General features: G+C 43.3%; 1 protein-coding gene across 1 annotated transcript; it reads left to right on the plus strand.

Moving 5' to 3' along the window:
- The first annotated feature begins 13,170 nt into the window (after positions 1-13,170).
- Positions 13,171-78,211, plus strand: KBTBD11 (kelch repeat and BTB domain containing 11). Its single transcript, XM_040349805.1, has 2 exons — positions 13,171-13,602; positions 73,985-78,211. The coding sequence occupies exon 2, from the start codon at positions 74,731-74,733 to the stop codon at positions 76,666-76,668; it is 1,938 nt and encodes a 645-aa protein (XP_040205739.1). The 5' UTR covers positions 13,171-13,602; positions 73,985-74,730; the 3' UTR covers positions 76,669-78,211.
- The last annotated feature ends 65,968 nt before the right edge of the window (positions 78,212-144,179 follow it).

Consider the following 144,179-nt stretch of genomic DNA (forward strand, 5'->3'; position numbering starts at 1 on the left):
TCCCAAAAATTCTGAAGCACTTCTGGGTAACTAGATGGAAATGTTATGGGTCCTGTATCATAACATAAAGCAGATTGTTGAAGCTGATTGTTGCTCCCATATTGCCTCTTCTGTGTCTCTTCTTTCCTTTCATTGATCTCTTTCTCCTTTCTTGCTGTTTTCCCTGGGAACTGAGAAGAATACGCAAATGTACCAAGCAACTCCACTGCTTCTACCACACCTTATACTGGATCTAAGATTAATCTTTTTTTTTTTTCTTAAAAAAAAAAAAAGGAATTGACTTCAAAAAAGTAATACCTTTAATTTCATAAACACCACAATGTGACTAAAATAGAAGATCAAACGTATTGCCATAGCTTCCAAAAAGAAATAAAGAGTTAATTCATTTAAAGATAAATTATACAATGTTCCAAAATGATATTGTGCATAGAATGTAAAATTGCATGGTTAATGAAAAGGCTTTATTCTGTTAAATGAAAAACGAAATGAAACATTATCATGAAGTACTGGTATACATAATGTCAGATCTACCTAAAATTATTCTGGAAGGGGAATACAGTTACTAACAGCAAGACTGAATGTACATAATAAAAAAAAATATCTCACAACCAAAGTTTAGCAAAAATATACACGTTTTTCATACTTTAGATGACAGCAACAGTTGCTGCAAAGAAGACATGGGTTCCAGGTTCTAGTTGGAGGCAGAACCACTGCCTTTTGATTTAGTGGTATACAATTTTTCCACCTATCGTATACTATGGCCCGGATTCACAAAGCACTTACGCTGACGTATCTCGAGATACGCCGCGTAAGTGTAAGTGTGCGCCGTCGTATCTGTGCGCCGTGCCCACAATCTGAGATACGCCTAAAAATAGGCTTCCTACGACCGACGTAACTTGCCTACGCCGTCATATCATGTCTTCTTTGCAGCAACAGAAGTGGGAGCAAGTGCTTTGTGAATCCAGTGCTTGCCTCTTTGCGCTGCGCCGGCGTAGCGTAAAAGAGATACGCTACGCCCGCATAAATATGCACCGAAGTATGTGAATCCGGGCCTATATGTGTTGATGTTCAAGGTCAGTAGAGGGATTTGGACTTCACAAGATCGGGCACTTTTCTGCACCAACAAAGCTGCAAATTCTCATATTAAAAATAATTGATTTTTTTAAAACAAAAAAAACTATGGTCATCACATTTAAAAAACAAAATTATTTAGACCAGTAAAATACAAGTTTATTTTTTGTGAACTGTTAATTTTAGCTCCATGAGGCTATGAGTTCATTTTGTATTCAGTGTAAAATATTTTACCTGTGAGAACACTGTACAGTACTGGGAAAGTTAATATTTATATGGACGACTCCCATAACAACAAAGTTTTGGCACAAAAATGTTACTATGATAAAAAGGATAAGTATGCGGTACACTTTGTGCGGTTTGTTATGGCACATGCCTGAACAGAGATAAAAAATGTATCGCCAGGTCATATACCAATATGTATTTTTTCTTTATTTACTTTCAGCTACAAAGATTTTTACTGTGAAATTAATTTCATAACACATGCTTAATTTAAAGTTCCACTTTTGTAGAGAAGAGTATTTTCATATTGTAAAAAGCTAAGCAAACTGTTGGCGGTCCATCCATTAGGGGGGCGGCCCCCCTATCCATGCATCCGGCCCCCTGAGCTACATGCAGGGTGCTGGACCATAGATTTTAATGGGGGGGGGGGGGGTTGAAGCATGTGATTAGAGCCTGAGGCTTCAAAAATGGGTGGGCTTGGGGGCAAGGACGTTATTTTTTAAACTTAGACGTGACTTACATCCATCCCGATTCACGGACGACTTACGCGAAAAAATACAAATTTCGACGCGGGAACGACGGCCATACTTAACATGGCAAATCTAACTATACGCCGCAAAAAAGCAGCTTTAACTATACGCCGGAAAAAGCCGACTAGAGACGACGTAAGAGAATGTGACGGCCGCGCGGACGCCGAAGTATTGCATCTACGATCCGAAGGCGTACGAAGCCATACGCCTGTCGGATCAAACCCAGATGCCGTCGTATCTTGGTTTGAGGATTCACGCGGGAAATTTGGTCTGTGGATCTGCCCCAGTATGTGCAGTGTGTGTTGGTGTTAAAGTCCACCCTCTTTGCAACCATGCACATGCAGTTCATAGGCAGCAAGAATTTAAAGTATAGTTTTTTAACTGACCCCAATCTTTCCTTATACAGTTTGTTAGCTCTCCTTATCCTTTCCCTGCAGCTGCTTCTAATACACGGACACAATGGGGTTCATTTTACTAAAAGCAAAAAAGTCTGTTCACTTTGCAGGGGAACCTTCACTTTACAAAGAATGTTCCCTTAGCTTAACCACTAGCCGACCAGCTCATGCAGATATACTGGGGCAGGTCGGCTTTCCTGCGCTAACCAACGTACCTGTACGCCAGTCCATGCAAGGAGGATAGCGGGCGCACACACACCGCGGATTTTGCGGACTCGATGTCCACCGTCGATCGGCGATTGTGGTGAGGAGAGGCAGAATGGGGAACTGCCTATGTAAACAAGGTGATTCCCCATTCTGGCAGATGACATGACAGAGATCTACTGTTCCCAGTAAGCCACAGTTAGAACACACCCAGGGAACACACTTAACCCCTTGTTCGGCCCCTAGTGTTAACCCCTTCCTTGCCAGTGTAATTTTGTACATTGATCAATGCATTTTTATAGCACTGATCAACGTAATAATGTCACTGGTCCACAAAAAGTGTCATTTGGGGTCAGATTTGTCCGCCACGATGTCGCAGTCCCACCAAAAATCGTAGATCACTGCCATTACTAGTAAAAACAATATATTTTTTTATAAAAGTTCCTAAATTTATCCCGTAGTTTTTAGACACTATGGCCCTGATTCACATACATTGGCGCATAGTTATGCCGGCGTAGCGTATCGAATATACGCTACGCCGATGCAGTGCACAAAGGCAAGCACAGTATTCACAAAGCACTCGCCCCCAGTCGCTCTTAAAGATATGCTGGGTTTCCTCAGCGTAGGTGGAAGTGGGCTTGAGCCATGCTAATGAGGCATGACCCCATGTAAATGAAGGACTGAGCGTCATAAAGTTACGAATAACGTACGGCGCATGCGCCATCCCGTGGACGCATCCCAGTGCGCATGCTCAGAATCACGTCGAAACAACTGCCTAAGATACGTCGAATCACTGCCTACGACGTGAACGTAACCTACGCCTAGCCCTATTCACGTACTACGTAAACGACGGCTGTGTTCCCTGGTCCATACCTTTGCCTGACTTGCGCCTCCTATATGGGGAATAACTTTGCGCCGGACGTACGACTTACGCAAACCGCGTATATTATGCGCCAGGCGCAAGTACTTTCATGAATTGGCGTATCTCCCTCATTTGCATAGGTGAATAGGAAATCAATGGGAGTACCACTTGCGGCCAGCGTAAATATGCGGCAACGATACACCGGCGTAGGAAAGTTACGTCGGTCGGATAAAGCCTATTTTCAGGCGTATCTCAGATTGTGGGCACGGCGCATAGATACGACGGCGCAAAGATAGACTTACGCGGCGTATCTCCAGATACGTCGGCTTAAGTGTTTCGTGAATCCGGGCCTATAACTTTTGCGAAAATCAATTAATATACGCCTATTGTGATTTTTTCGGACAAAAATATGTAGAAAAACTGATAAATACATTTTATTTATTTTTTTGGGGATAGGTATTATAGCAGAAAGTAAAAAAGAACAACATTTTTTTTTTGTTTATATCACAAAAAATAAAAACTGCAAAGGTGATCAAATACCACCAAAAGAAAGCTCTATTTGTGGGTAAAAAAGGACATAATTTTTTTTTGGTACAATGTTGCACGACCGCGCATTTGTCAGCTAAAGCGATGCAGTGCCGTATCGCAAAAAAATTCCAGGTCAATAAGGGCGCAAATCCTTCCAAGGCTGAAGTGGTTAATGAATGTGGTGAAAATGTACTTTACAAAGAGTACCCAATCATGTGTAAGAAAAAAAAAAAGTGTTTTTACTTACGCATGATTGGATGATGGAACTGGACAGAGCTTCACTACATTCCCCAATCAAATGGAAAATTCCCTTGCAAAGTGAACAGCCTATATTCCTTTCGTAAATCAACGCCTGCACATAATAAAGACCCCATTATTGGCCTTTTATACTAGCTGATGAATGCTCCCGCATTGGCTCATTGGGATCGCGAACTGTAAGCAGACAGAGTTCCCTTTGATTCCATGGTAGACCCAACCTGAACCTCAGCCGAACATGCAGCCAGTATTGTGACCCAGAAGGTTATTGAGAAAGCAGTAGTACAACAGCTACAACACCATTTAGACACCCAAAAAACTTCTGGACCCACTACAATCAGGTTTTCGTCCAGGTCACGGGACATAAACAGCACTTCTCAAAATATGGGATGACGCTCTCGAAGCAGCAGATGAAGGAGAATCATGTCTTCTGATACTGCTGTACCTTAGTGCTGCCTTTGACACAGTAGACCACAAATTGTTGCTGACTCGCCTCGCAGAAGTAGCTAGAGTTGCAGACTCGGATCTACCCCGGTTTTCATCATTCCTGTAAAATCGATCCCAGACAGTGAAACTAGGACCTTTCACATCTGAAGCACGTACCCTGTCATGCGGAGTCCCCCAAGGATCACACCTATCGCCCGTACTATTTAACATTTACCTCCACCCGTTTCTCAAAATTATCAGTAACCAGGACCTACTCCACCATTCCTACGCGGATGACACTCAACTTTATTTTTGTATCAGCAACAAAAAGGACCAATACCCCGTACTAGAACAATGCCTCACTTTAATAGACAACTGCATGACGGAGAGTCACCTTAAACTCAATGGATCAAAAACAGAACTCCTTCTGCTCCACGCAAACAAAAATAGACTTGCCAGGACAACATGGACGCCACCGCCCATCTTGGGACAAACCATCACCATAAGCACCAAAGTCAAAAGCCTCAGAGTAATTTTTGACTCTGACATGACAATGGATGCACAAATAGGATCAGTAGTTAGCGGATCTCACCATCTTCTACGTCTACTACGAAGACTCGTTCCCTTCATCCCGAAAGAAGACACAGCAGTAGCGGTAGGAACAATTATCAACTCTAGGCTCAATTATGCTAACTCCCTCTACCTCGGACTCCCAAAATACCAGATTGCCCGTCTTCAAGTCGTCCAGAATATGGCGGCACGACTAGGAACAGGGAAAAAACCCTGGGAATCAATCACTCCCTCTCTGAGATCCCTCCATTGGCTGAAGGACCGAGTCACATTTAAGGCCCTCTGCCTGACGCACAAATGTGTACACGGAATCGCCCCCCAATATTTAGGTGAGAAAATAAAATACCAAAACCCCAATCGCGTTCTTCGATCAACTAACCAAAAACTACTACAAATCCCCAAGGCCCGCTACAAGACCAAAGGAGAAGGAAGATTTGCAGTCCAAGGACCTTGACTATGGAACGCATTACCTACTAATATCCGAACGGAAGTGAATCACCAGGCCTTCAGAAAGAAACTCAAGACCCACTTATTCTGAAGGATAAATAGAAGGAAAATGGATGGCAAGCGCCTTGAGGCGATTCAGTTCGCATTTGTAGCGTTATACAAGTTATTCACTCACTCACTCAGACACTCCTGCAAGATAGCATAGCCAGGTCAGTGGTCTTCTTTTTCTCCACTGCAGGTAAGTATTGTATGCCAGCCACCAGCCCACTCCTAGCCTATTACTGGATAAGGAAGTACAAAACAGCAGTGCTCTGATTGAACTTTCAGGGAACCCCTGCTAATAATTACTGTACCTGTAACGGCTACCCACTGGTGTGAGGGTCTCAGCCGTTGGAGACGTCCTTTTCCCTGGCAAGCTGCGATATGCAAGTACCGCCGGTATATCCCATCGAACGCCCTTCCAAGAAACGATACGGACTACGTTTGCAGAGTCAAGCAGACTGACTTTATTTGCCACATTTTTCCTCCTTATATCTGGTTACAACTGTACAGAAACAAATGACACCCCCCCCCAGGGGGGACTTCAATACACACACTTTGAAACAATGACACTCCCTTGAGCCAATCAGCCGCTAGCCGTTTTGGCTCCTTAACTTGATCAGACAATAGAATTCAATTAACCTTTAAAACAATTATCACTCACACATAATCCCCCTCAGCAGACACCTCACAGGGGGGCTGTTACCTCCACAAAAGAGAGGTAATGAAAGAGCAATGAAAGAGACTTGTCCAATTAACCCTTTGAGCTCAGAATACAATGTGGTACATCCAATTGTGACAAGCCATGCAGTTCCTTGTAGTCCTCATGAAGATTATAACTGTCCCGGCAGCACAGTCCATGATCCGTTACACTGCCCCCCTTTTGTGGAACACGCCGGCAGACCCGGATTGATCCTTTTCGGATCAACTTAGGGATGTCCGGTCTGCTGTTAGGGTAAAAGTTCCGTTTGCCTGGACAGTCCGTCGGCCTTCCCATTGGCTTACCAGGTCGGTAGCTGATGGTGACGGTGAATAATAGAATTCAATTCTGGAACAGTCACTTGCTTTACTCTCTCAATGGCTCCCAAAACCTGTTGCTGATGCTCTTGGGACAGATACGGCACCACCTGGATGCAAATCCCATTTAATCTTTTGACAATTTCCGCCTGTTTGTGCATTTCAATGTTCAAGCCACGGGACATCTCATAATACGTGACATAGTGTCGTTGCATCTTTGATTTCTCACTGGCCAACTTGTCACATTCCCATTTTAGACTGTGATATTGTGCCGGATCTACAGTACATGTCGGGGAAGGTAGTCTTACCCGGTTCTCAGCAGCAAGTGGGTTGATTCCAGCAACGCGGGTGGTCACGGCACAAGCAGCAGCAGGTGTAGGTAAATAAGCCGAAGTCAGAGGGCCAATGTCGTTGCCCAGCACCACCTCGGCAGGTAGGTTGTCCATGATACCAACTGTGGTCTTTCCTGACCCGGCTCCCCAGTCTAAGTGCACCCGGGTGGTGGGTACGCGAAATACAGCACCCCCTGCGACCCGGACGGCAACTGTGCGAGTGGACACGTTCTCTGGCTTTACCAGATGTTTTTGAATCAGAGAAATAGTAGTCCCGGAATCTCTTAGGCCTTGTGCTACTTGTCCATTCACTCGTACCTCCTGACGGTGATGCTGACGGTTATCCGGAGAGGCCGCTTGTATTGGGTCTGCCTCATACCAAATTCCCAGACATTCCTCAGGGCCCCCCTCGGTCTCCAGGCAGTGGGCCGCAGAGGGACGTGATGGAGTGACCTCTGTGTTGGGTGTTGTGCGTCTCCAATTGTTATTTGTAGCTCTCAAAGGGCAATAACGAGCAATATGTCCAGTGTCGCTGCAGTGATGGCACGTCACCCTAGGCGAATCCCGGGGGTAGTTGCTAGGCCCCTGAGGACGTGGTGGGACTGGAGCCCGAAACTCTGGGCGTGGGGTGACGGTTGGAGTACGCGGTTCTACCTTCTGAGCCAGCCGCATAGTACTCTGGCTTACTTTCCTTGTCTCCGCGTACTCATCTGCTAGCCGAGCCGCCTCGTTTAAGTTAGCGGGACGGCGATCTCGTACCCAGTCTTGTATGTCTGCGGCCAGGTCTTGAAAGAAATGTTCCATTAGGAACAGCTGCAATACTTCCTCCCCGGTGTTGGCCTTGCACCCTTGGACCCAAAGGGATGCCACCCTTTGTAACTGGTTGGCCCATTCCATGTGGGAGTCCACAGCCATCTTCTTGGACTCCCGGAAGCGCCGGCGGTAGGCTTCTGGAGTTACGGCGTATCGGGTTAGCAGCGCCTTTTTAACTTGCTGGTATTGTAAAATATCCTCTGGAGCAAGAGCCCGAAAGGCTTCATTGGCTTTGCCCGACAATTTCCCCGACAAAATAGTGACCCATTGGGTGGGGGGGTAGGAACTGCAGGTGTAATGGGCTGTCTCGCTCTTACCAGTTCCAGTTCTTGTCCCCTCTTCGTTTGTATCTCTTCCCTTGCTTCCCGGAACAGCTGGTTGATTAGTTCCACGGACGTTTCTGGATACAAGGATAATCTCCGCTGTACAATCCCAGTAATTACATCTTCCTCGCTGACAGGTGCAAGGGGCTCCGTTCCTTCCATGGATCCATCCATTTCGTCCAGCTCCAGCAGGTCAGCTATCAGCTCCCTCCGTGGTCTGTTGCTGGCGCTCCTACCACGACTCTCCAATAGATCTTTTAGTGTGGATCTTTTCAGCCTGGCATACTGCGACTCCATTCAGCACTTGCTCTTTGGATAAAAGGACCATCCCACCGCTGCCAACCAATGTAACGGCTACCCACTGGTGTGAGGGTCTCAGCCGTTGGAGACGTCCTTTTCCCTGGCAAGCTGCGATATGCAAGTATCGCCGGTATATCCCATCGAACGCCCTTCCAAGAAACGATACGGACTACGTTTGCAGAGTCAAGCAGACTGACTTTATTTGCCACATTTTTCCTCCTTATATCTGGTTACAACTGTACAGAAACAAATGACACTCCCCCCCCCCCCAGGGGGGACTTCAATACACACACTTTGAAACAATGACACTCCCTTGAGCCAATCAGCCGCTAGCCGTTTTGGCTCCTTAACTTGATCAGACAATAGAATTCAATTAACCTTTAAAACAATTATCACTCACACATAATCCCCCTCAGCAGACACCTCACAGGGGGGCTGTTACCTCCACAAAAGAGAGGTAATGAAAGAGCAATGAAAGAGACTTGTCCAATTAACCCTTTGAGCTCAGAATACAATGTGGTACATCCAATTGTGACAAGCCATGCAGTTCCTTGTAGTCCTCATGAAGATTATAACTGTCCCGGCAGCACAGTCCATGATCCGTTACAGTACCTATAGCTGACAGTTTATTCATTTGAACAATAAGTTGCTTGCTACATAAGAATAAGGAATGTGGCATACTTAGTGTGTTTGACACTTAGCCTGTACTATACAATACAATGAATTTCTGTATTTATAAATATAATATACTGCCATACACATTACACTGCCGAACACATCACACTGCACACACTGTCATACACATCACACTTCACACACTGCCATACACATCACACTTCACACACTGCCATACACATCACACTTCACACACTGTCCTACACATCACACTGCCAAACACATCACACTGCACACACTGCCATACACATCACACTTCACACACTGTCATACACATCACACTTTACACACTGCCATACACATCACACTGCACACACTGTCCTACACATCACACTGCCAAACACATCACACTGCACACACTGTTATTCACATCACACTGCACACACTGTTATATACATCACACTGCACACACTGTTATATACATCACACTGTTATTCACATCACACTGTACACACTGCCATATATATCACACTGCACACACTGTCATACACAGCACACTGTCATGCATATCACACTGCACACACTGTCATACACAGCACACTGTCATGCATATCACACTGCACATAATGTCATACACACCACACTGCAAACACTGCCAGACACATTACACTGCATATACATCACACTGCACACACTGCCATACACACACACACTGCCATACACACCACCCTCTGCGATTCACACCACACTGCCATTCACATCACAATGTTATACACATCACACTGCACACACTGCCAAACACCTCACACTGCACACACTGCTATACACATCACACTGTTATAAACATCACACCGCACACACTGCCATGCACATCACACTCCACACACTGCCATACACATCATACTGCACACACTGCCATACACAACACACTACCATATATATGAAGCTGCAATGTGGTGTGTCTGGCAGTGTGTACAGTGTGATGTATATGACAGTGTGATGTGTATGGCAGTGTGTGTAGTGTGATGTGTATGGCAGTGTGATGTGTATGACAGTGTGTGCAGTGTGATGTGTATGGCAGTGTGTGCAGTGTGATGTGTATGGCAGTGTGTGCAGTGTGATGTGTGCAGTGCGCTGTTTATAGAAGTGTTGCAGTGTGCTGTGTGTGGCAGTGTGCTGTGTGTGGCAGTGTGTGTAGTGTGCTGTGTGTGGCAATGTGTGCAGTGTGATGTGTGTGGCAGTGTGATTTATACGGCAGTGTGTGCAGTGTGACGTGTATGGCAGTGTGATGTGTATGACAGTGTGTGCGGTGTGATGTGTATGGCAGTGTGATGTGTAGGACAGTGTGTGCAGTGTGATGTGTATGGCAGTATGTGCAGTGTGCAGTGTGATGTGTATGGTAGTGTGTGCAGTGTGATGTGTGCAGTGCGCTGTTTATAGCAGTGTTGCAGTGTAATGTGTGTGGCAGTGTGATGTGTATAGCAGTGTGATGTGTGTGGCAGTGTGTGCAGTGTGCGGCAATATGTGCAGTGTGGCAGTGTGTGCTGTGTGTGTGGCAATGTGTGCAGTGTGATGTGTGTGGCAGTGTGATGTATATGGTCAGTGTGATTTGTATGGCAGTGTGTGCAGTGTTGTGTATGGTAGTGTGTGCAGTGTAATGTGTATGGCAGTGTGATGTGTATGACAGTGTGTGCATTGTGATGTGTATGACAGTGTGTGCAGTGTGATGTGTATGGCAGTGTGTGCAGTGTGATGTGTATAGAAGTGTGTGCAGTGTGCTGTTTATAGCAGTTGCAGTGTGATGTGTGTGCAGTGTTGCAGTGTGATGTGTGTGCTGTGTGTGTGGCAATGTGTGCAATGTGATGTGTGTGGCAGTGTGATGTGTGTGGCAGTGTGTGCAGTGTGATGTGTATGGCAGGGTTATGTGTATGACAGTGTGTGCAGTGTGAGGTGTATGGCAGTGTGATGTGTATGGCAGTGTGTGCAGTGCGCTGTTTATAGCAGTGTTGCAGTGTGCTGTGTGTGGCAATGTGTGCAGTGTTTCAGTGTGATGGGTGTGGCAGTGTGCTGTGTGTGTGACAATGTGTGCAGTGTGATGTGTGTGGCAGTGTGTGCAGTGTTGCAGTGTGATGTGTGTGGCAGTGTGTGCAGTGTGGCAGTGTGATGTGTGTGCAGTGTGATGTGTGTGGCAGTGTGTGCAGTGTGATGTGTGTGCAGTGTTGCAGTGTGATGTGTGTGGCAGTGTGTTTTTTATAGTAGTGTTGCAGTGTGATGTGTGTGGCAGTGTGTGCAGTGTGATGTGTGGCAGTATGATGTGTGTGCAGTGTGATGTGTGTGTGGCAGTGTGATGTGTGTGGCAGTGTGTGCAGTGTAATGTGTGTGGCAATGTGATGTGTGTGCAGTGTGATGTGTGTGGCAGTGTGATGTGTGTGCAGTGTGCTTTTTATAGCAGTATTGCAGTGTGATGTGTGTGTGCAGTGTGATGTGTGTGGCAGTGTGTGATGTGTGTGGCAATGTGATGTGTGTGGAAGTGATGTGTGTGGCAGTGTGATGTGTGTGTAGTGTGATGTGTGTGCTGTGTTGCAGTGTGATGTGTGTGGCAGTGTGCTTTTTATAGTAGTGTTGCAGTGTGATGTGTGTGGCAGTGTGATGTGTGTGGCAGTGTGAGTGTGTGATGTGTGTGGCAGTGTGATGTGTGTGGCAGTGTGATGTGTGTGGCAAGTGTGTGCAGTGTGCTTTTTATAGCAGTATTGCAGTGTGATGTGTGTGGCAGTGTGATGTGTGTGGCAGTGTGATGTGTGTGCAGTGTGATGTGTGTGGCAGTGTGATGTGTGTGGCAGTGTGTGCAGTGTAATGTGTGTGGCAATGTGTTGTGTGTGAGTGTGTGCAGTGTGATGTGTGTGGCAGTGTGCTTTTTATAGCAGCGTTGCAGTGTGATGTGTGCGCAGTGTGATGTGTGGCAGTGTGATGTGTGTGCAGTGTGATGTGTGTGGCAGTGTGTGCAGTGTGATGTGTGGCAGTGTGTGCAGTGTGATGTGTGTGTGGCAGTGTGATGTGTGTGGCAGTGTGTGCAGTGTAATGTGTGTGGCAATGTGATGTGTGTGTGTGTGCAGTGTGATGTGTGTGAGTGTGTGCAGTGTGATGTGTGTGACAGTGTGTGCAGTGTGCTTTTTATAGCAGCGTTGCAGTGTGATGTGTGTGCAGTGTGGCAGTGTGATGTGTGGCAGTGTGTGCAGTGTGATGTGCGTGCAGTGTGATGTGTGTGGCAGTGTGTGCAGTGTGATGTGTGTGGCAAGTGTGTGCAGTGTGCTTTTTATAGCAGCATTGCAGTGTGATGTGTGTGTGCAGTGTGATGTGTGCAGTGTGATGTGTGTGCAGTGTTGCAGTGTGATGTGTGTGCGGCAGTGTGATGTGTGTGACAGTGTGTGCAGTGTGCTTTTTATAGCAGCGTTGCAGTGTGATGTGTGTGCAGTGTGGCAGTGTGATGTGTGGCAGTGTGTGCAGTGTGATGTGCGTGCAGTGTGATGTGTGTGGCAAGTGTGTGCAGTGTGCTTTTTATAGCAGCATTGCAGTGTGATGTGTGTGTGCAGTGTGATGTGTGTGGCAGTGTGATGTGTGTGCAGTGTTGCAGTGTGATGTGTGTGTGGCAGTGTGATGTGTGTGCGGCAGTGTGATGTGTGTAGCAGTGTGTGCAGTGTGATGTGTGTGGCAATGTGATGTGTGTGAGTGTGTGGTGTGTGAGTGTGTGCAGTGTGATGTGTGTGGAGTGTGCTTTTTATAGCAGCGTTGCAGTGTGATGTGTGTGCAGTGTGGCAGTGTGATGTGTGTGCAGTGTGATGTGCGTGCAGTGTGATGTGTGTGGCAGTGTGATGTGTGTGCAGTGTGGCAGTGTGATGTGTGTGCAGTGTGATGTGCGTGCAGTGTGATGTGTGTGGCAGTGTGATGTGTGTGGCAGTGTGATGTGTGTGCAGTGTGATGTGCGTGCAGTGTGATGTGTGTGGCAGTGTGATGTGTGTGGCAGTGTGATGTGTGTGGCAGTGTGATGTGTGTGCAGTGTGCAGTGTGTTGTGTGTGGCAGTGTGTGCAGTGTGATGTGTGTGCAGTGTGGCAGTGTGTGTCAGTGTATGACAGTGTGGATCCTGAGCTGTGTTGGGATATCTAGATGAGTAGAAGCAGAGCTGTGACAAGCAATCCATTCTCTCCTCCCCACCTCCTATGACCTCACCAGCTCTCCCTGCAGCCCCAGTGAGAAGGAAGGAAGGGAGGGAGAAAGATCTAGTTGGAAGTCCCCTGCAATCCCTGGAAGGCACCTGCCTGCTGATCTCCTGTATCAGGCAGGAAGACAATAGGCGGTGCACACTGTGTAATGTGTGTGTAATGCTGATGATCGGAATCTGCACTGCTACAAGACAAAAGGCTGCCTGCTGATGTGATGTGCTGTCATCGGAGAGGTGGGAGGCTGAGCTCGGTGCAGCATTGCTGGAATGGGGACCCACAAGGCGGATGTGGTGTGATCAAGGCAGGAATCCAGAACATCTCTCGGATTGCCATCTGATCCCTCCCCAACTATACAGTCCCAGCAGAAGGATGAGCTTTCCTGGGCTCCAGTGCTGTCCCTACACATGGCAATGACAGTGACGCCTGCACACTAAGGTGAGAAATCCTAAATGACAGCAGTGCTCCTCATCATCCTCATCCTCATGCCATATGGGTGATCAGGGCTCAGCATGCTATTGATAGTACATCCAATTACTGCACCCATTTGTTGCTGCCTCCTGCTGACCTGCAGTGCTTGTGTGCCTGTGATGGGGCTGGCTACATTGTAAACACATGTACTCTCCTCACTCTCATCATTATATAGGATCATTACATAGGGTCATTACATAGGATCATTGCATAGGATTATTGCATAGGGTCATTACATAGGATCATTGCATAGGGTCATTGCATAGGGTCATTACATAGGATTATTGCATAGGGTCATTGCATAGGATCATCATTACATAGAATCATTACTAGGGTCATTGCATAATATCATTACATAGGATTATTGCATAGGATTATTACATAGGATTATTACATAGGATCATTGCATAGGATTATTACATAGGGTCATTGCATATGGTCATTACATAGGGTCATTACATAGGATCATTGCATAGGGTCATTGCATAGGATCATTACATAGGATCATTACATAGGGTCATTGCATAGGATCATTACATAGGATCATTACATAGGGTCATTGCATAGGATCATTGCATAGGGTCATTGCATAGGGTCATTGCATATGGTCATTACATAGGGTCATTACATAGGATCATTACATAGGATCATTGCATAGGGTCATTACATAGGGTCATTGCATAGGGCCATTGCATAGGATCATTGCATAGGGTCATTACATAGGATCATTGCATAGGGTCATTACATAGGATCATTGCATAGGATTATTGCATAGGGTCATTGCATAGGGTCATTGCATAGGGTCATTGCATAGGGTCATTGCATAGGGTCATTGCATAGGATCATTGCATAGGGTCATTACATAGGATCATTGCATAGGATCATTGCATAGGGTCATTACATAGGATCATTGCATAGGATTATTGCATAGGGTCATTGCATAGGATCATTGCATAGGATCATTGCATAGGATCATTACATAGGGTCAGTGCATAGGATTATTGCATAGGGTCATTGCATAGGATTATTGCATAGGGTCAGTGCATAGGATCATTACATAGGGTCATTGCATAGGACATCCTGCTTTGTAGAAGTTCACAGAATGCACACTAGATTCAGATTGCCTCCCAATGACAGGGAAAAGCACAAAGTAGAAGGATCAGGCATGATCTCTGTCTTCAGGTTCCCCTGCTGGGCAGGCAGGATCAGGGAGCAGGATCAGTTGTGTCCCAGCCTATTCCAATCATTCACAAGTGGATGTATAAAGCTCAGACATGCCAAGATGTCTTATCATTACACAAGCCCATTCTGGGACTTCTACACAAAGGAGCTTACAGGGTCTGTCCTGCCATAAGAGCCGACAATTCTGCCTGGTAATCCACTGCTCAGGCATGCTCACTGGGTGTTATCTCTTTGCTGCACGGATCACGCTTTTAATTATATTGCCTTGGTTTAGCTATACTGTTTATATTTGTATACTTAATCCCCCAACCAAAACAAAAAAAAAAATGTATAATATTACAGCTTACCATTCCTTCAACGTAGTGGCTTGTATTTATATACATTTTAATTTTTTTTACACTTTCCTGCCATTACCTTACTTCCTGTACTAGGGTGACAACCGTACTGAGCAGCTTTGTCACCTTAGAAGAGTACTACGCATCACTGGGTTAGGACTACATAACACCTTTCTCTCTTCTATGTGTTTTGTAGTCCACAGAGATCGCAGGGAACAATGCTAACTGGTAACAGTCCATAGACAGAAAGCACAGGAAATGATCAACCTGCAGGATTTCTGTCAGCTGGACAGCTATAGTATTGCACTTGTTGAACAAATATAATAAAACACTTTCTATGGTCTATTTAACAGAAAAAGTGTATAAAAAAAATAGAAAAATTGCTGTGCAAAAACCGAGAGGCATAAAAACTTTCAACGACCTCTATTTTATTCTCTAAGGCCTATATATATATATATATATATATATATATATATATATATATATATATATATATATATATATATATATATATATATATATATATATATATATATATATATATATATATATATATATATTTGTACAATATATAGATCTATCTATATCTATATATATATATATATATATATATATATATATATATATCTCTAGATAGATAGATATATAGATAGATAAAAAAAAAAGGTAGTGTGATGTCATTACTAATACAGTGTGATCTCATAACTGGAAGGTGGTGATGTCACTCATGTCATGTGACTTGCTTTGAAACAGTGTGAAAATAAATGATTACAGATATGTATACCGGCTACAAATATTACCCAACCTGTTACATGCAGATCCTTGACTCACAGCCCAAACATTTTACAAAGTATCAATCTAGGATAGCCAGTCAGCTTATGGTGAGGGGGGCTAAAAGGGACTGGAAAGCCTTCTACAAAATTGCTGTAAGGAACGGTATTATATTCCTCGAATAGATGGCATTTAGGCCTATTTCACAGAGACAGGCTCTAATGCCCCACTGAAAAGTGTTCTGCTGTGGATCACTTTTCAGAGGGAGCTGAAAGGCAATTTGAAAATGTTCAAAGGCAATACTGCTGCCTTCTGAGTGTTTACTTTTGTTTTTGGTTTCAATGGGGTTTTAAATTTAAATACTGTGCCGCAACCGCTTGCTAGGTGTTTGGCACGCAATTGCAGAGTGGTTTCATTGACTTCAATGGGCAAGCATGGCAAGTGGCACCACTTGCGAAATTCAACATGCCAAGTTAATATTACAAAGTGTTGTGGCTTTTGTCAATGTGATTAGACCCAGGTGGGCGGTCAGGGGGGCAGTAAAAATGTGGATTAGCTGCATGTTTTACTGCCCCATAGCCAGGGCTCAAGTCCTGCGGGAACGCGTGGGAACGGAGTTCCTGCACTTTTTTCACAGCAGGAACGCAGTTCCCTTTGCAGGACTAGAGCAGCCGAGCCACCCGAGCCAATCCTTCACTAAGCGGCGATGCCCAGCTCGAGTCACTGTCAGGGGCAGGCTAACCTTAGTAATCCTTTATGTTACTGGCCACTTCCTGTATATGGATTCATCGGGTATTGTGCGGGTATTCCGTCACTTCCTCGATGCCGCAATGTCTCCTGGGACCTTTTGTCATTGTTCCCAGCAGACATTGCGGAGGTCTGCCGCGAGTTATCGTGGGATTTAGAAAGAACTTGCTTAAAGGTACAGTGGATGGGGAAAAAAAAAACATGCATATGAGCGTATCAATTGTTTTTGGTGGGGGATCTTGGTTGGGAGTTCCCACACTTTTTTCCCCAGGACTTGACCCCTGCCCATAGCCAGTAAAAACTGATGTGAACTTTGCCTTATTTCCAGTATGTCAGCACAGGTTCAAAAAACAAGTCTATTCATCGTCTTATCATAATAGGCGGGACCATTCTATGACATCTTTATGGGCAGTTATATATTTAGTGACATATTTCACATTTCAAGTGCTAAACAAATACGTCATAACCTTATTGAGTGGCTGAGTTCACAGACTTTGGGCTTGTATCGGTGGCATGAGTTTGACATCAGTTTGGGACACGTCTGAGGCCCCGTACACACGACAGAGTTTCTCGGCAGAATTCACCGAGAAACTCGGTCAAACCCCGGATTCTGCCGAGAAACTCTGTCGTCTGTACAGTTTTGGCTCGATGGAGCCGCCGAGGAGCTCGACGAGAAAATAGAGAACATGTTCTCTATTTTCTCGTTGTTCTATGGGAGAAGGCGGCCCGCCGAGCTCCTCGGCGGCTTCATCCCAGAACTCGACGAGGAACTCGACGTGCTTGGCACGTCGAGTTCCTCGGCCGTGTGTACGGGGCCTGAGATCATTTATGCATGTGGATTTATGCCCCGTACACACAATCGGAATTTACAACAGCAAAAGTCCGATGTGAGCTTTTGAATGGAAATTCCGACCGTGTGTATGCTCCATCGGACTTTTGCTGTCGCAATTTCTGCCAACAAAAGATTGAGTGCTGGTTCTCAAATTTTCCAACGGAAAACATTCCTATCGGAAAATCTGATCGTCTGTAGCAATTCCGACGCGCAAAATTCCGACGCATGCTTGGAAACAATTTTAACGCATGCTCGGAAGCATTGAACTTAATTTTCTCGGCTCGTCGTAGTGTTGTACGTCACCTCGTTCTTGACGGTTGAAATTCAGAGAAGCTTTGTGTGACCGTGTGTATGCAAGCCAAGCTTGAGCAGAATTCCGTCAGAAAAAACATCTAAGGTTTTTCCGACAGGAAATCCGATTGTGTGTACAGGGCATTATGCTGGGTTCATAATATGTGCGCATGCAGTTCACAGCAGGGGGCCCGGTGTGTCCCTGTTCTCCATTTCAGAGGCGAACCAGACCTGAATTGATGCCTGAATTCTGACCTGAAACTGAGCCAAAGACACACAGGACCCTTGTACAATCTGTTTCACAGGCACCCCGGAGGTGTGTGAACCAGCTACATTGTCACACCCTCCTGTCATGTAAATTGGATGTGGCGAAACTGGCATCCAATTTGCATCAGTGTGAACCGTCAATCTCTCAGCAGTATTCTGCACCTGGGGAGTCATACGTTCCATGTATGCGACTGTACTCCTATTAACGCTGATACTTCTTTCCATCAGGGCATTATGCACATGCATGCCAAACGCATTTCCCAAACACATACGTCCATGTTTGGTAAAAACATCTGATGTGCATGTGCATGCAAACGCAAATGCAAAGTCGCATCGTGTTTACAAAAGTACGGCAGCGCACTGCCAGTCACATGTATGGCAGGCTGTACACAACAAATGCGACTCTCCAGGCATTGTAAAGCATCGGGAACACTGGCATCAAAAATACCTTGTGCATAAACTCTCAAAATTCACCCTGAAGGTGACCTTCTTCTAACTTGCTTTTGGTCTGCTGGTCTGCTTCAAGAAGGTTTTGCTGTCCTGTAGACTTGTATGGGAGTGTAAAACCTGCCTGAAGTGAAGAAAAAACAGGCAACACAGGCCTAAAAGCAGAAGGTAATTAAATGCATCAAATTAAAAGAAAATAATAATGATAATAATAATAAAAAAATTATTAGAAATCACACTTGCAGCATCGGTGTGATGCTACATCTCTCCTCTGCCAACCCTGATGCCGCATACACACGACCGTTTTTCATGACGAGAAAAATGCCATTTTTTTAAATTGGCAATTAAAAACAATCGTGCGTGGGCTCCAGAGCATTTTTTGCGACGTGAAAAATGGGCGTTAAAAAGTTAGAACTTGCTAAAAAAAACGTGCATGCTCAGAAGCAATTTCTGAGAAGGGAAATTTGCATAATTAAGCCCATAGGGTGGCACCATTTGAATGGAACTTCCCCTTTATAGTGCCGTCGTACGTGTTGTACGTCCCTGCGCTTTGCTGGAACATTTTTTTTCACGATCGCGTGTATGCAAGGCAGGCTTGTCAAAAATCACGTAAAAAAAATGTTGTTTTTTCCATGACATTAAAAACGGTCGTGTGTACGCGGCATTAGACTGAGAACTGAGTGATCAAACACTGCCGATTGCTCAGTTCTCAGAGCTCTGTGAGCAGAGAGCTGGTGACTGTCAGTCAGCGGCTCTCTGCTCTGCCCCCCCAGGCTCACTGGAGCGCTGGGCTTTGGAGGGGGTGGGAGCGACCAGCTCAGGCTCTCAGCAGCTCTCGGCTCTGCCCAACCCCCCCCAGGCTCACTGGAGAGCTGGGCTTTGGAGGGGACAGGAGCAGCAGATCAGGCTCTCAGCGGCTCTTTGCTCTGCCCCCCCCCCCCAGGCTCACTGGAGTGCTTGGCTTTGGGGGGGTTGAAGCGGCCAGCTCAGGCTCTCAGCAGCTCTCGGCTCTGCCCCCCCCCCCCAGGCTCACTGGAGCGCTGGGCTTTGGAGGGGGCAGGGGCAACAGATCAGGCTCTCGGAGGCTCTCTGCTCTGCCTCCCCCAGACTCACTGGAGCGCTGGGCTTTGGAGGGGGCGGGAGCGGGCAGCTCAGACTCTCATCGGCTCTCTGCTCTGCCCCTCCCAGGCTCACCGGAGCACTGGGCTATAGAGGGGGTGGGAGCAGCCGACTTAGGCTCTCAGCGTCTCTCTGCTCTGCCACCCCAGACTCACTGGAGCGCTGGGCTTTGGAGGGGGCAGGAGCAACAGATCAGGCTCTCGGAGGCTCTCTGCTCTGCCTCCCCCAGGCTCACTGGAGCGCTGGGCTTTGGAGGGGGTGGGAGCGACCAGCTCAGGCTCTCAGCAGCTCTCGGCTCTGCCCCCCCCCCCCAGGCTCACTGGAGAGCTGGGCTTTGGAGGGGACAGGAGCAGCAGATCAGGCTCTCAGCGGCTCTTTGCTCTGCCCCCCCCCAGGCTCACTGGAGTGCTTGGCTTTGGGGGGGTTGAAGCGGCCAGCTCAGGCTCTCAGCAGCTCTCGGCTCTGCCCCCCCCCCAGGCTCACTGGAGCGCTGGGCTTTGGAGGGGGCAGGGGCAACAGATCAGGCTCTCGGAGGCTCTCTGCTCTGCCTCCCCCAGACTCACTGGAGCGCTGGGCTTTGGAGGGGGCGGGAGCGGGCAGCTCAGACTCTCATCGGCTCTCTGCTCTGCCCCTCCCAGGCTCACCGGAGCACTGGGCTATAGAGGGGGTGGGAGCAGCCGACTTAGGCTCTCAGCGTCTCTCTGCTCTGCCACCCCAGACTCACTGGAGCGCTGGGCTTTGGAGGGGGCAGGAGCAACAGATCAGGCTCCCGGAGGCTCTCTGCTCTGCCTCCCCCAGTCTCACTGGAGCGCTGGGCTTTGGAGGGGGCAGGAGCAACAGATCAGGCTCTCGGAGGCTCTCTGCTCTGCCTCCCCCAGACTCACTGGAGCACTGGGCTTTGGAGACAGTGGGAGAGGGCAGCTCAGGCTCTCAGCAGCTCTCTGCTCTGCCCCCCCCCCCCAGGCTCACCACTGAGAGGCTGAGCCGGGTGCCGGTCCAGGCTCCTTGGTGGATCCCAACCATATGGTTGTGATCTTTCCCCAGCCTGGACCAGCTCTGTATCATCAGCTGACAGCCGGTGACAGGAGTGCAGAACGGACTATACATCTGTGATCCATAGGAGAAGTACAGCCAAACAAGCTTTGGCTCTACTTCTCCTTCAAGCAGACAGATACATTTTATATAATGCATCCTTTTCCTCAGGATATTGCCAATATCAATAAATGTTCTCATAGTAGCTAGGATTTATTACAGCAAATAATCTTTTAATGCTTCATTTGCATTGTGTCCCACACAGTGTTTTTAAGGAAATTGGGTTGATTTACTAAAGTAGAGGCTGTTCATTTTGCAAAATATATAATAACTTTGCAAACGTTAGTAAACAAATGTTAGTAAATATGTGAACTATTTCCACGTTGATAACCCAGTCATGTACACAGCATCTATTTATTTGCTAACAATTACTTGACAAAGAAAATGCACTCGTTGCTAAGTGCACATAAATTTTACTAAGGAAATTGTCTCTTTTTTAGTGACTTACCCTCCCCCTTGTCAGTGAGAAAAAAGTGCTAAATGCAGCAGATCACTAATTTATTATTGCCACCACGTCTGCCAATGTTGAGTCTGCTGTTACAATGTAATAGTACTTTTCTGAGTAGTAATCTGCACCGACCAGGGTAATACTTAGGCAGACCATACACTGAATGCCTCCTCCCCAAGCAACTGTGTTCTCCCAACGGGTGGGTGGGAAAGGCATCCCGCTGGGAGAACACAGTGATTATTGATAGTGGCTATACAAACCGCTAGTGATAATCGTATTTAAAGCCTGGCAGACTGGTTCTACCCAAGTTGATCGATCGGTCGTTCAGCCTGCCCATACACGGTTCAAATATCAGCCGGTTCCTACTGAATCAGCTGAGATTCAAACCGTCTATGGCCAGCTTTAAAGAGGATCTTCAGTCTTTTCATTGAAAAGAAAAAGTTAGCAGCTACAAAAACACGGTATGCTGGAACTTCAGAGCTTGTGCCGTAAATGAGGCCTCCGCATGCACGGGAGTTTCGTCAACGCAGCCCTGGCCACTCATCTAGCCAGAGGCCGCAAACCCTGAAGGAAGACTGGGTCAAGATAGAAGCCCTGTCAGCAGTGACAGCTTTGCAGGGTGTTTTTTTTTTTTTCTTTTAAGATGCAGTTTATTAGCGCTTTAATTGTCCAATGATCCAGTGCCATCCTCACCCCATCTAGTTTCTTTTCTGGTCTTCGGGTGCCAGTATCTTACCTGTGGGCAGCTGACTGTAACTCCATGCAGCTTAAGAGCCACGAAATGAGATTTGCCATCGGATGAGATGGTCCGCCTCCATCACATCCTATTGGCTCACTCCTGTCACGTGACATATTTAAACGTCAAGTATCGACGTGAACATCAGTCTCAGCTAGGCTATCATAGGGAGAGGATCTCCTCTCCCTGTGATAGCTGAAGCTGCACGGCTAATAAATGTTCTCCTTTATTACAATGTCAGGCTAATAAATGTTCTCCTTCATTACAATGTCACTTCGGGATCTACAGCGATATCGGGATCCCTCTGCCCGATAGCGCTGTCATGCCTCCCCGCGAGCGCGATAGATCCACATCGCTATCGGGATCCCAATGCCCGATAGCGCTGTCAGCGTGCCTCCCGCCAGTGCTAACTACACCCCGCGCCCGCAGCTCTACTCCCCGTCCCCCGTTAAGGCTCAGGGAACGGGGAACAGAAAGTAGAGCATCGGGTGCAGGTAAAGTCGTAGTGCGCAGGCGCAGCACTACGCAAATAGCTCCGTGCACCAGCTCCGTGCAGCTTCAGCTATCACAGGGAGAGGAGATCCTCTCCCTATGATAGCCTAGCTGAGACTGATGTTCGCGTCGATACTTGACGTTTAAATATGTCACGTGACAGGAGTGAGCCAATCGGATGTGATGGAGGCGGACCATCTCATCTGATGGCAAATCTCATTTCGTGGCAATGCACCGGCTGCTCACTGCACATCCACTTTGTGAATGTTCCCGCAGCCTTCTGAGACCTGTGGCATGTCTTAAAAGGCTCTGGGGAGAGGGGAGGTGAACTTCTGCTTGGATCGCCTAGTGGTAGTGGCATAGGTGTGCGCAGCCTATTGCATTAGGGTGTGCACCCCAAAGCTCCAACACATATGCGTTTGACAAATTTACCAGCCTCTTCCCAGCTCTCCATCTTGAAACAATGGGAGGAAGGGGGAGCAAGGGAGCACGTGGGGGACCCGGGCAACAGAAGGAAGAGGAACAGGGAAATGAGGGGTGGTGGGGGTGGCATTTATTAGTACCAATCCCCTATATTTTCCTCCTGTGACAGCTGAATGTTGACAAAAGGGAAATGAGGAGAAGCCTACTTTCAGCTGCTGCAGAAGGAAAATACAGATAGGTTCCACTAAATTCCACCTCTCATGTCCAGGTTCTGAGGGTTGGCAAGGAAGGATTGTGGTTTACCTGTCACCTGCCCACCACTGACAGGTTGCCAACCCCAGGATTAGGGTGTGCCCAGGCACACCTGGCACACCCCTTGCGCACGCCTATGGGTAGTGGGTATAAAAGCGCGAACCACATGTATCATCACAGGGTGATCCTGTGGATACACAAGTAACAGTGTGCCAACGCCCCGTATTGTTTAGAATATAGATATGGGCTTTGTAGACACACATTTACTTTGTAAAAAAATTAAGTTTTTAATTGGATAAAGTTAAAGACATTGTATACAAACACATTAAAAACCATAAAGTTTAGTGACCTCAAGGATTCTCATAACACCTCTAATACATATACCACTTGTAACGAGCAAAAAGATTTAAAGAACATAGAATGATATAAATCCAATGGTTTGGATACATGGAGAGATTGAGTTGTATTGTTGTCATTGTGGTCAGGCAACAGACTAGCATATTTGCTTCTATGTGCTGGGTGTTTAGTGTGTCCCTGCTCCTTTAACCACTTAAGACCCGGACCTTTAGGCAGCTAAAGGACCCGGCCAGTTTTTGCGATTCGGCACTGCGTCGCTTTAACTGACAATTGCGCGGTCGTGCGACATGGCTCCCAAACAAAATTGGCGTCCTTTTTTTCCCACAAATAGAGCTTTCTTTTGGTGGTATTTGATCACCTCTGCGGTTTTTATTTTTTGCGCTATAAACAAAAATAGAGGGACAATTTTGAAAACAATTCAATATTTTTTACTTTTTTCTATAATAAATATCCCCCAAAAATATATAAAAAACTATTTTTTTTCCACAGTTTAGGCCGATACGTATTCTTCTACATATTTTTGGTAAAAGAAAATCGCAATAAGAGTTTATCGATTGGTTTGCGCAAAATTTATAGCGTTTACAAAAAAGGGGATAGTTTTGTTGCATTTTTATAAAAAAAAATGTTTTTACTACTAATGGCGGCGATCATCGATTTTTTTTCGTGACTGCGACATTATGGAGGACACTTCGGACAATTTTGACACATTGTCATTTTCACAGCAAAAAATGCATTCAAAATGCATAGTTTACTGTGAAAATGACAATTGCAGTTTGGGAGTAAACCACAAGGGGGCGCTGAAGGGGTTATGTATGACCTCATCTGTGTTTCTACTGTAGGGGGGCATGGCTGTAGGTGTGACATCATCAATTGTGGTTCCCTATAAAAGGGAACACATGATCGATGACAGTGCCACAGTGCTGTGAGTGTTTAGAAAACACAATGGTGATGGAGCCTGGGGATGATGTCAGAGGAAGCGAGACAAAAACCAGCATGGAACACAACCAGGAAGAGGGCAGGAAGTGTGTCATAGAGGCAGCCTCTATGACACACTTCCTGCCCTATTCCTGGTTGTGTTCCATGCTGGTTTTTGTCTCGCTTCCTCTGACATCATCCCCAGGCTCCATCACCATTGTGTTTTCTAAACACTCACAGCACAAATTGGCTGTTATTCTGTGGACTTCCCTGGAAGCTTTATCATCAGACTGGGACTGCCCTGCCACTGGAACATCTTCTGGACACACTTACCTGCTACATGCCTGCTTCATCCACCATCTCGTAAGTGTTTTTAACCCCTTTAGAGGATATTAAAAGTTTTATATTTCTTCACTTAGAGGCGCCTTGTTTGTTTTTCTTTTTATGTACATGCCCAGCCCTGCCATTCTGCCGACGTATATCAAATGAGTCCTTAAGCGGTTAAGGAGGGTTGGGCTCCCTCAAGTCATCCGCCCCTTCATCTATCCATCAGCATACATGTGCTTCCATTGAGGAGACTTTACATTTTAGAGTAGTTAGGACTGTAGTACACAGGAAGCCTTGACGTGGCCTGCAGCTTACGCATTTATTTGCAAACGCGTGCAACTAAACCCCTGTTTTTAACGCACTGTTAGACAGGTGAATTTGGTTGGTTGCTGATTGGTTGGTAAGTTGAGCTTGGTTATTCTGTGAGTTTGTTAACATGTGTCCACCCTTCCAATTTTCCTTGCTGTGAAGACCAGTCATAGGTAGGGGCAGTGACAGTTATTTTTAGTCGTAATCGGAGTTCGTTTCGAGAAAATCGCATGCAATCAAAGCCATGTATGGCTGGTAATTTATCAGCCATACATGGCTTTGATTGCATGCCTGCACTTAGCCTATGACTTTTATTTTGAAACTTTGGGACAACCTTCTTGACCTGTGTTTATTCATAATCTCTACATTTTTTTTTTTTTTTAAATACATTTTTCAACTATATACACAAGCTCCTGAAGAAGCGCATCAACGCGCGCAACATGTAGGGCGATTTTCTCTGAGCAACCTCCGAATACCACTCAACCTCTTCACGTATCCAAACAACCATTGGATTTATATCATTCTACGTCTTTCAAATCTTTGTGTTCATTACATGTGGTATATGTATTAAGCCTCCTACACACCACCAGTTTTCCAGTCGGGAAAACTACCATGACAGCTTTTGGCCGGGAAAACTGCCCATGTGTATGCTCCATGTCAGTTTTCACGACAGGAAAACCGCAGGGAATCGCTTTAGGAAAAATGAGAGCATGTTCTCTTTTTTCCTGCCGCGATTCCCGGCGGACTTTTTCCCGGACAAAGCTCTCACTGCAGTTTTCCCGACGGGAAAACCTCTGGTGTGTACAGGGGGAAAGTTACAGAGCAGGTTCTTGGTTTTCCCCCCGGGATTCCTGGTGGACTTTTTACCACCGGGAATCTTGATCGTGTGTATGGGGCACCTTATTGTTTTTAATGTGTTTGTATACACTGGTTTTAACTTTATCCAATTAAAAACGTATATCTTTTACTAAATGTATGCGTGTGCCTACAAAGTCCATATCTTTATTCTAATTTCTTCTAGTGGTAGTGGGTACCTGTCAAAATTAGGTACCTGCTCCCCGCCCCCTCCCTCAAAAAAAACCGACATTCGCTCAACATAAATACGATGGCTGTTCCGTCGTCCATACCTTGTATGGGCTGCGCCATCTTTTTGGTGGTTTATCTTTACGCCGGCGTATGTCTTACGTAACCGGCGTAGCTTACTGCGACGGGCGTACGTACGTTCGTGAATCGGCGTATCTTGCTTATTTACATATTCGACGCGTAAATCCACATACACGCCCCTAGCGGCCAGCGTAAATATGCACATAAGATACGACGGCGTAGGAGACTTACGTCAGTCGTATCTTAGCAACAGTGAGACGTATCTCATTTTAAGAATGCGCGCAAAGATACGACGGCGCGCATTCGGACTTACGACGGCGTATCTACTGATACGCCATCGTAAGTCTTTCTGAATCTGGCTATTAATGTGTATGGCAAGCTTTACTTAATTCTCTGACCTATGAAGCTTTCCTGAACCTATGAAGCTTTCTGATAAAGCTTTGGAAATGTGCATCGTTTACAAAACTGTTGATTTCCCAGTGTAAGTTACTCAGCATAAATATGCAGGGCTTTTTTTCTCAGAGAATAGGTGCAGGAACTCCAACCATCACCCTTTATTTCTGCTCCCTACCCGCCCCTGAGCACCATTCCTTGGTTCCACCTACCGGCCTCCCTGTACCGCCCATTTTAGAGAATACAGAACCAAGTATCATTTTTGCTACTAAGTGATTAGCATGGAATTTGTTAATGATAACAAAGAAAGACAGTAAAATATATCCCCTTCAGTGAGCAACAATAGACCCTACCCCAGCAACAGTAGACCCCTCCAGAAATGGCAGACCTCACCGCAGCAAAAATAAAGCCCCCACGCAACAAAATACCACCCCAGCAACAATGGACTCCCGGCAGCACAACAACAGATGTCCCAGCAGACTGCATCAATAGACCCTTCAGGAGGCAGCAACAATATACCTCTCCCTCAACAGTAGATCCCTCCCAGCAACAATTGCCCCCCCCTAGAAACATAAGACCCCCCACTAGCAACAATAGATCTACCCAGTAACAAGAGGCCTCCCTGCAAAAATAGATCCCCACCAGTGACAATAGATCTCAAAACAGCAAGCATCAATAGATTCCCACCAGTGACAATAGATCTCTAAGCAGCAAGCATCAATAGATTCCCCACCAGTGACAATAGATCTCTGAGCAGCAAGCATCACTAGAGGTGCCGGAACTATGTTCCCCCGCGTTCCTGCTGAAAAAAAGCCCTGTAAATATGAAAAGAAAAATCCAATTTTTTGTTTTAAGCATTTACAACATCATGATGGTCTGACTTCTTATGTCAGATGAGCTTTGACGCTGGCAGCTATGATAACTGTTGCAGCTGTACTTTATATACGGTTAACTATTTAATCTTATATAATATAATTATATATAATGTTAACAATGTTTAAAATGCGTAAAAGGGAACATTTCTACTTAGATTCTGTAAACCTTGAAAGTTATAACAGCTATAGAAGAGTAATAAAGTTAGTTCTGGAAGTGGAATAAAAGCCGCTGGAAGGACGTTTCATTAGACCTAACAGTGGTAATCACCCCGATTAGTTTCACTTTATTAGGGTGTGAGTGTAGTAAGTGCGAGTTTTTCTTTGGACAAGAGAACATTGTTAGGGAATGCACATTTAGAAGTGAGGAGCTCTCATTTCCATGGTAATGGGATACCTCTTCAACAACTGACACAGGCTCTTCTTGCCGTAGCTGTCATGCCACCAAGCTGGGGGAGGGTTGCCATGGAAACGGCAGAGCTTTGAAGTGATGAGTTTAAAGTACAGTATAATGGGATCCCAGTAAATATAACACATTTCAAGGCCTATTTATAGAGGTCATCGCTTTCCATTCTGCTATCCTGTGCTATATGTCATTACTAAATTCTGGCTGTTTTCTTTTTTTTTTAATATATATATTTAGTAGGTAGACGGGTCATAATAGTAGCATAACACTGGCAAAACGTTAGGAAGATGAAAAAGAAAACAATTATGTCATGTTGAAGAATGTTCTTTCTCCTGTTTCCTTTATTGAAGACAAAGGCCAGGTTGAGAGTGATACAGAAATTGCCCAGGGAAGCTTTTTATGACTGAATGAATTTTTTCATTGGAAAAACTAGAATGGTTCAATGTTCACGAGGATAATAAAAAAAAACAAAAAAGGCTTTTGTTCTCCATTATAAAATTAAATAGTTACCGTATTTAAGACAAATAAATGTTTGTTTGCAAAGAACATTGGGCCAGATTCACAAAAGAGATACGACGGCGTATCTCCTGATACGCCGTCGTATCTCTGTGATCCGCCCGTCGTAACTATGCGGCTGATTCATAGAATCAGTTACGCATAGATAGCTCTAAGATCCGACAGGTGTAATTGACTTACACCGTCGGATCTTAGGATGCAATTCTAGGCCAGCTGCTAGGTGGCGATTCCGTTGCGGTCGGCGTAGAATATGCAAATGACTAGTTACGGCGATTCACAAACGTACGCTTTACCCGTCGCTTTAAATTTACGTTGTTTCCGTCGAGATACGCCGCGTAAAACTAAGGCTGCCCTCTAGGTGGCCTTGCCAATGTTAAGTATGGCCGTCGTTCCCGCGTCAAAAAGGAAAAATTCACGTCGTTTGCGTAAGTCGTCCGTGAATGGCGCTGGACGCCATTTACGTTAACGTCGAAACCAATGACGTCCTTGCGACGTCATTTAGCGCATTGCACGTCGGGTATTTGGACGGAGCATGCGCAGTACGTTCGGCGCGGGAACGCGCCTAATTTAAATGGTGCCCGTCCCATTTGAATTAGGCGGGCTTGCGCCGAGCGGATTTACGTTACACCGCCGCAAGTTTACAGGTAAGAGCTTTGTGAATCAGGCACTTACGCTGTAAACCTGCGGCGGTGTAACGTAAATGGGATACGTTACGCCGCCGCAGCGTAACGTATTTGTACCTGAATCTGGCCCATTGCTCATAGGAATATACCTCTCCAAACTTACGAGTCTATATATGAAGGTTCACCCTCACCCTTTTATCCAGTTTTCATAAACCAAGCCCACTGGGCTTTTATGTAAGTGCAGGCCCTATGTAAGTTCTTTTTTTCAGCCTGAAAACTCTGAATTCCAGAACTAATAAATTATATTTTGCCTGCTTAGAACAGTCATTATCGTCCAGTTTACCCCAGTGGAACCCCTGCAATAATATTAAGGCCTCTGGGAACCCCAGGTAAAATTAAATGGAAAGCATATCCCCTACATTGGTGTTGAGTGGGAGAATGCCCCGTACATTGGTAGTCAGTGGAAAGAATTTTCCTTACATTGGAGGTCAATCGGAAGAATGTTCATGCGTTTGCAAATGTGTGCTAACGAAATCTCTGTTTTTAACGCAGATTGTTGGACAGGTTAATTTGGTTGGTCAGCAGACTGGTTGGTGAGTTGAGCTAGGAAATTCCTCTGGTTTTGTCATTCATGTGCTCCTTGCTGTGAAGGCCAGTTATAGGTGGGGCAGGGGTCATCTTTGTCAATAGGAAGAATGTCCCTTATATAGGGGTGGTCAGTGGGAAGAATGTCCCTTACATTGGTGGTCAGTGGGAGGATGCCCCTTACATTGGTAATCAGTGGAAAGAATGTTCCTTACATTGGTGGTCAATGGGAAGAAGGTCCCTTATATTGAGGGGGGGGGGGGTTCAGAGGGAAGAATGTCCCTTACATTGGTGGTGAGTGGGAAGAATGTCCCTTACATTGGTGGTCATTGGGAAGAATGTCCCTTTATATAGGAGGGGTCAGTGGGAAGAATGTCCCTTACATTGGTGGTTAGTGGGAAGAATGTCCCTTACATTGGTGGTCAGTGGGAGAATGCCCCTTAGATTGGTAATCAGTGGAAATAATGTTCCTTACATTGGTGGTCAATGGGAAGAAGGTCCCTTATATGGGGGGGGGGGGTTCGGAGGGAAGAATGTCCCTTACAATGGTAATTAGTGGGAAGAACGGTCCTTACATTGGAGGTCAATAGAAAGAATGTCCCTCACATTGGTAATAAGTTGGAAGAATGCTCCCTATACAGTGGTAATCAGAATGCCACCCTTAGATAAAAAGATCATTGGTGACATGCTACTAGCTACTCCAAGTTGTTTTGGACCTGGAACTATGCCTATCCCTTCTATCAGATAGTAGGCCAGACAGCTACAGCTTAAAGCGGAGCTCCATCCAAAAGGGGAAGCTCCAATTGTTTGCTCCCCCCCCGCCACAATTTGGCACCTTTCCTGTTTTTGCTAGGTACCTGTCCCTACTTTTCGAAGTTCGCCCCCCTCCTCCTTTCCCTGCCGCATGTGCAGTAGGGAACCAGTACAAGGAATGGCAGCAGTAGCACATGAGAGCCGATTGAAAAACTGGCTGGGGTGCCAACATCGCGGGATCCCTAGACAGGTAAGTGTCCTACATTTACAGTACAGTATTTGAAGCTGCTGACTTAAAAAAATGGTGGGGGGGGGGCTCCGCCTTACGGACCCCTGGAAGCTTCTGGAGAACCCTAGTGTTACATAGGACCCCTGGTTGAGAATGGCTGGCTTAGAACGTAATTTGTTAGCAACTGAATACATTTTACCTTTTAAGAATTAAAAGACTTTGCGCAAACCTGCCATAGGCATCTGAACACTTGTGCAGTATTAGTGGTCTGTTAAGAATCTTCTTAATACGCTGTGAATTTTTATTTGGGCTGAACATAGTATTAACTAAATTGGAGGCTACTGGATATGTTTTCGAATCAAGTGCTGCTCTGTGTAGTCATTCCATTTGCCTGGTACTGGCAGAAAGTAACTCTAATTACCTGTCATTGCAATTATATTTTATTTCACAAATGGAACAATAGGCATGCTGCAGTAGGCAGCTGGGAAAATCCTTGCACTTGCAGTACTTGTTATAAAAATGATTATTAAGACAGCTTATGACTAACAGGAATAAATATACCTTTTGCCTTTTACTCAGCAGGGCCTGTTAAAAGCCCTGCTATAGATTACATGGCACTGGCTGACAGTCATCATGCATGTACCGTCTGATTCATGCAGGTATAAATATGTAATGTGATGATATACAGTATACCCATGAGGCTTGAGTAAGTAAACCTGTGATTTGCACATAACATAAGCACTGCTCCATTTCTAGTATTAGATGTATAAGAAAATCACTTATGATGGAATGTAAAGAAAACAGAAGCGTGATATGTTAGAATATGTGGAAACATATGTATAAAATGTTAAAGTTGTTTTTTGTTTGAGCGTGTGGATGAGTAGGAGGTTTACATAAGAGATAAGAGCACTGCTAACGTATTCTTTCTGTGCTCTGTGTGACATTGCTAGATTGACATATTTCCTTTTATCGGAGTCTAAGTATGTCTTTAGAAAATATATTTTGATCTATATCAAAAGAGGAACTGCTCTTTAAATGCGTGTTTAAAATTTTAGTTAGCAATGTATCCCATAGGCATTAGTGAATGGGGCGGTAGCTGTAGGCTTCCTATTTAAATTATATTTGGAGCACATATAATGTACATGCCAATAGGTATATCTCAGTTCTCCATGTTTCTTTCTGTTTTAATACATTTTCATGAAAGGTTTATAGAAATCTAACAATTTAAAAACCTATGAACATATTGCATCATATCCAGTTGGACAGTACATCGCCAGAAAATTAACACATTCAGCCATAGATCTGCTCACAATCTTTTTACCTCAGGTATGAGAATATTGCTAAGCAGGGCCGATCCACCCTATAGGCTCACTATGCAAGCCGTTTAGGGCCCCGCAAAGCTGCAGGGGGCCCCCCAAATTACTAGACGCCCCGCCTGGTGAGAAGTCATTTTTGACCCCTCACCCCGCTTCTCAACTCGCTGGCTGCATGGAAGAAGAGGTAAGAAGTCAGCACCCCCCGCTTCTCACTTTAATAAAATATGTCAGTTCAGATAGCAGAACACCCCCTCCCCCCGCTTCTCAACTTTAATATTTAATGTGACATGTCATTTTGCTTAGGGCCCCAAGGAGGTCAGGATCGGCACTGTTGCTAAGACATAAATCCATAACTTTAAACAATTCCAACAGAGCTTGGATAGCAAAGGTCCTCTTTGTTTTCAAGAAAAAGGAATTTGTGGGGGGACGTAGTCATATTGTAGGGAGTTGGACTGTGTCCAGCACCTCATTTACCCTAGCTAATGTGTCAGGGAATGTGAGCCCAAGAAACAAGGGTTATGAAGAATAGCGTAGCGTATGGAGATGTAGGAAAGCCAATTGCCACGAACACACGGTCGGAATTTTCAACAAGAAAAGTTTGATGTGAGCTTTTGGTCGGAAATTCAGACCGTGTGTAAGCTCCATCTGACTTTTTCTGTCAGAATTTCCGACAGCAAAAATTTGAGAGCTTGTTCTCAATTTTTCCCATGGCAAAAGTTCTTGTTGGAAATTCAATCGTCTGTATGCAGACGCGCATGCTCGGAATTAATTTGACGCATGCTCGGAATCGTTGAACTTCATTTTTCTTGACGGTCGGAATTTTGTGTGACCGTGCGTATGCAACACAAGTTTGAGCCAACATTCAGTCGGAAGAAAATCCACGGTTTTCTCGTTGGAATTTCCGATCATCTGTACGCAGCAAATTAGTTCAGAAAAAAGAAAGTGAATTAAAGAAATAAGAGAGAAAAAGAAAGCAGGAAAAAGGAGAATCAGATAGGAGTGATCAGTAGCAGGGGTATCAATGGTTGGGATCGCAGGGAGGGTGGGTGACCGGGAGGGGGTATTTCCATGCCAGTGTTTAACCCACTATGGGGCAACTGTGTCTATCTGTGTTTCTTTCACATTTACTTTTTACTTATGGATCAGCAATCCATGCACCAGTTTATTCAATTCTAGAAGAATATTATTTTACAATGAGATACCTAAGGTACCAGGATCTTAAAAGAGAAGTGGGGTAATGTAAAAAAACAAAACAAACATACATACTCCCCTAGGTGGCTGCACCATCCATCTGATAATATATCTGTCCCCCACTGGCCTGGTCCTATGCCATTCCCCGGTGAAACCTTTCTGGAAGATTTCCTAGCTAGGCAGACAATATCTGCCACATGAGTTTTCTTTCTCCATGCCCTACATCAGCGGTTGCCAAACGTTCTAAACAAATTGACGATTTACTGTCCTTTAGACTTTAGGGGATCAGACTGCGGCCATTGGGAGTACAAGTGTCGGCATCCCAGTGTCAGGGGGAATAAACAATCCCCCATCATTGGTGTCAGTGGGAAGAATTGCGCCCCATCAGTGGTGTCATTGGGCCCCATTGTTGGTGTCATTGTGAGGAATTGCGCCCCATCATTGGTGTCATTGGGAGGAATTATTCCCTTCATTGGTGTCAGTGAATGAAATCCAACATCCATTAGGGCCAGATAAAAGCAAGCAAAGGGCCGCAGTTTGGAGACCACTGTCCTACATGATGAATAAGGAAGTTCATTCTTCGAGAACACTGATTTAGTTCATGAAGTCCTGGAACTGGAGAATACTGGTTACCTTTAGCCTTGGGGAACATACATACACTAACAGTTCATGGTAGAGACAGAGAAAATTGAGTACTGTCCGTGATACTTTTCTTTTATTTGCACTAACATATAATTTTTCATGGACAAGCTTTCGGGGTGTTTCCCCTTCTTCAAGGTCCAAGCAGTACTAATTCACAAAAGTTTTAGCAATCAATGTGAATCAGTACTGCTTGGACCTTGAAGAAGGGGACACATCCCCCGAAAGATTGTCCATAAAAAATTATATGTTAGTGCAAATAAAAAAGTATCACGGACAGTACTCAATTTAGACAAGAAAGTTTACAATGCAACATTTGCCAAGGTGCAGTAGTGATTGATGGACACGTTGAAAGGTATGTTCTTCTAAAGGATGTGGATTTTTTGGGACACGCCTTTCTTTCCAGCTTCTTTTGTGGCTCTGGGCATTCTGTCACTTCACCCAGAGCAGCAAAGGAACTTCATGCTAGAAGGCTTGCCATTGCTTGATGCTGGAATTGCAGGCCTGATTGGAAAGCAGGTAGCTATATAATAACTAAAAAGTGTCACTGACAGGTCACACTCTGATGCCCCGTACACAAGATCTGTTTTCCCGGGGGGAAAAAGTCAGCCGGGAATGCCGAGGGGAAAGCCAAGAACCTGCTTGGCAGCTTTTTCCCCCTGCACATGGTCGGTTTTTCTGGCAGGAAAACTTCCATGAGAGCTTTGGCCGAGAATCCCGGCCGTGTGTATGCTCCAACGCAGTGTCTCCTATAGGAAAACTGCCGGGAGAAAGACCGCCGGGAGTCCCGGCCGTGTGTATGCTCCAACGCAGTGTTTCCTATAGGAAAACTACCGGGAGCAAGACCGCCGGGAGTCCCGGCCGTGTGTATGCTCCAACGCAGTGTTTCCTATAGGAAAACTGCCGGGAGAAAGACCGCCGGGAGTCCCGGCCGTGTGTATGCTCCAACGCAGTGTTTCCTATAGGAAAACTGCCGGGAGCAAGACCGCCGGGAGTCCCGACCGTGTGTATGCTCCAACGCAGTGTCTCCTATAGGAAAACTGCCAGGAGAAAGACTGCCGGTTGTCCTGGCCGTGTGTATGCTCCAACGCAGTGTTTCCTATAGGAAAACTGCCGGGAGCAAGACCGCCGGGAGTCCCGGGCCGTGTGTATGCTCCAACGCAGTGTTTCCTATAGGAAAACTGCCGGGAGAACCGGCCGTTTGTATGCTCCAACGCAGTGTTTCCTATAGGAAAACTGCCAGGAGAAAGACCGCCGAGAGTCCCGGCCGTGTGTATGGTCCAACGCAGTGTTTCCTATAGGAAAACTGCCGGGAGAAAGACCGCCGGGAGTCCCGGCCGTGTGTATGGTCCAACGCAGTGTTTCCTATAGGAAAACTGCCGGGAGAAAGACCGCCGGGAGTCCCGGCCGTGTGTATGCTCCAACGCAGTGTTTCCTATAGGAAAACTGCCGGGAGAAAGACCGCCGGGTGTCCCGGCAGGAAAAAAGAAAACATGTTCTCATTTTTCCCGGTGGTTCCTGGTGGTTTTCCTGTTGGCCATGGAGCATACACACGGACAGTTTTCCCAGCCAAATCTGTCATGGCAGTTTTCCTGATGGGAAAACTGGTCGTGTGTACGAGGCATCATTGATGTCTTAATGGTAATACATCTCCACCTAGTACTATCAGCCCAATATATTTTATTAGTAATGCCCCACTCTCCTACCCGTAGCTCAGTCCTTCAAACCATTGATGTCACATTGATCATTTTGAACTCACTTGGAATGGGTAAAGTTCAGTCACGTGGGTTGTGGCTGCAAAGTTCTGTCGAATTGTTCCTCTTCAAGCCAAAACCAATCACAGGGCATCTGTTTTTTCATTAAAAGCAATAAAAAAACATTCTGACTAGTTTTTGATTTTGTAATTTCAGAACATTTTGGTGAATGGTGATGGTCTTAATACAGAGCGATGCATTTGACAATTGTGAATGTTGCTCACCAGCTAAAACATATTTGAATGCTGTGTTGTAGACGGCTGGCAGTTCCTGTGGCTCTAACTAGGGAAGAGGTTTTTGTGCTTTTGCTGTGTCACTGGCTGCTGTTGTTTCATATTAAAATTAGGAAGCAGATTTTACAAGTCAGTGTGAAGAAGCAGAGCGAGGACCTACTGACACAGCAGTTCTGTACAACGGGTGAGGCAGCAAACTGAGATTCTTTTAGATAAACACCCTTGCAATCAGTGTCAGAGTGGGAACAGAGACCTTCCATGGTATGCAAGTACATATATTATAGAAACCTTTGCAAATACAATAGAACAATGGAAACGAGGTTGTACTAATGTTGTAAAATATCATGGCTTTAGTTACACAGACAATTTGGATGGAATCTTGTCTCTGTACATTTAGGAAATGATTAACTTGCCTTCTTAGACTGCATCTAAACCCAAGGACAAAAACCTGGAATGTATTGCAGCTTATCTCAGACATAGTGGCTGAATTTGTTTTGTTTTTTCACACTTTTTATTCTTTATTTTTATCTAGCAGGAACACATTTCTTGTCCAAAGGTGATATCTGTACAGTATTTAGAAGAAGCAGCGTTGTCACTCTAGAAAGGGAATACAGTATATACTTGAGTATAAACCGACCCGGATATAAGCCGAGGCACCTAATTTTACCACAAAAAACTGGGAAAGCTTATTGACTCGAGTATAAGCCTAGGGAGTCCATCTGCATGCCTCACTGTGCCTCACTTTGGCCATGTGCATGCCTCACTGTGCCCATGCCTCACTGTGTCCATGACTAGACTGACCTTTAACATGGGAGTCTATGAAAGGGGTGCCTGGCTTTGAAAAATCGGTGCTCCCCGGACTTAGGTCCCCCAGACAACAAAGGTTGCACATTTGTAGAGGAGAAATGGCGCTACATGTGTGCCATGTGTGTTCGGGTCTAGGGAACCTACGACCAGCCGGTGCCGGGTCCCCAAATTCACCGGAGAAATGACCGATTAACATGGGAGTCTATGAAAGGGGTAACTGGGTTTGAAAAACTGGTGCTCCCCGGTCTTGGGTCCCCCAGACAACAAACTTTGCACACTTGTAGAGGAGAAATGGCGTTACATGTGTGCCGTGTGTGTTTGGGTCTAGGGGACCTACGACCAGCCGGTACTGGGTCCTCAAATTCACCCGAGAAATGACCGTTTAACATGGAAGTCTATGGATGGGGTGCCTGGATTAAAAAAAAAACGGTGCTCCCCGGTCTTAGGTCCCCCAAGACAGAGATAGCAGGGAACAATTCTAACTGATAACAGTCCAGATGCAGAAAGTACAGAAAAGTATCAGCTCACAAGATTTCTGTCTGGATGAACAGCTATTATAATTATTATTTTTATTTTGTAGAACAGATATAATAATAAAACACTTGATTGAAGTGGTATATTTAAAGCGTTTGTTACTCCAGCACTTCATATTCCTGATACGTGCCTGCTGTACCATGTGGTTATTAGTTATTTAGCATTTAAAACTTGCCGGTGTCATAACCCTATTCAACCTGTCAGTTCCTGTCATTCAGGATTTTAAAATGTAACTCCAGCCAAGATGTTTGGAAGTGGGGAAGGGTTAGAACTTCTGTCGGGTTTTTACATCTATCTGCAAATGCACTTGTAAGATTTTCTCTCTCTTTATATCAGAAAAAGGAATTAGGGTGACAGAATTTACTGGGTCAATCTATTTTTCATTTTACTAGTCATGCTTGTAGGGATAACAATATAAGGCTATTATAAAGTTAAGTTCTATGGTGGATCGCTTGGCTGCTGTAAGATGTTTAGTAGGTGATCCTGACCCCTCAGAATGCCTTTATTTTTTACTGCACAACCATTTTCAATGGGACTAATGCACCAACCGTTTCCCCCCAGCCCCCCCCCCTTATACTTACCTGAGCCCCATCTCGAATCAGTAATGTGCATGAGAGCAGCGGCTCTCCAGGGTCTCTCTCTCCTCATTGGCTCACACAGAAGTGGGAGCCATTGCCTCCTGCTGCTGTCAATCACAGCCAGTGAACCAATGAAAAGGGAGTAGAGGCAGTGTACTGTCCATTCACACACGGAGCAAGAGGCTTGCTATTGGGGGCACTCAGTAAGCCCCCCAATAGCAAGCCTCTTGCTCCATGTGGACTACCGGTGGGGGATCCAGGACTGCCGGTAGGGGACCCAAAAAGAAGACGACGATCAGGTCTGCTCTGTGTAAAAAGAAAAAGAGAAATCACCGCTCTAGGATACTAATCAAGCAGTCTCCTCACCCGATCCAAAGCCACGGGTGCCGGGAATGCATAAAATGATGCAAAAAGGAAGGAAAAACGTTCTGGGCAGCCACACTCCAAATTTTTTTTTGGCGTATATTATAAAATCAGAAAACACAAACAAGCATGCCACAGCAAGCAGGGTAGAACGTTTTTCATCCCTTTTTGCTCTGTGTAAAAACATTGCACAGAGCAGGTAAGTATAACATGTTTATTATTACAAATTAAAAAACACTATTGCCTTTAGAAATAGTTTAAAAGAGTTGTAAAGTCAGAAGGTTTTTTATCTTTATGCATTAAGATAAAAATCCTTCTGTGTGCAGCAGCCCCCCTAATACTTACCGCAGCCCCATCTCTGTCCAGCGATGTCCACGAGTGTCTCGTCATCCGAGACTCTCCGTCCTGATTGGTTGAGACACAGCAGTGGCGCCATTGGCTCCCACTACTGTCAATCAAAGTCAGTCAGCCAGTCAGGAGAGAGAGGGGGTGGGGCCAGGCTGCAGCTCTGTGTCTAAATAGACACAGGGAGCTGTGACTCGGCTCGGGTGCCCCACATAGTAAGCTGCTTGGGGGTCAGGAGAGCTGAAGAAGGACCCGAAAAGAGGAGGATCTGGGCTGATTTGTGCAAATCCACTGCAACAGAGCAGGTAAGTATAACATATTTATTATTTCTATTAAAAAAAAAATGAGACTTTACACTCACTTTAAATTTGTGAGGGCCTCAACACAAAGCGTGGTGATCACAGCATGTGAGCAGCCCCCTTTGGCTCTAATGTAGAACTATAGGCAAAACTTTTTTTAAATATTTTGGATAGAGTAAGGGAAGGTTACAACGCCTATAATATATTTTTTTGTAATTTGTGTCCCATTGGGGGGATTTACTTTCACATCTTGTCTCATAGCCAAACAGGAAGTGAAATGAAATGCTGGTGTCTTGTCACATTCGGCTCCCCATCACAGATTGCTCCGGAAGTGACGTTCCGTCACCGCCATCTTGCTACACCCCACACTCCTGGACAGTAATGATAGAGTGTAAAGGAGGCAAGTGGACATCTTATTACACCCACTGGAGTTTTAGATTTCACAGTTCTTTTTAACAGAGCTTATATGCTTAAATACAGTATTTGGAAATCCGACGGACTGTTTAGATGTTACATTTTAAAAGCAGCAGCAAACCTGCTGACCTTACATGGTTGCTAATGTAACAGAACACCTCTGATTTTCACATTTAACATGTAAACAGTCCGTCGGGTTTCCAAATACTGTATTTAAGCATATAAGCTCCATTTTGTGTTGAAAATAACTGTGAAATCTAAAACTCCGGTGGGTGTAATAAGATGTCCGCTTGCCCCTTCACATGCTATCCCTACTGTGCAGGAGTGTGGGGTGTAGCAAGATGGCGGCGACTGAACATCACTTCCAGAGCAATCTGTGATGGGGAGCCGAATGTGACCAGACACCGGCAAATAAAGGAATTCCTTGTGGCCCAGGTCACCAGACCTACTGTCAGTCGTTGGAAGATTTGCCCTCTATTAGGTTTCTTTATAAAAAAAAACAGGACAAATAGAGAGCGCAAATCTCCCCAACGGGGAAACACACAGCAATAAAACCAGACAGGGGTTATAAGTTTTCTCCACTCTATCCAAAACTAAAAAAAGTTTTGATCTAAAAGAGGTTCTATTCCTTCCTCACTTTATCCACACAGAAAAAAAAATGTTTAGCTGGAGTTGGGCACATCATTTATTTATAATTTATCATTATCAATTAGGGTTGTCCCGATACCACTTTTTTAGGACTGAGTACGAGTACCGATACTTTTTTTCAAGTAGTCGCCGATACCGAATACCCATACTTTTTTTAAAATGTGTCCCCAAATGCAGCGATGTCCCCCCACAGATGCAGCCATGTATCCCCCCATCCAGCCATTGTCTCCCCCCATCCAGCCATTGTCTCCCCCCCATCCAGCCATTGTCTCCCCCCATGCAGCCATGTATCCCCCCATCCAGCCATTGTCTCCCCCCATGCAGCAATGTATCCCCCCATCCAGCCATTGTCACCCCCCATCCAGCAATGTATACCCCCATCCAGCCATTGTCTCCCCCCATGCAGCCATTGTCACCCCCCATGCAGCCATTGTCACCCCCCATGCAGCCATTGTCACCCCCCATGCAGCCATTGTCACCCCCCATGCAGCCATTGTCACCCCCCATGCAGCCATTGTCACCCCCCATGCAGCAATGTATCCCCCCATCCAGCCATTGTCACCCCCCATCCAGCAATGTATCCCCCCATGCAGCCATTGTCACCCCCCATGCAGCCATTGTCACCCCCCATGCAGCCGTGTCTCCCCCCATCCAGCCGTGTGTGTCACCCCCCCATGCAGCCGTGTCTCCCCCCATCCAGCCGTGTTTGTCACCCCCCATCCAGCCGTGTGTGTCTCCCCCCATCCAGCCGTGTGTGTCTCCCCCCATCCAGCCGTGTGTGTCTCCCCCCATCCAGCCGTGTGTGTCTCCCCCCATCCAGCCGTGTGTGTCTCCCCCCATCCAGCCGTGTGTGTCTCCCCCCATCCAGCCGTGTGTGTCACCCCCCATCCAGCCGTGTGTGTCTCCCCCCATCCAGCCGTGTGTGTCTCCCCCCATCCAGCCGTGTGTGTCTCCCCCCATCCAGCCGTGTGTGTCTCCCCCCATCCAGCCGTGTGTGTCTCCCCCCATCCAGCCGTGTGTGTCTCCCCCCATCCAGCCGTGTGTGTCTCCCCCCATCCAGCCGTGTGTGTCTCCCCCCATATGCAGCCGTGTCTCCCCCCATCCAGCCGTGTGTGTCTCCCCCCATATGCAGCCATGGCCCGCTTACCTGCTACCGCCGACTGTGTACTACGGCCGGCCAGGAACATTACAGCTTTGAATAGCTTTTGATTGGCGCCACGCTGCGTGTATAGACACTCCCCCTCGCTCGGGATTGGACAGTTCACCCGAGCAAGGGGGAGTGTCTATGCGTGGCGCAAATCATTACAGCTATTCAAAGCTGTAATGTTCCCGCCCGTATTACACAGTCAGCGGCGTAACGGCGGCCGATCGCAGCGGCGAATTGCGGCTCCGGTGGCGGCGTTCGGCGGCGGTCGGCGGCGGCGGCGGCGCGGCGCGGGGGGGGTTAAGTATTCTATTTGTGTATCGGGGCGGGGTATCGGCGTCTGACTACCGCCGAAAAAACTCGGAATCGGTCCCGGTACCGATACTAGTATCGGTATCGGGACAACCCTATTATCAATGATTTATTATGTATTTCTTTTTATCATTTATGTATCATTTATCATTATTTATCATGTGTTCTGTATTTAATTACCTTTCTGTATATTTATCTTTTTTATTATTATTTATTTATCATGTATGTATTATTTATTTATCTATCATTGATCATTTTTTTTATTATTATTTATCATTTATACACGTCCACATGATATACAGTTGAACCTCGGATTACGAGCATAGTCCTCTCCAGGAGTATGCTCGTAGTCCAAAGTACTCGCATATCAAAGCGAGTTTTCCCATTGAAGTCAATGGAAACGAAAATATTTTTTCCTGCATTGACTTCGATGCAATACCGAATGCGGCCAGAGGTTGGGGGCGCCAGAGAGCGCCAAAAACGGACAAAAAGGCCCGAGGACACTTTGGCTCGTTTCCTTCGCCCCCGTACCTCAGGCCAAATGAGGTACTGCAGGCCAATGTTCGGCTTTTGTCGGCATCCTGCGCCGTCGTACCTCAGTCCAAATGAGGTAATGCGGGCCTATTTTCGGCTATGCTCGGCTTCTGCGACCCGTGCCTCAGGCCAAATGAGGTACTGCAGGCCTATTTAGCTTGAATTCTGCTCGTCTTGCGAGTCAACACTCGCAAACCGAGTCAGAATTTTAAAAAAAAAGTTGCTTGCAAATCAAAACGCTCTTAAACCAAGTTACTCTTAAACGGAGGTTCCACTGTATTTGGCTTTTTAATCAAAATTAACTGGAAGCATTCTACAAAATAGATGCCACCAATGTATGCCAAATGCACAGAACGTGTACAGGCACTACATGGTAGAGCAGGGGTAAGAAACTTGTGGCGCTCCAGCTGTTGTGGAACTACATTTCCCATGAGGCATTGCAAGGTTGGCAGTTACAATTACTCCCAGAGGCATGTTGGGGTTGGCAGTTACAATTGGCAGTTACTCCCAGAGGCATGATGGGACTTGTAGTTCTGAAACAGCTGGAGTGCCACAGGTTGGAGTATCTCATTATTCATACCTTATAAATGGTCACGCCAAGGAAGGTTAGCCATCTGGACTTCCCTTTCACATGTATAACCTGATCGTCGTGATCCTTTATCTTCAGAACTAGACTGACCTTCTGATAGATGAATAGGATCTGGAATACTGGAAGTGCCATCTCTCTCGTTTGCATTTGCAATGCAATGGAGTTGTTTTTTCTCTTGTTTCCTGTGCTATTATGCGGCTTTAACAAAATGACTGTTATTCAGTGTAGGTGGGCAATGAACAGAGGCTCTCTGTTTCCATTGAAGAAGTGGGCAATTCTGCCTGCAATCAAACTATCAGTGATTGAGGAGGTCTGTGTTCTTCTCTGTAGGGATCTGAAAAGGTTATCTTACTTGCAGATTTTATTGTTCCATTCCAAATTTCATTTGTTAGTACTAGACAGGAATTTTAACCGTAAATCCTTTCAACAGCAGCAGACAGGTTGTCTGTAGAATCTGCATGCAATTCTATTTCTTACCTCTGCGGATCTTCATTATTGCCTGTTTATTATAACTTGTTTATTCCACCTAATAAATGAAAGGTAACAGACACTTCATCATCTCTGCTGTAACTCCGCTCCAGCTCCATCAATTGTTTATTCACTTATTATTTTCTGGTCTGCCACAAATAGATCGGCTCTGTAAAACGGCAGTTTTAAAGGACTAGCAAGCGTGGGTGAGTAATAGGACAGAGCCATACACCCACATTCAGTAAAGCTTGTAAATTGGTAAGGGGAAGCTACAATGGTTTTATTATGTTATTCATTTGTTTTTTGGAAAAGCAGTATTAAGCCCAAAACCAATCATTAGGGGAGTTAGTTTTCTTTTTTTTTTAGATTTTACCTGGTGATTTGGCCAGTAACACACCTCCTGCATCAGAATGCCTACACTCTGGATGAAGGAGCACAGGGGACACATTTTGACAACATCATGATCAGTCAGTCTAGGGAGGGGATATTAGATGCACTAAGGGTACTTTCACACTGGGGCGGTGCCGGCATTTTATCGGCGCTTTACCACTGGGCACTTTTATCCCCTGCTAGCGGCCGAAGAAAGGGTTAAACGTGTCCATGTTGTGTCGCTGCCATAGCGCTTTGCAGGCAGGGACTTGGGCAGTGCTGTCCATTCATTGCAATGGGCAGGACGCTTTGGGAGCGATGTATACACAACTCCTGCAACCGCCCCAAAGATGCTGCTTGCAGGACTTTTTTTCCCATCCTGCAAACGCACCGCCCCAGTGTGAAAGCACTCTGGCTCTCATACTGGGGTGGCTGGAGAGGTGCTTTACAGCAGGGCCGATCCTAGGGTCACAGACGCCTGGGTGCAGAAATATTTCTGGCACCCCCACATGGTCAGAGACTGCAGACATAGTACAGGAGATGGTCAGAGACTGCAGACATACTACAATAGATGGTCAGAGACTGCAGATATAATACAGGAGATGGTCAGAGACTGCAGACATACTGCTGGAGATGGTCAGAGACTGCAGATATAATACAGGAGATGGTCAGAGACTGCAGACATATTACAGGAGATGGTCAGAGACTGCAGATATAATAACAGGAGATGGTCAGAGACTCCAGACATACTACAGGAGATGGTCAGAGACTGCAGACATACTACAGGAGATGCTCAGAGAATGCCGCTACGGTCTCCAACATGGAGGATGGACTTGGGCAGGAAACACAGCGGCGGTGGCGGCACAGTCTCTCCTCCTCTGATCCGCTCCTGTCAGTTGCCGGCAGAGAGAGCTGCCTCTGGACACAGACAAGAAGAGAAGGAGGAAGTGGAAGAGGAGCCCTCTGGCACTTCAGCGCCCCCACCTCTGTGGCGCCTGGGTTCGCTGCACCCCGTCCTCCTGCCCAGGATCGGCCCTGCTTTACAGGTGATATTTTTAGAGCTAAAACTCCTAAAAAGCACCCCAGTGTTTAAATGGGGTCTAACCGATTTCGACTAACAATTGAAACCATTCTCCAGCTCACACTTTGTAAGTAGTTACAGCCAGGACTTTTTTTCATCTGAAACACAGATTAACACAGTTTCGGCACCTCCAGCACTGACTGTGTAATAGCAAGAGGTGCTAGGGTGTGCTGCAGGGTCTATTGATGCTGGCTGCTGGGGGATCTATTCTAGCTGGAGGTGACCTGTTTTTGCAGCGGGGGTCTATTGTTGCAGAGGAGGTCTATTCTTGCTGGTGGGGGACTTACTGTTGCTGGGGCTGAGTCTTATATTGCTGGGGGGGCAGTTGTTGCTGGGAGAGATCTACTGTTGAGGGAGGAGTCTATTGTTGCTGGCTGATAGAGAGTCTACTGATGTTGGCTGTGGGGAGATCTGTTGTTGCTGTTGGGAGTCTATTGTAGCTAGGGGGGAAATTTTGCTGCGGGATGTCCATTGTTGTTAGGGGGATCTATTGTTAAAGGCTGCAGGGGATCTGTTTTACTGCTTTTTGTGTTTTTCTTGTTGTCATTACCAAATTCCATACACATTTTCCATACAAATTCAATACAAATTCCATACAAATGACTTAGCACCACAAAATGATACGTGGTTCTGAGATCTGTAAAAGGGCAGTACTGGGAGGTGGGTAGAGTGTGCAACCAAGAAATGGTGTAGGAGGTGGGTGGGGGTTGGGAAAAAGGGTGACTCGGAAAGGGGGAGTTTTGGTACCTATTCTGTGAGAAAAAAGTCCTGGTTACAGCAAACACTTTCCTTTTGGGATTACATAACAAGAAAACGAATGCAGCCATCACATCTTAGAGTTGATAAGCTAGTTATAGCAAAAGCCTGGATATTACCAAGCGTTCCTTCCTCTGAAGTGAAATCTAGAATACATTGGTCCTTGATAAGCAAAAAGTTGACAGCATGCTTACAGAACACAATGCGCAAATTTCACTAAATCTCAGAGCCTTGGGTTACAACATTCCTTCTGAGACACTGATCGTAGTCTACTGAATCTATGACAAGCCTAAAACACGCTCTAGAAATATCAATACCCCGGAAGCCTCCCCAGTCTGACTCATCCCCTACTCCTCCCCCTCTCATTGACCCCTACCTTGCTGGGGGCCTCCCACAGTCCATCCTTTTTTTTTTATGTTTAATTGTCTGTCAAGATGGGACCCAATAAAAACCATTGAACAAGAAAACCCCATTGGAAATAAACATTTAATACAGGGTGCTTCCTTGACACCAGGAAGGCAGCCAAGCAGTACCTGCCTGCTTTTGAACTGTCTCTTTATATTTGAGACTCAATAGATTCTTTCTAAGCTAGATACAGGAAAAGAGTGTGTCTCTCTGTGGACACATTTGCCCGGATTCAGAAAGACTTACGCTGACGTATCTACTGATACGCCACAGAAGTGCACGGATGCGCCGTCGTATCTCTGTGCCTGATTCTGCAAGTAAGATACGCCTGAAATTTGGCTTCCTCTGACCGACGTAAGTTTCCTATGCCGTCGTATCTTGGGCGATTATTTACGCTGGCCGCAAGGGGCGCTTCCATTGATTTACGCGTCGAATATGTAAATTACCTAGATACGCCGATTCACGAACGATACTTGCGCCCGTCGCTGTAATCTACGCCGTTTACGCGAGGCGTACGTCCGACGTAAAGTTATTCCACATATAAGGAGGCGCATCCCATGCAAAGGTATGGACGTCGGAACAGCCGTCGTATTTTACGTCGTTTACGTAAGTCGTACGTGAATGGGGCTGAGTGTAGGTTACGTTCACGTCGTAGGCTTTGAGCCATCGTATCTTAGGGAGTAAATTCAACGTGATTCTGAGCATGCGCTCGCATGCGCCGTTCGTTCGGCCCATCATTTGCATGGGGTCAAGCTTCAATTAAATGGATCACGCCCACTTCCTTCCTACTTTGAATTTAGGCGGGCTTACGCCGGGCAATTTATGTTACGCCGGCGCAATGTTGGGAGCGAGTGCTTTGTGAATACTGTTCTTGCCTCACTGATTTACGTTGACGTAGCGCATATGAGATGCGCTACGCCGGTATAAAGATGCGCCGCTCTACGTGAATCCGGGCCATTCAGTTTCATGGTTGAAAGCTAAACAGGGGATCACGTTGTAGCCTCTTTACAGCAGAAGAGTAAAGAACTGTAGATACCTTTCTGACATCAGATGCCACCTGTTGCCTATAATTGCTTGATAAGAAACATTCATGCCCACTATTTGTACTCTTTACCTGACTACATATTTTTATAATCATGTTTTTAGCCCTGAGCGTAATAAAAAAATATATACAGAAAAACAATACATTCCCTTTAAAGCAGATTACTAAGACTTTGTAAGTGCCATTTTACACATGACTGGTTTCCTGACTCTCTGAACCTGTTGTGGTTATTAGGTATCACTATTACCCATAGTGCAGTGCCACAGTGGATAACAGCTTAGCATAAATCTGTAGTCAGCAGACCTTTAGGGCCTGTCTAAACTATTGCGTTTTAACTCGTGCATTGCAAAACGCTTAAACATTATCAAACTTCCCCATACAACATGTGTTTTGATGCACTGGCAATAGGTATTACCAAGCCTTAGTCAATGGATGTTAACTCTATCCGTTATCCAATTTTGAAATTCAAAAACACATTGAAAACGCTATCATTGTACAAAGGAAGCACACCTTGCCACATGACAACACACCTGCCCTAGCACTACAATAATGCACCTCCAAGTGGGTCCTTAATAAAGCAGCACTGAAGTGTACTAGCAGCTTCCTTTGCAGGTATCTTCAGCTTCTTTGTGGAGAGTCTTGGAACCCCTGAACAAGGAGATGCTCTGAAATGCAAATATTTACTTCAGCTATGAGGTCAAAGCTAATGCTATGTCTGGCTATTGGTTAGTTAGGCTACCCATAACAGTGGCTAGCCAATTTCAAATCAGAAAAACAAAAGGTGCAAAGCCTGGCTCTGACTTCCTATGAAACTCTAATCAGTGGTGGCTGGTGAATTTTTTTTTTTGGGGGGGGGGGGTGGCAATGTCGGTCGGTCGATCGCACCACCCCCTTCCCCGGTTGGTCAGGCACTGCTCCTCCTCCCTCCTCCATGGCCAATAGGATCACTTCTCCTTTCGACCAATCAGGAAACGGGTCTCAATACCCGCTTCCTGATTGGCTGGGAGGAGAATCAATGTGACAATAGCGAATATTCATTCGCTATTGCCACACAACTGGTTGGGCTCAGGGCGCAGTGTTCTGCTCCCCGAGCCCACCCTTTTTTGAAGCCTATTAGAGCCTCTGGCTCTTATCACCTGCACCGGACGCATGGATAGGTGGGACAGTGCCACTGCGCCCCTAATGGACGGGCCACCACTGACTCTAGACAGGAGTGCAAAAGATTAAGGGCTTCCAGGGGGTTTTTAAGGAACCTAGAGAACTGCAGTGTAACATTTCTAAATTGATATTGGCTACATAGTCCTATTTAATTTTTACTAGAATTTGTTCCTCATAGTTGGTGTGTTTGTTAGATGACAACTGACATCATACTTTTGTTGTTTGTTTGAACATGCCATTAAACTGACACATTTTCCTGTACACTAAAGCAGAGGTACATCAACCCCCGGGCCCGTGTCCTTGGCCTGTTTGAGGCTGGACTGCATGGGCTGCATTGAAGACTCAGGCCGCGTACACACGATCAGTCAAAACCGATGAAAACGGACTGAAGGACCGTTTCATCGGTCCAAACTGATCGTGTGTGGGCCCCATCGGTCAGTTATCCTTCGGTCAAAAAAGAGAACTTGCTTTAAAATTTGACCGATGGACACCTTACCGATGGGTCAAAACCGATCGTTAGTATGCAAAAGCATGGGTCAAAAGGCCGCACATGCTCAGAATCAAGTCGACGCATGCTTGGAAGCATTGAACTTCGTTTTTTTCAGCACGTCGTGTGTTTTACGTCACCGCGTTCTGACACGATCGTTTTTTTGACCGATGGTGTGTAGGCACATCAGACCATCAGTCAGCTTCATCGGTTAACCGATGAAACAGTCCTTAAGTCCGTTTTCATCGGTTATGACCGATCGTGTGTACGCGGACTCAGACTCAGCTTGCTGACATCACCATCCGCATTACCGTTGTAGGGTCTGCCTCCAGATTTTCATAGTAGGAAACCCTGTGTCAACAGCGATTATGCCTATTTTCTTTTTACTGCTCCCAGTGCTGAGAAGATAGCTGCATCTGGGGACTGACAAGCTACATCTGAGGACTGACAAGCTGCATCTGTGGACTGACAAGCTGCTTGTCATGGATATGCAGTAATGTTTGTCTGTCAGCTTACCTCCTCCATGTGTTCACCTTAGAGGTCAGTCATTCTCACCTGGCTGCTTAAATAATCTCTCCTTTAGCAAGGCTCCACCCCAGGCCCTATCAGGGAACACTATATTAACCTGTGCACTGCAAGCCAGCCGTGCTGTTTAATGTTGTTTGTTAAGCATTATGTGTTTTGGTTCCTGCTTGCCATGTACTATGTTTATCTTTGTGTACCGATCTTGGCTTGCCCCCTGACTATTCCTGTTTGCTTGTGACCCCTGACCTTTGGCCTGTCCTTCGTTTATCCTTGTCTGCTTTTCGCCCTGACCTTGGCTTACCCCTCACTATCTCTTGTATCCTGAGTGGCTGCTTCCCCTCTCTCCTCTATGCCCTGTGGAGCGTGAGCTGGGGGACTCTGGGGGCCGCGACCTGGATTCAGTTGCAGATAAGGCCATCCTCACCACTAGAGGCTCTGGTGATTACCAGCTGGATCTTAGATTCCGCGCCCTTGGGAATCTTGGGCTCAAGCTTCCTGTGGGATCCCTGTTTGTGCTCCAGTGGACCTGCCATATCCACTCTGTGTTCCATCTGCAACAGTCTGCCATAGCGTTCACTACCTTGTGGTGCACTCCTGACTCCAACGGGGTGCATCTGTCATCTGGCCACAGGTGACCTGACACTGCTTCTGGTGGTTGCAGTGGCAGACTACAATGACAAGCTGCACCTGGGGGCTGACAAGCTGCTTCTGGTGGCTTTAGTGGCAGACTACAGTGACAAGCTGCATCTGCTGGCAGGCTACAGTGGCAAGTGACAAGCTGCATTATGGTGAGTTAAACTACACTATATTACCCCCCTTTGCAGTTAACTCTTCTGGGAAGGCTCTCCACAAGGTTTGTGTGTCTATGGGAATGTTTGACCATTGTTCCTGAAGCGTATTTGTGAGGTCAGGCACTGATGTTGGATGAGAATGTCTGGCTTGCAGTCTCCGCTTTAATTTATCCCAAAGGTGTTCTGTCAGGTTGCATACATTTTACAATTTAAAAATATAAATAATGTGCTTCAATCATCCTGACACCATAACACCAAATCAAACTCTCCTCCCCCCGCTCTGTGGAAAATTTTTCTTTCACGAAACCGATTGCTGCTGCAAAAAAGGTTGGGGACCGCAGCTCTACATAATCACATACTATATATACTGATTAGCTATCTTAACAAGATACAAATAACCTTGCAACCTACAGTAATCCATAATCACTGATAAACAGTGCCTTGAAAAAGTCATTCATATTCCTTGAAATTTTCCACAATTTGTCATGTTACAACCAAAAACGTAAATGTAATTTTATAGTGGAAGGAAAATAATAAATGGTTTTCCAAATTTTTTACATATAAATATCGAAAAAGTGTGGCGTGCATTTGTATTCAGCCCCCTTTACTCTGATACCCCTAACTAAAATCTAGTGGAACCAATTTCCTTCAGAAGTCACCTAATTACTAAATAGAGTCCACCTGTATGTCATTTATTCTGAGTATAAATACGGCTGTTCTATGAACAGCCCTCAGAGGTTTGTTGGAGAACCTTAGTGAACAAACAGCATCATGATGGGGGAAAGGACACATCAGACAGATCAGGGATAAAGTTGTGTAGAGGTTTAAAGCAGGGTTAGGTTATAACAAAATATCCCAAGCTTTGAACATCTCTCAGAGCACTGTTCAATTCATCATGGAAAGAGTATGGCACAACTGCAAACCTACCAAGACATGGCCGTCCACCTAAACTGACAGGCTGGGCAAGGAGAGCATTAATCAGGGAAGTAGCCAAAAGGCCCATGGTATTCTGGAGGAGCTGCAGAGATCCACAGCTCAGGTGGAAGAATCTGTCCACAGGATAACTATTAGTCGAGCACTCCACAAATCTGTCTTTCGTGAAAGAATGGCAAGAAGAAAGCCATTGTTGAAAGAAAGCCATTCGAAGTTCCGCTTGCAGTTTGCGAGAAGCTAAGTGGGGGACACAAGGTCAGATAAGACCAAAATTTTACTTTTTGGCCTAAAAGCAAAACGCTATGTGTGGCGGAAAACTAACACTACACATCACCCTGAACACACCATCCACACTGTGAAACATGATGGTGGCATCATCATGTTGTGGGGATGCTTTTCTTCAGCAGTGACAGGAAAACTGGTCAGAATTGATGGGAAGATGGATGGAGCCAAATACAGGGCAATCTTAGAAGAAAACCTGTTATGCCGTGTACACACAACCGTTTTTAATGGTCTAGAAAAAACAACGTTTTTTTCCACCCCGATTATTGTTAAGCCGGCCTTGCTTACACACGATCATGAAAAAAAATGCTCTAGCAAAGCGCGGTGACGTACAACACGTACGACAGGACTGTAAAGGGGAAGTACCATTCGGATGGCGCCACCCTTGTGGCTGCTTTTGCTGATTTTGTGTTAGTAAAACTTTGGTGAGACGATTCACGCTTTTCAGTCTGTTACAGCGTGATGAATGTGCTATCTTCATTACGAATGCTAGTTTTACCAGAACGAGCGCTCCCGTCTCATAACTTGCTTCTGAGCATGCACGTTTTTTTCACGTCGTTAAAGCCCACACATGACCATTTTTTACGATGTTAAAAACGACAACGTTAAAAACAACGTTAAAATTTAGAGCATGTTCTAAATTTTTAATGCCCATTTTTTACGCTGTGAAAAATGCTCTGGAGCCCACACACGATCGTTTTTAATGACATGAAAAAAAATGAAATTTTTTACATCCCAAAAAACGGTCGTGTGTACGCAGCATTAGAGTCTTCAAAAGATTTAAGACTGGGGAAGAGGTTCACCTTTCAGCAGGACAACAACCTCAAACATACAGCCAGTGCTACCTTGGAGTGGTTTAGATCAAAGCATATTCATGTGTAATGCTGGCCATACACTCCACGAAAAATCGTCTGAACGAACTTTCGAAAAACGAACGTTCGGTCGTGAGCGCAAACGATAGTGCCATCATGTAATGACCGATAAATCGTTTGGTGGACATAAATAAAAAAAAATTGGTTCGTTTTTTTAACATATACCTAGTGCAGAAAGTTTCGGACGGGAAACTAATTAACCTTCCGATTTATCGTTCGTTCGGCAGAACATTTCCAAATGTGTCCTTTGTTTTTTCAGCTCAAAAACGTCATAACGATTATCGATTTTGTGCCCATTTAACTGTTCGAAAAACAAAAGACCTGTCTGAACGACCGATTTTCGGCCGAATTTTCGTATAGTGTATGGCCAGCATTAGACTGGCCCAGTTAAAGTCCAGACCTAAATCCAATTAAGAATCTGTGGCAAGACTTGAAAATTGCTGTTTACAGATGCTCTCCATCCAATCTGACAGAGTTTAAGATATTTTGCTAAGAAGAAAGGGCAAAAATGTCACTCTCTAGATGTGCAAAGCTGGTAGAGACATCCCCAAAAACATTTGCTGCTGTAATTGCAGCGAAAGGTGGTTCTACAAAGTATTGACTCAGGGGGGCTGAATACAAATGCACGCCACACTTTTCACATATTTATTTGTAAAAAATACAAAAAAAACATTTATCATTTTCTTTCCACTTCACAATTATGTGCCACTTTGTGTTGGTCTATCACATAAAATCCCAATACAATACATGTACCGTATTTTCCGGCGTATAAGACGACTTTCTGGATGCAAAAAAATGCATCCAAAGTCGGGGGTCGTTTTATACGCCGGGTACGGTCTCTGCCATCACTCACTTTTTTCCTGACAGGGCGGTGCGGTGCGGGGACAGTCTCCGGATGCTGCCAGCGTCAATGATTTAAAAGACGCTCCTTCTTCTCAGCGTGTTCTGTGATAGGTGGAACAAAAATCTTCCCAGCAGCGCCTCTGTTCTTTGTTCCTCCTATCACAGATGCCTTCTCATCCTCGGACGAGATGAGAAGACGTCTGTGATTGGCGGAACACAGAACAGAGTCGCTGCTGGGAAGATTTGTGTTCCGCCTAACACAGGACAGTCTGAGGAGAAGGCGCGTCTTTTAAATCATTGACGCGCGCCGCACGGAGACTGTCACCGCAACGCCTGAAAAAAAAGTGGGTGATGGCACTGGGGGGCAAGTTCAGGCACAGTGGGGGCAAGCTCAGGCACAGTGGGGGCAAGTGATGGAACAGAGAGGGGGCAAGTGATGGCACAGAGAGGGGGCAAGTGATGGCACAGAGAGGGGGCAAGTGATGGCACAGTGAGGGGGCAAGTGAGGGGGCAAGTGATGGCACAGTGAGGGGGCAAGTGATGGCACAGTGAGGGGGCAAGTGATGGCACAGAGAGAGATTTGAAAAAAGCCTGTTCTGTCAGCGGTTCTGGCTACCCCTCAGCTTCCAGAAAGACTAGTAGGAAGGGGGTAGTATTATACAGTGAGTATATCCCAAAACCAACATTTTTCCTGGAAAATTAGGGGGTCGTCTTATACGCCCAGTCGTCTTATACGCCGGAAAATACGGTACATGTTTGGTTGTAACATGACAAAATGTGGAACATTTTTAAGGGGTATAAATACTTTTTCAAAGCACTGTATACAGTATATAGATACACAGATCCAGAAATGTGACAGTTGCTCCCTGCATACACTAGTTTAAAAGAGAAGTGTGGGCATAGTAAAAAAAAAAACTTACGGTACATACGTACCTCCATACCTCAGACTGGGGCTGCAGCTGTCCCTCGCCAGCTCTAAGCACAGAGAGATCACGTAAAAGTTAATCGCTCAGTTCTCGAGCCCGGTCTTAGCAGAGCGCAGTGACTGTCAGTCACTGTCTTTGTTTCATTTCTGCTTAGTATTATCATTTGTTTAATTTCAATATTATTGCTGAAAGTAATTTTATCCTATAGAACCGACCTGGGTGTCATATATGCTACGTCTTTTTTATTTGTATTTGTTCTTATATAGCAAATTTCTGTCCACACTAATGCACTGTGAACTGTAGTGACCAAAGTATATCCTTCTGCTCCATAAAAATATGTAAATTTTTACTACTAAAAGCGGACCTTCACCCTCTTCCTCGTGTTCCTTCTATTTTACCCTTCCTCCTATCCTGCAGAAGTAAAAAAAAAACGTCCGGGCCCGCCTCCCCATGTCCTTGATTTGCCTTAGGCGCTTGATGCGCATCCTGCCCGCTGTGTCTCCTGGGATATGCACGTCACATATCTCAGGAGGCATAACCTTTAATTGAAGGAAAGGAGGAGGGGGCAGGCCTGGTCCGCGCCCGCCTCTCCATACCCTTGATTTGCCTTAGGCGCTTGATGCGCATCCTGCCCGCTGTGTCTCCTGGGATATGCACGTCACCCATCTCAGGAGGCTTAGCCTTTAATTGAAGGAAAGGAGGAGGGGGTGGGCCTGGTCCGCGCCCACCTCTCCATGCCCTTGATTTGCCTTAGGCGATTGATGCGCATCCTGCCCGCTGTGTCTTCTGGGATATACATGTCACATATCTCAGGAGGCTTGGCCTTTAATTGAAGGAAAGGAGGAGGGGGCGGGCTTGTTGGCGTGTCATCAAGAGGCCGCCAGCTGAACCCGGAGAGCCGACGGGATGATGTCAAAGAGAACATGGCGGCGCAGGACGGAGCTGTGACCGGGCATGAGAGGATCTCAGTGGGACAACACTGGATCCACTGGATGGGTGAGTATCTGAAATGTGTAGATACCACTTTCAGGTAAGCGGGGTCATAAGAAGAAAATGGGTGGGTCAGACGGAGGTCCTCTTTAATGGTCCTATAATGTATTTTGGTAAGATAATGTTTGGAAAAAGCAATGCACATTAGTCTCAGTCATGTACACTGCTCTATGCACATTGCAAATCCCATAGTCCATATTCTCCAGTCCATCTCAGGAGTGAGCAAGAGAGGGTAGCTACATTCCTACATACAGTGGGGTCATGGAGAACAAACATAACCACCCTCTGGCAGGAAATAAAATCCCATCAAAAAAAGAATTGACATTTCAAAGAAGCTGAGAGCAGTAAACTTTTTTTTTTTTTGGAATGAAAATGCTTTTTTGGAGTTAAAAACACATAGTTGATTATTTTATTTTTTTAACAGCAAAGTTTAGTGGCACTTAAAGGGATCCTTGATGCTGACAAAAAGGGCTGCTTTAACTGTTGCCTGTTTCCCTTTTGGAGAAATTTTGCTTAGTCTGTTTCTGACCATAAAGAAAGAGAAGGGAAATCACCCAAATAACGAAGAAATACAATCTTGGCAATGTCTAAACTAACATGTTGCGGTATTTTGCTTTACTACCCCTGCATTTGGCTTTACTACCCCTGCATTTGGCTTTACTACCCCTGTATTTGGCTTTACTACCCCTGCATTTGGCTTTACTACCCCTGCATTTGGCTTTACTACCCCTGTATTTGGCTTTACTACCCCTGTGTTTGGCTTTACTACCCCTGCATTTGGCTTTACTACCCCTGTATTTGGCTTTAGTACCCCTGTGTTTGGCTTTACTACCCCTGCATTTGGCTTTACTACCCCTGTAATTGGCTTTCCTATCCCTGCATTTGGCTTTACTACCCCTGTAATTGGCTTTACTACCCCTGCATTTGGCTTTACTACCCCTGTATTTGGCTTTACTACCCCTGCAATTGGCTTTACTACCCCTGTATTTGGCTTTACTACCCATGCAATATGTTTTTTTTAGAATATACATCACATATTTTTGGGTGAAAGAAATGTTCCAGTTATAAAAAAGTATCTAAATGTAGGCTTTCAGTACCATTTTAATGTAACATTTTGCTTTCTGCCAGGGAGGACAGTGTATAAGGAGTCCTAATTAATGTTATATGATAAATGTCTCTTTATAATTGACACTGGTGCTATGCAGATTATGAAGACTTATTACAGAACGGATGCGTGTTTTGACACTGCAGAGTATATATTTTGTTACCCATAGGGAAGTACTCTTCCTCATTTGGGAGGTTATGCAATATTCCTGACACGGAGAAGATGTTACATATTTGAATGACAATGTAAAGCTGCTTTGTGTTTGTTGCTATAGCAATGACAGCGTACTGCGAGCTACCGGAGAGACAGAGCTGCCATCCTGCCGCAGTGCTCATTACTTTCCCAGTACTGGGAAATATAAGCTGCTAGCAATTAGAGCTTAAAGGGGATGTACAGTAGTTTTGTATAAATTGTACTCCTCAATTTTTCTTCATTATGACTAAAAAATAAAAATTCTAAAAATAAAATCCATTTGCAAAACTTAAAGCAAAGTAAAACAAAAAATATTTTTTAGGGAACAGCACAAGTGAAATGAGTTACCTCCAATGATGAGTATTCTCTGCTTGGATGACTGACATATTTTTTTTTTTTTATCTTCAGTGATGTAGAATGCTACATGGTACATGCAGTGCTTTTTTGGACTGAGAGTTCTGAATTGCTTGTGTGACTGCCCCCTCTTTTCCCATTATCTATTCACAAAAAGCTGTGTATTCTTTTCACTATCTGTGAATTGCAAAGGGAAGAGGAGGGGCAGGTAAACAATGGGATCTCCTTTCGTTCATTCACAGGATCCCTTGTATTCAGTAAAAACGATACCAATGGAGGGGGAGTGGGCAGCTCCAGGACATGGTCTCCATATTGCTTGAGAGCCAGCACTCTCAGTCGCAGCACCGATAGAAGCATGCTTTGTGTATTATCTGGCATCAATCAACACAAGATTTGTGCAGTTCACAGCAACCAATCCAAGCATGGGTTACTCATCATTCGAGGCACCTTTTTTTTCACTTGTGCTGTTCCCAAAAAATCATATTTCCTAGAGTTCCGATTTTTTTCAGGTCGACATAAAATATTGCATTTTGATGTAGCGCAACCCCGCAAAAGAGCCGCTGGTGAACTTATCCCTTTCCCCCCAGTTAGGACACAAGCAGCCATGTGCATAGCATTTTTTTTACTTTTTCACTGGCTCAAAGAAGTCTAGGGTTGTCTTTTTTTAGGGTTTTATTGGAACAAAAAACTTGGATGGAGTTAGGGAGCATAGGATACCCCAGAACTGAACACTTTGAGGACTCTCCTTTAACTTGCTGAGCTATAAAAAAATAATGTCCCACAGATTATCTAGTGCTGGCAGGACACTGGGACTTGTCCCAATGGACCAGAATAAAGCTACACACAGTCACTAACTGCCAGCCCTGGGGTCAGTTACTCACACGGCCACAGGATCATCGGTTGCCCCCTTTCCAATATCCACTGGACATTCTCCAGTGAGGGAGACACGAACTCACTTCACCATAGGACAGCTAGACAATTTTCCACCAATATCCTCCTAGCACCCTCCAGTGAGCTTCTCCAGACCCAAACGAATTCCATGACTGCGCTTTTGCAAATAGGCCCCCCCAGCTGAAGCCTTTGCTGGGACCTCTTTGTCTTCTAGATTGCACCCTCAGAAATCTTGCCCATTGGGCAGAGCCCCTGCACACGGATCTCCTCCAGCAGGACTGGACGCAAAAACACTGCTGCTCCTGCCTGACTATTTATGAGCTCTACCACCTTCTGGGCACACCCATTGATGGATTGGCTGGAGTTGGCTATTTATGGAAATATTGAGGCTGCTTAGTCTGTTACTCCTCCCGCTATAATTCTGGAATTCTCTAGAATACAACGGGAAGCTATCAGAGCAGCAGCCTGTGAGATACCGAGTAGGCTTAACAATCAACCCTTGCTCCATTGATTACAGTGAAGCTAACTAAATTTACCTAACAGCCTGTACTATTCTGGAAGGGTGCTACATTGATATTTTGTATTCTCCTTTTCAGGCAGCAGGCGGGGATTAAAGTCATACTAAAGCTTTGTTTTTTTTTCTTTTTAAATAACAAACATGTCATACCTCCACTGTGCAGCTCGTTTTGAAGAGTGGCCTAGGAACATCCTCTTTTGTGGTCCCTCGGCGGCTATCGCAGCTCCTCCCTGCATTAGATAACCCCCTAGGAGAAGCGCTCTACCGAGGGGGTTACCTTGCGAGATGCATTAAGGTGAAAAAACATGAGCTTTTACAACCCCTTTAAGGCCCCTTTACATGTTCTACTTTATCTCCTTTAGGCCTCTTGCACATGATACTCCTGTTTGAGCATCTACTTTTTTTGTATGTATTTGCGCATATTTAAGCACATTTTCCCGTTTGTGCAATTTTGCGCGAGATATTCATTCTTTGTGGATGCAAGTTCTAAATACCTTGCGATATTCAGGACTATACAAATAATATTTGTAAATTACTTTTTATTTCTTTTCAGGCAGGTAAATGTAATATACTGTATATGAATATTACCTATTTGTCACTTACAGCCAGATGGTGGTGAGTGCAAGGGTTAAGCTGGCCATAACAGTATGGAGTTTTGGTCGGTTTAGCAGAAACCAGCTGAATTTTGATCCAACGCTGATAGATCAAATTCCCATGAATAGGAACAATCAATTGACTTCTTATGAATGGTCCAAATTCCAATCGATCAGCACTTGCAGCCAGTCAGCTGCAGCGCTGATCACTGTATCATGAGAAGGGGGAGTCTCGCTCTCAGAATACAATGACACATGGGGAGAATTCTCACACCCACATCGAGTGTGTGGCTGGGGGAATCGGGTCAGTTTTTTTCATTAAACCTGCTAGCTGAGCAAAAAAAACTGACCCATGTATGGCCAGCCTAATACAAGCATATCGATACCTAATTTACTACTGTGCCGTGCATAGCTTGTGCTGTGAAAGTGTCTGAACAGTAGTATATTTGGTTATAGACTAAGTAGACTCGATCCTGGTACACACAGCACTGCTGCGCTGAACAAAAAAACAAAACAAACACCTGAGGCCCTTTGGAAGAGGTTGCTGTACTAACAATATGATGTTCAGGGAAAAAAACGAAAGAAAAAAACAAAAAGAAATTCTGGGTGGAAGAAGTTGAAGATTTTCCTGTCACGTCTCTCTTCTCAGCTATTCTCTCACTCTCCCTCACTCCTCTCCCCCTCTAACTTGTTGGCGGGGAGAAGGAGAAGGAGTATAAACATGGAGATTAAGGAAAGGAAGGATATGGTGATAAGAGAGAATGGATGGGATGGTATAAAGCTAGGTAGAGGGAATGATGCATGATTGAATATGGATGTTTACATTACTTCCCATTCCTTCTCCCATAATTGGGAGAAGGATTGGAACAAGAGCTGTTAAGAATGCTTTTTCTTCAACTGCTGGTTTTCCGGCAGGCTCATTCGACAGAAGCTGTCCATGCGATCACCTTCTATCAAACAAGGACCCACAGGGGTCGAATGTTGGCTGGTATCTGCTGTACCGGCTGATTTAAGCTGATATTTGGCCCGTATGTATGGGGCTTAACTTGGAGGATGAGTTCCCCTCTTCCATCAGTTGTAAGAGACAATATTAGCTGAATATCATCCGAAATAAGCCTGTACAGTAGATACCAGCTGACATTTGGTCCATGTATACAGGTCCTTGTTTGACAGAAGACGATCTCATGGATGTCTTCTGTCCAACGAGCTTGCTGGAAAACTAGCAGCCAATTGGCATCTGATCAGCGCTCTCAGCCAATGGCTGCGGTCCCCCTGTCAGAACACAATAGCTCAACGGGGAGATCACTGTACCAAAATTACACGGTTAGTACAGCGAGCTCTTCCAGCTCTTACCTACAATGTGCACCAGGTTTATTGAAAAGGCACAACGGGCCTCTCTTATTAGGAAACACATCTTGTTCATGCATGTTGTAGATTTAGGGCCAGATTCACAAATGGGATACGACGGCGTATCTCCTGATACGCCGTCGTATCTCTGTTTCTATCTATGCGACTGATTCATAGAATCAGTTACGCATAGATATCCATAAGATCCGACAGGTGTAATTGTTTTACACTGTCGGATCTTAGGATGCAGTACCGCGGCCGCCACTGGGGGGAGTTCGCGTCGTAAACCAGCGTCGGGTATGCAAATTAGGAGTTACGGCGATCCACAACGGATTTTCGCGTTCGCTAAGTCGCCGCTAGTCTAGTTTCCCGTCGCAAATTTAGTCGTAGTTTTGGGTGCCCTAACTTTAGACAGCAATCGTATTGCTGTATAAAGTATGGCCGTCGTTCCCGCGTCGAAATTTTAAATTTAACGTTGTTTGCGTAACACGTCCGGGAATACGGAAGTACGCTACGCGCGTCGCCGTTCGAAAAAATGATGTCACGGCGCGCAAAGCACGACGGGAATTGCAAAACGGAGCATGCGCGGTAGGTCCGGCGCGGGAGCGCGCCTAATTTAAATGGCACACGCCCATTTGAATTGGCCCGCCTTGCGCCCGAGGCCGCCGGCGTAGTTTTAATCGCAAGTGCTTTGTGAATCAGGCACTTGCGATGAAAACTTGCGGAGGTGTAACGTATCTACGATACATTACGCCGCCGCGATTCTACGTGAATCTGGCCCATTGTTCTTGCATTTGTGAACTGGTCTAATGCCCCGTACAAACGGTCGGACTTTTGACCTGCCAAAATCACGTTGGAATTCCGACGGAATTCCATCGGAGTAAAGGAGAACATGTTCTCTATTTAAACTCTAACGGAATTCCTCTGAATTTCCGATGAAAAAAGTCCGATGGGGCATACACACGGTTGGAATTTCTGATAGAAAAAGTCTGTCTGACTTTTTCCATCAGAAGTTCCGATCGTGTGTACGGGGCATTAGGCAGAATGCTACCTATTTAAAAAAATAAAATCTATAGGAAGCCTCTGATCGAAACCTCTGTTTTATGACTTGATTGGGCGACATATTGTTGCTGGAACCCTGTTTATTTTGTCAGTGAGTACTGTCATCGCACTAGAAATAGTATTACGTGGATACATAATATTCAGTTTTCTCTAACAACCCTGACAAATGTTGTTCCAGGCTTTAAAAGTTGCATATTACTTATTAAATAAACTTGGCCATTTTCTGTGTTTAATAAAATGAGAAGCTCAGTAGTGCCTAAAGAAATATCAGTCAAGGGTACAATAGCAAACGTATTATTAATATTTAATAGGATATTGTGTTATTTATAAGTCAGACAATACCCATTCTTTGTTTCTGAAACAGATAAATATCCTGGCTGGGAAAACTTTCAAGCACGTCATGATTATGTGTGACTTTTCCTCTGCCAATTTACTTACTAATTTTGTGACCTTGACAGAGATTACAGCCTGTTTTGATACAGGATCCGAAGGCCACATGGAGATCTGCTTACTAAGTTGCAGAACTTTTAGTCACATTTTATTAGTGGAATCATATTACAAACTTAAACTAACTAATCAAGTTTATAATAATACGGAATTACGGGGTGCATCTATAGACCTATTTATATCTGTCAAATTATTGTCTGTTGAAAGATAGGTCTGTAAGTTCAGTGCTTGTGTAGAGCACACCCCTGACCCCCAAAGCATATTAAGTATTTCAGAGGCAGGGTGGGCTAGCATCTCACTGCAAGATCTAGTCCTGGGCAATAGTGGAGTAATGTGAACAAATGGGCGCCTGTCACTTCTAAGAGCAAACAAGGAGAGTCTTGACTCTAACTCAACACTCCTCAAAGAGAGAGGCTAGGGCACAGGACACCCATGGACTTGGTAGACTCCACATGATGACCAAAAAGTACTTACAGGGCCGGATTCAGATATGAGATACGACGGCGTATCTCCAGATACGCCGTCGCATCTCTGAGTGCGGGCCGTCGTATCTATGCGCCTGATTCAGAGAATCAGTTACGCATAGATTTCCCTAAGATCCGACCGGCGTAAGTGTCTTACACCGTCGTATCTTAGGCTGCATATTTACACTGGCCGCTAGGTGGCGCTTCAGTATAGTTACGCAAGGAATATGCTAATTAGGTATTTACGCCGATTCAGAAACGTACGTCCCGCCGGCGCATTTTTTTACGTCGTTTACGGTGTAAAGTTACCCCTGCCATATGAGGCGTACCTAATGTTAAGTATGGACGTCGTTCCCGCGCCGAGTTTTGAAAATTTGACGTCGTTTGCGTAAGTCGTTCGAGAATAGGGCTTTGCATAAGTTACATTCACGTCGAAACCAATGAGGCTTTGCGGCACCGGGATTCTTTCACGAACGGCGCATGCGCCGTTCACAAAAAACGTAAGATACGCGGGGTCAAGTGAAATTTAAATAAAACTTGCCCACAACATCCCCATTTGAATTAGGCGGGCTTACGCCGCCACACATACGTTACGCCGCCGTAACTAAGGGCGCAAGTTCTTTCTGCATACGGAACTTGCGCCCAAAGTTATGGCGGCGTAACGTATCTGAGTTACGTTACGCCCGCAGATAAATAGACAAATCTATCTGAATCCGGGCCACAGTCTTCACAGAATGAGGACCTTCAACCCAACCCTGCATTCTGTGAAATCAGCTCTTGACTGTAAAACACTGGTTGGTTCAGCTACCACACTCCAGACACACTGAGCTTCACCAAGCATTTCAGGTACCCAAATTAGGCTGACATGGTGCTTCAAACTCTTGTCTCTATCCAGGTACATGGTCATCCTCCTCAGGCAACAGGCCTGAGAGGATATTACAGTTATCTACATCCCTTTCCTAGGCAGAAAGCCTTGGGGAAAACTGATTTCTCAGGGTCCATCCTGAATATTAATACTACAAGCTAGCTTTAGCTTAGTGACCATTAATGTGCATTAGGAGACAGGAAGAAGTGGACTAAAGCTCTGGCACCTTGGTTAAAGTCAATATTTCCATATTAGAATGTTTCAGAGCTCCCAAGATTCTCTCAAGCATTCTCTCAGGCATAGGTTTGACAATACACTTTACTAGAATCAATAAACCAAGTTCACGAATCAGTCTGAATGTGCACTAAATAAGTAGGTGACTAAAATAAAAAAATAGATTAAAAAAAAAAATGTTTTTGGGTCCATCTGACCTTGATTTTACATTTACACCCCATGTAGGAACAAATTAAATTCATACAATTATTAAAAGCAGCTGTGAAAAAAACAGTATGATTAAAAAAAAACAATAGTGCCCACATTACTTGTAATATGAGAGTGCAGATGGGCCCACTATCACACAGCTCCTTTCTCTATCTGCAACGTAGAGAGCGTCCTGACTCTCCTGTAGTCCAAGGGGGGGGGGTGAGCACGACACTCCACACCAGGGAGAAAGCCTTGCATTACTGTGTGGAGTTACAGACAGAAGAACAGGAAGTGAGGATTTCTCAGAAGAAATAAGGACATTTAAAAGCAAAATGGGAGGATGAGGTAAGTGAAGGAGGACTGCACTAAGGTAAGACCCCTTTCACACTGAGGAGTTTTTCAGGCGGTACAGCGCTAAAAATAGCGCTGCTATACCGCCTGAAAAACTCCTTTACTGCAGACTCAATGTGAAAGCCAGAGGGCTTTCACACTGAAGCGATGCGCTGGCGGGAGAGAAAATAATCTCCTGTCAGCAGCATCTTTGGAGCGGTGAGAGGAGCGGCATGTATATACTGCTCCTTCACCGCTCCTTCCCATTTAAAACACTGGGAAACTGCGGCAATACCGCCCGCAATGCGCCTCTGCAGAGGTGCATTGCGGGCGCTATTAACCCTTTATCGTTTGCTAGCGGGGATTAATACCGCACCGCTAGCGGCTGATTCCCGCGGCAATCCCGGCGGTATAGTGCCGCTATTTTTAGCGGCGCTATATCGCCACCGCGGCTCCCGCTTCAATGTGAAAGGGGCCTAAAGGAAGCTATTTAGGGGAAAAAAATTGTACCTTTACAACCCCTTTAAAAAAGGGGACTGTGTTTAAACAGTAAATAAGAAATATTAGAAGATTTATATTGTAGATATAATGCATCTGTCACACTGTTATAGAGTAGACTGAGAGACACAGAAAACTCCTTTAAATTTTTAATTCATATTGCCATTGCTGAATGGTCACATGGAAAACATTTGGTTCAATGCTGTTTATTTAACCACCTTAGTACCGCACGCCGTCAAATGACGGCGGGCGGTATCCTCTCTTGTTCTGACAGGACGTCATATGACGTCCTGTCATTAGAGGCTGCTAGGGGGCGCGCAAGCGCCGGCGGCGGCGCGCGCGCGCACCCGTCGCGTTACTGGGAACCGTGTGCGCGTGCCCTGCGGCCGCGATGGCCGCCGGGCACCCGCGATTGCCCGGTAACTGAGCGGGGACGTGGAGCTCTGTGTGTAAACACAAAGATCCACGTCCTGTCAGGGCGAGAGGAGACCGATCTGTGTCTCTTGTACATAGAGACACAGATCGGTCACCTCCCCCAGTCACCCCCCTTCCCCCACAGTTAGAACACTAAGCAGCACTAAGATTTAACCCCTTCCCCGCCCCCTAGTGGTTAACCCCTTCCCTGCCAGTCACATATATACAGTAATCAATGCATATTTATAGCATTGTTCACTGTATAAATGTGAATGGTACCAAAAATGTGTCAAAAAATGTCCGATGTGTCCGCTATAATATCGCAGTCCCGAACAAAAAACGCAGATCGCCGCCATTCCTAGTACAAAATAAATAAAAAAAAAATCATAATTATGTCCCCCTATTTTGTAGGCAATATAACAAACCAGTCACTATACGGTTAATGCTATTTTTTTTTATATTTTTTTTTAACAAAAATATGTAGAAGAATACGTATCGGCCTAAACGGAGATAAAAAATGTTTTTTAAAAAAAAATGGGATATTTATTATAGCAAAAAGTAAAAAATATTGTGTTTTTTTTCAAAATTGTCACTCTATTTTTGTTTATAGTGCAAAAACTAAAAACCGCACAGGCGATCAAATACCACCAAAAGAAAGCTCTATTTGTGGGGAAAAAAGGACGTCAATTTTGTTTGGAAGCCACGTCGCACGACCGCGCAATTGTCAGTTAAAGTGACGCAGTGCCGGAAGCTAAAATTTAGTCTGGTCAGGAAGGGGGTTTATGTACACAGTAGGCAAGTGGTTAAATTAAACGTGTCCCTAGTGAAATACATTGGGTGCCATTACTGACTTTTTTTTTGAAAATGATGCTTGGCTGTCTTTTTTATCTCATTGCAATTGTATTTCCAAGTCACTAACCTGAAACAAATATGCAGATCAGGAATTCAGATCTCACTCTGGCATCAAATGCTGCATGCTTGTTCCAAGCCAGTGACTCAGAATGTATTGATGATGTCATAGAATCTGCATATCAGCCAGGCAACTAGCATTTTTAGATGGGGGGGGTCAACAATGGCTAGCTTCGTATTTCTCCCAGCACAGGAGTCTTTGTAGAAGCTGGCTTGGTAACTGCGCAGAACGTGATTGGAGCTTGCAGCGCTCTGTGCATGGATCCTGCAGAGCACATTTCAGCCTGCGTTTTGTTTAATTTTTCAGTAACATATTTTCATATCATGAAAATTGAGGTTTAGCGATATGCTAAATGCAAAAAAAAACAAAATAATTGGTTTATTAACTTGTACCATTATTAAAATGCCAAATAAGCATAAAGAAATTGGAGATTTTGATGCCTTTTAAGTGAAAAATCAGAATTGTCTTCAACAATTACCATTTCAATAACATTTCCCCATTTCGGAGAAACACACTGAAGTCACTGTGAAGGGCTTTATGATGTTTAAGCTTTAGAAAAGTCACACATTAATGAAACTCATTAATACATCAGTACATTTTGAGATTCAGATAGAGATACGACGGCGTATCTCCTGATACGCCGTCGTATCTCTGAGATCCGACGGTCGGATCTATGCGGCTGATTCATAGAATCAGGTTCCGCATAGATCTCCCTAAGATCCGACAGGTGTAAGTGACTTACACTGTCGGATCTTAGGCTGCAATTCCCCGCTGGCCGCTAGGTGGCGCTTTGTTTTTTTACGCAACGAATATGCAAATGCCGATTTCCGCCGATTCAGAAACGAACGCCCGCCCGTAGTTTCTTTTTTACTTGCGTTCGGCTTTTTCCTGCGTATAGTTACCCCTGCAATGTGAGGCGTATCCTATGTTAAGTATGGCTGTCGTTCCCACGCCGAGTTTTGAATTTTTACATTGTTTGCGTAAGTCGATTCAGAAAAGCGCTGGACGCAAGTTACGCCGAAACCAATGACGTCCTAGCGACGTCATTGGGAGCAATGCACGCCGGGAAAATTTGCAGACGGCGCATGCGCAGTTAAATCGGCGCGAGGACGCGCCTGATTTAAATACTACACTCCCCCCTAGCCACGGAATTTGAATTCCGCCGGGGGATTTACGATCCGCCGGCACAAGTTTCGAGGTAAGTGCTTTCTGAATACTGCACTAGCCTCTCAAACTTGCGCCGGCGGATCGTAAATCAGATGGATTACGTGGATCTAAAGATCCGCTAATCTATCTGAATCTACCCCAGTGTAACTAATGCTTCCTTCTTAGATCAAAGGGATAAACTTCTGTGTGTGTGTGTAAAGAAAAAATCAGGGCAGTCTGCCAAGTTTTTTACAAAATTGTAACTAATACTTCCTTCGGTGTGTAAATGCAGGAAGTTTAACCACTTAAAGTCTAAATCTTTTTCTGACACTTGTTTCCTACGTTAAAATCAATATTTTTTTGCTAGAAAATTACTTGGAATCCCCAAACATTATATATATATTAGCAGAGACCCTAGGGAATAAAATGGCAATTGCTGCAATATTTTATGTCACACTGTATTTGCCCAGCGGTCTTTCAAATGCAATTTTTTGGGAAAAAATACACTTCAATGAATAAAAAAAATATGAAACAGTAAAATTAGCCAATTTTTTGTTGTTGTTTTAATGTGAAATATGATGTTACGCCACGAGAATTGTGATCCATCTTCTAAGCAAAAAAAAAATTGATTCTCATTTTAGCCAGAATCGTGCAACTCTATGTTAGATACTGAGAAACAGAGGAAACCTGTTAACTCTTTGCTTAAACAAAGCCATGTGCATTTAGTTAGAAAATAAAGGCAAATTTTACAAAAATAGTAATTTCACCACAAAATCAAATTTTGTAGCTCTGATGAGACCAACTTTTTTTCTGATTGGTAAAACAAAACATGTATAAGATTTTTCTTCTCTGGCAGATTTAATATTTTCATTTATTCTGCCTATAATGCTATGACAAAAATGAGAGCTTGTGTCCTGTTACTGAAGACAGCTTTAGGAGACGTTGACAGTGCCCGTTGCTTATCTGTTCAATATGGTTTAGTGATGTAGTGTTTCAATTTAGTCAAAGGGGAAGTGTTTACTAACATGTCAACAGACAGTTCTATCTAATCTCTGTTGTGTCTATTGCAGTAGGTTTATAGAGGATATCCCGTTTTCCATGTATGTTGTCATGAAAACCCAAATATCACAAACACCTGCTGGGCGTTGGCACAACACAGCTGCTGGCTTTGTGATATCATTTTAAAAGACAATAGAGCTGGCCCATCTAAAATCCTTTGTGAACGAAATGTGTTTTGTTGGTCACTTAACACCAAGTCCCATGTGTACCATTGTTGTCATATAAAAGTACAGCAGTTCTTTCCATGCATTTGTCTCCTACACAGTTTTCGTTTCAGAGCTACACTCCTTGCAGTTTGAGAGGGGTTTAGCCAGCAGGTGTAATGACTATAAAAGATGGTGCAATGCAGAATTCAGAAGCTAGATGAGAAAACAGAAATAAGACAAGAATAGAAGAGGTCACCAGCACCCTGATGCAGGACCAAAGGGTACTTCTTATCTTCTCATCTGCCTTGTCTTCTTGTCTTCTCATTCACCATGTCTTCTTGTCTTCTCATCTGCCTTGTCTTCTTGTCTTCTTATCTGCCTTGTCTTCACATCCACCATGTCTTCTTGTCTTCTTATCTGCCTTGTCTTCACATCCACCATGTCTTCTTGTCTTCTCATCCACCATGTCTTCTTGTCTTCACATCCACCATGTCTTCTTGTCTTCTCATCTGCCTTGTCTTCTTGTCTTCTCATCCACCATGTCTTCTTGTCTTCTCATCCAGCATGTCTTCTTGTCTTCACATCCACCATGTCTTCTTGTCTTCACATCCACCATGTCTTCTTGTCTTCACATCCATCATGTCTTCTTGTCTTCACATCCACTATGTCTTCTTGTCTTCACATCCACCATGTCTTCTTGTCTTCTCATCTGCCTTGTCTTCTTGTCTTCACATCCACCATGTCTTCTTGTCTTCTCATCTGCCTTGTCTTCTTGTCTTCACATCCACCATGTCTTCTTGTCTTCTCATCTGCCTTGTCTTCTTGTCTTCTCATCCACCATGTCTTCTTGTCTTCACATCCACCATGTCTTCTTGTCTTCTCATCTGCCTTGTCTTCTTGTCTTCTCATCCACCATGTCTTCTTGTCTTCACATCCACCATGTCTTATTTTCTTCTCAGCTGTCTTGTCTTCTTATCTGCCTTGTCTTCTTGTCTTCACATCCACAATGTCTTCTTGTCTTCTCATCTGCCTTGTCCTCTTGTCTTCACATCCACCATGTCTTCTTGTTTTCTCATCTGCCTTGTCTTCTTGTCTTTATATCCACCATGTCTTCTTGTCTTCTCATCTGCCTTGTCATCACTTCTCCTTTGTTTTCTTGTCTTCTCAACAGCCATGTCTTTTTGTCTTCTCATCTGCCATTTCATCGCTTCTGTCTTGTCTTCTCATCTGTCTTGTCTTCTCATCTGCCTCATCTTCTTCTCTTCTCTTCTGCCTTGTGTTCTCATCTGCCTTGTATCTTGTCTTCTCATCTGCTTTGTCTCCTTGTCTTCTATTCTACCTTGTCTTCTCGTCTGCTTGGTCTCCTCAGCTCCTCACCTGCCCTGTTTTCTCACCTGCCTTGTCTTCTCACCTGCCTTGTCTTCTCACCTTCCCTGTCTTCTCACCTGCCCTGTCTTCTCACCTGCCATGTCTTCTCACCTTCCCTGTCTTCTCACCTGCCCTGTCTTCTCACCTGCCATGTCTTCTCACCTGCCCTGTCTTCTCACCTGCCCTGTCTTCTCACCTGCCCTGTCTTCTCACCTGCCTTGTCTTCTCACCTTCCCTGTCTTCTCACCTGCCCTGTCTTCTCACCTGCCCTGTCTTCTCACCTGCCATGTCTTCTCACCTGCCCTGTCTTCTCACCTGCCCTGTCTCCTCGTCTCCTCATCTGCCCCATTACCTGTTCTCATCTGCCCCGTCTCCTTGTCTCCTCATCTGCCCTGTCTTCTCACCTGTCCTGCCTTCTCGCCTTCACATCTGCCTTGTCTTCATGTCCTCTCATCTGCCTTGTCTTCTTGTCCTCTCATCTGACTTGTCTTTTCATCTGTCTTGTATTTCTATGTTCTCATTTGCCTCATCTTTTTGTCCTCTCGTCTTTCTTCTATACAGTCGCAGTCTACTGGTAGTAGTCAAAAAGAAAAACTTTGACTTCTTTTAACCCACAAATTATATTGACCCTTAGAACAATATTGATTCATAAGATTACAATGACCTTCCTTTTTTATTATGATCATAAAACTGTTCCTATTCACGGTTTGTTTCTGAGAGCACTGTAATTTTCCATTTACACTTTATTGCTGTTGTTGGTACCGTATATTAAACATATTTCTACTGTACTGAATGACCACAGAGCACTAAAACAAAGAAAAATGTTGCCTGGTTTTCTTTTTAAATATTCTAGAGTAGCTGTGAGCTACCTATTAGATTTAGTGGCTTCAAGCATAGCCCCTGACATCTACAGAGGGCTGTACACTGAGCCTAAATTAACTAAAGGAGTTTTGATTCTTCACTCAGTAATTTGAGTAAATATTCAATTTAGTTATCCAATCATTTGAAAGGAATATTTCTGTTCAGTTTGAATACCCAATCATAATTTTTTTGAACACCCAGTGAAGTTTTTAATACTGTATGTGCCTGTCTGGCTAGAATCATCCACTCTATTGTCATTGAAATCCAAAATGTTGTCATCAAAGCACAAGTGAGGGTAAATCTTCCAATGGACATACCTGTTACAATACAATAACAACTGTCTACGAGGAGAATTCCCTTGACTTTGTAGAGATTTCCTTTTACTACCTGTGTAAATGGCGCAATAAATAACCCCACAGAGGTTTAGCCCTACCTTATGCCATCCAGAACTAAAAAAATAGCTTGGATCAAAATCAGGCTCAGGTATCATGGGGGCGGGGGGGGGGGTTTGGGGGGGCAGGTTTGCACACAAAAGGTTTTTACCTTGATGCAACAAGATTTAAAAAACTCTACCTCTAGAACCACTACATTTCAAGCAATCTGAACTCTGCTTCTCAAAAATACATGAGATCAGTGGCGTTAAGTATGCTATTGCAGCCCACACAGCTACTGTGGGGCCTAAGGGTGGAAGGAAGTTTGTTGAGGCAGCTTAAAAATGGAAAATTAGTGTGCATGTACTGGAGCATAGGGAAGAAAAGGCTGCAGGGACTGGTCTTGCAGCCTGGAGGGGGCCTGCGAGAGCAAAGGATCGGGTAAGTCAAACTGCTTTTTGCTCCCCTCCCTGTAGAACTAAACACACATTTGCAGTGCCCACTGCAAAGGAGGATATTACTTTTACCTGGAGTTCAGCTTTAATAAGAAAGGCACTGTTTCCCAACATTAAAAGCACATTGGAGTCAAGCTAACTAGGCTAATAAGCTACAATATGATGTGAATATACTTCCTCTTTCGTGTGTGAAGTCAGCAGTTTGATTTATGATAACTTATCTGCTACAGGTTACATTAAACTAAAGGCCATCACATGGTATATGATACATTTCTTATCCTGTCACCTAGATCAAGAGCATTTTATTGATCTTTTTGAGGTGCCGCTTCATAACAATATTGGTTTCATACTGTATATCAGGCAGTTCGAAGACATTACATTAACATCATCTGATCCTAAGGATTTCAGAGGATTGAGTGGTGATTCACCTGCTCATTGGTAATCTCAAACTCCAACAGACATCACTGGCAAGGACTGTTGCTGAGACTTCAAGAGGCCTAGGGAAACATGTGTCTCCTAAAAAGATGTGGGGCATGCAGTAGATGCAGCGAAATGTTGATGTGATCTGAAATGGCATACAAGCTTTAACCACTGTATGCATGTTCCATAGTCTTTGTTCCCAAATTATGCCTTAAAGTGGCTGTAAAGGCACAATCAAAAGAAATTGGAATTCACTGCAACACTTCACCTTTTTTGAGCCTTCATGCAAAAGATATCATGTAAAGGCAAAAGGCAAAAGGTTTTTCAGGTAAAAAACGTTCTGCATGCAGCTCCCTCCACCCCCCCCCCCCCTCTAAATACATACCTGAGCCAGATCTCAATCCAGCGATGTGCACGAGACCTGAGGCTCTCTCAGCTCTCTCACGCCTCACTGGCTCAGATACAGCTGCCGTCAATCAGAGCCAGTGATGAGAGAAGACGAGGATTGGGGCTTCTCTGTGCAAAACTATTGCACAGAGCAGGTAAATATAACATGCTTGTTTTTTTTTAAAGAAAAAATAAATTGGGCCTTTATTATTACTTGAATTATTACTTTAATTACATGTATAAATTAAAACTGTTGCATTACATATGCTTTTATACTTCTAGAATACAGATGTAGTATACATTTAGGCCCCTTTCAGACGTCCGCTCCGTCTGTCCGTTCATTACAAGTCCGTTAACGGACTTGTAATGAATCCCTATGGGGACGCGTCCATTAGCGGATGGAGCATCCGCTAGCGTCCGCGTCAGTCGGGTTCCGCTTTTCCGAACGGAAGAAACCCTATTTTTCTTCCGTTCCGCGGAGCGGAACTGATGCAGATGGACAGACGGGGCAGAGACAGGGCGGTCCCTGCACTGTGTGCGGGGACCGCCCTATCCGCCGACAGCTGAGCGGGGATCCCCGCTGAGCCGACGAAGACACACGGAGCGGACCCGGAAACGGTCCGCTCCGTGTGAAAGAGCCCTTAACAGAATAGGTAATCAGTCCAGTGATCAGACAGAGAGTGACTATAACTTGCAGTTTACTAAACAGGTGCAAAGTTAGAAGCAATAATACAAAACAGGTTCAGGATAGCAAAGAACATACATGCACTGCAGAATAATACAAAATGACAAGAGAAGAAGGGCGCATTCAAATTTTGCATTACCTCAGATACCATTTATTGTGTAAAAAAAACAAACTCACCACCCAACATAATCATAGACTCCTGAGATTGCTAGGAAGCAAGCCATTCTGTAGAATACAGGCACGCTGGCAATAAAGCGGACCTAGACGACACTCCACGGCAGACGCAGTAGCTGTTGCATCTTCTGCAGAGTGTCACCTAGGTCCGCCCTATTGCCAGTGTGTGTGTGTCCTACAGCAAGGCTGGAGTCTATGATTATGTTGGTTTGTGAGTATATTACCTATGTTTGTTTTATGCAGTAAATGGTATCTGAGGTATTGTTCAAGGCCAGTGTACCCTTCTTGTCCTGTCATTTAGCGCTAAGGATTCCCCCAATCAAAGAGGGCAGCAAGGTCTAGGCGTTCCCCTGGTTACCTTTCCAAACATGAAGCCAACAAGACGGCAACATCATATGATTGTTCTGTGCACTTGCCATTGACACTTTTAGTGCTGAAATGGTACATTTTCTTTCCTGCTGGCAGAATACTACAAAACATAGTATGAAAGCTGCACAAACATGGACTCTTCACAGTATTATCACTGTGCTATATTTAGGGCAACATGGCTGCATAACATTGTCTCTATAACAACAGAGTGCAGATGAGCTACTTTTACTACACTGCCAGTTTTATTATCATAAATGGTGTCATCATCAGTGTAACAAAGGTAACTTTGGTATCAAAGGTGAACAGCTGGAGGGATCCAAGGACCAAGGGTCACCTTACTCAGGTAGCAGTCAGGTAAGGGCTTCCCACAGTAGCTAGGATCTGGTCCAGATGCCTACATGCTAATTCTAACAGTAGAGGATTGTTCACCTGGTTGCAGATTACATGCTCATCTACCTCTGCCTCATCAGGCGGGCCTCTCTGAGCTACCGAGGGAGGGAAACTGAGAAATGTATACTCCCTGAGCATGTCCAGAAACCCAAGGAGTTGTGGGAAATGGAGTTAAATCTGAGCTTGTGTAGATTCCACTACAGAGTTCTTAATGCAGAACTGGGGATGTATCCATATTGTATGCAATGCACATTGGCCCTAAGAGGGATGGGGCCAACTGTGTAGTCACTGTCAACATGGGTGCATTTTGCCTCAGGTATCACAACTTACAGAGTTCCCTGGTGCAATTTCCAGAGTGGCAGCAGTGTTCCAGTTACTGGAACACTTTCCAGTACCTGCTGCTTAAGGTAGACTTTAACTGACACTGGCAGAGGGAAGCACGTGCAAGTTTAGTCATTAGAGCTACTGCAATCTTCCTCTGATACCCAGACTACAGGAGAAGAGTGCCAGCTCCACATAGTGCTCTAAAACATTTTACAATAGTGGCAACGCACTGTGGCATGCGCTGTCACTATATGAAGAGAGAGCTGCACAGGACTGCAGGACAGGTAAGTGGTGTTTGTTCTTCTTTATAGAGCAGTGTTTCTCAACTCCAGTCCTCAAGGCGCCCCAACAGGTCATGTTTTCAGGCTTTCCATTTTTTTTCACAAGTGATTTGATCAGTTTAACTGCCTTAGTAATTGCCACAGCCATTTCATATGAAGGAAATCTTGAAAACATGACATGTTGGGGCACCTTAAGGACCGGAGTTGAGAAACACTGTTATAGAGAGTCCAATCAATCTACCAGGGAATACAAGCAATACTTTCCAGCCATCCACTAGACCAGACCACTAAGGCTGAGCCAACGATTTAGTCCAAACCCTTTGTTTCAAACTTTGGCTGTTGGGGCATTCAGACGAGGAGAGAGCAAGGGGGAGAGTGAGGGGGCAAGGCGAGCTGTGGTTCTATGTGTCTTATGGACGAATAAAGTAGGGCTCGGGAGTGAGCACGCACCAGTGCCCCCATAGCAAGTAGCTTGCTATTGGGGGCACTGGTCAAGGGGGAGAAGCCAGGAGCGCCGGTGTGGGGATCCGAGAAGAGGAGGAGAGGGGCTGCTCTGTGCAAAACTACCACACAGAGCAGGTAAGTATAACATATTTGTTTTCTGAAGAAAAAAAATGCCAAACCTTTAATATCACTTCACAGGAGGCTGTTCTTGAATACATGTAAACATATGTAAATGCACAGAAACACACAATAACAAATTTTTAAAGAACAAAAAGATCGGAATGCATTAAAAATAAATGTAAAAGTGCATGTGGAAACACACATTTCATTTGGGATTTGCAAGGTTAACTAGTGTGACACTTTTGTTATGGTAAGATAGTGAATAGAGATGCACATATCTGCAATAAAATGTCTTGGTTAGATATCCAAGGGATTAAAAAAGGATGGCTTATCCAGCTTTCCGATATCAATGTAAAACTAAACTTTTTTTGGTGTAGTTGACTACAAATTGCTTTTGTATGCTGGTCCAATAGAAAAGCCGTGCATGTTATACCTGTACTGACTGCCTGTTCGACATTATAAGACTTTTTTTTTTATATATTACAGAGCCAGCTAAAACTCTTTGAAGACCAGTGGAAAATTATGTAAGATTTTCAAGACATTGGAAATATACATTTTAGCAATGTGGACACACAAGTGCATGGCAAAGAACTTGAACTCAGATGGTGATCAAGCTGACAAGTATAACTGAAAGCTGCTTAACTCCTGAAGAGAAGTATATCCGTCCCAGCAGTGTCACCTTAGAGATAATCAAATGTCATTCATAATCATGGCGCTTCGCCAGCTGAAAGATAACTGTTTATAATACGGAACTCTTTTGACCACTCCGATTTTTCTGTTTGCGTCCTCTGCACTATAATGGATTATTGGATAAGCTCAAAATCCCTGATTTACATTCTACATGTCATGTAGAATTCAGCTATGTGAACAGTCAACTGCAAGCAACTGTATTTCCTTTTTTCTTTAAATACAGTTCTTCATCTGAAATCTATTACAGAGCGATCTCAGCATAAAATGTTAACATTGCTAATTTGAAAAGGGAAGCAATAAGCGGAAAAAAAAAAAATCCTTTCTGAGCAAACAGAGGGTTGAAAATATTGTAAAGTTCAAGAGTTCAGTCTTATTTGCAACTGCTGCAGCTCTGACACACCTCTCGGCTCTCAACCTTTGAGAAAGGTGTAGTGTTGAAACAAATCCTCTTTGGTATTTTGCCTGTGAAAGAAAGCTGAAGCAAAAGAATCCACAAGAAAATTCAAATGTTATGTAACTGCAACCTCAAGGAGCTATAGGACATGGAAAACTCACTGTCTACTGCACCTTACACTGAAAATTTGAACATAAATGATGTGAAAGCAGGGACTACTCCGAAAATGACTTGTGAGTATGGTAATGTCTCTAGTGGTGGGGTGGAGGCCAGTGGCGGCTCAGTGCATCATGTGGAGGCCAATGGTGGATACAGTCATAAAACCAGTCTAGCTGTGCATGCCTTGCATAACTTGGAGAGCCCAGAACAAATATATATCAATGATGCCGAGGACATCTCAGTTTCAGAACCACTCAGTGAAGGGAGCATGGTGTTGAGTGGAAGCCAGTGGGATATGAACAATGAATTTGAAGAGGATATTGAGGAAAGGAGTATATCTGAATCTGTATCAATCAGTGATAATCTGCAGGACCAAGTGCAAAGACCACAGTGGGAAAGCAGAAAAAAGGAAGACTTTGGCAACCATGACCTGGATAAGTCTAGTTGTAATCAAGAAGGGAACATACCATTATCCACTGAACCTCTGGGAGAGCCAGATCTTGTGATTGAAGTGACTGGGGGGCAGAGAATCAGAGCTCATAAGTCCATTTTAGCAGAGAAAAGTGACTATTTTAGAGCTCGTTCTTCAAGAGACATTCTTAAGATTAAGGGTGTAAGTTACCAGACTTTACAGTTGCTTGTGGATTATATATATAGCATGAAGCTTGAGGTGAAGCAAGATAACGTGGTTGAAGTAATCAGTGGGGCAAAATTTCTACAGATCCCTTGTGCTGTGCAATGTGCCATGGATAGTATGCGATCCCAGATATCACTCAAGAATTGCTATCAAGTACTTTACATTGCTAAAAAACAGAGATTGAATGAGCTTAAAGAAGCAGCATACAAATTCATGAGTGACAACTTTCTTCAGGTTTTGAGAGATCCAGCAGTCTATGGCCGACTCACTGGGGCAGAGCGAGACCTGATTCTGCAACGCAGAATGGATGGAAAACAGCATTTGGTAGTGGCAGAAATCAATGATGCCTTTGAACGACTGAGTAGTAGTAGTAGACCCCAAAGCCGAGAGAGCAGCAGGCCCCAGAGTCCCTCCTCAGTTGTGTCACTGGAGGATGATGCTACGTATCAGGTGCAGTGCTATAATGAAAGTACTGGGCGCTGGAGATCCCTGACTAAGTTACCAGAAGAAGTAAACACTAAAGGCTGTGGGGTGTGTGTTCTTTATAACTATCTATTCCTTGCCGGGGGCATTAAAGGTAGTGGTGAAAGGGCAAAACTTTCAGACCGAGTCTTTTGCTATAACCCGTTAACTGATTCTTGGGAAAAGATCCGACCACTCACACAGCCTCGTTCCCAGCTAAAACTTTTGGCCCTTGATGGCTATCTGTATGCTATCGGGGGTGAGTGCCTCTTCACAGTGGAAAAGTATGATCCTAGACTGGACCGTTGGAGCCTAGTAGCACCCTTACCTAAGGGTGCATTTGCTGTGGCTCATGAAGCTACAACCTGTAATGGTGAAATTTATGTGTCAGGTGGGACTCTTTTCTACCGTCTTCTGAAATATGATCCTAAAAGGAATGAATGGCAGGAGTGTCCTTATAACAATAGTCGAAGGCGGTCTGCTGGTATGGTGTCTCATAAAGGCTGCATCTACCGTTTTGATGTAAGCCGGGAGCATGGTCTTAGTGTGTTCACCTACAACTCCATAGCCAGGCATTGGAGTGAAGGGGTCAACCTACGTCCTGGCCCAGGACCACCCACCCCTAGTTTACCATTCCGATGCACAGTGATCGGAGGTAACATCTATTGTGTAAATCGTGTTATCACCATGAAAGTACCTTTACCACCAGAGGGAAGTGGGGGAAATATGTGGAACTGTGAGCCAGAGCTCTCCCACTCTCCAGAAGAGGCTAAGGGGGTTCTTTATCCATTTGTTCTGTATTTGCCTGAAAGCAAGCCAATTCATTAGCAGCCTAAATATGCATACTTATATTTCTCCATTGGCATGTCTTTAAATGTTCATTAATTAAGATAATCAAATACATACATATAGACCAAGTCCACACAGTACCACAAAGAAATCATGCATGTCGCTGTACAGGTACCATGGATAACTAAGTAGGCATCTTTGTACATTAAAACCAGCACATAAACCCTTATCAGGATATTATTGCATGTAGAAAGTGATTTTACTGTGTTTAAAATGAGCCATGTGGTGAGAACTTAAAATTGTAGTGAAGCAATCAAATGCGGAAGAAATTATGTCTGAAAGACGCTACTAAATCTTGGAACTTGCATTGAATAAACTGTACTAACTCTAACTTTCATATACTACAATATTCCATACCTATATCATAAGATATGATCACTAACAATTAAGCATGCCTGATTACACAATTGTAGGTATTATACAGAGAGTAAAGTACAGCTGAGACACACAGCATGTATTTTTCTCGCTTGAAATGAAACCCTTACTAGTCTATGCTTTTAGTGCTTGCATTGCTGGACTGGCCAAATCTTGCTGCTTGCAAAGGTTATGCATGCAATTGGTGACATTTAGTTGCAGTTTGGCAGATACTAGTTATATGTGATCACACAATGAACTTTGGCTTCATCTATATGTAAGCCACGTGGGAATTATCTGGTGCTTGAACTGAGTAGCCAGGTTACCAGGACCAATGTTTTTTAGTTGATGTTTGTAGATATTTGCATGTAAGTCAGTAACAACTATCTTCCAGTCATGCTTCCCACATCCATACTGCTGCAAGGATTGTTGTTACAGTAGCTTATCTCCGATGGGGTCAAACTGTGATCACAGTTCATTGATTCAAATATAAGTGCTCTTTCGAGTACAATTTTATTTTAATGGGTGGACTTGATTTTCTGGGGTACTAAAAAAAAGAGAGATAATGGTAACCCTGTTGCCTGTAAAGTTACCGTGGGGGGATATAGATCATGAATACACATTTGATTTAAAGCTAAACTCTGGGCAAAGGCACACACAATTATCCAGACAGATTTTTGTTCAAGGCACCTATGACAGACACCAGGTCAGCCAGGTCTCAGAATCTTTCCAAAGACTATACTGCAGTTAAAGTGGTTGTAAATTTATGAAATTTGATCTAAGCACATATATCTGGAGTGTTTACTTATCTCTCTCCAAAGTTCTAAGTGCCATTTTTTTTGTGCTCCTTTCCTCTATTATTAAAGGAACTTGTCAATTCTGACAAGTTCTCAGACACATTAGATAACAGCAGCTGAAAATTTGTGTCGGGGAGGGAGCTTAGAGGTAGATAAGCAGAGAGCTTGTCTAATCAGACTACAGCTCTGATTGTTCCTTTGTTCCTCTGCCTATGTGGAGTGGGGTTGTGTGCCTTTCCTCCAACCAGCAGTTGCACAGTGTAAGCCCAGTATCTCCACCCACCTCTATGTGCTGCTGAAAAAAGAAGAAAGATTTCTAACACAATGTGCACTTTCTAAAGGGTGTAGAAAAGATAAGACTGCAGATATACTGTACATGTAAAGCTTATGTGGGGGGATTTGTTTAATCTCTGTGTATTATCTGAGGCTTTTCACTTCACTGGGTATAGGAGAGGGTTTACATCCACTTTAAAGGGGTTGTAAAGGTTCAGGGTTTTTAAAAACAAACAAACATGTCATACTTACCTCCTCTGTGCAGTTGGTTTTGCACTGAGTGACCCCGATCCTCCTCTTCTGGGGTCCCTCAGTGGCAATCCTGGCTCCTCTTCTTCTCGAGTGCCCCATCGAAGAAGCGCTCTACTTAGTGGACACTCGTACGGGTGCACTCCCATGTCCTGTTTTTGTGTCAATTGACACAGAAAGCAGGACTTGGCCACACCCTCGGCACCCGCATCATTGTTTAAAAAGTAGATGAAAGATGGATAGCTGCACTCCAAAAAACCGTGCCATGAATAAGCACTAATCTTGTGTGAAACGTCGGCTGTTCCCCTGTTCCTGTTTTATGATTTGGTGATGTATTTGCTGTTTATTTGAATAAAAGACAACCTGCACGTTTTTTTGGAGTGCGGCTATCCATCTTTCATCTACTTTTTATGCTTGCCCAGTGCACTGCCAGCACCCTTGGAATCCTGTTTTAAACGTGTGACCATATAGTAGACCCACCTGGAGCGGTGACTCCCTTTCTTGTATTCATTTTGGATTTTGCACCTGCATCATTGTATTTGATTGTCAGCAGTGTGAGCCAATGGCTGCGCTGCTATCAATATATCCAATCAGGACACAAGACACCGGCAGGAGTTGGCGTGCTCGTTCCCGTCGTGGGAAACACAGGGCTCAGGTAAGTATAACTGGGGCTTGGGGGGGACTGCTGAGTGACAGAAGGTTTTTCACCTTAATGCATATAATGTATTAAGGTGAAAAAACACGAGGGTTTACAACCAAAACAGACTTGTCCTGGAACTGCCCCAGTTTGATTTCAAAATGAATGAGAAGCAAGCAACACACCGATAAGGTTATCCCTCTGCTCTTCCCTCATCTATCCATGTTCATGGGCATTTCTGTGCAAAAAACTGCTTGATTGGCTTAAAAGTGCCACTCCACATAGGTAGGCAGGCGGCTGATATTAAAAACGATTCAGGTTCTTATGCTAATTTTCTCATTTATACATAGCGTATTATTATTTTTATTTTATTTTTTGCCTGGAGTTCAGCTTTAATGTGAAATATCCCTGTAAAAGGCATGCAATAAATGAATACTTCAGAAAAATGTTTTGACCTCCATAGAGGGTAAATTCAGATTCACTTTCAGTTCATCAGGTTCACTTATTATTATATTGAGGATCTAATATTTACATGTTAGGCCACTGGGTACATAATAGCTTATTGTAGCATGTTAATTTCTGTATACAAATTGTTTTTTTTTTGTCCTGGAAAATAAATGCTGCTTAGTGGTACTTAAGTCATATGTATAGTCATAGAGAGACATATTTGGGTCTTGTTTGTAAATGCAGAAAGATGGAAGAACTGGAATGGAAAAGCCCCCACTGCGAAAACAGTTTTACTGGAAAATCAATTATACATTCCATTACAAAGCAATTTAGTTTATGCTTACTTGATGGGTGCGGAAAATACATCCATGAACACATATATTCCTAACATCACAACTGGATATTCTTTATCAAGGTTATTGGCTAATAAACAGTAACATTTTTCTGTTATATTATATTACTACTAGTTTTCTTTTTCATACGTACCATGATATGCTGCTACATGTCCAAAAATGTTCGTGTGGAAACAGTGATAGAAATAACCAGCATATTGTTACATTAGGTCACATTCTTTTACTAAAGTAATCCGCGCTTACACTATTTAGAGGTGCAATTTAAAGAACAGCTGCTTTAGAAATGAAAATATTATCAATGCCCTGGAAAATTAGGTTGTTTGGCCATTATTTTGTAAGGAAAATTGAAAAAGGGGTTTGCTTTTAAAGCTTATGCTGGCAGTACAAATACTGTATATTATATCTTACCTGTCCTTAAATGCAGGGGCTGCATTCGTTTTCTTTTTCCCAGGCATTTTTCCTTTATTTTTACCTTATGATCCTCCAATAACATACTTCCTGTCCTAAGGTGACAATGCTCACCTGTTGTACTCTATCTGTACAAAACACCCTCTCCACTCATTAATAGCATAGGCAGGGTTGATCCACCCTATAGGCTCACTATGCAAGCCGCTTAGGGCCCCACAAACCTGCGTAGGGCCCCTCCAAATTACTAGAGGCCCCGCCTGGTGAGAAGTAATTTTCGGCCCCTCGCCCCGCTTCTCAACTCGCTGGCTGCATTGGAGAAGAGGTAAGAAGTCAGAACCCTGCACTTCTTACTTTAATGATGTAAGATGACATTTCCGACAGCAGAACACCCCCTCCCCCGCGTCTCAACTTTAATCTTTAATGTGACATGTCACTGTCGGCAGATCCCCCGCTTCTCAACTTTAATGTGACATGTTTTTTTCGTGCAGCCCCCCCGCTTCTCAACTTTAATGTGACATGTCATTTTGCTTAGGGCCCCAGGGAGGTCAGGATCGGCACTGAGCATAGGGCAGGTGGTTGGCAGTTAATTTTCCAAAAGGGTCTCATGAGAAACGTTGACCGTTGTGGAGGACTGAAGTTAAATCTTCTCAACAAAATTTTTTGGACCTGAGAATGTTCCTAAGACCATAGAAAACAAACACCTGGCACTAGGAATATTAGGTACAGCTGCTAATGAAAAAGATTGCTTTCAGGCAGGTGGTTGGTGGAGGGGGGTGAGGGGCTTAGTAAAAATGTTTTACCACCCCTGTCTACCCACCTAAACTGTAACATAACAGCCGGAATAGGGCTGTTCATATGCTGCAGTGCTTGCTGCAGCATGTTTAACTCGGGGTGCAGAGTTTGACAAGTGACACCTTTTGTTAACTCACCCATTGAGTTCAACGGGATTCAGGACAGGATTGTGGAGTGGAAGTGCAGCATTATAGGGTTAAATCAGTCAGAGTGGAGGCAACATAACGCCTCCTCTCTGCCTTTCAAATGCCAGCTAAAAAGCTCTGTGACTGGAAGGAGAGAGCCTGAGATCGGGTACAGCAGGGATTTTGGCAGATCCTGACCTGGAGGGAAGAACAGGTGCACAGCTCCTGGGGTTTGCTGCATGCAAGTGCTTACACAGGAAGAACTTAGCCAGGTAACAGAGTGTCAGGAGAGTGTCTGGACATCACCTAGGACAGTGGTTCTCAACTCTGTCCTCAAGTACCCCCAACAGGCCATGTTTGCAGGTTTTCCTTTATCTTGCACAGGTGCTTTAAATCAGAGTCAATGGCTTGGTATTTTGGACAGCTATTTTATCTAAGAGAAATTCCCAAAACATGGCCTGTTGGGGGTACTTAAAGACAAGGTTGAGAACCACTGACCGAGGCAATGCTCTTCTGCCAGAACCAAGCCTTCCTGCTGTACTGATCAGCAACTCAGACTCTCTCCTACATCTGAGCCTATCAACTTCCTCACTAAGGCTCAGAGAGACATGCTGACACTGGAGACGTCAAGGGCTGGATAGGGACAGCCAAAGAGCTGGATATGATTCAGTATTTTCCTGATTCAATCTATTTTGTGTGGATGAAAAACAACCTAAAGGTAAAAAGCCCAATAACATTTATTTTACCACCCCCCCCCCCCCATTTGTACATAATAAATATACATGCAGTTTAATAGAATAAAAAAATGAATGTATTTTTTAAAATACACCCTAGTGTTCAATGCAGCACTCATCTGAATAAGCCTGATCCTTTAGAAAGAGTAGGCAATTTGAGTATGTGATTCCTGTTTTAAAAAAAAATATGAATGACTTATTTTTAGAAGGCTCCAGGCTAGTGTGCTGTACTAGTGAACTTGAGGTGGCTGTACACTCTACACTCTGATTCTGTAATCTCCATACGGACTTCTTTAGAATTACCAAAGCTATGTAATATACCGACAAACAGTCCATTCCATTTGCATCCAATTCGGCAGGCTCTTTCACTATGTAATTGATGGCAGATCAAAAGGAGATTGTACAATCAGATTGTAAATTGTATGGTCAACATTAGAATGGCAGTTAATTTAGCAGTAAGCATATGCAAACATTAATAACCAACAACAACTAATCAGAAACCATCCCTCTGGTAGGCTAAATACAGATTTTTAGGTAGCTGAGCGCTGTCCATCCTCGCAGTAGTTACAGGCTTTAGAATCGCACAATAACTATTGCTTTTGTTGTGTTAGCTGTGAAAGAGTGCATACTGGGCCAGATTCACAAAGAGATACGACGGGTATCTCTGAGATCCGACGGTCGGATCTATGCGACTGATTCATAAGAATCAGTTACGCATAGATCTCCCTTAGATCCGACTGGTTTAAGTGACTTACACCGTCGGATCTTAGGCTGCAATATCCCGCCGGCCGCTAGGTGTCGCTTCGGTTTTTTACGCGAGGAATATACAAATTCCGATTTCCGCCGATTCAGAAACGAACGCCCGCCCGTCGCTTTTTTTTTATGTTGTTTGCGTTCGGCTTTTTCTGGCGGATAGTTACCCCTGCTATATGAGGGGTAGCTAATGTTAAGTATGGCCGTCGTTCCCGCGCCGAGTTTCAAATTTTTACGTCGTTTGCGTAAGTCGGTCGGAAATACGGATGGCCGGAATTTACGTTGCCGCCGAAAACAATGACGTCCTAGCGACGTCATTTGGAGCATGCGCACTGGGAAATATCCCCAGGCGGCGCATGCGCAGTTAAATCGGCACGAGAACGCGCCTGATTTAAATTGTACACTCTCCCTAGCCGCGGAATTTGAATTCCGACGGGGGAGTTACAATCAGCCGGCGCAAGTTTGGAGGTAAGTGCTTTGTGAATACTGCACTAGCCTCGCAAAAGTGCACCGGCGGATCGTAAATCACATAGATTACGCGGATCTAAAGATCCGCTAATCTATGTGAATCTAGCCCACTGTTTTCCCTTTCCAAAAGAAAAGGTTTTCCATAGTAAAAGGTAAAATTATGTTTCTGCACACTCCAGCAAATCATCTTTTACACGTTGGAAACCCTCAGTCCTATTATGTCCAATGTAGACTCAACTGGACTTGTTTAGTAAGGAAATTTAAATAGTAGTGACATTCCAAGGGCAGTAACCCATTCCATTCAATCAAGTTTTTATGGTTAGATCATTTTGTACATTACAAATGCATATTATTTTTGTATGTATAGGAAGTGGAAATAAGTAATCAGTTATATGGATACCCAACACAGAGACAACTGTTGACAAAAGAGAAATCTGAGTGTGCTATGGAAAAGAAGTACGTTTTATAAAGGTCCAGCAAACTAGATGGCCTATTACATCTAATCAGATTCAAGTAAGGCTTCCACTAAAAGAACCAAATCCACCCAGTACATATTAAATACCCTGTCTGAAGTCCCCTTACTAGTCATGTTCAAAGAAGGCCCCCCATTTCAGATCTTCCTCCCCCTCCCTCTCCAAAGGCCACTTACCAGTCAGATTCAAGGAAGGATTTGGCTAAAAGAAAAAGCCCTGCCCCAAATTCCCCCAGTTCAGATCCCGTCCCGAAGTCCACTTACTAGTCAGATTCAAGGAAAGCTTCCACTAAAAGACAGAGACCTCCCCCACATTCCTGTTCTGATATCTTTTTTCCACTCCAAGTCAAATTACCAGTCAGATTCAGGGAAGGTTTCCACTAAAACCTACACCATCGCCAAATCCTCCCAGCACAGATTCCCATTCCAAGTTAAGTCCACTTACCAGTCAGATTAAAGAAAACCTTCCAATAAAAGAGCCCCCCCCCCCAAGTGCAAATCTCCCCCCTAAAGTCATTTACCATTCAGAGTTAATGAAGCCTTTCATTAAAAGAAAGATCCCCAAACCCCACCCAGATATCCAAAAAGTGGAAGTTTCATTTTTGGGTGGAACTCTGCTTTAATGCATAGAATGCATTAAGATAAAAAAAAACTTCTGCCATTACAACTTCTTTAACAGTCAGATTTAAGGAAGGCTTCCACTAAAGGACAGAGCTCCCCCAGTATGGATCTCAGCCATGTAACACAAGCTGCAATGCCAGACAGGGCACCCACACTTGGCACACGGCTGCCTGACACTGCAGCTACCTTCTTTGAGGTTAATCAAATAAACTTTCGGATTTTAGTATAGATATTTCCTAGACAGTTGTCAGTTCCTGCAATCGGCAGTTCGGCAATGTTTTTACCTGTTACCTGGAGTTGCTTTTTTATAATCTATATTGAGTTTTTGTAGATTTTTTACACTTTCTTGTACAAGCAACACATGATCTGAAACAACAGAGAGCAACTCTACATAAAAGTATCAAGTAGCTTATTACATTCTTTTGAAATACAATATTCCACTGATTTATTTACAGGAGTTAATTTACATTCGGTTTTTAGCCTTTTAAACAGCAAATTGACAGGTTTTAAAGAGGAAAGAAAAAAGGAATATACGGTTTGCTTTTAGGCAAATCTAAGCCTTGAGAATCTCATGTTCTGCATAAACTATGTGTTCATTCTTGCTGGCTGCAGGCAATCCACAATTCATGTAATTCATAACTTAATGGTTCAGTGACAAATCCTTCCTCCCTCACCATAAAGTGATTAAAGCTTATAAACTACTGCCAAGGATTTTTTACAACCTGAAACTTTTTGCACAGCTCTGTATGCACTGTTAAGAAGCTAATGAAAGTATTTTTCTTAAGAATATTATAAATGTTACTCTTTACCCAGCTTCCCAAATATCTTGATATGTGATAGTGTATTAGACTGTATCTGTTTATATCCAGAATCCAGAATAAAGGGTATACTTAATACCTATTTTCTAGCATTGAGATACTGTACAGTCTAATGTTTCCTGCTAAATCTTTGCCACGATGAGAGTAAGGAAAGGATATCTATCACCGATCCTTTGCATCACTTGAAGGAGGTAAACTATCAATGTTGCTATGTAGCTAAGGAGGAGGTGTGAAGGTGTGTGTCTGCAGTCTTGCAGGTATGTACCAGATGGATGGGTGACAATTTTGGAGAAACATTCTGCAGCCATGTTTTAGAGGTGTCACTTTTCCAAGTGCAGCAGCCATGACACCTTAACTGGCCAAATTACTATGCATGTACTAGAACAACTGAGGGAAGAAAAGCATTATCAGTAGGGTAATACAATATGTCTTATCAGTGTAACATGTGCCTGAATTTTAAATTTAGCCTAGAAGTTACACACTAAACTTAAAGTGCATGTATAGCCAATTTTTGTAGTGTTGGATAGAGTAGGGAAGCAGTTAAAACCCCTTCCAGGTTATTTTGTGCTGTCTTTGTACAATTGGGGACATTTCACTTCCTTACCCAGAGATACAACAATTAGTGCAAATCTCCCAAAGTAAGGAAAATCCCCCTCTTGCACAATTTTCCCTATTGAGATTTACTTGTTTTAACCCTATAACACTAGACCCAATATCAACCCCAATGTAACTTGCACTTTATACTGATAAGTCTACCAAAATTATAAATTCTGTATGGTACTTATCTAGTTAAATGATCTCACACAATACATATTGTATGCGTATTTACAGTTCCTAAAATCATAATTTTGATCTTTTCTGGCATGGTCTCTCGTATTATGTGACTGGATAATTTTCTCTGAAAATAAAATTGTAAGTGTTTATGGAACAACCCCTGGCAAGCACTGACCAAAGATTGGCCTGTTTAGTGGAACCCAGAGCAAGCACTGACCCAAGCCTGGCCTGTTTAGTAGGACATATCCAACAACTGCGATAAATCATAAATTCTAAGCCCTGGGTTTGCTATTAAGGGAGCATTTCCTCTTTCCTATTTCTCAATATACCTGCAGTATTTAATGAATAAACTTTTTCTGAAACTATGTGAAAGCTGGTCTGCCATGTAACTATTTTTCGGTTTCATTCTGCTCTTCCCACAATCACGATTTAACAGTCCTGTACAGTACTCTATCCTCTTGTCATTCCACCACCATCTACACTATTTCAGAGACTTGTAAACGTCAAAGAGAAATTGCCAACACCTAGATACAGTGGCTGGAGGTGAAATGAAAACGTGGTATAGATGTTGCCAAGCTTTGCATGCATGAACAAGGACATGAATATGACTCATATTTGCACAGCAGAATCAGTTGTTTTTCAGTGTTACCCTTCTTTCAAAGAAACCAATCTGTGTGGCTCTACACATATCATTTGCTTTACATTAGCAAAAAAATATTGTTTCTTCCCTTGGCACATCGATGGCTATTGCCATTCTAAGATCCTATCAAGAAAGGGTTCCAGAAAACTTTCAGTACTATTATGACATTATACTTAAAGCACTAAACTCATAAGCTTTAAAAACAATGTAGATCAGAAAGTAGCTATTTGCAGCCCAATTGTAGTTGGACTGCAGACCACAGCTCTCTGTGTGAGAAACTACAACTGGTCAACCTAATTAAAAAATGTAATACATGCACCAAAGATGATAACTGCAATCAGTGCATCACGGGTGCCTTCATTATTTCTCCCCATCCCGAGGAGATACAGGCCTTCTGTTATGGGACTGGAGGAAATTCTGAATGGACAACAATTACAAAACACTCTGTAGATTGGACTTGTAGTTTCTGTCATTGATGGGCCCCATACCTTGATGATGCAACTGTGTGGGTGAAGCCGCACACAGCTTGCTAAATTCTAATAACAGAATGCTGGTGGAAGATGCATGCAGCCATTTATGTACGGGAGTGTGGTTAGGGTTAGGTGGACACTGTGTGTAACCATGCTTCATGTTAGTGGGTGTTGCGTGAAACTTGTTCCAAAAAGTGAATTAAACCCTTGAGAGCTCATTCACCCAGTCATTCCTGGCCATACACCACCCAGATCAGCTTATTTCTGCAACAAGTATGGCTAAGTGTTTTCAATTAACTGTGACTAGGTAACCTGCACAATCAATGACAGGCTGACTCTACAACCTTTAAAAGATACCAGGTACCTGGCTTTCTCTGACTTCAATAATTTATGAATAAATGATCCAGAACAAGCATACATATCAAAAATTATAATTTTGGATATGTATGGTTGTTGAAGGTCTGTGCCTCAGAGAGTATTAAAGCTATTGGATCAACATGGCAGGTCAAGGATTATAAGGTAGTAAAGAATTTTGGAGGACTCCACCTTCCATCTTTCTAGGGTTGTTTATATCTGGTTGGTGGGTTTGAATATGGTTTTAATTTCCACATGTAAGATTTTTGGTATCATGCCCAATCAGAAACACTTGTTTCCTTTATTCTGTGAAATCCAATATCTACCCACGTATTGATTAGTATTTTTATTTGTATGTGTAAGGCTTTAAGGTTTACTCGTGGACAAGTGAGTGTTGTTTGATGTGCCTCTTCAGTTTATTTTGTTAATCGTTGCGTCAAACCACAAAAGAAAGAAAAACAATTTTTGTTTCCGGAAGACATTTATACTGTAACCATAGGTCACAGGTTTGCATATCCTTGGTACAAAGGGAAATGAAGAGTGAAACTGGTTTAAACTGGCTTGTAAACCTGTTATTCCTAAATACTTTATTAGTAAATCTACACGTTGTGACATATAAAACTACGTTCAATTCTGAAATAAAGGGACATATGTTTGCTCTAGCTGTAGCAAATCAAAACAAAAGGGGTAGAAAAATATAATCAAGAATGAAGAGAATTCATAAAAAAGCATATCATTTATATTTACAGTTATTTTCATTTGGCCTTGACTGCTTGAAAAAAGATGAGTAGTCGGTGTTGGGTGGACCATCAGCCACCAAACAGGTTATGGCCTATTGATTGGGAGCATAACATTATTTGCAGTGCAGTATATATTTTTTTTAAAACATGGAGATCTGCATGTTCAATAACAATGGCATGAGGGCATGTTGTTACATGGTAAAGTTGTAAAGTCAAATCTATAAGGGACCAATGAAAACAAAGCTGACATTGTTAGGAAGACTGTAGTAGACACTGGAAAATGGCATTCAAAAGACTGAATTATTTTCCTTCCTTCTTTAAATCTGCACTCCAAGCAACTAAATACACAATTGAATGACATCAATGTGAACTGTTTACCTAGCAAAAGATTTGTAATTCTGTTCAGTCAGCCTTGTGGTATGCTTCTATCCATAGGCGTGTGCAGCCTATTGCATTAGGGTGTGCATCCCAAAGCTTAGACACGTGTATGTATGTATGTATATATGTTTGTGTGTGTGTGTATATATATATATATATATATATATATAAACAAAAACATGGACAGTGTCAGTAGAGGAGTGGATGGTGTCAGTAGGGCAGTGGGCAGCAGCGGCACACATGGCATGCCTATGCTTCTACCAGAGAACACAACAAGGTCTATGGGGTTGATTTACTTAAGGGAAATCCACACCTAAAAGTGAACTTGTAAGTGTAGTCGTTGTAGATCGCTGTAGATCTGAAGGAAATCTCTGAAATTAGGGGAAGCTCTGCTGATGTTATCATCCAATCATGTGCAAGCAAAAATGCTGTTTTTTTATTTTCCTTGCATGCCCCCCCTCAGACTTCACTTCCAAGTGCACTTGTAGTGCAAAGTGGATTTGCCTTTCGTAAATAACCCTCCATGATCTCTCTACAGACCTCAATGTGGCTAAACAATGCATAAAGATTCAGTGATTGTTGTAGTCTGCACTCTTGTGATCACATTTATTGTTTTAGATTGACATTAGTGTGCTAAGCAACAACCTGATTGGTTGTGTTAAAAAAAATCACTAAATTCCAAATTCCCCTGGTTTAGTATGTATGGATGAATTTGCAGTGTCAGCTATTTTATTCTGAACGCTGCACCCGCGACTATCAGAATACCCAAGCAGTGCCTGTATCTAATTAGGTGCAGGCTCTGTTCAGCTGGCAATTTTGACAGAAGTCAAATAAAAAATGGACTTTCGTTGAGCTGGGTGGTGCTGGTAGGGCCACTCACCTCTTGAATTGCGTTCCATGGATGGACAGCTTTACAGTGTTGTCTCTCTTGCCCCAACTTTGAGTGCTTGCATGGGGAGGACTACAGGAGGTGAAATAAAACAGGATTTATACTACTTTTATACCAGTTGTATGTATATACTTTTAATACATTTTAATGAGTAACTTGATTTAACTTATTTCTTTTTATGCTTGGAGTGCAGCTTTAAGGCTAGGTCAGTCAGGGGGTTTTCGAAGCACTTTAAAAATTAATAAAATCACTACAAAATTTAAAATTCATAGCACAGTAGTAGTGCTTTTGGAAGTTAAAGATCTCTGTTTATGTAGTAAACGCCATGGATTCTTAACTAACATGCTTCATTCCATGTCTCACATTAGATTTCACCCATCCTGGCATCAGGCGGCCTGTATATAAATCAGTGTGAAGCTTCTAAACATGGAAACTATTTTACAGTCCCATGAAAAGCAATGTGTTTGTCAGTCCGCACTACTGTCTATGTACATTACAAACACTTTACTATGTAAATAATACTTGTATGTCTCAATGTTTGCTTACAATATGTCCATTCCTGTTTCATTTCACACCTTTGAAGCTCTTGTTTACAGCCATGTATTTGCAATTGTTTGACAAGGAAAACATTTTTTATAATTCAGTGCACATTTTTTAAAAGTAAGGTTTCTGGAAAAATTTAGTTTAAGAGAACTGGAAACAATTTGCGTTTATTTATCTAGATCTGTTTTGGGGTAATTTGGTTTATTGTAGCCATTTTTTGGCATGTTTCTGTATTTCTACTGGTCTGTGAAGCTGCACAATGCTATGCATTTAATAATAGTTCAGCATTTAATATGCATTGTAATTCCTCTTTGTACTTGCTTTTCACTTCTTAACCTTCCTTAAAAATATGTGATTTTTAATAGCTAATTTCCAAGTGTATGAATTTACAAATGCTAATGATTCTTAATTGAGTTTTTGTATTGGACAGCTAAGCTGTTACAGTAGTTTCACCTTTGCACATATTACTTATTTTATCTTCTGAGAACTGGAAAGCTCAGTATTGCTTTACTACGTGATTTACAGTAACTAAGTACACACATTTTAGTTGTGGACCATCCTTTTCAGCTTTTGTCTCCGTATGTTGAATCTCATGCAATTCTGATAAATGTTATAAGATAACGCATTGTATTATAAGACAAACTTGTAATATTAAAATAACAGTGTTCTAAAGAAACTTTCTGGTGTGATTATTTTTCATTATTTGGCAGATTGGCAGATAAATAAACAGTAATGAGGCATTTTACATACCTGGGATCTTTTGTAAGCATGTGGTTGTGTGTGTTCCCAGATATGCATGTCATCTGTGTACTTCATTGCCTGGAGCACAATATGATACACATAAAACAAAAGGCACTAATGTGGTAATATATGTACTATATATATATATATATATATATATATATATATATATATATATATATATATATATATATATATATACACAGTACAGACCAAAAGTTTGGACACACCTTCTCATTCAAAGAGTTTTCTTTATTTTCATGACTATGAAAAGTGTAGATTCACACTGAAGGCATCAAAACTATGAATGTGTGAAACAACTGAAAATATATTTCATATTCTAGGTTCTTCAAAGTAGCCACCTTTTGCTTTGATTACTGCTTGGCACACTCTTGGCATTCTCTTGATGAGCTTCAAGAGGTAGTCACCTGGTGCAGCACCCCATCACTCTCCTTCTTGGTCAAATGGCACTTACACAGCCTGGAGGTGTGTTTGGGGTCATTGTCCTGTTGAAAAATAAATGATGGTCCAACTAAACGCAAACCGGATGGAATAGCATGCCGCTGCAAGATGCTGTGGTAGCCATGCTGGTTCAGTATGCCTTCAATTTTGATTAAATCCCCAACAGTGTCACCAGCAAAGCACCCCCACACCATCACACCTCCTCCTCCATGCTTCACGGTGGGAACCAGGCATGTAGAGTCCATCCGTTCACCTTTTCTGCGTCGCACAAAGACACAGGGGTTGGAACCAAAGATCTCAAGTTTGGACTCATGAGACCAAAGCACAGATTTCCACTGGTCTAATGTCCATTCCTTGTGTTCTTTAGCCCAAACATGTCTCTTCTGCTTGTTGCCTTTCTTTAGCAGTGGTTTCCTAGCAGATATTCTACCATGAAGGTGGCTACTTTGAAGAACCTAGAATATGAAATATATTTTCAGTTGTTTCACACTTTTTTGTTATGTATAATTCCACATGTGTTAATTCATAGTTTTGATGCCTTCAGTGTGAATCTACAATTTTCATAGTCATGAATAAATCGTATCTCTTTTGTGAATCTGGCCCATAGATGGGGAAATCCAGGAAAACTAGTGCTGTTGGCAATCAAGGATTCCCTCATTTTAGAGGGATTTCATCTCACTTCCTTATTTGTCTATGGGACAGGAAGTAAAAATAAATATTCTGATTGGACACAGATGGTAAAAAAAGTTATAATTCTTATTTACTCTATCCAAGATTAAAAGACAAGTTTTCCTATAGTTCTACTTTAAAGACCTTCTTACATCAGTATCCATCTCTTTCATTGTCCCAACGACTAGCCCCAATAAAAGTCTTTGTAGAGTAGAGCAACTAACAGGCTACACTAGGTTCTGGAAGTCATCTCAAACCAAAATGTTAAAGGTTGTAGATATTGAGATGAATCCAATTTGCACTCTTCATTCATCTTCTTCACTTCACCAATTTCGATTTGTAGGCTTATTCCCTTCTAGCTGTTGAAGCAGATATGTTGCAGCAGAGCTTGACCATTAAGTGAAATTTCATGCTAAACACATGGGTTAAAGAGTTTTATTCAGTTAATTTTGCAGCTTTTGGAAAGTATCTAAGAATACAATTGCATAATAAACAGATTGTTGTAAACGTGATTATCGGCTTTATCTTTGGACATAATCAATGATATCTCTTCATTCTGCTAAGACTTTTCACTTTTTTGGGGGAGCTTAGTCAGCTGAGAGTGCAGCTACTATAATTTTAACTACAGTGGCATCATCCACAAATAATTTTAAACTATCCTCATATATCTACCAACCAGGGCCCACAAAGAGGAATTTAACTTTTTTGCTTCTTTAAGTGGCCACTATTCCTCTTCATGTTAACAATGAAACAGTAATGTGTTTGAAAAAAAATAATAATGAAAAGTCCATATTTGACACACTGCCAATCTACACAGTTCAATGAGGATCTTCTAACGTGGTAAACATCTGTGGCAAAAATGGGTTAAATGCACAAGTCTGGTGTGAAGGTAGATCAAGTCGTACACTAAATCCACACAAAACAAAATGAGTCATAAAATCTATGGAAAAAGAACAATAGCAGAAAAGCATTGGTTTTGTATTTGGAAGCAGATACACAAAGCAGATGGTGTAATTATCTGATTATTCTTTTTAGCGAAGTGGTGATTAGTCTTTTTTGTAGTTGTTCTGGTAATACAATAATTTTACGTGACTAATGCAGAGCTAGATATTGCAGAAGTATGATGTTGAGTCTACCGCCAAAAATATGCCATATACTCATATACCTACCAACCAGGGCCCACAAAGAGGAATTTAACTTTATTGTTTCTTTAAGTGGCCACTATTCCTCTTCATGTTATCAATGAAACAGTAATGTGTTTGAAAAAAAAATCATAATGAAAAGTCCATATTTGACACACTGCCAATCTACACCGTTCAATGAGGATCTTCTAACGTGGTAAACATCTGTGGCAAAAATGTGTTAAATGCACAAGTCTGGTGTGAAGGTAGATCAAGTCGTACACTAAATCCACACAAAACAAAATGAGTCATAAAATCTATGGAAAAAGAACAATAGCAGAAAAGCATTGGTTTTGTATTTGGAAGCAGATACACAAAGCAGATGGTGTAATTATCTGATTATTCTTTTTAACGAAGTGGTGATTAGTCTTTTTTGTAGTTGTTCTGGCAATACAATAATTTTACGTGACTAATGCAGAGCTAGATATTGCAGAAGTATGATGTTGAGTCTACCGCCAAAAATATGCCATATACTTCAATTTAATGCAAAGGGCCTTTAATAATGTGTCAGTGTTTCAAACAACCATTCATGTGCAAGATTTTTTTTTTATTCTCCTGCATGATTGGATGATAAGACAAACTCCCTCCATACCACGGCTCTTTATCTAGCTTCATGTATGTATACAGTATGTGACTATTTGGTCTGGTTATTCTCAATAGAATAACTGAGTTTGAGGAACTATTAGGGCAAGCTCACTCCATGTCCATTGAGCTGTGTTTTTCTACACACCACAGCACATCTATGCCAAGTGTGCTGTGTTCACACCATACAGATACGGCAGGGGTCAAGTCCTGGGGAAAAAAGTGTGGGAACTCTCACCCAAGATCCACTCCCCCACCAAAAAAATGATACGCTTGTATGCATAATTACTAAACCGCTTGCTTAGAAAGAAGCAAGTTCTTTCTAAATCCCGCGATAACTTGCGGCAGACCTCCGCAATGTCTCCTGGGAACAATGACAAAAGCTCCCAGGAGACATTGCGGCATTGAGGAAGTGACGGAATACCCGCACACTACCCGATGAATCCATATACAGGAAGCGGCCAGTAACATAAAGGATTACTAAGGTTCGCCTGCCCCTGACAGTGACTAGAGCTGGGCATCGCCGCTTAGTGAAGGATTGGCTCGGGCGGCTCGGCTGCTCTCGGCTGCTCTAGTCCTGCAAAGGGAACTGAGTTCCTGCTGTGAAAAAAGTCCAGGAACTCCGTTCCCACTCGTTCCCGCAGGACTTGAGCCCTGAGATACGGCAGTGAGCAGAAAAAAGCTCAATAGACATGGTGTGAACAAGCCCTTACCAGAATGTTTGAACCCAAAAGGGCATACGCCCAGTGAGTCCAACAGGCTTGTGGTGATGTACACCAAAGATAGGGGCATCAAATCAGGTGACCTTTAACACATGAATCAGGTATTCCCACAAGTATTCGAATGGCTATCAAGGGTAGCAACCTCCAAGGTAGATATTCATGAAGCAAGATGGATAGATTATACCATACATTCATATACAAAGTTGAGAAGGAGAACAAAATGCCACATAGCGTGATTGATGATATCTTGTTTTTTAACTTGAATAAATACCCAATACTTTTTATGGAATCACACTACGTGGTATTTTGTTCTCCTTCTCAACTATATATATGAATGCACGGGAGAATCTATCCATCTCACTCCATGAATTGGAGGTTACTTCCCTTGAGAGCCATTTAAAAACTTGTGAGAATACCTGATTCATGTGTTAAAGGTCACCTGATTTGATGCCCCTATCTTTGACTCACTGGGCATAGGCCCTTTTGGGTTCAAACATTCCAGTAAGTCTTCATCCAATTGGTGGTGGATTATCTACTTGTGAACTTACTTCACAAATTGTTTTCACTCTCGGTGTCAAGAGGATGCTGTGAACATTTGGTTTTTATTTATCAATTTTTTGGGCTCACTATACATTGGGTTCCTGTAATTTATGGACTTCACTTTTATTTGCTTATTTGTTTTTCAACATAGATGTATTATTATTGTGAACATATTTAATTAAGGTTCCACATATTTCTCAATATTGATTTTGAGATTCATAACATTGTCTCCGTTCATTTAGAGATTTTGTGTTTTTAGTGCTGCACGTCTATTTCTATTTTTCCATTTTTTGCAACTGTCCGTTGTGCTAGCTGCTGTTTATTCTTTAAAGGGGACAGCACGGTATTACACTTTCACTGAACAAACCCTTATACTGAATAAGCACAATAAAATCAAATTGACTAAATCCCTCTGTTTTTTAGCAGAATTCTCTAGGCACAATCGCTCATATTTGGTTTCACTGTCCTTTTGTAATAGCTTTCTAGAGTCATTAGAATTTAATTACTTGAAACACACTAAATACACATAGGGGATACTATTTTAGGCTTTGTTCTACTGAAGCTTATTAAGACAAACCCCCTGATCATATCCTGACGACACCCCATGGACTACTGCAAAGTAGGACTAAAAAATCTACTCTTTCAGTTATAGAAATCAAAGTAATTGATATCATGCACAATAAAAAATACTTTCATCTTGGCAGCAGCCCATTTTCTTTTGCCAGGAAAGGATTCAATAATGGATGAAGTACGTTTTCCTGTATGGAATAACATGGTATTTTGACATGGGGTGTTCTTTATGATTTGGCCTCAGCTTTACAAATCATCTTTGACATGGAGCCGGCTGTGGTTATGTTCTGTACAAAGGACTCAATGTGTAACCTGCATAGGTAGATTGGAATATTTCCTGTAAATGAGACCCTGGACTTGTTCCAAAGTTTGATGCAAACTATCCACAAAACGAACTTAGTGTAAAAGTTTGCCACAAGATTCCTAAGCTGCTTGTGGTGAAAAAGGATCCAAATATATGTCACCGAAGGAATATTTTTTATGTGTGTCCAGTGTTGTAAATGTGGATATGAAGAATTTAGTTAAATACATTTAGCTGGAATTCCAAAACCCAAATTTACAGTCAAACTCTGTTAAAATAGGTTAGTGTTCGAAATTAGCATTTTATGTCTGTTCAGATCATTGTCCATGATCAGTTGAACTGTGGTAGTGGGGTTGAATCAGGATTTGTACCAACACAGCATGCTAAATCAAATTATGGACCTAAAATGAACACAGAATGTGTAGTACCGAATTAAACCTGACCTATATCATTGTATAAAAGTGCAAGGAAGGATTATAAACTGCCATTCTTGGAATGCTCAACATGATTCAGATAATGGTAGGTTTGCAGGTTAAAGCTGTCCCAAAGACTTTATGATTGAGAATATGGACCAATGAAATTATGTGTACTGCTTACCCATAAGGGGCTGCTGAGACTATAACCAGGTCTCCCTTGCTAGTACAACAGCTGCCTGCCACAGACACAGTTCCACGTACATCAACAACATGGGCTCAGTCTAGGGGATGTCTTTTCAGCAGGGGCGGACTGACAACTCATGAGGCCCCCGGGCAATAGTAGATTATGGGGCCCCTGGGCAATAGGAGATTATGGGGCCCCCAGGCAATATGAGATTATGGGGCCCCCAGGCAACAGGAGATTATGGGGCCACACAGTATACACACACACACACACACACACACATACAGTATACATACACACAGTATACATACACACACTGAAAAGGTATAAATTTTTTTTAAAACAGAGATTTTTACATACTGTCCCTGGTTTAACTGAGGCTGGCAACCCTGATGGGGCCCCCTAATGGCATGGGGTCCTCAGACAGTGCCCGCAAGCCCGCATGGTCAGTCCGCCCCTGCTTTTCAGATTTGTTTGCTAAATAACTTGATTAGGGGAGGGTTTCAGAGATCAGAATATTCCAAACAATGGCAAACATAACAGGTGGACAGTTTCTCACTAATCTTCCCCAAGCAGCCTTTCCTGAGGCAACAGGGGATAGCCAGTATATCTAGGACTCTATAAGAGCAGTCCCAGTCCATATAGCATCTTCTGGCACTTAGTTTCCTTCTAGCACCTACATACCCAAGAGTCCACAGCAAAATCTTTACTCAAAGTCCCAGGAGCTGTCTGTTAATCAGCATCCATAGGTACTGGAGACAAAATATTCTTCTACAAACTCCAGGATAATGCCCCAAGCAAATAATCCTTTAGCAATCTTCTCCAGACCCGCAGCACAGAACCTGCTGAGGCCAGACTGCAATTTGTTATCTCACTAGCTATCCCCCAGGGGTAGCAGCCCCAGGAGAACCCCCTGGAGAGGAAAGACCACTCAGGAAAGTCCTCTTCAAACATTTATCACATCCCCAGCCACCTTCCTGACACCTCCTTCAAGGCATTGGCTGGGGCATGATAAATATTTCTACTGGTCATTTGACTCTTTCTACCATATATTCTAGTAACTTCTTCTTCCAGAAGCAGGAGGGAGGACTAGAACACCCAGCTAGGAAACCCAGACTAGACAAAAACAATTACTGCTCCACTTATTACAGTGAAGCCAAAAATAAAATCTAGCCTAGCAGCCTAACTAGGGAAGGGCGCTACATCCGCATACAGGAGATTTAGATTTTTGTTTTTAATGTGTGTACTTGGGTTTTCAGTTAACATTGTTTGAAAGTATTAATTGCATACGATGTATTGTGTATACACATAATGAAAATGTTTTACTGCATAATTGGTTTTTGCTTTGGATGGTGGTCATGACCAGTAAGTATTGAAGCCACAGGCCACCAAGCTATTGTCACTGTAAATGCTAGGCTTTCTATAACATCCACAAGAACTTAATTTAAAATGGACCTAGAACTAGATGTTTTTGTCATGTTACGCGTTCACATGTATTGTGTAAATGTTGCAGGTATTTATTACTTTTTTTACAGAAGGATGGAGCCATCTTGGTATAGGTACTATTCAGATCCATACATATTTCCTGCCCTGAGATACTGACTCAAATGTAACATTATTGTGTAAATCCCATTGGCTATGTTCTTAGCTGTGAATGAATGAATGAATGAATGAAAAACTTATATAGCGCGGCACATGCGAACTAAATCGCCTCTGGGCGCTTGTTGTTCCTGTCTCTTGACATCAAAAGAGCAGAGTTTTAATCTGTCTTCTGAAGGTCAGGTGGTTTTCCTCCAACCGAATGCTGGTTGGTAAAGCGTTCCATAGTCTGGGACCTTGGAAAGCAAACCTTCTTTCTCCTTTGGACTTGTATCTGGCTTTGGGTATATTTCCTGCCCTGAGATACTGACTCAAATGTAACATTATTGTGTAAATCCCATTGGCTGTTCCTAGCTGTGTTTTATCAAATGTCTGACACATGCTATCATTTTGTAGGCACTGTGCATGGGGCAACTTTTAATTAAAAGTATTCTGTCTGTTTCAGACTTAATCAGTTGGGCATTCAGTATATGTTACTATGCCACTTTCTAAACAGAAAATGATTACAAAAGCAGAAACAGAAGCAGAACAAAAATATGTGAGAATGACCTTGAAAGTTAATGTATTACAGGACGTGAATTGTGGAGCATATCAAATAGGTTTTAAGCTGCACAAGGGAGATTTTCTGCCTGAAGAAATAAGGGGGCAGATCAGACACTTTTCAAAAGTGTAGGAGGTTACGGATAGGCAAGAGAAATACTAAACACCTGCTTGGAATTAGTAAAAATCTTGTAGTGGCCTTTTCATACGTGTAATTAGAATACTTTTTTTTACGATGTATTGTTCAGGGCTGAGGAATAGTATTTCTTACTGTATATAATTATATGCTTTATGCAGAAAGAGAATTTAGTAGGGGAGAAGCTGCTTGCTGCAGTATGAGGGAGACACTGAGGACAGGCAGTATCCTGGTCAAGATTTAACTCTACAGAAAAAGGGTGAACAAGACTATCTACACTAACAATGACACATCCAGACACATGACAGGGAGTAGGTACAAAGCAGAAGTAAGATCAGGAACATGACACTATGGATTTTATTTACCAAAGGCAAATACATTGTTCACTTAGCAGGGAAATGTGCACTATGCAAGAGGGCTCAGTGAATGTGTTGAAATTTTACTTTGCAAAGAATACCCAATCGTGTGCAAGAGAGAAAAAAATAAAGTTTTTTTTTTCTTGCAAACAATTGGGTGATGGAAGTCAGTAGAACTTTGCCATTCATTAAGCTCTGGGGAACATGTCCGTGCAAATTGAAGAGTTTATTTGCCTTTAGTAATTCAACCCAATGCATGTTTCTGTTCAGAGGCCCATTGTTGACTTCAACAAGTGCTGTGAAAAGGTCATCCAGCTCCCCTTTTTCCTTTTCCCCTTACCTACCATACCCCTCCATTATCCTTGTCCCTCTTCTTTTAGCTCTGACCCAATCCATGAGCTAGAGGTGGGGTTGCGATTGTGACCCATGCAACCCCTTTTGCCATTCCCATGGTCCCAACCATGTATCCAGTGCATGCTTGAATGCAAAGCTAATGTGATAAGGGGGACCTGGAAATGTAAATATCACTGACTAGATTAGAGGATGACAGTGAGTTAACATGGGACATGGAGATAGACATTTAGCAGGAGAATGAGTAAGCTGCTGGTACTGTATATGCATTGTACACAGTTACAAAGAACTATTAGTGGTAATAAAGATTATGTTTTGAAGTGACTCTCAGAAATAGGAAAATAAATTATTTGTAGATCCCACTAATGGAGTTAGTGTTAGTTAGTTAGTGTTTTTTTTTAGCTTTAGGTGCACACTGCAGAGGACACAGGCAGTACACACCACGTAGCTTTAGGTGCACACTGTAGAGGACACAGACAGTACACACCACATAGCTTTAGGTGCACACTGCAGAGGACACAGGCAGTACACACCACATAGCTTTAGGTGCACACTGCAGAGGACACAGACAGTACACACACCACGTAGCTTTATGTGCACACTGCAGAGGACACAGGCAGTACACACCACGTAGCTTTAGGTGCGTACTGCAGAGGACACGGGCAGTACACACACCACGTAGCTTTAGGTGCACACTGCAGAGGACACAGGTAGTACACACCACATAGCTTTAGGTGCACACTGCAGAGGACACAGGCAGTACACATCAAATAGCTTTAGGTGCACACTGCAGAGGACACAGGCAGTACACCACGTGAGAATACTGCAGCTAGCACAATCACCTGCCTGCCAGTAAATTAGGAAGTGCAGATGTAGCTAAACTATACAGTGTATAAATATATATACAACACCTGGGATGCATATATATATATCCTCTACACACAGAAACTTTAACTGCCTTGCCTGCCTGCTTTATCTACCTACTAAAAATTACACTCTCTCTCTCTCTCTGTCGTCTCTCTTTTAACCACCGCAACACACTACACAAGGCCGACTTGCAGGCGGCCTTTTATAGTGTGGGGCGTGTACTAAACCCCCTGAGCCATAATTGGCCAAAGCCACCCTGGCTTTGGCCAATTATGGCTCTCCATTTTTTGCAAGCTGTGATTGGCCAAGCATGCGGGTCATAGTGCATGCTTGGCCAATCATCAGCCAGCAATGCACTGCGATGCCGCAGTGAATTATGGGCCGTGAAACGCAACTCGAATTTGGCGCGAACGGTCCAAAACTTTCATAATTCGACGAACGACCGAACATACGATATTCGAGTCGAACATGAGTTCTACTCGAATACGAAGCTCATCCCTACTCATGTCGTTATTTTAGGACAGTGCAAAAATACAAGAAGAGCTTTAGACTGGTAAATAAAGGGTAATGCTGGACAGGTCAAAACTGAATCAGCATTTTATTAAAGTTACATGACTGAGGCCTCGTACACATGGCCATTTTCCTTGGCAAAATCCATCAAGAAAAATGCTGGCAGAGCATTTTTTTTTTTAATTGTTTTTATTAAGATTTTCAAACAATACAACAAAATACATAAGACAGTAGACAGATACACAGCTCATATGCATACACCATGAATCGATTTACACGTCATCATAAACTTCATCAACTTCGATTAATATATGTGTCCTTATACAGGGGAAGGCTGGTGTTGACCAGGCGTCTCCACTGCACCAGGGAGGGGGGTGTTGGCTTCTTCCAATGCATGGCAATGTTCTTGCGTGCATAGAAAAGTAGTAAGCTGATCAGTGTGCGTTTAGCAGAGGACTGAACTACATTCTCAACAATACCCAGGAGACACACCTCCATCGCTAGTGGCAGTTGAACTGCCGCAATCTTATTGACCGTGTTCAGTATCTCTTCCCAGTACTGTTTTACTGCAGGGCATCGCCAAAAAATGTGGGAGAAGTCGCCCGGGGAGGCGCTACACCTCCAACATTCCGGGGAATGAGCAGGGTTCATTTTGTGAAGTCTATACGGGGTGAAATAAGCTCTGTGGACAATCTTAAACTGTACCAGTCTGTCACGGATGGAGACCAGAGCACGGAAGGGGAGATCCCACACATCGTCCCAGTCATCAGCATCCAACGTGGGAATATCACCCTGCCATCTGGACCGCAGCCCATCCAGAGGAGGAAGAGACACAAAGACCAGGTATGAGTACAGGCGCGAAGTGGGCTTCGCCTCACAGCAGAACCTAAGTGTTCTCTCCAACTCCGACTGGGCCACGATGCAGGACGACAGCGGGAACTGTGCCGTGAATGCATGTGCCACCTGGTGGTATCTAAAGAAATAATGTGGGGTGAATTAAATGTTGATTCAAGCTCAGCAAAGGGTATTAGTTTATTTTGCGAGATGATGTGCGAAACCAATTTGATACCGCACCTCGACCACGCAACGGGATCTAGTAGTTTATAGAAATGGGCTAGGGTTGGATTCCCCCAAATGGGGGCATTGGGAGAGACCTCAGTGGGTTTGCACTTCTCGATGGCCAGTCCCGTCTTCCACGCCCGGATAGTGGTAAGCATGGAAGGGGTCAAGGGGTACGGCACGCGGGGGCCACGGAAAAGCAAAAACTGAAGGGCCTCCAGCGAACCGACCACCGAGGCCTCAAGGGCAGTAGAGGTGTTAGTCCCGTCCGGTCGCAGCCACCAGGCCGCGGTGACCAATTGAGTTGCTAGGAAGTATTTGTGACAGTCGGGGAACGCCATTCCCCCCTGCATTCGCGGCCTCATCAGGGTTGCAAGTTTGTATCTGGGTGGAGAGGGGCCCCAGATAAAGGAAGAGAAGATCTGGTTTAGTTTACTGAAAAGGGATTTAGGTATCCACTGCGGGGAATGGCGGAAGAGGTATATCAGCTTGGGAACTATCTTCATCTTAATAAGGTTTATCCTCCCCCATACAGACAGCGGAAGATTACTCCATGCCTTAAGCTTGGACTGGGCTTCTAGCAGGACCGGGGACAAATTTAGCGATATGAAATCAGAAGCCGAAGCAGAGACCTGTACACCCAGGTATTTAAAGGAGCTATCCCAGCATAGAGGGCTATTAGGCTGGGAGGTAGATTTGGCCGCCTGGTCAATCGGGAAAAGCAGCGACTTGGACCAATTCACCCTGAGTCCGGTGACCACGGCAAATGTGTCCAGCACGGTCAATGCACCCTGCAGCGACGGACCTGCGTCATTCAGGAACAGTAACATGTCGTCCGCGTACAGGGCCACCCTCTCCTCCAGCAAGCCCACACGAAGACCTCTAATAAGCGGTGAGGAGCGTAGAGCTTCCGCCACCGGTTCAATGGCAAGGGCAAAAAGGGCCGGAGAAAGAGGACAACCCTGCCGCGTTCCCCGGAAGAGCCTGAAGGGGACGGATAAGCCACCACCTAGGCGCACCGAGGAGGTGGGGGCCTTGTAGATCACCTGAAGCCATTTGATAAACAGTAGCAGAAAACCCATCCTACGCAGGGTTTCCCACAGGAAGGGCCACTCGACAGTGTCGAATGCCTTTTCGACGTCTAGTGAGGACACAGTCCTCGTCCCTTTATTGACGTGTTGAGTGTGTATGTTGGTGAAAAGTCTCCTAAGGTTAACGTCCGTAGACCTTCGGGGCATAAAACCAGTCTGAGTCTATAACCGTGGGCAGCATGGGGTATAGCCGAAGGGCAAGGAGTTTAGTCAGGATTTTGAAATCGGTATTGAGCAGGGCAATAGGTCTGTATGAGGCACAGGTAGTTGGGTCTTTGGGAGGTTTATATATCAACGTCAAGTGGGCTGTTACATGGAAGCGGGGAGACTGCCGTCCTTCATGGATGATGTATAGAGCTGGGCCAGCAAGGGGGCCAAAAGGCCCACATGTGCTCGGTAAAATGGCAGAGCATTTTTGCCGAGAAAAACGGTTGTGTGTATGTTTTTCGTCAAGAAAACTGTCGTGGATCTCGACGAGAAAAAAAGAGAACATGCTCTCTTTTTTCTCGTCCGGAGTCTCAATTTCCTCATCGTTTTTCTCGTCGGGTTGGTTTACAATGAGAAACACGTTTGTGTGTATGCTTAGAAACCCGTGCATGCTCAGAATAAAGTATGAGACGGGAGCGTACCTTCGGTAAAAGTAGTGTTCATAATGGAGATAGCACATTCATCACGCTGTAACAGACTGAAAAGCGCGAATCGTCTCTCACCAAACTTTTACTTAACACGCAGTAACATGAAATTAGCAAAAGCAGCCCCAAGGTAATCGAACTTCCCCTTTATAGTGCCGTCGTACGTGTTGTATGTCACCGCGTGTGAGAACGACGAGATTTTGTCTTGACAGTGTGTATGCAAGAAAAGCTTGACAAGATTCTCGTCAAGCCTGACAAGAACCTCGTTGAGGAAAACAACGTTTCTTTTACGACGAGAATCTTGGTCGTGTGTACAAGGCCTGAGAGTGATACAAGCAAGCATCATAGCCCAGTAGTTATATTTTGATTCTAATTATGGAGTCTGAAAAACACAGTTTTTTAGTTTTATACATTTTCAGATACTGAAAATCAACCTTATTGGATATGGATTAGAAACTTCCTATAAGCATACATAAGTATACATTGAGCTGGTGGTATTCTTAAAAATTTTAATAAACTCGGAAGACAAATTTGCTACCAGGTAGTTACCTCTTTTTTTTTAATCCATACACTAACTGAGGTGCATGTGCAGTACATTGTACTGTCCCAGGATCTTACAGATGTTGGTAATGCATCTGGTTTCCAAGACAATTTAAGTGCAGCATGCATGCACAGGAGTTATTACAATCAGCGACTGGGCAGAGCAAGAAATCGGCTAAACCAGAAGAAGAGGAAGATTACATGGCACCAGCAAGGGTGGAGTGAATGTGGGGAGCTTGGACCTCACACTGATGGAGGAGAGCACACCCATAGGTAAGTGCATTATAATGTTAAAGTTTGTTGTGCACATTATTGCAAATGTTGGCCATCGCTACCCCCACTAATTTTTACTTGAAAAATCATGAATATCTACTCCTTAGACAATATTTGTTTACAAGCACCCAGCAGAATAACATAGTTCAAACACAGTCAATTCTGTAATTAAAATTTCCCAAGAAAAAATAACTTAGACTCATAGATGGAATAAACAAATGACTTAAATACATTTCATGGGAGTGTCTAGTCTGTACGTACCCTGTTCCTCTGGTCTTCCCCCTCTCCGCTACATACATTTTTTTTGTAGCAGTCTGAACAGTAGTGAAGGGGAATACTATAGAGCAGCCTTTATCCCAGAGAAACCCTTAAAATAATTTGTAGGTCCCAGGGAACCCCTGCTAAAATGAGTCGATAAGGGTTCATTGGGGATATGCCCTTTATATTGAGGTAACGTGCAAAACCCAAAATCTAAACCAGCAGCTCCTACGGGGGTATTGCTACACATATATTTTCTAAGTTAACTTTTTATCTAGAATTGTAATGTCTGTACTTGTATATTTTTCACACTTTTTTGGTGGATTATTGACTTGTTGTTGATAACCTACTGAGGTTCAATTTCCTATCATTTCTGTGGAAGTAACCAATATTGAATCACATATATCCACTCTATTTGGTATAGCTTTAAGATTAGCAATGACGCAGCGGTAGTGGTTTGTCTGCCCTGATACCATAACCAGGTTTAATCCGCATACATGACGTCTTGGTAGCTTTTTTTGCCTTGATTTCAGGGCGAGGCATGAGTCGCATATATGTCGGGGTTAAAACATGTTGTCTTGCCTTGGTCTCAGAGTGAGGCTTGACTCGCATGCATCTGCACCATCTTGCTGTGATCCAGGAAATAAATTGGCAATTTGCGCATGTCGTGTCACGAACTGGTTATCCATGTTGGGGTCATATTTTTTATATAAATGCAATGAAAAAGACAGTTTGACACCTCAGATGATGTCTGTTTGAGACTAAACGCACCGGGTCTACTGTCCTGCCTATGCCATTACATCTTGTCTACTATCTACAAGGAATTACTCATTATGCACTTTCATGTCTGCTGAGATGTGAGTGTTTTATATTTTTTAATAAAACTCCTGCCTATGGTTTTACACTATGTCAAGTCTTCTATCTTCTCTGATTCATGTGCTAATGGAGTGATGGTGAGAAGATTCCACCTCTGAAATTGACATTGATGAGTGAATGAGTGAGAAACTTATATAGCGCAACACATGCGAACTGAATCGCCTCTGGGCGCTTGGTATCCATTCCCTGGGCCCTCAGAAGAGATGGGTCTTGATCTTTCTCCTGAAGGCCAGGTGATTTACCTCCAATCGGATGGTGGTTGGTAGAGCGTTCCAAAGTCTGGGTCCTTGGATGCGCATGTCGTGTGATGGCCCTGTATAGCAGTGGGCAACTTTTCTGCATCGATTGCGGTGGTGGTTGGCAATCCCCCCAGCTGTTTATAGTGGAGTGGCAATTTCTTACCAGGTGTTTAAACACCACTGCTTGTATTGACATATTTCGTATAGGCTAATTGGGTCCATATGTTCCAGTAAGCCACCTCATATCCTATTGGTGGCAGACCCCTTCACTGTGTTGATCCTTTAACCTTGGGATTTATTTATCATATTTGGGATTATTATTTTCGATCATCCAACACACACGTTTGAGTGGACTTGTTCACTATATTTTATATTTTGGACTGCAACTTTTTTCAGCAACATGTGTGATATTCACCTATTTATGGACTATATATTCACCCTTTGCATGTTTTATCATTTATGCCTATGTCAATATTTTTTTCTTTATCATTAAACTGTTTTTATATTTGAGAGCACTTAAAAATCACATTTTTTTTAGGCATAAATTTATGAAGAAACATTTATTTGCAAAATGTATTAACATTATTCAGGTTTTGTTCTAAATTTTCAGACTTTTTAAATTTATTTAGCAAAAAATTAAAAACCCAGTGGTGACTAAATAAAGCTCTATTTGTGTAAAAAAAATTATAAAAATTTCAAATGGGTACAATGTTGCATGACAACTTATGAAGCTTATGTGCAATTTCTAAAGTCATTTTGCTAGGTTTTACTTAAGGTGTACATATTCCAGGAATAGTCAGTACAGCATAGACTTTTACCTTTTCTTCCAAAAATCATGCCAAAAATCAGAAATTCGCCCTTGATTTTGTTCCATTTCATCAGATTTTCCTGTTTTAACAAGTTTGTTTTCTTGTTACCATTTTGCATTTTACTTTGCAACTTTTAGTGGCAGTCTTTTGGAGAAAAACCTTCACGCCAGTGAATAAAAATCAAAATTGTGTCTATTCACATTAAATGGCCTCATATCTAAATATGTTTGTGATAAGCCCTGGAAAAGAAAAGAAAAAGGGGAAATTAAAATATTGTATCTGTATTACATTACAACTTGTCTTACATGAGTAATTCTTTGTAGGACAATTTTATTGTTCCATTCTTGAGGGAACAATAAAGGATGCATTAAGGTGAAAAAACTCGTAGGTTTACAACCACTTTAAATTCGCATTAGAGTCCCCTTTCGAGTCACCTCTTTACTGATAGAGGCTTTTCCCTATACATGAAAGCCCCCCCTACATGAAGGCCTCTACACATGAGTACCCCCATCACAATAGAGTCTGCCTATCACATCAGAGCCTCACCTCCCCTTAACGTCAGAGTCAATGCTTCTCATCCTGTTTTGTCTTTGATAAAGCCCTATCTATGGGAGGGGCGAAATGCATCAGACGCAGACTACAGCACCACAGTGACATCACGTCCTATGCTGTAATGCAGATACGGTTGTGAGAGAACCTGCTGCTTCCTGGAACTAGCAGATTGTCTTTTGATGCTACATTCTTGTTATTTACTATGGAACTTTGTAAGCTTGATTTCTACTGAATAAACAAGACAATCTATACTATGTGGGCTTTTTGTCCTTATGTCCAAGTTTAAAACATCACCAGAAGGATTGTATCCTGGAGTTGCCATTTAATCACCCTGCTCAGCAGACTAAGCCTGTTTGACCACAACACAGTATTGCTTCAGGGGTCCATTTGATCTGGTAAGTCTAACCACAAAGGCCCAGATTCAGGTAGATCCGCGCAATATTTGCGTGGGCAAAGGGCAACGATTTTTGCTCTGCGCCCGCGCAAATATTTCGATTTGCCCGCGATTCACGGAGCAGTAGCTCCGTAGATTGCGCGGGCGCTACGCTAATTAGCCCTGCGTAAGGGCGCCTAATGTAAATGATCCCGCCGGGGGCGGGAATCATTTAAATTAGGCGCGCTCCCGCACCGAGCGAACAGCGCATGCTCCGTCGGGAAACTTTCCCGACGTGCATTGCGGCAAATGACGTCGCAAGGACGTCATTTGCTTCTAAGTGAACGTGAATGGCGTCCAGCGCCATTCACGAATCACTTACGTAAACGACGTGAAATTTAAATTTCACGAGCGGGAAGGACGGCTATACTTTAGCATTGGCTGCTCCTACTATGAGTAGGAGCAGCCTTACGCTAAAGTTGCCGTACGGAAACTCCGTAACTTGCGTGCGCAGGGCCCGCGCAACTTTTGTGAATCGGTGGTAGTATGCAATTTGCATACTATACGCCGATCACAATGGCCGCACCCCCTAGCGGCCAACGCAAGAATGCAGCCTGAGATATGAAGGCATAAGGAGGCTTATGTCTGTCATATCCTAGGCTGCAGTCCGCGTAGCGATGTTCCTGAATCAGGGGCATTCGCTACGCGGGAGCAAAACAGCTATTGCGCCGCGCAACCTATGGTTGCGCGGGCGCAATAGCTTCTTGAATCTGGGCCAAAGTGTGTGTGGGGGGGGGGGGGTCGGAGCACATTGTCACCTGTGTGGATATCAATATTTTCAGCACTTTGCGAATTGTCAGCACAGCAGCACTTGGGAAAGAGATTTTGCAATTGGAACTTTATATATGCATTTTTGCACATTTATTTGACCTTCCCCTGGCTACATGCTGGTTTATGAATTTTCAATTGTTTTTTTTTTTCAAATTTATTTGAACCTTCACTGGCTACATGCTTGCTTATGAATCTAATTTTTTATTGTTTTATTGGCACATTTAGTTCAAGTCGAGCACTTAGTCAAACCATTTTGCAATTGGAGTTATATATATGCATTTTTGCACATTTAGAATTTTCACTGGCTGCATTCTTGTTTATGAAATTTCACTAACTTATTGAATTTTCTGCACATTTAGTCTATATTAGCACTAGCACTTTACTATTACCTAACTAACCTTTTTTCACTGTGGTATTCCCATTTTCTTTCAAAGCTTCTCATTAGAGGCCCCCATCATATCAGAGTTCCCTTATACATGAGAACGCCCCATCACAACAGAATCCCAACAGAATCCCCCGTTACATCAAAGCCTCCCTATCACATCAAGCCCCATACACACTATCAGTTTTCCTGATGGTTTTCTCTTCAGGTTTACCAAAACCATCTAATATGAGGTCAAACCTTAAGCGTTTCAATTTGAATGCAATCAGGCAGGTCCTTGTACTACATGGTTTCGGTAAACCTGGAGAGAAAACCATCAGGAAAACTGATAGTGTGTATGGGGCTTCAGAGTTCCACAATCACAAACTCCCCCATTACAGAACCTTTCCTTCCAATCACTTTACATTAGAGCCCTACCTTTTAACTCATACAGCGTGGCAGAGGGTGGAGGTGGAGGAGGTCTAAAGGGGGCAGACTTTCGTTTTCTCCTGAATGTTGGGAACAGTCCCGCCCTGGATCAGAGTCATGCATTGCCATTGTGCGGTCAAGATGGCCACCACAAAAAATGACATCATGCATACTGGCCCTAGAGAATCATTGGTCACTATGGTGCTGGCAGCCAGACGGTTGGCCAGCATCATCACAACTCATAAAGCTGATTCATGACAAACTGTGTTCCACGCTAAATAAAATAAATCAAATATGCCCCCACTCTACGCTCAAAAAGTGAAAGCTAACACATTGAAAAAACTGAAAAATTGCAGCCGCATATAAAAACACTTGATCCATAATAAATATATCTTGGGTGGATGTGATGATATTTTTTTTTGACAATATAATGGAAGCAAGTTCTAATATGAAGGTCATTTCTTATAAAAACAGTTTTCAGACAAATAGCTGCACCATATAGGGTTACTAGGTGTAACTATTGGTATACACTTGTATACACTTGTTGGCAATACAAAGCTGTTCCCTGACCATTTATACTATGAGGCAATAGAATAGACAGAAAAAACAGTTTCCCAGGAAACTACATAACAGACAATGTGAAATTCATGAAGCAATATTCAAGGACAAAAGGAAGATGTATTGCATATGATTTTTTTTGTATCTAAACTGACTATTTTGTGACTCATTTTCATGGTGTATCCTCCCACTAGCAGTTCCAGGAAGTCAGTACATCGCACAATCGATATATTATAAATGTTGCTAGGTACTTTTTGTAAAATGTATCCATCACAACAGTGTTGTCAGGATATTTACTGCCTTTGTTTGTCCTCACTGGCAACACATTGAAAATAATGTGCTACAAATGAGATGATTGTCAACAAATGTTTTCAGACTCAACAACGAGAGAGAGTTAAATCACTTGTTAAAGTGGAGTTCCACCCATTTTTTTATGTTTGTCTGTGCTGCATGCCCTAATCTCTGAGGCCCCATACACACGATAGAATCCATCCGCTGAAAAATCCCAGCGAATGGGTTTCAGCGGATAGATCCTATGGTGTGTACACTCCAGCGGATCTGTTTCCGCGGATATTTATCCCCTGGGATGGATTTCCAGCGGATAAATATTTGATGACATGCTATCAAATCTATCCGCTGGAATCCATCCCAACGGATGGATCCGCTGGTCTGTATAGACTCACCGGATCCATCCGTCCGAAGGCATCCCCCGCATGCGACGTAATGATTCGAAGCATGCATGGAATTCCTTATATGACAGCGTTGCGCACGTCGCCGCGTCATAATCGCGGCGACGGCGCGACACGTCATCGCCAGAGGATTTCGGCGCGGATTTCGATTCGATGGTGAGTACACTCCATCGCATGGAAATCCGCGCAAATCCTCGAGAGGATTTATCCGCGGAAACGGTCCGCTGGACCGTATTCGCGGATAAATCCTCTCGTGTGTATGGGGCCATAGTGTTCAGAATGGACAATTTTTATTTATTTTGTTGCTTGTAAATACCTTTATTTTGTAGTCATTCATTACTTCCTCCTCCTTATTAGCCTAGGATGTTAAGTCACAAGGCTATTTGCAAGGGTTTCTGGGATAGGCATCATGTATCCCAGTAATCCTTGCAAATAGCCTATTTGCATAGAGAAGGGGCGGCAACTTCCTCTGACACTCCCGTTGCTATGGAAACCTGACTGAAACCTATTACATCGCTTGTACAGCACTGAGCATGTGCGAGATCTGCAAGGCTGAAATCCAGGAAGTCATACAGTCTGGCTTCATGATGCCCACACTTAAGATGGCCACGGTCTATTTCTAGATTATAAACTAACTAAATGCTCTAACAACCTAACAAAACGGACCTTAGTTTACAGACTAACTTTACTAGACTACATTAAGCTTGTGTATTACAGGGGTATTTATATTTAAAAAGTGAAATTGTGGGTGGAACTCCCCTTTAACTAGTGCGTTTAACTAGTGCTCTCAGCTGCAGTTGAAATCAATGTATCACATAAGTTCCTGCCAACAAGAAGTTATATTGTTTGTTAACAATCGATTCAAATAATATAGATAGCTGCATGGGTCTTCAAACTATGGCCCTCCAGTTGTTCAGGAACTACAATTCCCATCATGCCTAGTCGTTTCTGTGAATGTCAATGTGTTACAATGCCTTATGGGATGTATAGTTCTACAACAGCTGGAGGGCCGTAGTTTGAGGATCCCTGAGTCTATCGCTAGGACTCCACAGACAATTTGTTTTTCTTGCTGTCCAACTCCAGGTTCCAAGTTTCATGCTCTCTGCCTCAGGGATCAATCTCCCCCAATGGCACCCATGTCTACTTTATGTTTTTTTTTTTTAAATACTTTCCTTTCGGGAAGTCTTTTGCTCACGCTCATGATCTGCACTGACACTACAGTTATGTCAAGAGGGGGGCCCTGTCAGGAAGGCTGTACGGGGCCCAATCATTTTTAAACGTGACCCTGTCTATCATAATCATCATAATCCTGAAGGATGAAATACAGGTCCACTTTATATCACACTTTTGGGTTGTCAGATTGAAAAAGATTTGGCTGTTTACTCAAATCCACCTGGTATGATTACTGCTATGAAAGTGAATGTGTGTCATCTCCCAGCTGTGTTTATAAGTTGCTGATTGACTATGGTGCTTTTTCGTGATACGACTATGTTCAGTAGGACCATTATCAAACATTACTGATATTTTCTGTCTCCGCCATCATCATACGAAAAATTCCACCCTGTTCCATTATATGTAGATAGATACTGTACATAATTGATAAATACTAATGCATTTTTTTAATTTTTTTTGCATCTTGTAGAAATGCAGGGAATTTTTTTTTTAAATGGGTTCCTACGGAACACATTCACATCAATGCATTTTTGAGCCTCTGCATTTTTGGAAAGGGTCTGGGACTTTTTTTTCTGCAAAATGCATGTTATAGACCTCAATGGACCTGCATCCAAAACACAAGTACTGCATCTTACCGTGATTTCGCTGCAAGTTTCTAAGGAGCATGCTGGGAAGCTGGCCACCATGTCCTTAACAACTGATGAGTCCCCGCTGACAGCTGAATGTAATTTAAAAAAAAAATGTCAGTTAAAAAAATTCACGGTCTGGTATGTATTAAGAGGGAACACCCCCATACCAAATTAAAAAAAAATGGCATGGGGTCCCCCCCCCAAATCCATACCAGATGCTTATCTGAGCATGCAGCCCGGTAGGTCAGGAAAGGGAGGGAATGAGCGAGTGCCCACTCTCCTAAACCATACCAGGCAGCATGCCCTCAACATGGGGGGTGGGTGCTTAGGGGCAGGTGGGGCACTGTTTCCCCCACCCCAAAGCACCTTGTACCCCATTACCAATTCACATAGGGGGGCTGGGATCTGGATTCCCCCTTTGTTAAAGGGGGCTTCCAGATTTCGATAAGCTCCCCGCGGCAGACCCCCACAACCACCGGGGAAGAGTTGTGGGGATGACGCCTTTGTCCCCATCAACATGGGGACATGTTGTTTGGCACCAGAACTTAATTTGTTAACTGATGCTTCAGGGGCTGTTGGCTATGGTGGATTTTGGCAAGGTTATTGGTCAGATGGTCTTTTGCTTTTGTTCCATGCTGATAATAAGGGAGTGGTTTATGTGATCAATTACTTGTCCTCCCAATCTATGCCAGTGCTCATTGTTCTTATGCATTTATTTTTCAAGTGTTTCGCGTTAATTGCAGATTTATCGCTTTCAGCCCCTAGTACTGGATGTAGACAACATTGGATGTCTGTGCCTGCTGCATTTATGGGACCTGCTTTGAATCCTGTTAGTCTTGCCATTCGGACCTTAATAGCACCTTCTATGTGGATGAATTCTCAAGCCCGGGAAGCCCCATGGTATTCGTGGTGCTTTTTCTTGGCTGCTTCTGGTTGAAAGGCATCATTGTTTTCTGTAGAATTACTCTTGTCTCTACAGAATATTTTTAAATCCTGATGTTACTCCTATTCCTATATATTTAAAAATTTGGCTGGCATATCCTTCTTTTTGAATGGTGTCCCTTCTGGTATGAGCTTCTTCAGTGAAACAAGCTCTGAAAGGATATCATAGGTGGCAGGTGGTTGATGATTTCAGATTGCCAATTACTGCAGATGTTTTGGTGCGTATGTGCAATTCTGTTTGTTTTTCTGCTTAAGAATCCTTATTATTCAAGGTGTGTTTGTTTTTTTTGGAGCATTACACATATCTGAATTACTGCATCGTAATGTACACGATTTCTCAGAGTTTTGTACAGTGTGGTTTTTATTATTTATCATATTTGTTTGTGTTTTCGGTTCTGTCTACTGTCCCATAGAAAGTGGAGAGCAATAAATTTGCCTCGCCCAGCTATGAGACAGACCTAAAAATTAAAAATGTGTATAGCAACCAAATTGCCTTGTCTTGAATGATGAGCCTCCTCTGCTTCAACCTGCTCCCTGGCTTGGCCTGCTTCTTTGGCCCCTCTGGTTCAGCTGCCTCTTGTCCTCTATTTCGCAGTAATGCCTTGGCCCCCTTGCTGCCTTCCAAGACCTTTGCTAGATCCCTTCCGTGACCAATCCCCCAGCTGTGACTCTGTCTGCTGCACTCCCTGCTGTCTGCCCTCTTTCTGTTCAGAGCTTGGAGCTGTCCAGTATATATATATATATATATATATATATATATATATATATATATATATATATATATATATACAGTATCTAGTATCAAAAGTGGGTACACCCCTTACATCTTTGTAAATTTTTATTATATCTTTTCATGTGACAACACTGAAGAAATTACACTTTGCTACAATGTAAAGTAGTGAGTGTACAGCTTGTATAACAGTGTACATTTGCTATCCCCTCAAAATAACTCCATAAATGTCTGAACTGCTGGCAACAAAAGTCAGTACACCCCTAAGTGAAAATATCCGTATTGGGCACAATTAGCCACTTCCCCCTTCCCAGTGTCATGTGATTTGTTAGTGTTACAAGGTCTCAGGTGTGAATGGGAAGCAGGTGTGTTAAATTTGGTGTTAACGCTCTCACTCTCTCATACTAATCACTGGAAGTTCATCATGTCACCTTATGGAAAATAACTCTCTGAAGATCTTAAAAAAAAAAAAGATTTGTTGCTTTAGATAAAGATGGCCTAGGCTATAAGAAGATTGCCAAGACCCTGAATCTGAACTGTAGCACAGTGGCCAAGACCATACAGCAGTTTAACAGGACAGGTTCCACTCAGAACTGGTCTTGCCATGGTCGACCAAAGAAGTTGAATGCACATGCTCAGCATCATATCCAGGGTTTGTCTTTGAGAAATAGACATAAGTGCTGCCAGAATTGCTGCAGAATGGATGGGGGGTCAGTGTGTCAGTGCTCAGACCATACGCTGCATACTGCATCAAATTGGTCTGCATGGCTGTCGTCCCAGAAGGAAGCCTCTTCTAAAGTTGACGCACAAAAGAGCCTGCAAACAGTTTTCTGAAGAGAAGCAGACTAAGGGCATGGATTACTGAAACCATGTCCTGTGGTCTGATGAGACCAAGATAAACTTATTTGGTTCAGATAGTGTCAAGCGTGTGTGGTGGCAACCAGGTGAGGAGTACAAAGACAAGTGGGTCTTGCCTACAGTCCAGCATTGTGGTGGGAGTGTAATGGTCTGGGGCTGCATGAGTGATGCCGGCACTGGGGAGCTACAGTTCATTTAGAGAATCATGTATGCCAACATGTACTGTGACTCGACCATGATGTCGTCATGGAGGAGTGGAAGAGGACTCCAGTGGCAACCTGTGAAGCTCTGGTGATATATTAATGTTAATGGGCGATAATGGGTGATATATATTTATTTGAGTGTTCTATAACCACTTTAAGCCTGAAATTTACACTGATATTTAGAGCCTAACTTACCTACCCTGCATTTTGACCTCAAAGTTTGATTAATCTACAGCAGTGTTTCTCAATTCCAGTCCTCAGGCCCCCCCAACAGGTCAGGTTTTCAGGATTTCCCTCAGATGAAAAGGCTGTGGTGATTACTAAGGCAGTGAAACTGATCAAATCACCTGTGCAAAATAATGGAAATCCTGAAAACCTGACCTGTTGGGGGGCCCTGAGGACTGGAATTGAGAAACACTGATCTTCAGTGATATTTAGTTCTCATTCTTATACAGTATGTGAAAAGGAATGCTACAAGGCTTGCACAGCTTTTAAGACATGTTTGTGGTAAGGCTGTAGCTTTTGGCTTTTTGCAAGAATACGGTGAGTCCTACTCACCTCCTATGGGTAGTCACCTGCGCTTGATACTTTCAGAAGACTCTTACTCTCGGAGATGGCTTAGGGTACATGTAGACAGCGATTTTATAGGGTTTGCCAAGCCCTGTTTGCACCCAGGTGTTTTGGCAAGCACAGTTCAAAGCATGTGAGTAGCATAACTTCCTATTCTGATACTGTACATTACTCTGCAATCAGCAAACTAGCCAAATGCACATGCACCCTGCAGGATTGCATTCAGTGATGGTAGATGTGAAGGGTTAAGGCTCAAGCCATGCTGCACACAGGCCAGTCTGATTCCTTGTATGTATGTTTGTGTTAACAACATAACTAATACTCTGGTTATATCTTTGAAATGTTTTCTTGTTCTTGAGGGGCCGTCTGTCTGCTACCTGCCTCAGCCTTGTGTCACAAACTACGGTGAACGGGAGTGAACCACAACTGCGGTTAATGAAACATTTCAATGCACGTCTCTATATTATGTGAAATATCAGTATTGGACCCCAGGCGTCACTCCAATCAAAGAACTGGAGTTTGGGGGTTCTCTTCATCATATCACTTTCACATATAGGAATGCGTTGAGCTACTAAGGGGGAGGCATTACAACATACCTTCTAACCTTAGCCAAAAAATTGTATAACGAACATGTTCAGTATTTAAGGGCGTAAGCCCGTATACAAGTAACAACAATTGTCAGGCACGTAGAAAATAGGAATACTGTAAGCAAGTAATAATTGCATAGGAGAGGCAAGTATAGCTCAGCTGAGTTAAAGGTGTATGTTCCTTTAAGATATTCCACAGCGAACAATTGAACACACAGTAAGTAATCGCAAGCAGCACGATAGCATTAAATAAGCCAATTTTAAATACAGTACTCGTAGAAGAGGCTACATATGACGAGGGTAATTCCAGAGCAGTAATAGTACTTATCTGTAAGCAGGGATGAGCGTTTTTCCAGTAAACAGAGTATTTCAGCAGCAATGGAATTTGTTTATGGAGGTTCTCCTGGTGGGGGATATCTTTGGGTTTGCAGCAATTGTAGAAGGTTGACAGCGCAGATCCAGGAGTGGGATAGGTTCCAGTTTAGGCATGGATATTACCTGTAGGCTTGTCTGTAGCCAGGCCGGCTATGGCCGACAATAATAAGACCCTGTTTGAATGGGGCTAGAAGCCTTTATAGGCAGCAGACAGGTGGCTTGGAGAAAACAGCGGTGATTCACGGCGCACTTCCGCGTTCCAGGCTGGAACGCACGCGGCGTCCGGCGATCACGTCATTGCGTGGTCGCCGACGTTGTATGCGTTCCAGCGTGGAACGCAATACGGCGAGGGAAGTGCGAGGGAAGTGCCTGTTACACCTTGTACTTGTGATTTAATTCATCACAAATGTCCTCTAGCAGTTTACCAACTTCACTTTGGTCTTATGATTTACCATTTTACTTTTATTTTATTTCAGCTCATAAACTCTTACTAAACTCCTACTAAAGGGCCAAACCTATGGACCTTGAGTTTGGTGCTCTTGCAATAAAATGCAACCCTTCTTGGCATAACCATAAGCTTCTTAACCACTTAAGGACCCGCTCATGTACATATTTGTCGGTACTTTAAAGATGGATATCTCGGTAACGGCAGCAGCTGCTGCCACAACCAAGATATCCATCTTTTCTTTGAGCAGGTCTGTAAACGATAACGGTGGTCTCCGAGGCAGATTCAGCGCGAGATTACCGTTGTCAGCGGCGGGAGAGGGGCCCCCCTCCCGCCACTCTCCCGCGCCCTCCGCCGCTTACCGGAGCCGTCGGCAGTGGCGGAGGCGATCGGGTCCTGTCCCCTGCTCGGCTGGGATACAAGTGAGGGTAAGATAGCCCCCACCTGTCCCCATAGCAGGGCGGAAGCGACGTCAAAATGTCACTTACGCCCATGCTTCTTAAAGCAATATTTTCTTGTTGTTATTTTTTCAAATGACAAAATTTTTTTTTTTTTTTTGCATTTTAGTCTAAATATGGGATCTGAGATCTTTTTGACCCCAGATCTCATATTTAAGAGGACCTGTCATGCTTTTTTCTATTACAAGGGATGTTTACATTACCTGTAATAGGAATAAAAGTGACCCTTTTTTTTTTTTTTTTGGTAAAAATTAATAACATAAATAAAAATAAATAAGAAAACAACATTTTTTTTTAAAGCGTCCTGTCCCGACGAGCTTGCGCACAGAAGCGAACGCATACGTGAGTAGCGCCCGCATATGAAAACGGTGTTCAAACCACACAAGTGAGGTATCACCGCAATCGTTAGAGCGAGAGCAATAATTCTAGCCCTAGACCTCCTCTGTAACTCAAAAGATGCAACCTATAAAAAAATTTAAACGTCGCCTATGGAGATTTTTAAGGTTAAAAGTTTGATGCCATTCCACGAGCGGGCGCAATTTTGAAGTGTGACATGTTGGGTATCATTTTACTCGGCGTAACATTATCTTTCACAATATAAAAAAAAAAAAGTTGGGCTTACTTTACTGTTGTCTTATTTTTTCATTCAAAAAAGTGATTTTTTTCCCAAAAAAGTGCGCTTGTAAGACCGCTGCGCAAATACGGTGTGACAAAAAGTATTGCAATGACCGCCATTTTATTCTCTAGGGTGTTAGAAAAAATATATATATAATGTTTGGGGGTTTTAAGTAATTTTCTAGCAAAAAAAACCTGTTTTAATCTTGTAAACACCAAATCTGAAAAACAGGCAAGGTCTTTATGTGGTTAAATTCCACCCCTTGAGAAGCACATTTCTACTATTGGTCACCAGACACATATGTGGGCCTGTCTCAATGTAGGAATAATTGCTAATATTATAATTTTTATAAATTCTCTGCACTCTCTAATTTCCTTTCTATTTTTTTTTAAATCAAAATAAAGTATTTTATTGAGACAGAGTAAACATACGTCACATTACATGCAGGATGCACGGCATTAAAAACAGGAATACATACTCTACATTTACTCATTAAACCAAGTCACAAAACCAGTAGGGGATGAAATGGAGGCCTATTACTCATCTCCAACTAATTCCAGTTATGCTCTTCGTGTTTTGTCCCCCCTTGCCTGAGGGTCCGCGATTCAAGGTCTCAAATATATGGTAATTAATAAAGATCTATAGTCAGGGCGTAAGCTTTCCTTTCTATTTTAATAAAGTCTTCAAAATGTTTGGGGTTAGAGGTAAGTAGATAATTTTCCAAAGCTTGTTACTATATATTACATATCTCAAATGCATAACAAAATTAATGACGATAAGGTTGATGTTTAGTCACATCTTGACCTGACTAATCCTCCTTGCAGCAAACTATTTGATCCATGAATTGCACCACACTGGTGGAGCAGGTAAAGGCTTTTTAAAATTACACACACCAGCTAAACAATCCAATTCCCTAATTATGGCAGATCTATTCATCTACACTACTCTTTGATCTCTCCCTCCTCTCTCCTCCAACCATACTCATTTATTCAATGAATACATTCAAAGGATAATTATGTCCAATGGTCCATGTCAATTAACAATGAAAGAATTAAAGCAATTAGAAATTTAAAAAAATAATCTGATTGCTGTAGAGCAATCAAACTTTGAGTGCAAAGAAGAGGGTAGAGACCAACTTAGAAAATAAAGTTGAAGTTGGGCTCTAAATTTCAGAGAAAATTTCAGGGTTAAAGTTGTTCTAAAAGCTAGATTTTATTTGTTACCTTAATGCATTATATGCATTGAGGTAAAGGACAACCTACTGCTTGTCTCAGCCCCCCCCCCCCAACCTTTACCTGACACCTCCCAAGGTGCTGCTGGTAGCCCTTTTCTACCCTTTTTCTGAATGCACAGGATTCACTGAGTGCAGCGGAGCTATTGGCTCCTGCTGCTGGCAGTAAATTCCTGTTTGGTGGGAACAGAGCCGCACTATTAGGTAGATTCACACACATTTGCCTAACTTTAGGGCGGCCTAGCTTAGCCTGTTTAGGCTACACCGCCGTAAATTAGTTAGGCTAGTAGTGATTCACAATCTACTTACCTGCTAATCTACGGCGGTGTAGCCTAAAACGAGCGGGCGTAAGGGCGCCTAGTTCAAATTGCTTGGAGGGGGGCGTGTTGTATGGAAATGTGGCTTGACCTCACGCTTTTTGACGTTTTTTGACGCTGCGCATGCGCCGGGCGACTACATTTCCCAGTGCGCATTGCGGCTAAGTACGCCGCACGGGCCTATTGATTTTGACGTGGACGTAAACGACGTATCTCTCGATTCGCGGACGACTTACGCAAACGACGCAAAAATTTAGAACCTCGCGGCAGGAACGGCGGCCATACTTTAACATTGTTATTCCACCTCATAGGTGGAATAACTTTAGGCCGTCTAAGGCCTTACGGAAACGACATAATGCGACGGTGTAGGCCTGGCGTACGTTCGTGAATCGGCGTATCCCCTCACTTACATAATCTACGCCGGCCGCAATGGAAGCGCCATCTAGCGGCCATCAGAAACATTGCAAGCTAAGATAGAACGGCGCAAGCCGGCCTATCTTAGCTTTGTTTAAGTGTATCTCTGTTTGAGAATACACTTAAACAAACGCCGGCGTAGATTCAGAGTTAGGTCGGCTTATCTACTGATAAGCCGGCCTAACTCTTTGTGAATCTACCTATATGTGTTTCTATGGATGCACATTACAGGAGTGTGTCCTCTGCACTCCATTGCACATTTATTGCTATAGAGTAGTGGTCATCATCCCTGTCCTTAGGGCCCCCTAACAGGCCAGACTTTATGTATTACCTTGGGGAGATGCAGTCTAGAATACTGCAATCACTGAGCAGAAAATGATATCACCTGTCATGTATTTAAGTTATCTTGCAAACCTGGCCTGTTAGTGGGCCCTGAGGACAGGGTTGATGACCACTGCTATAGAGGTATTCCTGAGAAGAGGAGGAGCAGAGGGCACTGGCAGGGGACCATCATTGCACAGAGCAGGTAATTACAATATATCATGTTTTTATATAGACTTTATTATCACCTTAAAGTGTGATTTATATGTATTTGCTACATGTTCCTAATTACATTGCTGGTTACCTTTTTAAGTTATTTTTACTGGCTTAAAAATCCTTACATGTTCTCCTTGCTCTATAATGTTTAGGATAGGGCTGTGGAGTAATTTTTAACACAATTAACTCAGCTGTGAGCTAGATTTTCGCATTCTCTGTCCTAACAAAGGGTTAAAAATTCAGAAACCGCCCCCTGCATTATATGTTAACCACTTCCAAAAAACGGCTACAGCGCAGGCTTACTTTGCTGGGAGGGCATCCATGGATATCCTTCTGTGATTGTACTGCAATCACAGATCAGGGTAAAGGGCCAACTATAGCGGCCCTTTACCAGGTGATCAGCTGTGTCCAATGACACAGCTGATTATGGATATAAATACAAGCCGGTTATCAGCGTTTCTTTACTCATGTTGACAGCATGAGGAGAGAAGAAGAAAGTCCATAACCAACTTGTGTTAAAGGGACATAGGCACTGATTATCAGTGTCCTGATTATTTGTGCAGTCCCAACAGTGCCCGCCTGTGATGCCAATCAGTGCCCACCAGTGCTGCCAATAATTGCCGACCTGTGCTGCCAATTAGTGCCCACCAGTGCTGCCAATAAGTGCCGACCTGTGCTGCCAATTAGTGCTGCCAATCAGTGTCCATCAGTGCTGCCAATAAGTGCCGACCTGTGCTGCCAATTAGTGCTGCCAATCAGTGTCCATCAGTGCTGCCAATCAGTGCTTGTCAGTGCCTCATCATCAGTGTTACCTATCGGTGCCCATTAGTGCTGCTTAACAGTGCCTATCAGTACCCATCTGCCACATGTCAATGCTGCCTATCTGTGCCTTCTATCAAAACTCATCAGTGCCACCTACTAGTGTCCATCAGGGCCGCCTATCAGTGCAGCCTCATCAGTGCCACCTCTTCACTGCCCACAAGTGCTGCCTCATCTACGCCCACCAGTTCCGCCTCATCTGTGCCCATCAGTGCCATATCATAAGTACCTATCAATGCAGCCTATCAGTGACCATCAGTGCAGCCTCATCAGTGAAGGAAGAAATTACCTGTTTGCTAAATTTTATAATAACCAATGAAAATTATTATTTTTTGTTCAGCCAAAAATAAAAAATAAACAGTGGTGAATAAATACCACTAAAAGAAAGTTCAATTTGTGTGGAAAAAAATGCATGACCGTGCAATTGTCATTCAAAGTGCGAAAGCACTGAAAGCTGAAACTTGGCCTGGTCAGGAAGGAGGTAAAAGTGCCTAGTAGGCAAGTGGTTAATGAGGGATAGCTTAGTTTTGTGTAGGGACAAAGGGCCAGATTCACAAAAGAGATACGACGGCGTATCTCCTAATACGCCGTCGTATCTCCTGATACGCCGTCGTATCTCTGTTTCTAACTATGCGACTGATTCATAGAATCAGTTACGCATAGATAGGCAGAAGATCCGACAGGTGTAATGGACTTACACTGTCGGATCTTAGGATGCAGTACCGCGGCCGCCGCTGGGGGGAGTTCGCGTCGTAAACCAGCGTCGGGTATGCAAATTAGGAGTTACGGCGATCCACTAAGCTTTTTCCCGTCGTTACATCGTTGCGAGTGTTAGATTTCCGTCGCAAAGATAGTGCACCTTTAACATGGTGTAAAATTACTCCACCATGTTAAAGTATGCCTGCCTTTCCCGCGTCGCTTTTGAATTATTTTTAAATTTTTTAATTTTCCCGGCGCAACTCTTTTTTCACGTCGCGATTCACAAAAACGTCGGCGCGTCGTAATTTTGCACAAAGCACGTCGGGAAATTTGCGACGGGAGCATGCGCAGTACATCCGGCGCGGGAGCGTGCCTAATTTAAATGGTACCCGCCCCATTTGAATTGGACCGCCTTGCGCCGGACCCGTTTACGATACACCGCCGCAAATTTCCAGGTTAGTGCTTTGTGGATCGGGCACTATATCGGAAAAATTGCGGCGGTGTAACGTAAACCGGTTACGTAAAATTGCGCCCGCTCTACGTGAATCTGGCCCAAAGACTCTGTGAGGTGCTCTGGACATTATAGAATTAGCCATGACATCTTCACCTTAGAAACATCTAAAATTCGGAAAAAAAACTGTTTTTACTTTTTTTTGTAGGTATGCTCCGTCAATAATAATCTTAACTTTGATTGCAAAAGTGGAACTATGTTTTAAGCTGACCATACAACCACTGGCTAAAAAAAATTCCCACCTGCCAAGACATTGTATTCTGACAGCAGGAACCGCTGCTGTCGGAATACACCGCTTAGTGGCTGCAGCCAATGAATGAGGAAAACTTTCCATCTTGTCCGTTTGACAGAAGGAGAGCCACCAATGACAACAAGACAATGTTAAATTTGTGTATGGCCAACTTTAGAATGGCTAAAAACTATTCATAATAAAACATTTTTGTGTGTTTCAGAGTGTTTTTTGGCTCCAGCAATTTTATGGATGATGCGAACGAAAAACAGGTCCTCAAAATTGCTCGAAAAAAAAAAAAAGGCAGGTAATCGAGAACTTGAATTAGTTGAACTAGTTTACATGCAAGAGAAAATTTAAAGTGTGATTGGCCACACAGAACAGAACTTGCTGACCTGCTGCTTAAATTCATTAAGAATTTAAATGGAATTGCTAAACCTGGTTTAAGGTGCAGCTTCCTTGGATTATGTATTTCTTCAGGCACTAAATTTAGAGCTAACATTGAATTTGGTTTATTATGCTTATAGTACAAAATTTCTTGCATCAGCAAATCTGAAGCTTCTCTTGATCTTGAGACACGTTCTATATGAGCTTTATTTAAATCATTTGGACGTTATCCTGAAAGGAACGTTACTGCAGCAATGTTTGCTGTGATCATTGCCTGTTCGTATACTGTGCATTGCACTCAGCAAAACAGATAATCGCATATGCAAACAGCAGGACTTGTACTTGTAGGGTACAATAAACCCTATAAACAGCTGACAGGGATCCTCTTGAGGCAGAACTAAACTGCTCAAGGACTAATTTGTATGGGTGATTAACCTGCTGCTGCATCTGGATGCAGCGACACACATTTTTTTTGGCAGCATAAATGCTGAAAGTTTAACTGTGGCCAATTTGTATGCGGGCAGAACTATGTGAACAGCGGTGGTGCTTCCCATCAATTTATTTAGGGTACAAATTTGGCCGATGCTGTTCACAAGCAACCTATGTGTGGGGCATAGGGCCGAAACTAATATCTGTATTAATGAGCACCAACACATTTTTGGGGCCCTCTGTGCATGTTTATGGGAGTTACTTTGTTCTAAAACAAAGTCAAGCTAAAGCCCCATACACACTATGGCCCCGTACACACGACCGAGTTTCTCGGCAGAATTCAGCCAGAAACTCGATCGGAGCTGGATTCTGCCGAGAAACTCGGTCGTGTGTACACTTTTCAGCGAGGAAGCCGACGAGGAACTCGTCGGGCCGAATAGAGAACATGTTCTCTATTTCCTCATTGTTCAATGATCACTTGACAGCTTGAACAAGAAACTTACTCAGCCAACCTGTACAGCAGATCCTTAATATTCCTAGTACATAAAGAGGAACTTTAACCTAAAGGGCAAACCCTCCTCTAGCACATTTGGCACATTAAAATGTTTTTGTTGGGTGTGTACCTAGTTTTGATAGGTACTTGCTCCTACTTCTGTTTGGATTGCTTAGGCGATTCAAGTGAATGTTTGACCGCCCTCTCCTTGGGCATGTTACCTGGGACACGTCACAGCTCCCAGAAGGCTGAGGGACCATTCACAAAGTGCAGCGCAGCGCTCACATGCACGATTGTGAAGCGGCAAGGAGTCACAGCCGGCTTCCCATAGTAAACATTCAGACAAGGACCCAAATACCCGCAAAGAACATCCCCGGTTGAGGACAGCACTGGATCACTTGACAGGTAAGTGTCCATGTATTAAAAGTCAGCAGCTACAGTATTTGTAGCTGCTGAATTAAAAAAAAAATTCTAGGGTAAAGATCCTTTTTAATCGAGAGGAATTCAGAGATCCTACAAACTCACCTCTATCCGAACTTCAAAGTTACTCTCTTTTTTAGTCCAAATAGTTGTGGACTGGGTCATTCCCTGCCCCACAGCACATGTAAACAAAGAGGTGGGATTCTGGTGATGTTAATGTCCTTATATTGACACCTACCTATACTTAGTCAATGACAGCAACCAAATATGGCCATTTGTCCACATAAGGGCACTGATCTTGCCAGTATCCTACCCTATTAATTATGTTGGCTGTGGGATGGGGCAGATGATTAAAAAAAAGCACGAATTAGAAGTTCAGATACAGTTGAGTTTGGAGAATACCCAATCTTATCTCTAGTACATAACTATAATCAAAATTAACCTGGACCAGCATTTGGCCATGGTGGGTGGATGTGAGAACTGAGATCCACCTGGAGTTCTTTGTTTGATATTGACTCAAGTCTGCAGGTACCGACTGCATTTTTTTCTTGTTTGTTCTATGACTGAGGCAGCAATTTTGCTCATGAAACAGTTAAACTTGTTTTAACAGCTTCCATTTATTATTATTATTATTATTATTATTATTATTGTTGTTCTCTATAAAGATATGCATGCCTCCTGCATGTATCCTTACCTGTCAAACGTCTCCTCTGTCTGTTATGAGACCTGTAAAACTTCATATTCTGTGGGTGGATCTGTTGTCTGGGTCGTAATGTCAGTAGACTCCCCACCCACCTCTACACTCCCCCTGTCAACATATATTTTCTCCTGTGTATTCCTTACACTGAACTTCTGCTATGATCACTAACATCCAGTCAAAACCCAGAAAAGTCACCACATGAGTTTAGCATGCCCAATCATGCTGAGATATGGAGCAGTTAATCCTGGGAGTGCTGGAGAAGAAAGGAAGAGGGGATCTGAAGTACACAGAATGCCTCTCTCAGGCTAGTGCATGAGATATGTAAATCACCTGTTACTCACAACAAGGGGGAAGAACTGACTACTATTTCTCTGTATGTCAGTTTTTATCTTACTGAAAAAAGATAAGAGGACTGCTCAGAGCTGAATTAACTCTTTGTGGCAAGACTGGGAACAGATGACATGAAATCCTATACTGTACTAGGTGCAAGCCTTAATAATATTAATAATAATAATAATAAAAAAAAAATGGGTTCCCATTGCACAAGTTCCTAAAGTGGTGTAAAGTAAGTGGGTGGTGTAGCAACTACCAGTTAGAAACTGGTGTCAATGCAAGTCAAACAATATATTGCCAGCACACCATGGATCTTTAGAATAACAAGAAAACAAGGTATAAAAATGATTACATCACATCAGTAAATTGCGATGTTTTGGGGCCATGCAGAACTCCTTCATCAGACATGTGATAAGTACCATACAGTAACATTTAAAGTACCATTCACCAATCAAAAACTGCAAATGAAGGGATGCCCCCTGACCTCTAATGTCATTATGATGTCAGAGGTAGGGTTGCCAACTCATCCCTTTAAAACAGAACACATATGAATTACACAGGTTCTGAGGCTAATTTAATGCAGGTAAGGCACCAAGTGAGTTTAATTACCTCCTTAATCAGCCACAGAACCTGTGTAATTAATATGTGTTCTGTTTTAAAGGGATGAGGTGGCAACCCTAGTCAGAGGTCAGGGGCAGTCTTTCTTTTGCTGTTTTTGCCCTTGTCCTTCCTGATGAAGGGGTCCTGGGTGATCTGAAACGTTGCAATTTATTGCTTTGACCATTTTAATACATTTTTGGATGTTATTCTGAACATCCATGGTGTTCTGCCAATATATGCTTTGACCTGCTTTTAAGTTAGTCACAGGAAAAGGGTTAAATCGAAGTAAAAATCTAAAAAGAGATAAAAAGATACTTAACCAATATGTCTGACGGAGCCCCCAGGAGGGACTCTTCTGTTTATACTGTAAATCCCTATCCTTCTCCCTGAGCAATCATATTTCACTCAGTCTAGTGACATCTGGGTTCTATTTCTAATGTGCCCTGCCATTGGCAGACAAAGCACACTTTGGAGCACTGAGAGTTGTTATTTCTAAAAGCTATATGGTACATTATCAGTGTTTTCTCTTTCAGGCTGAGATTGTGCTCTGCTTGCCTTTCATATAATTCTACTGACATCTACTGTTGAAATATTGAAATGCAATATTTTAAAAATACACACTATGATTGTAAACAATGTTCTTTTATATTGAAAATGGAAATAAACATATTGAAAGTAAAAACACTTGTAAAATCAACATACATGTTAAAATTATTTTGCTTTATGTTGCGCAATGAAAACAACAAGGAATACATTTTGATGTATTTTATGATGAGATTTCATAATTCTTTAGCTTTTTTGCTAATTTGTTAAACTCTCCACAATGATTTCTGAAATCCTAGAATGATTCCTAGAAATATACCTGCATTTTAGAGCTGACTACCTACATGCAGTCAGTCCTAAGCAACACATTCCCTTTATTGTCCCCCTCTATGGCTGCACATACTCACCTTTCATCATGCTTCTATTGCTCTGTTTAGCCGCCAGGAGTCAAGAAAGATTCCCTTGTGTAAGCTCTGAGTTGCTTCAGTATGGCCAACCCTTGCAGAGCCAATCACTTTATGTCCTTCTATACTCAGAATTACCGGGTCATATTTTAACTCCCAGCAGCAGAACACGGTGGCAGAGGAGCAAAGTAAAAGTAAGTACTGTATGCTGCTAGGGAAGAAGCCCATGCATGAACAAAGCACAGGTTTGCTTTAAACGAAAGGTCTATACTCAAATGCTAAAGTAATGGTAAATATTGCCTTAAGACAAAAGGCGCGCATATTTTAAAGTGATACTAAAGGTTCACATTTTTTTTTTTTAAATAACAAACATGTCATACTTACCGTCACTGTGCAGCTCGTTTTGCACAGTGTGGCCCCCGAACAGCGTTTTCTGGGGGTCCCTCGGCTGCTCTCTCAGCGCCTCAAATAAACCCCTCTGGGAAGCTCTCTCCCAAGGGGGTTACCTTGCTGGTGCGCTCCCCTGTCCTGCATTTGGCGCCCATAGCCGCCGAGTGCAGGACTCGACCCTGCCCATCGGCGCCCACGTCATTGGATTTGATTGACAGCAGTGCGAGCCAATGGGTGCACTGCTATCAATCTATCCAAGGAAGAGCCGAGAAGCCCGGGCAAAGATCCAGCGCGTTTGCGACACAGGTCTTTCCAGGGCTCAGGTAAGTAAAGCGGGGGCTGGTAATCGTCAGATGTTTTTTCACCTTAAAGGAGTTGTAAAGGAAAAAACATTTTTGCCTAAAATTAATGTCTGCAAGGTAGACAGAGAGAATAGTGTAATGATTCTGTTATAAAAACGAGTATATACCTATTAAATTCCTTCATCTATATCACCTCCGGCGTTCTAGTTTATGTTCCCTCATTCACTTCCTGGTTTGCATCGTTCGTTCATGTAAGAACTACATTTCCCAGTATGCATTGCGGCACGCCCAGTAATTCGCACCTCCTTGAAGTCTCTAACACGTAGAGAGCGTCCTGCCACACAGCGTTTTTGGCACGGTCGGAATTTAGTCTGATAGTGTGTATGCAAGATTGATGAAAGTCAGCTTCATCGGATATCCGAAGAAAAAATCCATCGGATTAGATTACATCAGATATCCGATCATGTGTACACGGCTCAACAAGTAAATGCCTGGGTTTTCAAAGGCATCTGGTGCACATAACGTGAATTTATATCCCTTGTGTCTATTGGAAAATATGTTTGTAATGATCAGTGCTACATGTTTAAACGCTTTTGTGGAGTCAGGCTTTCTAAAAAATATATTCTCATTTACTATGTTAATCAGGCTCCCCCTCCCAGCAAAAGCTCACCCTTATTGCAGTTTTAAGGGCTAAAAACTATAGACTGCATTTCTTTGCCTTAACCCACCTGCCTAGGTAAGTGTAGTTCTGGCCATAAAAGAGAAACGTCTCTTCTGTAGGACACAGCCTAAGTTCAGCACAGTAAAAGTAGTCTTTCCTACACCCACAGACCACAGAATGACCAATTTAAAATGGCTTCCTTGTAATTGTTCAGTTACAGTAGCCCTGGGATTTATAGTGTTAGTGGGATTACCTGGAAGGACTTGCAATTACTGGGACTAATAGATGTAGATATCAAGCTGAAATGAAAATGAAAGGATTAACTGAAGAGCATAATGGTAGCATACATGGTTTGATAGTAGCAGGCATCCAGGGAGCAAAATTTATAGTAATATAGTCCTCTAAACAAAAATCAGTTACTTGACAATATGCAGAAAAAAAAATAATAGGTATCGTTGACATATGTGTGCACAGCCTATTGAATTAGAGTGTGCACCCCAAAGCTCAAACACACATGCTTGTGTGTGTGTATATATATATATATATATATATATATATATATATATATATATATACACACAGTATTTCCCAAAAGTGAGTACACCCCTCATGTTTTTGTAAATATTGTATTATACCTTTTAATGTAAAAACACTAAAGAAATTACTCTTTTTCTACAATGTAAAGTAGTGAGTGTACAGCTTATATAGACCGCTGGCAACAAAAGTGAGTACACCCCTAAGTGAAAATGTCCAAATTGGGCTCAATTAGCCATTTTCTCTCCACAGTGTCAGGTGACTCGTTAGTGTTACAAGGTCTTAGTTGTGAATGGGGAGCAGGTGTGTTAAATTTGGTGTTGTCGCCCTCACACTCTCATACTGGTCACTGGAAGTTCAACATGGCACCTCACAGCAAAGAACTCTCTGAGGATCTGAAAAAAGAATTGTTGCTCTACATAAAGATGGCCTAGGCTATAGGAAGATTTCAAAGAAACTGAGCTGCAGCCAAGACCATACAGCGGTTTAACAGGACAGGTTCTACTCAGATCAGGTCTCGCCATGGTGGACCAAAGAAGTTGAGTGCATGTGTGCTCAGCGTCATATGCAGAGGTTGTCTTTTGGAAATAGACGTATGAGTGCTGCCAGCATTGTTGCAGAGGTTGAAGGGATGGGGGGGTCAGCCTGTCAGTTCTTAGACCATATACCGCACACTGCATCAAATTGGTCCACATGGCTGTCGTCACAGAAGGAAGCCTCCTCAAAAGATGATGCACAAGAAAGTCCACAAACAGTTTGCTATAGACAAGCAGACTAAGGACATGGATTACTGGAATCATGTCCTGTGGTCTGATGAGACCAAGATAAACGTATTTGGTTCAGATGGTGTCAAGCCTTTGTGGCGGCAACCAGGTGAGGAGTACAAAGACAAGTGTGTCTTGCCTACAGTCAAGCATGGTAGTGGGAGTGTCATGGTCTGGGGCGGCACTGGGGAACTACGGTTCATTGAGGGAACCATGAATGCCAACATGTACTGTGACATACTGAAGCAGAGCATAATCCCCTCCCTTCAGAGACTGGGCCACAGGGCAGTATTCCAACATGATAATGACCCCAAACACACCTCCAAGACGACCACTGACTTTCTAAAGAAGCTGAGGGTAAAGGTGATGGACTGGCCAAGCATGTCTCCAGACCTAAACCCTATTGAGCATCTGTGGGGCATCCTGAAACAGAGGGTGGAGGAGCGCAAGGTCTCTAACATCCACCAGTTCTGTGATGTCGTCATGGAGGAGTGGAAGAGGACTCCAGTGGCAAATTGACACTGTTATATATCCTATACACTCACTAATTTACATTGTAGCAAAGTGTAATTTTTTCAGTGTTGTCAAATGAAAAGATATAATAAAATATTTAAAATATAATAAAAATGTGAGGGGCGTATTTACTTTTGTGAGATACTGTATATATATATATATATATATATATATATATATATAGAGAGAGAGAGAGAGAGAGAGAGAGAGAGAGAGAGAGTTACTTAAAAGGTAAGCTATGTACAGGGTGTAAAGTTAGAAAGTGCTCTATGTACAGGGTGCAGGGCTTAGGAGTGTGCCATAAACAGGACACAGGGATCAGGAGTATGCTATAGACAGGTTGCACAATTAAAGAGTACACTATGTACAGAGTGCAGGGCACAGGAGTGCGCTATGTACAGGGTGCAGGGTTTAGGAGTGTGCTATGTACAGGGCTCAGACGTGTGCTATGTAAAAGGTGCATGTCTCAGAAGTGTGCAATATACAGAGTGCAGTGCACAGAAGTGTGCTAGGGTGTAGGGCTTAAGAGTGTGCTTTGTACATGATGCAGAGTTAAGGAGTGTGCTACATACAGAGAGCAGTCAAAACGTTTTCAAACTTTCTAAATCTGCAGCTTTAATTGAACAATACCTGGTGATCCTGCCATGAAGGCTCTTGTTTGGGCGTTAGCTGTGGTTATCCGACAACTCTCTGCCTCCAAGCTGTGCTCGTACATTGCCAACCTCTCACAAGATATCCTGATAAAGACCGTAGTAGGACATGTCAAGCAGCCATTTCTGGAGTAAGCAAGAAGTGGTTACAAAGAGGCCGCAGGGGACCAGCTGATTAAGATGTAACAAAGTATGAAATTGTAATACATTGATTACTAATATTAAGGTGTGTACATAGGACTTGATTGTAGGCTATATGTTAAATGTGGACTTTCAGGATTACTTCCACGATTTATAGTTAGGCCTGACAAAATCCTAGTATTTGTACAGGATACAAGCATTTGACCTTGTCTGCTGCCATATTCCTCGTCTTTGGCCAGGTTTTGCTAGAACGTAAAAATCAGTGGTGAAGGCCGGTGATGATCAGACTATAGGCAGAAGACTGAAGCAGGTGGCAGACAGATAAACAACAGTAACCAAACGAAAAGGGCGAGATCATCAACTAACAAAATAGGATTTGTAGAAGGTGATACTAGTGTGATCACAAGGACAAGAAGGATCCTTTGGCTTGGACACTGTCAGTGCTCAGGATTTGTACATACTGTACTGTACATACTGGAGCATACCTGTGCTTGCAGTACCCAATTAAGGCCAGCAGATGGTGTAGACATATGGCCAATATTAGCATGCTGTATAGGGATTGAAGCTACAGACAAGAGAGAATAGGAAATTGCCCTATTGCTATTGTATAGTTATGGCTGGGAAATAAGGGTTAAAGTTTGGGGCTGGGGAGAATGCTAGGACTAGGTTTAGGGGGTAGTTGGGGAGTTAGAATAGTGGTAGGCTAGATACACATGAAAAATGTATGTATTTCAATGCATATAGTTTATTTAACTGCAGTGATTTCATGTGTTTAACCCCTTTATGAGCAGGCTCAATACAAACGTGACAGACGTGTTAGTAAAACTGTACATATCATTGCAAGTACTTAATATATCCAGGTGGATTATGCCTTGTTTTTTTCCAGGACACATTGGACTTTATTTGAGATGGTAAATGTTCATTGATGTCACCAGGGGCGGATTGACAACTTATGGGGCCCCCAGACAATAGGAGATTATAGGGCCCCCAGGCAATAGGATATTATGGGGCCCCCGGGCAATAGGAGATTATGGGGCCCCCAGGCAATAGATTATGGGGTCAACAGTATACCTACACATAATGGGCTAGATTCAACAAGAATTTACGCCGGCGTATCTATTGATACGCCGCGTAAATTCAAAGCTGCGCCGGCGTATCTTCTTTCTGTATTCAGAAAGCAAGATACGCCGAAATTAGGCTAAGATCCGACTGGCGTAAGTCTCTTACGCCGTCGTATCTTAGTTGCATATTTACGCTGGCCGCTAGGTGGCGCATCCGTCGATTTCAGCATGGAATATGCAAATGAGCTGGATACGCCGATTCAGAAACGTACGTGCGCCCGGCGGATTTTTTTACGTCGTTTGCGGTTTTACTGAGGCTGGCAACCCTGATGGGGCCCCATAGTGGCATGTGGCCCTCGGAACACAAACTCTGCGCCTAACTGGCACTATCTTTGCCACTAATACTTCCATTGACACACTACTACTTACTGACACACTGCCACTAACTGGCATTTACACTTGCACTAACTGACACTGACACACTATCACCTTCTGACACACTGCCACTAACTGACACGCAGACACAATGACACTAACAAATACTGCCACTGTGTGACTCATTGACAGTAACGGACACTGGCAAGTGAGTGCACTTCCAGCACAAACACAGGAACACATATGCTGACCCCAGGATTATTGCCCATCACATATACACATATTACCAAAAGTATTGGGACACTTGCCTTTACACGGTAATTAACTTTAATGACATCCCAGTATTAGTCTGTAGGGTTCAATATTGAGTTGGCCCACCCTTTGCAGCTATAACAGCTTCAACTTTTCTGGGCAGGCTGTCCACAAGGTTTGGGAGTGTGTCTATGGGAATGTTTGACCGTTCTTCCAGAAGTGCATTTGTGAGGTCAGGCACTTACATGGAGCGGGCCAGGAAGCTGGGTGCCGCGTCCCTAACAACTGATAAGTCATCAGCTGTCGGCGAGGAAAAAAATTAGGAAATAAACAGTGTTCCCTGTCGCCGCACCGCTGGACCCAAAGCCTTCATCGAGTTTGAACTTTTTTTTCTTCTTTGGGTCCAGCGGTGCAGCAGGATTGACAATGGAACTACATTGGGTGACAAATGCATGGGAAAGCGCAAAAAGTACTGTAGACGCAATTATTTTAATTATGCTGTTTCAAACTGCATTGTACTGCAGTACCATGTGTTTTGGTAGTTGAAAAAACACCAGTGCATCTACCAGATGCATGAGTGCACCAGTAAGAATTAATGGCACCCGCATGTGTCTGCAAAAGGCAGCTTGTTTTGGTGCAGTGTGGAAAAAATACAACTTTGCATGAGTTCCTGCACTGCATCTGGTGTGCACAATGCATGTAAATACACCTAAACAGTTAAAGTGATATTAAAGGTTTGGCTTAAAAAAAGAAGCATGTTATACTTACCTGCTCTGTGTAGTGGTTTTGCACAGAGCATCCCCGATCCTGCTCTTCTACCTGCCAGTGCTCCTGACTTCTCCCCCTTGACCAGTACCTCCAATATCAAGCCGCTTGCTATGGGGGCACTGGTGTTTGCTCGCTCCTGAGACCTGCTCTATGCATCCATAAGACACATAGAGCCCCGGCTTGGCCCCCGCCCCGGCTTGGCCCCCACCCCGGCTTGGCTCCCCCCCTCATTCTCTCCTCATTGGCTCACTGGCTGGAATTGACAGCCCCGGGACAGCTGAGGCTCTCGTGCACATCACTGGATAACTATAGGGAGTATTGGGGGGGGGGGGGGGGGGAGCAGCACACAAAAGGTTTTTTACCTTCATGTAAAGTTAAAAATCTTCAGCCTTTACAACCACTTTAAAGCTGTTTTGACTACATGTCTACTGTGGCAATTGCTAAATTTTTCACACATATGTTTTATTCTGCAGTTTTTGCAAGAAATTACTTTAAACCCATAAACAAGTTTATAATATTATGTATATATTTTCTGAAACAGAAGCCCTGGAGAATAAAATGGTGGCAATTGCAATAATTATATGTCACATAATATTTACGCAACTGAATATCACATTTTCAGGAAAAAATACACTAAAATTTATTTTAGTGCACGGAAACACAATATAATACCATTTTTTTTGTAAAATATAAAAGATCGGGTTACATCAAGTAAATAGATACCCATAATGTCAAGACTTTAAATTTGATGTGCCTGTAAAAGGGCAAAAACGATGGTGTCCAAAATTTTCCATTGACGCTTTAAAAGTCTTTACAAGTTATCAGTTTAGAGTTAATCCTGAATTATGGCCCTGAAATTTTTGCTTCCACTCTGATGTTGCGTGAGGGGGCAATTGCTGTCTATACACATGTGCATGCTTTTCTTGTGCATTTGCATTCGGGTGTGTGTGCTAGGCGACTGAAATGCATTTACTTTTTTTAAGTTATTTTATTTATTAAATGATTTTTCATATTTTTTACTCTTTTTTTAAACATTATTAGTGTCACAAGTTAGGTAACAAGCCTGCTATGTGATAACATTGGGCCGGTTAAAGGTCCTATTATAGAGACATCTGGGTCTATTATTATTGTCTTATTATTTAGCAATGATTGTGCTTGATTAGCTGCTTCTCTGGCTACATTAGCCAGGGAATGACAGCTCTGAACCAAGAAGCAACAAAATCCTTGTCGCTTCTGGGTTCATTCATCACAAAGGATATTGGGGATTTTCTCTGGTCTCCTCCCAATTGTCACCCTGAAGCAATTTACTGTAGTCCCAGTTTCTTGATTACTTTTGTTTTTGTGGTAATACTGCAAAATTTGGAAAAACTCAAAGAGGATGAATCGTTATGCAAAGAAATGTATAAACTTACATAGCATAATTCCAGATGTTTTTTATTGGGAGGGGCACCATGTTAAAATTTTCTGCAGGTTGCCATATAGTCTAAAGCCTCGTACACACAATCCAACTTTATGGCCATAATTGTCTGATGAATGCGTTGTGTCGGATAATCCCACCGTTTGTATGCTCCATCAGACAATTGTTGGCTGAATTAACGACAACAAAAGTTGGCTGTGTAATGCTCACCAATTGTTGGGCAATAAATCTGTTACGTCGGTTTATCCGATTGTGTGTATGCAAGTCCGTCCAACTAAAATACAAAGTAAAAACACGCATGCTCGGAACCAATGCTAAACATAAGACAACAGTAGCAGAAGTTGCACAAAGGGTGGCGGTAAAGAGCTGAAAAACCACATTGTTTGGTGAATGTTGGCTGAAAATGTTGTGCCGTGTACATGCATACCAAGTTCACGGCCAATGCCCTTCGGACCAAAATCCACAGAAAAGTTGGTTGGAAGTCCAATTGTGTGTGTACAAGGGTAACTCTGAAGACATTATTATTATACAGAATAATTAGTGCCAACTGTTTGCGTAGCACTTTTTAAAATACAAAGGGAGACAATACAGCAACAATACAATTCAATAAAAGAGGGTTATGAGGGCCCTGCTTCTGCGAGCTTACAATCTAATAGGAAGTGGCTGGTGAACCAAAAGATAGTAACTGAGAGGGATGAACTGATGAGGGAAGTAGAAGATGTGTTTGTTAGCTGAAGGCAGGATAGTCCTCCCTGAGGAGATGAGTTTTCAGGGATTGCCTAAAAGTGGACAGAGTAAGGCCCCGTACACACGACCAAACATGTATGCTGAAACTGGTCCGCGGGCCAGTTTCAGCATACATGTTTGGTCGTGTGTAGGCGCGAGCGGGCCGAATTCCAGCAAACATTTGCCCGCCGGGCCTTTTCCCAGCAGACAAATATTCCTGGACGTGTTTTAAAACCGTCCGCTGGAATCCTGCCCGCTCGGACATGTACGGTCGTCAGTACAGACCTACCGTACATGTCCAGGCGCCCGCCGTCCCTCACATGCGTCGAATGACTTCGACGCATGCGTGGAAGCCTTTAAATGGCAGGCCCGCCCACGTCTCCGCGTCATCGCCGCGTCATCGTCGCGGCGACGACGCGGACACGCCCCGCGTAATGTTTACGCGCGGACTTCTGTACGATGGTGTGTACAACCATCGTACAGAAGCCCTCTGGCAGACATGTACGGTGAAAACGGTCCGACGGACCGCTTTCATCGTACATGTTTGTTCGTGAGTACCCGGCCTAAGAGATAATTGGACAGATTGGGGTAGTGAGTTCCAGAGGATGTGAGAGGCTTTGGAGAAGTCCTGGAGAGCAGGGGGTCTTGGGAGGAGCGGAGAGGGCAGTTTGGGTGATATTTGTAGATAAGATTGGTGATGTAGCTCAGGGCAGAAATAATGTAAATGGTTTGGTATGTCATTTTTATTTCCCCATTGACAACGACAGGTATGGCAAAGCCCAGGGAGGGTACGTGCTGACGTCACCACGCTGTCTCACTAGGGTGATGGGAGTTTGTTTGTAGCCAATTAGCGTGTTTTTTTCCCTCTACATGTTATTGTTTGGCCTTGTACTCACGAGCAGACATGTCCGATGAAACCGGTTCGCGGACCGTTTTCATCGGACATGTCTGCCCGGGGACTTCTGTTCGATGGCTGTACACACCATCGAACAGAAGTCCGCGCGTAAACAATACGCGGGGCGTGTCCGCGGTGTCGCCGCGTCGATGACGCGGTGTCGCCGCGACAATGACGCTGCGACGTGGGCGGGCCTGCCTTTTAAATGCTTTCACGCATGCGTCAAAGTCATTCGACGCATGTGAGGGATGGCGGGCGGCCGGACATGTACGGTAGGTCTGTACAGACGACCGTAAATGTCCGGGCGGACAGGTTTCCAGCGGACTGTTTTAAGCAAGTCCAGGAAACAGTTGTCCGCTGGAAACCTGTCCGATCCGCCCGAAAATGGTCCGCTCAGGCCTACACACGGCCAAACATGTCTGCTGAAACTGGTCCGCGGACCAGTTTCAGCAGACATGTTTGGTCGTGAGTACGGGGCCTTAGTGTATTTTAATTTTATTCGTTGGGCAATGGGAAGCCAATGGAGTGATTGGCAGAGAGGGGTGGTAAGGTGGATGAGTCTGGCAGCGGCATTCATGATAGAGTGAAGAGAGAATAGCTTGCTGAGAGATAGGCTAATGAGGAGGGAGTTACAATAGTCAAGGCAAGAGATAACAAGGGAGTGAATAGGTTGCTTAGTGGTTTCAATGGTTAAGAAGGGGCGTATTTTGGAGATGTTACCGAGGTGAAGTCTGCAAGATTTGGACAGTGATTGGAATTGGGGCAGAAAGGAGTCCAGAATTACACCTAGCACCCTGGCATGAGGGGAGTGACTGATGGTTATGTTATTAATCTTGATGGAGAAGTCAGGGAAGGGGGTACGGGCCAGTGGAGAAATCATGAGCTCAGTTTTAGAGATTGAGTTTGAGGAACTGGTGTGACATTCATGCTGATATGTCAGTTAATAAGTTAGTAATCCGGGAGGAGACTGAAGGAGTTAGGTGAGGACTAGAGAGGTAGATTTGTGTGCTGTCAGCAAAGAGATGATATTGAAAGCCATGGGAGTTTATTAATTGACCAAATGAAGAGGTGTAAATGGAAGAGGAGGGGTCTGAGGACAGAACCTTGGGGGAACCCTACACAAAGAGGAAGTGGAGAGGAGAAAACAGAGTTATAGGTAACACTGAAGGAGCCCAGTGATAGGTAGGTGGAGAACCAGGAGAGGACAGAGTCCTGAAGGCCAAGAGAGTGAAGTTTTCTGAGGAGGAGGGGATGGTCAACAGAGAGGTCTAGTAGTATGAAAATGGAGTAGTGTCCATTGGTTTTAGCAGTTAGTAGATCAGTGAGTTTCAGTAGGACAGATTTAGTGGAGTGTAGTAAGCGAAAGCCAGACTGTAAGGGGTCGAGAAGGTGGTTGTCAGTGAGGAAGGGGCTCAGAGGGTTATAGACTAAGCATTCTAAAAGTTTTGATGCAAACGGGAGCAAGGAGATGGGTCTTGAGTTGTTCAGGTTGGTGCAGTCCAGTGAGGGCTTTTTAGGTGTGGGGGTAATCAGCACATATTTTAAAGGGGAGTCAAAGGTGCCAGTAGAGAGGTAGAGATTGAAGATGTGAGTGAGGAAGGATAGGATAGAAGAATAGGGTGACTGTAGTAGTTGCGAGGGAACAGGATCCAGGGGACAGGTGGTAAGGCGGACTTATGAGAAAACTTTAGTAACCTCTTCGGTAGTAGCAAAGTGAAAAGAGGAAAGTGTTTAAAGTGGTTCTGTATGGGGTATGTTAAGTGGGATAGATATATGTGCAGTGGAGATGCCTCCACGAATTGCATCAATCTTGTTATTGAAGTTATTGGCAATCTTGTGAGCGTGTTACTGGGTGGATATGGTAGTGGAGAAAGTAGACAGCTAAAAGTAGAGAACAGACCATGAGGACTGGATGACAGAGTATTAATGAACGTGACAAAGTAGGCTTGTTTAGCAGCATGGAGTGAAGTATTGTAAAATGGCAGATTTATGCTGGGATTTGGTTTTACGCCACAATCGTTCCAGTGAGCGGCTATGTCTCTTAAGATTTCTGGTGTCGTCAGTCTGCCAAGGTTGTAATGGTCGGGGCTTGATACTTCATGTAGTGAGAGGAGCAAGAGAATCCAGTGTGGATGAAAGTTAGCTGTTGTAGACAGACATGACCAGGACGAGACAGGGGTGAGATTTTGAAAAGATGAGGATTAAACTGGCGAAGGTTTCTGAAGGTAAGTTTTTTCTTCTTGGAGGGACAGGTGGTTGGAGACAAGGACATTGTGAAAGTGATGAGGATGTTGTTCAGAGAGAGGGGGTGTTGGTAAGGTTGTAGGGCGTGCAAATATGAGAGAAAACAAGGTCAAGGGTATTATCATCAGAGTAAGTGGAGGACTGTGTCCATTTTGTTAGGTCAAAGATGAGGTCAGGTTGAAAATTATTGTTGTTTAACCACTTGACCACCGCAGTACGACAAAATATGTCCTTGACTTTGTGCGGTGATATCTGAAAGATGCCTGCAGCTACAGGCATCATTCAGATATCACCGTCTTCAGCCGGCGATTCTGTACACAATAAGAATGATCAAATCGGCAGTTCCGCTGCTTGATCGTTCTTATAGGCAGCGGGAGGGGACGTCGACCTCCTCCCGCCGCCATCCGGTGATTCTCCGGGCTCTCCCAAGCCATCGGGGGCGCGGAGAGCGAATCGACCGGTGCTGGCTGGGGAAGCATAGAGGACCATCAGTCATCTCTATGACCGTCGGAGGCCCGAGCGTGACGTTATGACGTCATACCCGGTACCCGGAAGTAAACAAAGCAGCAATCGCGGCTGTCGGTGTGAGATTGGTGAATGTTTTTTCACCGATTTCATGCTTGTAAGCCTGGAGGAGAGATGTGGGGTCTTATTGACCCCACATCTCTCCATAAAGAGGACCTGTCACAGTGATTCCTATTACAAGGGATGTTTACATAAATTCACAATAATAGGAATAAAAGTGATAAAAAATACATAAAAATAAAAAATAAAAGTGTAAAAATACTCGGCGTAACATCATTCTTCACACTATACAAAAAAATTGGGCTAACTTTACTGTTTTGTTATTTTTTAATTCATGAAAACGTTTTTTTTTTCCAAAAAAAGGTGTTTGAAACATTATTGCGCAAATACCGTGCGAGAAAAAAAGTTACAATGACCGCCATTTTATTCCCTAGGATGTCTGCTAAAAAAAATATATATAATGTTTGGGGGTTCTGATTAATTTTCTAGCAAAAAAATTGTGATATTCACATGAAGGAGAGAAGTGCCAAAATAGGAGCGGTGGTCAAGTGGTTAAAGAACAACTGATATGTGTGGACATTTGTACATAGCTACTGACATCACATTAATAAAAGTATGTGAAGAGTGATGTATGGCTGAAACAGGAAAAATTATGTTTAGCAGCTAAACATAATTGTCATGCACTGTTTGCTGAAAGACAAACAGATTATATGCAAGCCTTTGATTTTCTACTTGAAGACAGCTGAATGTAGAACTGAGGAATGGTTGGTTGTAGAACTATAGAGTATGGGAAAATCTGCCATATTATATTTTCTTTTCCATCCCCTTTATAGAGATGAGCACAACAGAAGGAATGAACACTCGATATACTAGGACATGGAGTGGACTTCCAGGTTTGTTCTAGCGGTAGATGATAATAACAAGCGATTGTGTGGCTGCTGTGGTTCCTTAAAAATTGAATGCAAAGCAGATTTCCAAACTTTTTTATTTTAATTTTGCATAGAGTGGGGAAGGATTAGAACCTGTCAAGTTAAAGAATATAAAGCCTTACTGATCCCCCACCTGTTGAACGCAGCGAAACGCTTGATCCCGCTAAAATGGAGGGAGTCGGATACCCCACAAATGTGGGGGTGGATCGACTCGGTCGAGGATACATATAGGAGGGAGAAATTAAAATTTGGTACAGATAAAAACAAGCAGGAGTGCAAGGGCAGCTGGATGTCCTGGTTAGAATTCAAAAAATCTTGGAGTTTTGCAGAAAACCTGAAAGAGGATTAGAGAAACAGTCGGAATAAAGGGAATAGTTTCTTCAGGTGGAGTCGTGAGATGGTCGGGGAGGGTGGGGGGGGGGGGGTTGGGGAGAGGGGATGAGTATATATATATATTTTTTTTTTTTTTTGTTTCTTTTTCTTTTCCTTTGTTTTCGGCCCACTGAGGATAAATACATGTAGTAACTCGGTCTGTGTGTTAAACGCTTTAGTCCCAAGTAGAGGGGCAATGAAAGGGTGGGCATAATTTGAGAAGGAGGAGAGGAGGAGAGGAAGGAAGAAGAAGAAGAAAAAAAAAAAAAAAAAGGAAATAAGATATAAAAAGCAGAATAACATGCATAAAAACATGTATATAAACCACAAATGATGCAAAACCGGAAGTAGAGACAGAATTATGAATAAAATCATGAGCAAGTCTCTTGCTGGGGTTAGTCTGAAGTGGAAAGAAAAAAAAAAAAAAAGAACCTGTCAAGGCACAACTGTCTGTGCCCCTGCTAGTTAGATTAATTCTCTCTATTTTTCCTGATGACCTTTGCTACCAACACAGAAAGTGAGGGGGGGGGGGATTCACATTTTTTGAGTTGTCACTATAACAAGAGGCAAAGGAAATCTTCAAAAGTGAAATTTCTCACACAGGACATAAAGAATAAACCAAGAAGGGTTTTAACCCATATATAAAACTAAAAAATAAGTTTTGGTCTTACATAAACTTTAAGTGTGTTTATCTGGTATTATTTAGTTGCCTCATTACCAGCCTGCTTTTACTAGGTTTAATCGAAGGCATTGCTCTAGGCCAGCAATAGCTACCGGGAGTAGTGGGTACAGTGTCTTAGTGGGATCTGTCCACTGCCCAGGATGTGTCTAGCAACTGGCACATTAGCAGCACAACCACTGATTCCTTTTTTATTTTTTGAAAAAGTTTTTTTTCTCAATGAGCACAATGCTTCCTGACAGAATATGCTCTTCTTCTAACACCCCCTCTTGAGCTTAGTCAAAACTGGCCAAAAAAGTAAATTTGTCCACATATTTTTTTTTGTTTTCAATCTCTTATTTTTAACATAATGTGTAATATTTGGTAAAAGTGGTTAAAAAGCATATTTCCAGTAACAGCAGTATGTAAATATGACAAATGAGCCATGCTGTCACTGGGGGCAATTTGACAAAAAAGAGGATTGCTATATAGATAATTTTCCTTCTTCTCCAGCATAGTTTCCTAATTGGCAAAAATGTAGCAGAAGCTTTCTTGCTTGTGGAGAACCAATGCTCTGATGGTTTAGCCAGCGAGAAAGTGATGTCATAGTAGTAGGTGAGCAGTTAATTATCACAGTTTTATAATTCTATTAAACGTACCTAATTGTGCACAAAGTAAACACTCAAACAATATGTACAATAATTACACAGGTATCGTTTCTTAAGTATTTTGAAAGTTTATATTTCTTATATATTGAATGCAAATGTGCAGAAATACCTACTACCTATATTATATTTGGAAGAGAAGGAACTGACTCTTGTAGGATTATTCATGCTCATACTCTGTAAAAGGGGTCCAAAGTGCGCTTAAGAAATCATCTTGTTTTTTTGCTTTTTAATGAAATCGTTTTTTCACATATTTTTGGAGTGCTGGCCTTACTTTGCAAAGATGTCTATGGTGACACCATCACAGGCTGATTCCTACCGACACTGAGGTGAGAGGTTTGTGTGTGGGATGGAGTTTGGACAATACTCAGTAATCATCCTTAAAATCACCTACAACCTAATATTCAGTTCTTAAGATCAATAATGACCAAACTGTACGGATTTGCAGAGCTACCATTTTTGGGCTATTGCTGATCATTAATTTATGGCTGCCGGCTGATTATTTGAAAAATACAATTGCCCCTTGGTATTGGCTGAATGGTAATGGTGGCCTACGTCTTTGTACTGTTGTAAATCCTGTGGTTGTTGATACATCTTATGAATCCTGCGAGAATCTTGAAAGACATATTATTTTTGAAGGCCTTTGTTGAAGTTTCCTGTCTACCTTCACTAAGTCTTTCTCAGTTGGAAATTCTCAATGTGGCTTTCTTCTGCTGGTCCTTCTTAGTATCCGGGTGCCTGCCCAGAGAGTATCCTATGAATTTGCTATACATGGACACACGAGTTACCACTGCTATTTTCTTTCTGAAGAAGCAGAAATGAGAAACGCGTTGACCCATGAGGACTTATTTCTACATTATTGAATAAGGCAATTAGCCATATATTCCAAGTAATTGTCAATATAATGTGGTGCAATTGGTCCTGATGTTGTATAACAAGCACACATTTGTTCTTAGTGACCTATAATGGTCTCAGTGTTTTTATTGTGTCATCATTGTAATAAAAATACATGTTTATATATCACATTGTGTGTACCTTGTCATGCCAGCAAAGTCCGACATAATATTTTTCTCTAGATGTTTGCATGATCTATTAACATATTAACATATGTACTTTCAAAAATGTTATGTTTGGAAGTATTATAAAACCACAAACTTATTTGAGTAGAGTTGTATAACCAAACAATGGTATCTATAGTAATAGGAACCTAATCAGTAATACTGAATGTACAAAGAGAGGTAAGAAGAGCCACTTATGCCTCGTTTCCACTGAGCGGAACGGTTCTGGTCGGTACAATTTGGAACGGAAAGAATGATCTGGTCTATTCTGGTGAGCGTTTCCACTGCAAGTCGGACCGCCAGGGGCCATACAGTGTTTAGAAAAAATTCCTAGCGTGTCTGCCAGTCAGTGGAATGTATTGTAGCTCCTCCCTAACTGAAACTGTATCAAACTGCACCAAACCGAAATGAGGCAATAGTTAACTGACAAAACAATGGGTAAACAAAGCTCATTATATTACCATACAGTAGATGGGTAGCTAGATACCCACAGATATTGATATAAATTCAATACAGTAGATGGGTAGCTAGATACCCACAGATATTGATCTGAAGTACTTTTACATTTTTTTACTGCTTTTCTGCTATTTTTTAGCATTTAAAAAGACAATTTCTCCCCCCCCCCCCTTTTTTTATAGTAGTTAGTGTGCTGAGCTGAAAATCTTGCAATCATTTTGGATTTCAGATCATTCTTAGGCCCCATACACACGATAGAATCCATCCGCTGAAAAATCCCAGCGAATGGGTTTCAGCGGATAGATCCTATGGTGTGTACACTCCAGCGGATCTTTTTCCGCGGATATTTCTCCCCTGGGATGGATCCGCTGGTCTGTATAGACTCACCGGATCCATCCGTCCGAAGGGATCCCCCGCATGCGTCGTAATGATTCGACGCATGCGTGGAATTCCTTATATGACAGCGTCGCGAACGTCGCCGCGTCATAATCGCGGCGACGGCGCGACACGTCATCGCCAGAGGATTTCGGCGCGGATTTCAATGCGATGGTGAGTACACTCCATCGCATAGAAATCCGCTGAAATCCTCGAGAGGATTTATCCGCGGAAACGGTCCGCTGGACCGTATTCGCGAATAAATCCTCTCGTGTGTATGGGGCCTTAATGTATTTCATTCATAATGTATGCCTGCTACTTTATATATTCAGAGCAAATTGACAGGTGCTTTTAATAACAATTGTCCCTGTTCACTGATACTTAGTTCCACCATTGCCCCTTGCCCTGAAGTATGTGTGGAAATGTTCAGATACACCGTCAGAATATAGCAACTTGCAGGTATATATGTATGCGGTCAGCTTCAACTATCAAGTTCTCTGAAATGCAACAAAATATTAGCCAAGCTTTTGCAAAATCACCAATATTTACAATCTGTTATCTGTTATTAACCATTTTGGAAAGCCAGCAATAGAGATTAGAGGTGGTTGAGTGAGCTGGAGTGATCCATCTGCTGTCAGACTTGTCTGTTGGCAAACAGTTCCAAACATGCATGCTTGGTCAAGCAGGTCTTTTTAGAAAGAAGGGAAAGAGCTACTATACA

This window comes from Rana temporaria, chromosome 4 (assembly GCF_905171775.1).
Source record: "Rana temporaria chromosome 4, aRanTem1.1, whole genome shotgun sequence".
Taxonomy (NCBI): domain Eukaryota; kingdom Metazoa; phylum Chordata; class Amphibia; order Anura; family Ranidae; genus Rana; species Rana temporaria.

Bases quoted from the DNA above. Each gene is read 5' to 3' on its own strand.
- KBTBD11 (XM_040349805.1), top strand. From the start codon at position 74,731: ATGGAAAACTCACTGTCTACTGCACCTTACACTGAAAATTTGAACATA.